The 138,408-nt window shown below is 56.5% G+C and overlaps 4 protein-coding genes across 15 annotated transcripts; 1 reads left to right on the top strand and 3 right to left on the bottom strand.

Moving 5' to 3' along the window:
* Positions 1-18,432: 18,432 nt before the first annotated feature.
* Positions 18,433-34,705, bottom strand: CEP131 (centrosomal protein 131). 4 transcript variants are annotated; one of them, XM_005221041.5, is made up of 26 exons: positions 34,344-34,705; positions 31,847-32,035; positions 30,984-31,093; positions 30,419-30,533; positions 29,993-30,120; positions 29,657-29,773; positions 29,026-29,181; positions 27,661-27,778; positions 27,191-27,307; positions 26,840-26,990; positions 26,226-26,320; positions 25,596-25,778; positions 25,053-25,229; positions 24,849-24,974; positions 24,614-24,739; positions 23,444-23,560; positions 22,914-23,016; positions 22,011-22,212; positions 21,560-21,667; positions 21,355-21,472; positions 20,980-21,054; positions 19,981-20,123; positions 19,724-19,901; positions 19,440-19,636; positions 18,664-18,724; positions 18,433-18,585 (listed from the first exon to the last, which is right to left on the bottom strand). In XM_005221041.5, exons 1-26 carry the CDS (start codon positions 34,389-34,391, stop codon positions 18,511-18,513), a joined length of 3,333 nt encoding a protein of 1,110 aa, XP_005221098.2. In that variant the 5' UTR covers positions 34,392-34,705; the 3' UTR covers positions 18,433-18,510. The 4 variants fall into 4 exon arrangements, with proteins under 4 accessions (XP_005221098.2, XP_010814768.2, XP_010814769.2 ...); XM_010816466.4 differs by having other exon boundaries at positions 34,474-34,705; XM_010816467.4 differs by lacking the exon at positions 27,191-27,307.
* A 6,454-nt stretch (positions 34,706-41,159) lies between these two features.
* On the bottom strand, positions 41,160-52,290 carry TEPSIN (TEPSIN adaptor related protein complex 4 accessory protein). Of its 4 annotated transcripts, none has more exons than XM_005221035.5 (13): positions 52,230-52,290; positions 50,449-50,521; positions 50,031-50,122; positions 49,766-49,859; positions 47,312-47,379; positions 47,081-47,159; positions 46,887-46,958; positions 45,869-46,072; positions 44,738-44,915; positions 44,499-44,612; positions 44,295-44,373; positions 43,968-44,102; positions 41,160-43,013 (listed from the first exon to the last, which is right to left on the bottom strand). In XM_005221035.5, the coding sequence occupies exons 1-13, from the start codon at positions 52,275-52,277 to the stop codon at positions 42,453-42,455; spliced, it is 1,797 nt and encodes a 598-aa protein (XP_005221092.2). In that variant the 5' UTR covers positions 52,278-52,290; the 3' UTR covers positions 41,160-42,452. The 4 variants fall into 4 exon arrangements, with proteins under 4 accessions (XP_005221092.2, XP_010814766.2, XP_059733936.1 ...); XM_010816464.4 differs by having other exon boundaries at positions 44,738-44,912; XM_059877953.1 differs by lacking the exon at positions 43,968-44,102.
* Positions 52,291-52,599: 309 nt separating this feature from the next.
* NDUFAF8 (NADH:ubiquinone oxidoreductase complex assembly factor 8) lies at positions 52,600-54,493 on the top strand. Its single transcript, XM_003587472.4, has 3 exons — positions 52,600-52,721; positions 52,884-52,994; positions 54,244-54,493. The coding sequence occupies exons 1-3, from the start codon at positions 52,638-52,640 to the stop codon at positions 54,271-54,273; spliced, it is 225 nt and encodes a 74-aa protein (XP_003587520.1). The 5' UTR covers positions 52,600-52,637; the 3' UTR covers positions 54,274-54,493.
* A 2,162-nt stretch (positions 54,494-56,655) lies between these two features.
* Positions 56,656-98,285, bottom strand: SLC38A10 (solute carrier family 38 member 10). Of its 6 annotated transcripts, none has more exons than XM_005221112.4 (17): positions 97,885-98,285; positions 95,006-95,123; positions 90,172-90,217; positions 89,276-89,369; positions 88,915-89,058; positions 87,922-88,046; positions 85,253-85,355; positions 84,244-84,426; positions 81,889-82,000; positions 80,934-81,040; positions 69,183-69,339; positions 63,748-63,915; positions 63,114-63,566; positions 62,457-62,576; positions 61,299-61,322; positions 59,425-59,595; positions 56,656-58,789 (listed from the first exon to the last, which is right to left on the bottom strand). In XM_005221112.4, exons 1-17 carry the CDS (start codon positions 97,981-97,983, stop codon positions 57,744-57,746), a joined length of 3,270 nt encoding a protein of 1,089 aa, XP_005221169.2. In that variant the 5' UTR covers positions 97,984-98,285; the 3' UTR covers positions 56,656-57,743. The 6 variants fall into 6 exon arrangements, with proteins under 6 accessions (XP_005221169.2, XP_059734601.1, XP_059734600.1 ...); XM_059878618.1 differs by having other exon boundaries at positions 59,434-59,595; XM_059878617.1 differs by having other exon boundaries at positions 59,425-59,592.
* Positions 98,286-138,408: the final 40,123 nt, after the last annotated feature.

The following is a 138,408-nucleotide window of genomic DNA, read 5'->3' as shown; positions in this document are numbered from 1 at the left end:
CCTCAGGGAAGACAATATGGGGTCAAGAACAAGCCGGGTATAGTAGGGGGAGGGCACCTTCCCTAGAAAGAGCTGCCCCCCAGGGGGTCTGGGCCCAGAGAATGTCCAAGAGGCCCTGGGACAGAGGGGAGAGGCCTCACATGTCAGGAACGGCACAGGCGCCAGACTAGGGCATCAGGGGAGTGAGGGAGGCACCACAGGACACCGAAAACTTTTAACAACATCCATCACCAGATAGATACACAAAGCGTGGTGGGTCCATACAGGGTAGTGTTGGAATCAGTGAAAAGGAGTGAAGCGGGGGCTTCCCTGGTAGCTCAGTGGCCAAAAAAAAAAAAAAAAAATCCACCTGATAAAGCAGAAGACATGGGTTCCATCCCTGGTCCGGAGAGATCCCACATACCGTGGTGCAGCTACGCCCACGCACCACAGCTACTGAGCCTGCGCTCTAGAGCCCAGGAGCTGCAGCTGCTGAAGCCCATGCACCTGGAGCCTGTGTTCTGCACCAGGAAGCCGCTGCAATGGGAAGCCTGCACACTTTAGCCAGAGGGCAGCCCCGCTCACTGCAACTGGAGAAAAAGCCCGCACAGCAACAAAGACGCAGCACAGCCAAACGTAAATAAAGAAAAACTTAAAGGGATGGAGCGCTGACATCACTACCGCATGGATAAACCTCAGAAACAGTGCTCAGTGAAAACAGCAAAAGGGCAAAACCCACAGGAGTCCACGTATAGGAAAGACCTAGCCTGCTCAAACCTATGGAGACAGAAAGAGGACTGACACTTGCCAGAGGTCCAGAGGACGAGAAAATGGGAGTATAGAGCCTCTTTGGGGGTGTTGAAAATGTTCTGGGATTTTATAGAGGTGATGGTTGCACAACCTGGGACTAGAAAACACTGATATGTAGGCTCTAAAATGGTCAGCTTCACAGCATGTGAATTATATCTCAGTAAAGCTGTTAAAACGGAGAAGGCAATGGCACCCCACTCCAGTACTCTTGCCTGGAAAATCCCATGGACGGAGGAGCTTGGTAAGCTGCAGTCCATGGGGTCGCTAAGAGTTGGACACGACTGAGTGACTTCACTTTCACTTTTCACTTTCATGCATTGGAGAAGGAAATGGCAACCCACTCCAGTGTTCTTGCCTGGAGAATCCCAGGGATGGGGGAGCCTGATGGGCTGCCGTCCATGGGGTCGCACAGAGTCGGACATGACTGAAGCGATTTAGCAGCAGCAGCAGCAGCAGCAGCAAAGCTGTTAAAAAACAAACTTGGCCATCGAGGTAACTGTTATTTTTGCAATATCTTAGAGACAGGAGACATGGGTTCCATCCGTGGTCCAGGAAGATCCCACATACTGCATATTATGCAATATCTTAGAGAATCAAAATTATTGAGAAAAATCCATGATGAGCTACATATCCCATATTTGAATCAAGGCAGGAGTAGAAATTACTGAGCCATCTGGAGCCTGAGGCCAGGGAAGCTCAGGACTGCTCACCTGTCAGCCTGACACCCCTTAAATCCACAGCCCGGGGGCTTCCCTGGCAGCCCAGTGGTTAAGAATCTGCCCTGCAATGCAGGGGACACCATTTTGCTCCCTGGTCTGGGAGGATCCCACATGCTGCCAAGCAACTAAGCCTGTACATGCCACGATTACTGAGCCTGCGCCCTAGAGCCCATGGGCTGCAACTACTGAAGCCCAAGCACCTAGAGCCCATTGCTCTGCAACGAGAGAAGTGGCCACAATGAGAGGCCTGCGTGATGCAATGAAGAGCAGCCCCCACTCACGGCAACTAGCAAAAACCAGCCTGCAGCAACAAAGACCCACCACAGCCAAAGAATAAAATAAACAGATCTTAAAAAAATAAAATCCAGGCTTCCCTGGTGGCTCAGTGGTAGACTCTGCCTGCCACTGCAGGAGACACGGGTTTGACCCCTGATCCAGGAAGATCCCACATGCTGCAGAGCAACTAAGCCTGTGCATACCACAAAACTACTGAGCCTGTCCTCCAGAGCCCGGGAGCCATAGCTACTGCAGCCCGTGCACCTAGAACCCACGCTCTGCAACCAGAGAAGCCACTGCCGTGAGAAGCCTGTGCACTGCAGCTAGAGAGTAGCCCCCACTCACCACAACTAGAGAAAAGCCCGTGTAGCAACAAAGACCCAACACAGCCATAAAAAAGAAAAAAAAAAAAAAAAAAACCACAGCCCTGTTGGGCACCTGGCCAGCTTAGGGGATGCAGCTGCCTTTGTGTCCCTCCGGGCTCCAGGCCTGCATCCTACTCAGGTCCTCACCTGAGGCTTGGGGACGGGATCAGATTGGAGAGGGGCTGGGGTGGGGGCCAACAGCAGGTGGAGACAGGTCAGAAGCAGGGTCCCATGAGAGGGTCCCTGGGAAAGAAGGGGCTGCTGGGGCGGGGCTTCAAACAACTGAAATGGATGCTCTCTCAGTCTGGAAGGCAGAAGTCTAAAACCGAGGTGTGAGCAGGACTAGTCTCCCTCCAAAGGTCCAGGGACAGGCCCTTCCTGCCTCTCCCAGCTCCTGGTGGCTTCCGGCTCTCCTTACCCATGGCCACATCATTGCAACCTCTGCCTCTATCCCTCCATCGCCACGTGGCCCTCCCCGCTCCTGTGTCACTCTTATAAGGACCCAGTTGCTGGATCAGGGCCCCTCCTCACCTAGTGTGACCTCGTCTTAAGGGTCATGTTGGCAAAGACCCTGTTTCCAAACAAGTCCCCATTCAAAGTCTTGGGATTAGGACACAGACATACATTTCGTGGTAAAGGACACAGGGGCAGGGCCATGGGGACAGCCAGCACCTCTTGAGTCCTTCCTATAACAATAACTCACACCAGCATCTCTGCATGAAAGGCCACCTTAGATTCAGCTCTCAAAACCACATGCTGGGCACTGAAGGACAGGGCCCCAGGGGCACCCCTACCTGCCAGGACCTCACCCTGCTGGGAGGCTCCCTTGGCCCACCCCCTTCCTGAGGCACAGGGATGTGACTCCTGCCTGGGGTGGGGGCGGGAAGCAGATGTCCTTTGTGGTAATCACAGGTCCCCACCTCCACCTCTGTGTACCCAGGAGGGGTGCAGCTGCCAAGGGGAAAGGCCGGCCCCCACCCACACTTGACCAGGGATAGGCCCCAGCCTCGGGAGAACCTGTCTCCCACAAGCCCGCCTACCGCAGCTGTGCTCTGCGAAGTGGGGGTAAGCGGGGTTCCAGCATTTGCCAAAGAGCCCTCAGAAGGCAAGTGCAGCTGCCAAGGGTACCCTGCCCCGCCCCCCGGAAGTGGGAGATGTTGCCTGGTATTCCCAGCCAGCCGGGGGGAGACACCAGGCCCTGAGGAGGCTGTGCCTTGAAAGAGCTTTGTGCTTACATAAAAACGGCTCCCTGGAAGAGAAGAGCTAATTCTTCTGGGTCTAACACATCACGGGGCAGGACCGCACTGCAGGTTTCCGCAGGGGTTTCCAGGTTCAGCAGGAGGGGCCCAGAGCAGGCCATCCCCCTCCTGCCAAGTTGTTCCAGGCAGGCCCGGTGATGGCGGGTAGGCAGTGTCAACCCCACAAAGGCCTGAGTGCCCAGAGCCTCCCAAGGGGGCAGTGCTTGCAGAGCCTGAGCACAGGGGACAGCGGTGTCCCCAGAGCTGGACCCTGTGGCCCCTTCAGATCCAGCTCAGCCCAGAGTGAGGCCAGTAAGCTGCGGCCAGGGCTTCAGGAGGGGGCGGAGGGTAGGGGGGCGGCCCGACAAATGAAACGGGAGGGGCTGCCTGGGCGACTGGCCATCTGTCAGCTCCGGCTGGTGCTTTCCAGGAGCCCACCCACCCGCTCCCCACCCCTCATCTTGTGGCCTGGGCAGGGGTGGGCACGGACAGGGCCTTCCGGAAGATGCCACAGAGGAAGTGCTCAGACAGTATAAGAGAAGCCATTTTAACGTGAACAATTCCGTGGTGTTTAGCGCATTCATGATACTGCCACCACCGCTCTCTAGTTCCAAAACATTTCACGATTCCAAAATAAACCCCGTACCCATTACACAGTGAGTCCCCATTTCCCAGCAAGGCCCCCACCCCGCCACAACCATCAGGCTGCCCTCTGTCTCTGTGGGTTTACCTCTTCTGGACATCGTGTACAATCGGCATCACAGACAACGTGACCTTTTGCAACCGGCCCTTTCCATTTGGCGTGAGGCTGTCGAGGCTCGTCTGTATGGTAGTGTGCCGGTGCCTCATTGCTTTCATGCAAATAACATTCCACTTGATGGACAGACACATCGAGCAATGTCCATGACGCCTCCTGCAGGACCAGAGCATGTCGGGCATCCAGGCTAGGCTGGGAAGCTTTAGGGCAACCCTTTCGGAGAAGAACGTGGCAGGACCGTGGAAACTTCCATCGTTCATCCTGGTCCTCCCACTCTGGTCTCCCATGGTGTCTCCGATGACAGAAGTACTTCCTTGACGGCCCAGTGGTTTAAGGTTCTGCGCTTCCGTTGCAGGGGGCAGGGGTTCCATCCCTGGTTGGGGAACTAGAGCCCACATGCCCCGCAGTGTGGCCAAAAAAGAGAGGAAGAGAAGCACTAGGACCTGTTCCAGATTCAGCAGCAGCAGGTGGTCAGTCAAGGAAGTTCTAGAGCACCCGCAGCTTGCTGGCCTTACATCACAGCAGAGTCCGGTGATACATGATGAGCTCTTGTGCAGGGAAAGCAGATCACTGAGCTATATGAGCGCCACATAAAATGACGGGGGTAGAGACCCCCGCAGAGGACAGCTGGTGATGAGGGGTTGCAGAGTCTGCACAGACGTCTCTGCCACTAGGGGCACCGCTCTGTGAAACCCTGCGGCCGAGAAAGCAGGCATGGCCAGAGGGGCTCTCGGCAATGCCTCCTTCTCTCACCCTGTCCTCACCCTGGAGACCGCCCTATGAGGTCCCTACCCAGGGAGAGAGGCCAGCCCTGCCTGGGGTCACACAGCCCTGTTCCCTGTGCCTGCCGGAGCCATCTTCCCTGACAGAGACCTCCCTCTCCTCCCCTCGCCTTGAAGGCCAACCCTGGCATGGCTTCCCGGCCCCCCGCAGTGACCCAGAGACAAAGGACAGCTGCCCAGCCTGGCTTCTCACCGGAGGAGGTCAATGGTCCAGCCTTCTGCTGCCGCCTTGGACACGTTGGCCAGCCTGGGTCATCTCCTGGACCACCACCCCCTCCCACCCCTACGAGGCCAGCAGGCAGGGTGGAACCTCTTGGGACAGACAGGGAGTCCACTTGCTCACCCTGGGCTCAGGGAGGCCACGCACTGCTGATGGTCAGCCTCTGATGGTCAGTCTGCCCAGCCCGGTAAGGGCGTACCAAGTGCCAGCAAGCCCCTGGGGGTAGTCAGTGCCAGGCTGGAGTGCCTGGGAGGGATGGGGGACAGCTGCAGCCCCAAGCAGTAAACAGGCCAAGTGGCTGCAGGTATAAAAGCTGGAGCCCCCCACAACCCCTCAGCACCCCCAGCCCAACCCGCCTCCCCAGAGCCCTCAAGGGAAGCCAGGTGGAGGTGACCCCTGCCTGGGGAGAGGAGGTGTGGGCGCCCGGCTGGGCTAGAGCTGCCCAAGCTGCACTCTGGGAGCTTGAGGCCTTGTCTTCTGCAGGATGAAGGGAGGTCATGGGTGCTAGAGGACCCCAGGAGGTCTCGGGGGTGGGCAGGAAAAGGAGGAGAAAAGAGAGGGGTGGCCCCGAGGCAACTGGATCTCCAGGGGTGGGCACATGTGTGCACACACGTGCCTATGTGGGTCTCTGAGAGCATGGCTGTGAGGTGGGGTCAGCAGTGGGAGACTGAGACTACCTCACAGGGCTCCTGGTGCTGAGTGGAGGAAGGGCCTGGCAGAACAGAGACTCCAAAACCCCCGGACCCGCCGACTCTGGCAGGCCCACCAAGCCAGTTCTGGGCCCCATGCCCATCCCAGTGGGCCCCACTGCCTCCACCACCCCTGCTCACCTCCCCCTCACCCATGAGGCCTTTATCACTCAACATCTGAATTTGTGATCACTCTCAGGTGCTAGATGCAGACCTCAGCCCCAAGAAGGCCAGGCCCCTGGGCGGTCCAGGGTGGTCTGGGGTCAGGGGAGGGCACTGCCCGCCTTGGAGGGGGCATCCAGAATGCAGCAATATTGGGGATATGTAGGGGTCTGGGGGCACTTGGCTAGGCCTTCCAGCTACAGCCAGCTTTGGCTGTGGAGGGCAGTGAGGTGGGAGGAGAGGGTGGAAGGCCTTTTCAGGGGGAAGGAGGAGGAGGGCAGGGTTCTTGCAGGCACTGGGAGCACCCCAGGAGGCTGGGTAGGGGTTGCAGGGCTGGCTCTGTGTGGTACCTTGTAGCCCCCTCCCCAGTCCATTCCCCGCCCTGACTAGGCGTGCCAAGTGAGACTCCATCCCAGGCCGTGGACCAGGCACTATAAATACACTAACTGCAGCCCCGTGGCCCCTGCCGTCCCCAGCTCTGATCCCAGGCTCCCCTGCCTTCAGGGCAGGGTGTGGAGATGCCCAGATGGCAATGGGGTGGGAAGATGGTGGTAAACAGCCCCACCCAGGGCTCCCACAGCACTCTGCAGTCAGCATGTTAAGCCCAGGCTTGGCCAGACCTGGCGTGGAATTCGGCCCAGTTCCACCTCCAGAAGAGGGTGACACTGGCCCCAGGCAGGGCATCCCTTCCCTCCAGGATGGACCCCAAGATTCCAGGGTAGAGGGGAGAATCAGGGCCACAGCTCAGGATGCAGGCTGGCAGTGTCTGTCCTGTCTCTAAGGCCCCGGCCTGCCCCTGATCCCAACTGACCGCCCCTGCCCCACCTCCCAGACTGGCTGTAAGAACTGACCATTATGAGTGACACGTGGAGGACCTAGCTCCAGGCTCCCCACAGGGTCCGACACCCTTTCCCTACCATCTCCTTCCCTCCTGGCTCCTTGCAGGACCCTGCAAAGGGGCGGAGGTGGGCAGGGGTCTCCCCATGTCACAGATGAGGAGCTTGAGGCCCAAAGCAGCTGGGGGAGGGCCATGCCCAGGGTCAGGAAGTAGGACACAGCCCTGGGCTGCATTCAGCCTCCCTGCCCCCTGCCGCAGCAACTTTGCAACCTTTGACCCGGGGCTTCTCTACTGGGAGAAAGTCTCTTCCAGCCACTGCCCGACTGGCTTTCACCCTAAAGGTCAAGGAGTTGCCTCTCCTGGCGGCAGAGGCAGATTCCAGAAGGCTCCACCAACTTCGGAGAGGGCCAAGGAGCCTCTGAAATAGCTGCTCTGCTACAAGCCCCAGAACCAACCCACCCTGGGGACAGCAACCCAAGAGCACTGCGGGTCACAAGCTGCAACTGTTGAGGCACAGGATGGCCTGGTCCCTGCCTGCCAACCCTCGGCCTGTGTCCAGACCCACATGCCCAGCCGGAGTCCTAGCCTAACCCAGTGGCTCCTGCCTGACTCTCCCGGAAGTGGGGAACCGTGCCCTGCACACACACCCTCAGGGCAGATGCACCGCCCTCCTGAGGACCTGAGAGCGGGGCAGGGCCATCCTCCTGGAGCCCTTCTGGGTCTCACTCAGTCCAGAACCAGCTTGAGACCGTCCTGCACACAGCACGCCTCCCAGCTGGCAGTTCCTGTCCAGCCAGGATGACCAGGGCCCACTGGTCTGGGGCCTGGAGAGAGAGAGAGACTGGCCCTGGGCCCTGAGTCCTGCAGGAGGAGCTGGTGCTTCAGGTAACCAGGAAGGCTTCCCAGAGCGGGCAGCTTTGAGATGAGCCTTGAAGGATGGAGGAAGTTACCCAGCAGCGCCTAGGGGTCAGACAGCGCCACCCCCACCTCTTGGGAGCAGAGCAAAGGACCTCGCATGCATCACTAAATGTCTTGGAGCCTCAGTCTCTTCTGTGTAGAGGTGTAACACCTCAAGGTGGCTAGCTACCAAGAGGCAGGGCTCAGACACGTCTTTCTCAAGGCCTGGGCACAGGGGCCTCTGCAAGGCTGGGACCCCAGGTACTAGGACAGCTGACCCCGCCTGGCTTTCTGTCAGGTGTCTGTCAGTCTGACCACGCCTGTCTTTCTGCTGCCCTTGGACCTGAGGCACCAAGGTACTACCTGTCTCGGACTACCCTGCCCCCTGTGGACGCAGGAGCCCCTGGGCTGGGGGAGGGCACAGGAACCGCGGGCCGCGTCCCAGGGCAGGAGTCTCCCTCTGAGCCCAGGCCCTGCTGGCTGACACACCCATCCATTCCCAGGCTCCTTCAGATACATCAGTTCTTCCAGTACATGCAGAAGTTCCAGGCCTCAGGGCAGCTGGACAGCGTCATCCTCAAGGCCTTCCAGACCCTGGACAAGGACCAGAGCAGCTTCATCGAGTGAAATGAGATAAAGTAACAGCCAGAGCCAGCGACAGGGGGTCCTGAACCCTGGGGCCCTTCCCAGCCTATGGCTACCATGCCCACTCCAGAAGACCTGGTACCCCCTGGGGCTCCAGCAGGCCTTGTGGGAGATGGGGCCAGGCCAGAAACAGCACTGGGCCCAGGCCCAGAGACCCCTCTGAAGCTGGGCCTCAGTATCCCCACTGTAAAGTGGGGAGCACCTCATAAGCCATCGGGCAACAGCCAGATGCCCCCTCAGTTCTGACCTGAGCCCACCCCTGACCCTAGGCACACCCTGTCCACCATCCCCAGCAGGGGACCCACCACTGATGGATGAGGAGGCTGAGGCCGTGATCCAGGGGGCTGACACAGATGGGGATGGGAGGATTGAATTTGAAGGTGGGGCAGCAGAGATGATAGGGGCAGGAGAACCTCTCAGTACCTTCCTGCCCCCCAACCCCTCCATCACTCACACTCAGGCAGTTAGCTCCACGTCCAGTGCCCATCTTGGCGCAGAGCTGACCAGGCTCCCCACTGCCAGGCATGGACCCCACCCCCCGAAGCTGCAGCCACCTGTGGTGGTCACCATCATCCCCAATTCACAGATGGGGAAGCTGAGTCTGGGGGATGCTGAGTAGGCTGAGGCATTTCACTGGGTCCAGGGAAGCTGCTGCAAGTTTCTGAGCAGAGGAAGGACGGCCCAAGCTGGCTTTGGGGAAGGTCAAGGGGACACAGAAGATGGGGGGTGTGGTTCCTGAGATGTGCAGAGGAGGTTTGAAGCAGGGACCAGGACCTGAGAAGCTGCAGAGGTGGGTGCAGAAGAAAGGAGGTTGCCCAGGAGGAATGGCATTCGTGGGGCTTGCAGGCCTTCTTTGGAGCTCCCCATGGCTGCTCTGGGGATCTGCATCATCTTGCTGCCCACCCACCCTCCCCAGATGTTGACCCCAAGCCTGGAGGATGACCCTGGGAACAGGCAAGCACGGGCCAGAGCCCCAGACAGGCTGGGGGTGGTGCCTGTCCCCACCACCCCCAGCCTCCACTTTCTGCCCTCAAATGCCAGCAAAACTGACCTGTAGGTGGTCATGAGACTTAATCGAGGGGCAGTCTGGCCAAGGGGTCCATTTAGGACAAGCCTCCCAGCCTCTCGAGGCCTCAGTTTCCCCACTGAAGGTGGGACGGTCATAGGAGCACCTGTTCTGAGGCTGTGAGGGGAGGGTCCATCGTAAGACCCAGGGTGGGCAAACACATTACCACCAAGCAGGCTGGACACAGGGCGCGTGGCAGCAGTGAGGGGCGCTCGGGCAGCCAAGTCCTTCCTGCTCCACACCCAGGACTCGGGAATACAGGATGCAGGGGTCTCCTGCACTGTGGGGTCTCCCATCATAAAGGAGGCTTCCGTGGGGCCTGCAGGCCTTGGAGAGGTACAGCCAGGGGGGTTTTTACTAGAAAATCTGTCTCCTGCTCTAGAATTTCCTGAATTGATCAAAAAGGAGAAAATTCCAAAGAAGAAGTAGCGCCATGCTCAGCTCCGGTCAGCCGAGTGTCCCCCAAGCAGCATCATGGGATTCGAGAGGCCCTGTGGAGAAGGCCATGGCGGTGGACACAGCTTGGGCCAGGAAAATGGAAGAAAAACAGCATGGAATGAACTGAAGCTCATATATTTGTCAGGGGTGTGCAGCATCAGCTGGGGTGGGGTCGTGAGTCTCTGGGTGGCAGGTAGGGAGCAGAGCGGCACGGGGGGTACAGGAGTGAAAATGGGAGGCTGAGGGATGGTGCGTCCAGCCTCTGCCCCTTCTTGTTCCTACACCCTTGGACGGTGGCCCCTCCTCCAGCCCCGACCCCTTCCAGATGGATCAGCCCTCCCAGCTCAGTGCTTTCTGGGCCCAGACCCGTGCCACCCACCCCCGCATACCCCCGGCCCCAGGCTCCCCTGGGCTCTGCACAGGTTGCTCACCAGGCTGGGTCCAAGGCCACCTGGAGTCCACAGTGAGGGGACAGCATCAGCCCTGCCCTCTGGACAAGTCCAGGGCTCAGATCTCTGCTTCCTCCTCCTCCCCATGAGACCCCCTCCCTTCTCCTCAAGCCCTCCCTCCTGGAGGAGTCCCCCCCCCCCACCTGGCCTGCCCCAACCACTGCTCCACCCACACCCGCCCACCTGGTGGGCTCCCATCTTGCAGTTTCAGCATCTCTCTCCAGTACTCCAGACCCCTGCATCCATTCTGGCTACATGACGCCCTGTCTCGTGGGATGGAGGCGTCTCAGGCAGACTGCACCTGCCCAAGGCTGAGCTCCCAGCCTCCTCCCAAAGCCCCACCCTTGGTCTTCTCATCTGTTAGAACCATGTCGTTCCTTGGCTTTCAGGCCGGGAGCCCTGTGGTCACCGTGCAGAGAGGGTGTGGGTGTGCTCCCCACTTCATCCTGGGGCTGGTGGCTGGGACAGCGCTGGGCCCCCATCTCAGCCCCCTGCGTCCACAGGGGTGTGGTGGGTTCTCTCCTCACAGCCGCCATGGGACTCCAGGCCCCCTAGGGTGGAGGGGCCACAGGTGGCTGGGTCACCGCAGGGCGAAGGTACTGCCCTCGGGAGCCCCTGAGGTGGGCTATTGCAGGCGTGGCAGCCCGTGAGCCAAACAGCTGTCATCCTAGCTCCTCCCCTTTAACACCCGCCTGTAAGGCAACCCCGCTGCCTCTGCCCTCCACACGCATCCAGAGCCCCACTTCCGCACCATCCAGGCCACCACCAGCTCTTGCCTAGATGACCACCTTGGGCTCCCAACTGCCCTCCCCGCCTCCACCCTCCAACAATGGGCTCTCAACATAGCAGCCAGAGAGGTTCTTTTAAAATATAAGTCAGACCTGTCACCCTCTTGGAACTTTCCAGAGGCTCCCCTCTCATGCAGTTGAACCAAATCCTTGGGATGCCCGCATGCTCCCTGACTTCAGACCCTCCCACCCTCACTGCAGACACACTGGCCTCCCCACTGCTCCCCAGACAGGAACCAGGCTGCCCGAGAGCCTTTGCGTGGCTGTACCATGCTTCCCTAGGCATCTGCATGACTAACTCCCTCATCTCCTATGTTTTCCTCAAATGTTACATCTCAAAGAGGCCAACCCTACCCTGTCCCACATTCCACTCTCTTGCCCAGCATCCCACATTCTTCTTGCTCTGTTCTCTCCATAGTGCTCCCGTCTCCTAATATACCACATGCACACGTGTCAGTTGCTTCCGTCCTGTCTGACTCTTTGCCACCCTGCGGCCCATAACCCAGCAGGCCCCTCTGTCCATGGGATTCTCCAGGCGTGAATACTGCTGTGGATTGCCATGCCCTTCTCCAGGGGATCTTCCCAACCCAGGGATCAAACCTGTTTCTCCTGCATTGGCAGGCAGGTTCTCTACCACTAGCGACAGCTGGGAAGCCCCTAATATAACACATCACTTGCTTATATATTGTTTATTATGAGCAAGCAAAGCATCATGGGTTCTGAGATTCCAGAAAGGAAAATCCAAGAAGTGAGCCTGACACTGGCACAGGGTCCCTGCCAAGGTTTGAAGCTGATTTAAGACGCTTGCTTCTTGGAAGAAAAGCTATGACAAACCTACACAACGTATTAAAAAGCAGAGCCATCACTTTGCCAACAAAGGCCTGTGTAGTCAAAGCTATGATTTTCCCAGTAGTCATGTATTGATGTGAGAGTCAGACCATAAAGAAGGCTGAGCACCAAAGAATTGACACTTTCAAACTGTGGTGCTGCAGAAGACTCTTGAGAGTCCCTTGGACAACAAGGAGATCAAACCAGTCAATCCCAAAGGAAATCAACCCTGAATATTCATTGGAAGGACTGACGCTAAAGCTGAGGCTCCAGTACTTTGGCTACCTGATGTGAAGAGCTGACTCATTGGAAAAGACCCTGATTCTGGGAAACATTGAGGGTAGGAGGAGAAGGGGACAACAGAGGATGAGATGATGGCATCACTGATTCCATGGAAATGAGTCTGAGCAAACTCCGGGGATGGTGAAGGATAGGGAAGCCTGGCATGCTGCTGTTCATGCAGTTGTAGAGTCGGACACGACTGGGCGACTGAACAACAGTGAAGGAGAGGCTGAGTGGCTGAGGAGGGCGTCCAGTAGTCTCCTGGGTCTTCAATATCTACTAGAGAGGAGGGTCTTTGCTTGTGGGTCCTATGGGGCTAGGAGTGAGGGGTGAGGACAGGAGTACCAGGTCAGTCCTCACAGAGACGAGCCCAGCCTCAGCCAGCCCAGTCCCTATCCTAACTGCTACTAGAGCAAAAGTAATTCCCCTGAACTAAGGTCCAAATTCAGCTCAACGCAGACCACACCTGACCACACTCATTCATCTGCATGTTGTCTGTGGCTGGTTTCATGCTATGCTTAACTAGAAGGTCACAGAAAGGCTTAAAAAAAAAAATCGCAAAGATACAACATGCAAATGCCATGTAGAGAAAGCTGGTGTGGCTGCTACCATCAGACGAAGGATACTTTAAGGCAAGATGCACTGCTAGACAAAGAGGGACGGTTTGTAAAGATAAAGGGTCAACACCCCATCAGGAAGACACACTGCTCTAAATTTGTATGCACCTACTAACATAGCCTCCAAACACATAAAGCAAAAATGGACCAACTAATATGAAAAAGAGGTGATGCAAAATCACTGTTGGAAAGTTTAGCATTCCTCTCTTAGGAACTGATAGAGCAAGTAGGAAAGAAATCAGTAAGGATAAAGCACAATGAATTAACCAGAGGAGCTAGAAAGCCAAAGAGATTTTTCTTTGGAGGCTGAGGCCTAAGAGATGACCCTCCACCCAGGGTATAGTGCCACCCAGCCCACTATCCCTACCCAGGGAACAGGAATGGCATCTCAGTCCCCCTCCTTTGAGGCACACCTGAGCAGGAGGAACAGTCCCAGCAAGGCAGGCCCCCCACCCCACCCGCACCATTGTAGCCTCTCAGGGACACGTTTTCACCAGCTGGGACGTGTGGGATGCCACCACAAGGCCAACGGGCAGGTTATGGGCAGGACAGAGACCCTGGATGACACAAAAGCCCAGACCAGTTATGTCAGGAGCAAATTATTATGGGAGACAACAAAAACTTGAATAAAAGTAAAGTGAAGAGCTCGAATAATATTAGGTTGGTGCAATGTAATTGTGGTTTCAGACCGTGAATTTTAACTTATAACTAGGCTCAAACACATCTTTATTAATCAAAATAGGAACCATTACAATCAACACATTTCTGCCAACGAGAAACAAGTTTGTTTATTCCCATGGCATAAAAATCGGTGCTTCAGATTCGACGAACTCTTACAAAGCATTTTCTGCCTTCTGTTGGTTGTGAAAGCATTCTCCCTGCAAAAAGCTGTCAAGACCCTTGAAGAACTGGTAGCTGGTTGGTGAGAGATCAGGTGAATATGGTGGATGAGGCAAAACTTTGCAGCCCAGTTCATTCAACTTTTGAAGCGCTGATTTTGTGACGTGCAGTCGAGTGTTGTTGTGCAGCACGGGGCCCTTTCTGCTGAGCAATGCCAGCTGCAGGCATTGCAGTTTTCAGGCATCTCATCAATTTGCTGAGCATACTTCTCAGATGTGATGGTTTCACCAAGACTCAAAAAGCTGGAGTGGATAAGATGGGCCACAAGCCATTGAACATTGACCGTGACCGTTTTTGGAAGTGCTTTAGAGCTTCTTCTCAGTCCAACCACTGAGCTGGTCATCACCGGTTGTCATATCAAATCCATTTTTTGTCGCACGTCACAACCTGATCATGAAATGGTTCATTGTTGTTGGGTAGAGTAAGAGAAGATGACATTTCCAAACAACGATTTTTCTGGTTTGTGGTCAGCTCATGAGGCACCCGCTTATCCAGCTTTCACCTTTCCAATTTGCTTCAAATGCTGAATGACCAGAGAATGGTTGACATTGAGTTCTTCGGCAACTTCTCATGTAGTTGTAAAAGGATCAGCTTCTATAACCTCTCAATTGGTCATTGTCAACTTCTGAGGGCCAGCCCCTGCACGCCTCAGCTTCAAGGCTCTCATCTCTTTTGTGAAACGTCTTGAACCACTACTGCACTGTACGTTTGTTAGGAGTTCCTGGGCCAAATGCATTGTTGATGTTGCAAGTAGTCTCTGCTGCTTTACCATTTTGAACTCAAATAAGAAAATTGCTCAAATTTGCTCTCTAATACCATTTCCCTAGTCTAAAATAAATATAAAATAAATAGCAAGTAATGTCACTAGCAAAAAAAAAAAATGAGAAATGTGCATTAAAATGATATATAACATAACTACATTTATTTAAGAATATATTCCAATATCAAACAGCAACGTTCAACAATGTAAAACCTCAATTACTTTTGCACCAACCTATTAGAAGACTATAATCAGATTGATTATATTCTTTGCAGCCAAAGATGGAGAACCTCTATACAGTCAGCAAAAACAAGACCAGGAGCTGACTGTGGCTCAGATCATGAACTCCTTATTGCCAAATTCAGACTTAAATTTAAGAAAGTAGGGAAAACCACTAGACCATTCAGGTATGACCTAAATCAAACCCCTTGTGATTATACAGTGGAAGTGAGAAATAGATTTAAGGGACTAGATCTGATAGAGTGCCTGATGAACTATGGATGGAGGTTCAGGTTCGTGACATTGTACAGGAGACAGGGATTAAGACCATCCCCATGGAAAAGAAATGCAAAAAAACAAAATGGCTGTCTGAGGAGGCCTTACAAATAGCTGTGAAAAGAAGAGAAGCGAAAAGCAAAGGAGAAAAGGAAAGATATAAACATCTGAATGCAGAGTTCCAAAGAATAGCAAGGAGAGATAAGAAAGGCTTCCTCAGCGATCAATACAAAGAAATAGAGGAAAACAACAGAATGGGAAAGACTAGAGATCTCGTCAAGAAAATTAGAGATACTAAGGGAACATTTCATGCAAAGATGGGCTCGATAAAGGACAGAAATGGTATGGACCTAACAGAAGCAGAAGATATTAAGAAGAGGTGGCAAGAATACACAGAAGAACTGTACATAAAAGAGCTTCACGACCCAGATAATCACGATGGTGTGATCACTCACCTAGAGCCAGACATCCTGGAATGTGAAGTCAAGTGGGCCTTAGAAAGCATCACTACGAACAAAGCTAGTGGAGGTGATGGAATTCCAGTTGAGCTATTTCAAATCCTGAAAAATGATGCTGAAAGTGCTGCACTCAATATGCCAGCAAGTTTGGAAAACAGCAGTGGCCATAGGACTGGAAAAGGTCAGTTTTCATTCCAATCCCAAAGAAAGACAATGCCAAAGAATGCTCAAACTACCGCACAATTGCACTCATCTCACACACTAGTAAAGTAATGCTCAAGATTCTCCAAGCCAGGCTTCAGCAATACGTGAACCGTGAACTTCCAGATGTTCAAGCTGGTTTTAGAAAAGGCAGAGGAACCAGAGATCAAATTGCCAACATCCGCTGGATCATCGAAAAAGCAAGAGTTCCAGAAAAACATCTATTTCTGCTTTGACTATGCCAAAGCCTTTGACTGTGTGGATCACAATAAACTGTGGAAAATTCTGAAAGAGATGGGAATACTAGACCACCTGACCTGCCTCTTGAGAAACCTATATGCAGATCAGGAAGCAACAGTTAGAACTGGACATGGAACAATAGACTGGTTCCAAATAGGAAAAGGAGTATGTCAAGGCTGTATATTGTCACCATGCTTATTTAACTTATACGCAGAGTACATCATGAGAAACACTGGGCTGGAAGAAGCACAAGCTGGAATCAAGATTGCCAGAAGAAGTATCAATAACCTCAGATATGCAGATGACACCCTTATGGCAAAAAGTGAAGAGGAACTAAAAAGCCTCTTGATGAAAGTGAAAGAGGAGAGTGAAAAAGTTGGCTTAAAGCTCAACATTCAGAAAACTAAGATCATGGCATCTGGTCCCATCACTTCATGGGAAATAGATGGGGAAACAGTGTCAGACTTTATTTTTTGCGGGGCTCCAAAATCACTGCAGATGGTGATTGCAGCCATGAAGTTGGAAGACGCTTGCTCCTTGGAAGGAAAGTTATGACCAACCTAGACAGTATATTGAAAAGCAGAGATATTACTTTGCCAACAAAGGTCCATCTAGTCAAGGCTATGGTTTTTCCAATGGTCATGTATGGATGTGAGAGTTGGACTGTGAAGAATTTGGAGCTGAGCTCCAAAGAATTGATGCTTTTGAACTGTGGTGTTGGAGAAGACTCTTGAGAGTCCCTTGGACTGCAAGGAGATCCAACCAGTCCATCCTAAAGGAGATTAGTCCTGGGTGTTCATTGGAAGGACTGATGCTAAAGCTGAAACTCCAATACTTTGGCCACCTCATGCGAAGAGTTGACTCGTTGGAAAAGACCCTGATGCTGGGAGGGATTGGGGGCAGGAGGAGAAGGGAACGACAGAGGGTGAGATGGCTGGATAGCATCACCGACTCGATGGACATGAGTTTGAGTGAATTCCGAGAGTTGGTGATGGACAGGGAGGCCTGGCGTGCTGCGATTCATGAGGTTGCAAAGAGTCGGACACGACTGAGCGACTGAACTGAACTGAAGAGGTGAGAGAGTGTAAGATGCAGAAATTGGTACAGAAGGGCACCCAGCCTGTTCTCTGAACAGAAAAATGAATGGATGGATGAACAAACAAATGAAGAGATGAATGAAAAGCTGTAAATGTGGGGAGTCAGGCACCATCTTCCTCATAGGAAAGCCACCACTGTCCATTTCCTGGCTGCTTCTCTGGCTGTCAAGAAGGCCATCCCCCTGTCCCACCAACTCTCTCTGAAAGCCACCCCCAAGTGTCTGTCTTCCCTTGTGCTGAAAACCTCGCTTGCAAAAATACTATAGTTTAGTAATTTACAGCTGTCTCCCCCTAGCAACTCCCAATAACAGCTTCAGCTAAAACTACATTTTGGGGGAGGATTAGAGGACCCAAAAGTATGTCAGAACAGGCTGCTTCTCCCAGAGCTGGTCCCTGCCCAGTCCCCAGGGCCCCCGGCCTGGAGACCAGCAAGCAGCCAGCTCCCTCTGCCTGTGTGGCCGCTTGTTGGGGAGGGGCAGGCCCAGCATCTGAAGCCAGGAAGGGCCGGGCCCGGGGCGGCCCTGCTCTTTCACTGCTGCATCTGGCTCCAGCCCCAGGTTCTGCGAGCAATCAGCTCTGGCACGAAGGAAGGAAGCAGCCGTCCTGTGCAGATGAGGAAACTGGGGCCCCGACACCCCAAGGCAGGGACAGGGGTGCCAGGAGGGCCTCGGGTCAGCGCTCCTGTGAGCTCCTTCAGGCCTGTGGAGAGTCTGGCTCTGCCCTTGTGGCTGTCAAGACTGAGAGTGACTGCTGCCGGGACCCATGCCAGTGAGAGCCCAACCCCCAGGACCTTCTGAGAGTGCAGGAGGGGCACCACCTCCACCAGGGCCAGCCCCTGCAACCCCACAAGTGCCAGCTCTCCCCAGTGGCCTGGCCTAGCACCCTCGGCCAGGGTAGTTGCAGTGGCAGAGTGCCTGGCAGGGGGGAGGGGGAGGTGAGTCCCCAGAGGAGCCTCCCCTTTGCTGCCCTCTAGCTCCCTTGCCCAGCCCTTCCAGGATAGGTCTCTACCCTTCTCAGGGCAAGGCTGGTTCAGGGCTCCAGGCTGTCACACCTCCAGGTAGTGTCCTGACTGGGGGAAGGAAGGACAGGGCCTCAGGGAGGCTGGCTGGTTTTCTAGCCATGAAAGCAAGAACAGCAGCCTGTGCAAGGGTTGGGGAGGAGGCTCAGAGTGCCTTCCCTGTGGGTGGGGGGGGTTCAGCAAGGGGGCACAAGTGTCACAGGGCTCGTCCAGGTCCAGGCCGGAACAGAGGGCCATTCCCTCTGCTTGGGGTCTAGGGCCCAAGCTGGGGAACTGCAGGGCCAGGCAGGAAACGTCGGGGTGGGGGCACAGATTGAGAGCAAAGCTGGGCTGGGTACCCCACACCTGGCCTCGAGGAGCCTCCATCCCCACCACCCCAGGCCCCAGACCAGGAGAGACGAGTCAGGGTCACGCAAAGTATTAAAAGACACCTCTTTACTGTTACCACGCAGCCTCAGTGTCCCGCAGGGTAGCCGCAGCCTGTGGCAGCTGGTGGTCACTTGGCGCTCGGAAATGGCCGCCTGCACTGCTCCAGCAGCTCCTCCAGGTGTTCAGCCCGCTTCATCGCAGCCTACAACACCCGGTGCACCCTGGTCAGGCCAGGGCCACCCCACCCCACCCCTCAGGCAGGCCAGCAGTGGGCACCCACCTGGTGCTGCTTCCGGAGGCTGCTCACAGCCTCCTCCTTCTTTGCCAGGGCCATCTTCACCCTGCGGGGGAGTGCACGGGGTGCTTCAGTGCAGTGGCCGAGCCAGACCCCCAGGCCAGCCTGTAGCTGAGCGCGCCAGGGTGGGTGGTGGGAGATCTCCACCCCCGCCCCACTCCCACCAAAGAGCAGGAGGAGCTATTGTCCGGCCCAGCCCATCCCAGTCCTGCTGACTGGGCACTGCGCGGCCTGGAGGAGCTGACAACAGGATCTGTGACCCCACAGCTGACCCCATGTGAAGCCACGCCCTTTGGGAAGGGCTCCCTGCTGAGAGGAGGCCAGGAAGCCTCCACCATATGCCTGCCTCAAAGAGCACCCACGGAGCAGGGGTGAGAGGCCAGAGACCTGGGAAGGACTAAGGGATAGCTGGTGGGGAGGGGAGGAGGGGTCAGCCTATTTGCACAGCACCCACTCCACCCGGTCCCAAGGGGCCAAGGGCCAGGGAGCTCCTCTCTGGACACCCACAGGTGGGGCACCTGCCCTGGTTTGGGATGGCTGGCTTCCTCCCAGGCCCTGGGGCCAGCATCACACAGAGAGGACAACCGAGCCTCAAGCAGGGAGCCCCTGGCTGCGGCTGATGGACGCATTCCGCATCAGCGGGAAGGAGGGAGCGCAGCCGTTCACCGTCCTTGGCCCAGCATCCTCTTTGGAGCCACAGGGTCCTGTCTGCCTTCCCCAGCCCTGTGCTCCCCAGGACCCCTGTCAACCCAGGAGCCCACCTCCCATGAACCTCCTCCAGCTCCGCTTGCTTCTCCCGTGTGAGCTGCTCCAGCTCCAGCCGCTGGCGGGCCCGCAGCTCAGCCAGCTCCGCCTTGGTCTGCCGGTTCTCCTCCTCAGATGTCGCCAGCCGGTCGGCAAACTCCTGGCGAAGGACCTGGGCAAGGCTGCTGCGCTCGCCAGTCAGCTGCTCATTCACCTGAGGGACATGGGGGACGACAGGGACAGTGTGAGTGGATGGCGGGGGCTGGGGGCCAGGGCTCAGGTGCCTGATCCACCTGCTCACCGCCTTCACGTCTGCCAGCTCCTTTTCCTTCTGTCGCACCAGGCCCTGCAGACGCACATTCTCCCCTTCGGCCTCCCCGAGGCGCCCCTTCAGTTCTGCACACCGCTCCTGGAGCTTCCGCTCTGACTGCTCCAGCTCCGAGAGCTCCGCCTCGTACTTATCCCGGAGGCGCTTGACCCTGGTGGCAGGAGAAGCTGGGTCAGGGGCAGCCCTGTGGCCCATCTCTGGGCCTTGCTCTGGGCTTCTTAGGGCCTCACCGGTTCTCCGCAGCCCGTTCGCTCTCCTCCCTGGCCTGTGTCATGTCAGCCTCCAGCCGGTGGATAACCAGCTCAATCTCCTTGTCCCGGCCTTTCCGGATCTCCTCCTTTAGCTCCCGTTCTCGGTTCAGCAACCATGCTTCCTGCAGGGGAGGCACATGGGGGCTGGGGGAGCTGGCTGAGGGTGGTGGAGGATGCTGAGGACCTCACCTGTCCTCAGGGGTGAGGGCCATGCCCTGTCATCAGGACCCAGCATGGGACCCAGCAGGGGCCTGAGTGGGAACTGTCAGCACAGCCTAGTTCTTCTCCCACTCAGAGACCGTGTCTTCTGCCAAACTGATCCTGATAAAAGAAGGGACCTCATCTGGCTGCTGAGGGCAGGGTGGGGCACCCACACGGCCGGGGGCCCCCACCCAGGAATGAGAGCATCAGTGGGGCAGCCTTTTGGAAGGCAACCTGCAAATCCCATCTAGCTGAACACACCACGCCCTCTGACTCAGCCAAGTCTGGGAACGTATCCCACAGATACGAGGACCCCTCCATGAGTGGCTGTGGGAAGGGGACAGGGTGGCCACTGGGCCACACTCAGGCTTTGTCCCCTAGTTGATGGCTCGTGTGGCCCCTGTGTGCCTCTCCACCACCACCTCCTTTCAGGACAGGAGAGCGTGGTGCCACAGCCTATCTGGACATTGGCATGAGAGAATAAGGGGAGCCCTGCTCTCAAGTGGGCCCCTCACACTGGTTGTGGGTCAGCCTGTCAACTTTCAGAACATCCACCACCATCCTCTGGGGTCCACTCCAGCCCCCCAGTCTCTCCCATGCCCAGCTAGAAGTTCACTCAACTATGGCCAGAATCACACCGCCAACCCCAGGCAGCCAGAACCCATACCCGCCCAAGGGGAGGCCACCGATGTAGGGCCTACAGGCCTGCTTTGAGTCTGGGCAGGAGGGGAGAGGGAAGAAAGCCCCCACCCCGTCCCAGCCTCACCCGCCTCCCACCTCTTTCTTGGCGGAGTTGGCTTCCCACATCTGTCTCTCCACCTCCAGCTGGTCCTTCAGGGCCTTCAGTTCCATCTGGGGGCAGGCGACAGTGTGACAGCAGCCTTGCCTGGCCGCTCCCCACCCAGAGCTGGGTCTGTCAGGGCCTGCATGGGCCTGAGGTCAAGCTGAGGGTTTGTGGGGAGCTGGCTGGGGAGATTCCTAGTGTGAAACCAGGTTCGGCACAGTGCTTCAAGCAGCTGCTACCCTGTGGCAGGTGGGACGCTGGTCCTGGCGGTTGCCCTCCTCCACCCCTGGTGGGTGCTTTCCTGCTAGGCAGGCCCAGAGGGAAGCGGAGGGGCTGGGGGCGGGGCCTGGGCCGGGGGCGGGGCTGACCTGGTGCCTGCGCTCCTGCTCCTCTTTCCCCTTCTCAAACTCGGCCCTCAGGGCCCGGCCCCCCGCCGAGCTGCTCTCCTCTAGCTGCCGCCTCAGCTCATCCAGCTCTGCCCGCTGCCTGCAGGTGAGCAGGGGTCAGTCCTGGGAGGCTAGATGAGGCTGGGCAGGGCAGGGATGGGCAGGGCTAGGCCCCGCCCCGCAGTACCTGGCGGCCTGCTGGCCAAGCCGCTCCTTCTCCTCCGCAACCTCGTTGTAGAGCCGCCGCCGCTGCTGCTGCAGGGCCCGCTGCTCCTGCTCCAGGTGCTGCTCGAAACTGTGGACACAGGACTCATTGGCAGGGGTGGGGGGTGGGGCAGACACAGGAGCACCTCACACCACAGGGGCCCAGGGCAGGCGCAGCCAGGACAAGCTCAGAACCCAGCAGTGGTCCCCGCGCTGTACATCCCAGCCGCCCCCCAGAGCGCATCCTAGGAACTGAACTGCCCAGTACAGTTACAGCTGTCCTGCCCCTCGGTGTCCTGCACTAACCGCCCCGCCCCCCGCCCCAGATTTCTCTGACCCTGGAGGGAGGCTGCCAGGGAGCAGGTACTGTTCACTCTGGGAGTCTGTGCACACACCAGGCCTCGCTCCCCCACCAGTGTCCCCGGGACCCCCACCGCTGCTGGGCTCGCTCCCACTCCTGCCGGCCCAGCGCCTCCTTCTCCCGCTCCAGGTGCTCGCGGAGCTCCTCCGCCTGCCGGCCGTAGTGCTGCGCCGCGCGCTCCTCTGCCTGCAGCAGCTCTGTCGCATGCAGACCCTTGAGCTTCTTTACCTCCTGCTTGTGCTTTGCGATCAGCTTCTGGATCTCAGGCTCCAGGCCTGCGGGTTGGGGGGAGTACTATGCTGCGGGACCTCTGTCCACCACTGCACTGCAGGGGCCCTGCCCCGCGCCCACCTGAACTGTGTGGGACCACTGACCTCTGCCCACTGGGACACCAGGGCTGCGGACCAGCCAGGAGACCCCCTCCAGGGGCTCCAGCCTGAAGCACAGCTGAGCCCACCAGTGCCCACAGCGCCACTCCCCGCCCACTGCACTGAGGCTCCCCCCTTGGTGCTCTGGCCTGCAGAGTCTCCCTGGAAGAAGGGGTCACTGCAGAGGAGGGTGTCCTGGGCAGGAGGGCCAGGGGTGGGCAGGCACAGTTGGGGCTGTCCCACCAGTCCTTAGAGGGTTCTATGAGTGGGAGACGAGCAGCCATCCTCCCCCAACCAAGACCACTCCCCCCACCCCACCCCACCCCACTCACTCCCCTGGAAGCTGGAGGAGGCAAGAAGACCCATCAAAGGGAGCCTAGGCCCCCACCCTGGACGGGGCCCTGTGTCAGGACGCTGGTCTGTGGCCAAGCTCGTGTGCCACCAGCCTCCCCTGCTCCTCCCAGCCTCGAACCAGTGAGGCCCATCCCTGGGTCTCACTGCTTCCTAGGAAGTCCCTGTGCCACACATGCGACTGGAACTACTGTCCTTACTCGAGACCCTCATGACTGTCCTGCCCACGTGGTGGCTCCCAGCATGATGGCCCCTACCTTTGACCGTGATCTCCTTGATCTTCCGGGTTTTCTCATTGATCCACTTCTCTCTGCGGACTTTTTCCGTGGCGCTCATGAGTTCTTTGAGTTTCTTAATCTCCTATCAACAAGGAAACAGGAGTCAACAGAGGACCTGTAGAAAGCAGGAGGATGCAAAGACACCCTGTTCCTGGCTGCCCATGGGTTTCAGGAGGCAGCCTTTCAACAGTGACCCTGGACAAACCAGGATGCACCAGGGACCGCGGTCCTTGTCTGATGAAAGCTGGGAGGAGTTAGCGGGGTCCCTCTGACCAAAGACCAGTGCTGTGGTAGGTCCCCGGTCACCTCCTCTGAACTACACCTCCTTACCTGTGACACAGGAGCAGTCTCCAAAGTCCCTCAGCCCCCACCCCAGGGTCAGCCACTTGCCAAGCTTTGGGAAAGCAGCTCGGAGGCCAAGGAATGAGGTGCCGGGGGCTGCCTGTCCTGGGGTCCCTCCCACAGGGCCTCCAGGCCTGGGCCAGGTGGTGGGAGGGCAAAGGGCTCACCAGCTCATGCTGCTCCTGCAGCTGGGCCTCCCTGTCCTTGCGCCTCTGGTCCCCCAGCTTCAGCTCAGCCACCAGGGCCTCGCACTTCTCGCCCAGAGCCTTCTTGTCTTCGATCAGCTGCAACCAGGGGTGGAGGTGAGGCTGCTGCCCTGTGAGGCCAGGAGGCCCAGCCTCCCCTCACCCAGGAGGCCCGCACACCAAATCCTGAGCCTTGCTTTGCCCCCTGGTCTGAGGGAGGACCCTGAGTCTGGGGAGCACACACGTGGACAAGGGCGACAGCTGCCCAAGCCTCGATCCCTCTGGGACCTGGCTGGTGTCAGCAGCGCTCGGACAGTGCCAGTGCCTTGGCTACAAGGCCCCGACTGTGGCCACACCAGGAGCTTCCTGGAACGGGGGTCATTCTGTCAACCCCGTCACCCGGCCTGTGGAGAAGGGCCTGCCCACTGCCTGCCAAGGTGTCTCCACAAAGCCCCCAGGACAGCACCCAGCCTCGTGGAGGACTCCAGGCAGACCCCTCATTTGCAGACACCTATGGCCGCCAAGCAGAGTGTAGCTAATGGTCACCGGAGGCCACTTGGTTCCTCTGGGCTCTGTTCTCTCTCCACAGACCCCTCACACAGAGTTTTCCTCAGAAAAGGACCCAACGGGAGCTCAGCTGAGCACAGGGTGGGCGCGAAGCTTCCACCACCCTGTCAGGAGAGCTCTGGCTGCCCCGCCAGCCCCCGCAGACCAGGGGTGGCCTCCCCAGGAGAGTCCACGTGCACAGGAAAGTTCAGAGTCTGTCCTGCTGGGTGTGTCCCCAGGCCCCCAGAGGACCAACTGGTCCTGACTGACCCCGCAGGGCTGGACCCCACCTTGGACATTCTCTGCCCACCTGCTCCTGCTGCCTGCCCACCATGCTGGGTCGAGGACCATGGCCATGGGTCGGGGGAGGGTTATGGCCGTGGGGAGCATCATGGCAGGGGGGGCGGGGGGGCAGCACCGTGGGGCTGGTGTGTGTTGGACCAGCCCTGGTCTCCACAGAGGGAGCTGCTGTCTGTTCCTACAGAGAGAGAAGGAGGCCCACAGGGGAGGCCTATGGGTCCAGAAATTTCCACCAAGCCCAAGCTGGTCTGGAACCCAGTCCCGTCCTCCTGACCCGTGCCGAGCCCCACGTCCAGGCAGCGCCACCTGGTCTATGAAGGACAGGTGCCGCCGTATGGTGGCCTCGTAGTGCTCCTTCTGCTGCCGCAGCTGCCGGCCCAGCTCCCTCTCCGTCTCTTTGACCCGCCGGAAGGTGAGGTCTCGCTGCTGTGCCTGTAGCGGGTGCGGGAGAAGAGACGGAGGCGAGGCCCTCAAGGGTCAGGCCAGGGGCTTGCTCCGGCTGGGGCCCTGGGGACAGATGCAGTGCTGATGGGGACGTTACCAGCGCCCTCTGCAGCAGCACCATCGCCTGCTTCTTCTCCTCCACCTCCAGCTGCAGTCGCATCACTGATGTGCTGACCTCGGACGTAGGCTCCAGGCGCCCCAGCCCCTCCTCCGGCATGGGCCCCTGCAAACGTGGCTGTGTCAGGCAGGCCATGGTCACCCGCTAATGACCTGCTGTCCCCCCTGGAGACCCCTTCCACACCTGAGGAGCTGAGGCCGGCCGGCCCTGCCCAGACTTCTCCATCTCGTCCAGGAAGTTCATGATGCTCTGCAGCTTGGCCTCTGAAAGCAGGGTCCCATCCTCAGGGGGGCCAGCGGCTGCACTCAGCTTCCCAAATTTCTCCAGGTTGTCCGCTGTCAGGGAGCTGGCATCGTCCTCCTGTGTAGGAGGGGTGCAGGGTTAGGGGCCATTTGGACAGTTGAGGACTCTGGGTCAGCCTTCCAGAAGCTGCTCAGGGTCCCCTGGGGTAGAGGAAGGCCTGGTCTGGAGGGAGGGCCTCTCAAGCTCCCCAGACCCTGGCAGGGGGTACCACTGGCAGAGAGGCAGTACCCACCCCACCTCCACTCCTGGGTTCTTCTGAGGGTCCTAACCCTTAGTGAGCCGTGGGATAACTGGGGAGATTCAATCAGGTCCCATCTGGCCCTCGTTAGGGTCCTTACTAGAGCAGAGAGGAGGCTGGTGGACTGCCCCGGCCCCCAAAGCACCCCTGGGACCTGAATGGGCAGTGCCAGGGCCCGTGGTCACCTCGTCGGTCCAGGCATATTTGTCCTTGTGGTAGGCCCGGGGGCAGGGCAGCGGTTCAGGTTCCTGCTCCAGCAGCTTCAGCGTGTCCAGCAGCTCGTCCAGGGTTGCCTTTGACTTAGCCCTGCTCCCAGCTCGGCCCATGCCCTCCAGGCCCTCACCAGGCACGTCCTGGAGGCTGGCATCCTGCAGTAGATGGGCCGTTAGAGGCAGAGACCACCAGAGAACAGAAGGGTGAAGCTTTCTCCACATGAGCACGTGCCTGCCCAGCCACGTGGACTAAACTCGACCCGCCCCGCCCCACCTCCAGGAAAACAAAAAGGGTGGCTTGGTGGGAGGGGTCTCCAGAGGCTGGAGGCTTTGGCGAATGCCTAACCTGAGCTTCCAGCTCTTTTCTATTGGCCTGTAGTGGTGCCACCCCAGCATCCATGAATACCCAGAGAGATTCCAGAGCAACCATTGAGACCCCAGCCTTCTGCTGGATTGACAAGACCCATCCTGGGTTGCCTTTCCTGGTGTGAGTGACCCCACAGCCAGGGAGGGGCAGCGAAGGGGTAGGTGCCAACCACCCCGGCACCGATGCACCCCAGAGCCGAAGGCAGGCAGGCAGGGTTGGAAAGGCTGTGCTGAGACCTGAGGCTTGTCCTCTGAGAGCTGCCGGGGCTCTGGGGACGAGCCGAGGGCAGGCTGGCCGGCGTCCTCCGAGCCTGCGGTGTGGAAGCTGGCCCCTGCACAACAGAACACAGTGTCAGCCCACCAGGGGGCTGCAGACATGGAGGAGCCCTTGGGAAGAAGCCAGGCACAGGGGAGGCAGGCCTGGGACCGCACACACCACGGTGGACCTCATGGAGCAGTGGGGACACTGGGGAGCCCTGACCTTCTGGAGTGAGAGGTCACAGAGTTGGTGCAGCTGCTCTGAAAGGACCCTGTGTCCAGGTCCAGAGTAACTGGGACAGGAGTGGAGGAGCAGGGCCTGGTGTCTGCTGAGAGCAGACTCATTCATGAGTGGAAGCTGCCAATGGGGCAGTGGCATAGGGCACCAGGAGACATTGGCAAAGGCTGTACCTTCTTAGCCAGGAGCCTCCCTGAGGGAGAGGGATGGGGAAGGATGGGGAGGTCTGGGCAGGAGGCATCTGCTTTTAGGGATAACTCCAGGGGAAGTCACCATATCGGGGTGACCACACACAGAGCCGGAGGCAGTGGTGGGTGGGTGGCAGGGCAGCCTCTGGGCTCTCAGCCCTGCTCACCAGTGTTATTGGCCTTGCGGGTCTGCTGAGTGGTGCTCCCCGGCCTCATGGCTGGCTCCTGGGTGGGCTGGGGCTTCTCCGTCTCCCCCATCCCCTTCAGCAGCCCAAGGTCAGCATTGCCTGATTTCTGGGCTCGCTTCTGCTGCAGTTCCTGTCGTGGGGAGCCCTTGTGAGCAGCTGGGGCCAGGGGAGAGGGCCGGCCCTCATCCTCCTCGAATCACACTGCCCAAGGCCCCGTGCCCAGGGTCTGGGGGAAGGGGGCAGCAGGGTCCCCAGGAGCACAAGTGGTCTTGGCACAGAGGGTCCTCCCTCAGTGCCAGGCTCCCCACGTGGCTCAGGCCACCCCCTCACTTGGATGGCTGCCCTCCGGGCCTGGCGCGCCTTCTCCTCCCTGGCCTTCCTCCTAGCTGCCTCTCTCTGTTGGTGTTGGTCCAGGAGGGACCCCTCTCCCAGCCGCTGCCGCTGCCCCTGCAGAAGCCAAGCCACAGTGGGTTTGACTGGAGAGATGGGGTGGCCCCATCCTGCCATTTCCCTGCCCCACAGAGGACAAGCCCCCCTCTCTCAGGTGGTCAGCGGCTCCTGCAGATGGGAAATGGCTTTGCCTCCCAGCTAGAAACCCACCCCACGTTTCAGCAGGGGTGACCCGGCACCCAGGTCCTGTGACCGAGCAATTCGGGAGGGAGGAAGCTGACCCCCTAGATGAAGTGGACTCATGGGGCAATTCTAGGTTCAAGCCCACTGGTCGAAACCCTGCCGTACACAGCAGGACCCCTGGGATTCACGCCCACCCCTCAGAGTGTGGCTCACACACCCACACTGACCTCTCGCTTGGATGCCAGCAGGCGCTCCAGGCGGGCAGCTCCGGCTCGGCGCCGCTGCACCTGGTGTCGGTACCAACGCTGGATGGTGACAGCAGCCTGGTTCACCTGGTGGATGAACCTGCCAGAGAGCGGGGTCAGGATGGAGGCGGCTGAGTCACAGCCTCCCTCCCTGGGTCTCCAGGAGGCCCAGCGGGCAGAGAAGCGGCGGTGCACGCGGCCCTTCTTCAAGTGCCAGCGTTCCCCGGGGAAATGGAAAAGCTCATCCCCACAGACTATTCATGATCAATAGAAACTGAAAGGAACCCAGAGGCCCACCACCACCTGTGGGCGAACGCTGTGTGCTCCTGATGATGACACTGCTCAGAGACAAAGAGTAACAAGTCAGAGGCCCTGCAGGCTGAGCACGGGGGCCACAGGCTGGGGCTCCAGGCATGGCCCACCGGGGAAAGCAAACTAGAGGGGACAGGCTGGTGTGGCCAGGATCTTGGCCAGGAGGGGCTGGGGGAGGGTGCGTGAGGGGATCCTGGGGTAGGGGGTGATGTTGTTCCGACTACACACGCGTTGAGTTCATAAACTTGCGCCCTAAGAGGGGCACCCTGTTGCGTGTACATTTTACTCAGTAAAGCAGGTTAAACCCAAAGCCTTCATCTGGGCTCTCGGGACCCCTTGTCAATTCACTTGGCAGAGGCGCTAATGGACCATACAGGATGTGAGCGGTCACCGGCCGTGGGACATGCACCCAGAGGGGTGTCCCAGTGGGGACACCCGGGCCTTGCCCAGCTCCTCCCGCTCACCCATTTCCAGGGCCTGGTTCTGAGCTCTGTTGGGACAGCCGTGATGACTGCTCAGCCAGGTGAGGCTCTCAGAGCCCAGGCTCTGACCAAGCATGTCACAGACCTGCAGCCACAGCAGAAGATCCCACTGCGCCCACATCCCGCCCTCTCCAGGGGCCAGATTTCAGGGGCAGCGCCATCAGTGTTCTGACCTTTGCAGTTTTTTATCTTCCTTCTGTTTAATGTTTTTTTACTTGGCAGTTTACTGAAGTGATTACATACTTATAAAACTTACCCATTTGGAATATACCATTCAATGATTTTTAGTAAATTTAGAGAGCTCTATGACCACTGTCATGATCCAGTTCTAGAATGTTTCCACTGATCCTAAAAGACCCCCTCTGCGCTCCTCTGGCCCCAGCCAGCCAGTGCTCTACTTTCTGATTCTGCAGATCTGCTTTTGTTGATGCTTTGTATGAAGAGAACTGTACAACGTGTGGTCTTTTCAGCCTGCGTCATCTTAAAACAATTCTTGAGTGGACATTTCTCTCCCTGGCACCTCAGGCCTCCTCCCAGCCCCAGGGGTGGTCACCTCTCAGCCTCCTCCTCGGTCACCTCCTTCCGTCTGAGCAGGCCGGTGGTACCCCCCGAGTTATTCTGGACCACGTGGTTGCTGCGGGCCACATTCTTCTGAGGCTTCCCGAGGCTGCTGCCCTCGCCCTCATCCGTGGCTGCCTTGATGATGTTGCTGACCGGGAGGAGGGAGAAAGATTCACGGCCGCCTAACATGGCCCCCTCTCCCGGCTCCCAGGGGACGGCTCTGTCTGTGGCTCGGGGAGCCGCCGTAGCCTAGTCCCAGGGCCTGAGGACCCCAGGAGCAGGTGAGGTCCTGTTCTGACATGCTGGTCATCCTCAGGGTCACCTACTCCCCCACCAGGGCCCATCTGGTGGCACCCAGGGTTAAAGGGCTCCACACTTAAAACAGCAGGATCCCAGAGCCGGATGGTGACTCGACACCCATAGGCCGTCCCTGACCTGAGCATGCTATGCACTGGACATGAGGGTGAGGGACCGGCGGTGGGGCTGCTCTGCTCAGCCTGCTCAAGGTCCCCCTTGGCTTTGGTCTCAGATGGGGACAGGGGACGTGGGGGGCAGCTGTGGTTTGCTCAGTGGAACCCCAGATCAAGATGAGCCTGGGCTTGCCTGTGCAGCCAGGGCCTTACTTGAGGGAGGGAGCCGTGCGGTTGGAGCTCTTGGGGGGCGGCGGCACCCTTTCTGAGGGGGTGTAGTGGTTGTGCACCATTGTGGTGACGCAGTTGCCCACGGCACCCTTGTTGCTCCTGCCGGGAGAGACGGGGGTGGGGGTGGCTTCAGGCTCGGAAAGGACCCCCGATTCACGCAGGTGGTGCCAGGGCTCACTGTGGCACTGTCCCAGTGTCCCTGCCGGGCCCCTCCACGGCCACCATGCCCAAAGGTGGGGCCCTTCTCAGGACCCAGGGAAGCTCCATCAGGCTGTTCGGCCAAGTGGAACCCAGGGTGTGAGGGTGCAGCCAATGTACCTGTTGTTGGCGGTGAAGTTGGGGGCCAGGGGCACCGTGCACTCTCTTCTCCTCGGGCCCACTGGCACGTCGAGGGCTCCAGGACTCTGGGCATCGGATGGCAAGGTAAAGGCCCTGGGCCGGTCATCCTGTCAGTGCACACAGGCAACAGTCCATCACCCCGCTGCACGCACCTCTGACGCGGGGCCCCTGCCCTGCCCCCACCGCCTCACCCACACATGGGGAGCTGTGAGAGGACCCAGAGGCTGGGACGGTCTTTGCTCCTCCTCACACTGACCACTGTGGTCAAAGCTGGCTAACTAACACTGATGCCCCCTGCCCCCCACCAGCCCGTCCTGCAGGGCAGTGAGAACAAAGTCAGAACCAGGCGTCAGCCCCAATGAAACAGCCTGACGGCCTGTCGACTCAGCTCAGCTGCAGCCTCACCAGCACATTCCACGTGGCTCCCTTCTCACTGGAGGCTTTGCTCAGACTGGCTGGCCTTTTTCTCCCACTGGGGCTGCCCTCGAAGAGAGTCAGGAAGTCTGGGGGCTCTGCCGGCCTGAGTCACAGAGAGGATGGCAAGCAAGGTCAGTCACAGGGCCTGGGGAGCCCGGCTCCAGGAATCCAGATGGGAACTCATCTTACAAGGGGACAGGAGGGGCCAGGTCACTGATGGGATCTCCTACTCCCAAGCTTGTGGCATGAAATATCACTTCTCAGCCCCGCTCTGACAACCACTCCTGGAAGAGACGCTCGCACCCTGTCCTGTGGCCACCATGACAGCCCCAGGGAAAGCTCAACAAAGACAAGGGAGAGGAGCAGGTGGGTGGTGGCGGGGGCAGCCTTGAGATTCACATCTCTGCGCAGGAAATGACAGGCCAAGACTCATCCTGCCTGCCTTGCCCCGTGCTGGGCCCCTGTCCAGCCAGCGCTCACGCCGGTGAGGCTGGGAGAAGGACCAACTGAAACAGGAGAGCAGGACGGGAGTACCTGGGGGGTCAGAGGTTACCTGAGGGGGCTGGGCCATGCCTGGTTGGCTTGTGGCTGGTTGACCTGCGTGGCGCTGTTAGATCTGCGAAGGTTGTTAATGGCCCGAGAGCCTCCGGGCCCTGGGTTCTCCTGCAAAAAGGAGGGAAGCAACTGACCGTGTGGCTGAGGTTTCAGACCTTGTGAGTCCACTCAGGGCCAGGCCAGGCTTGGACCCAGATTGAGTGAGAGGCTCTCCTGGGTCACATGTAGACAGGTAAGCAGGGGGAACAGGTGACAGGTGGGAGGGGGAACACCGTGGGGGCCCTGGGTTTGTCCAGCTGAGGCGGGGCAGGTCCCCGGCCTCTCATGTGAAACGGGAGCGCCTCACCCCTGGCAGGTGGAAGGTCCAAGGGGAGGCATGTGACGCCTGCCCAGGCACCGCAGCAAAGGCTGCCCTCCTCCTCATCACCTTCTCACCAATGAGCCTGGCCGTCCACTCCCCATGGCAGCTCTCGTCCCAGAGTTCCTGCTGCCATCCGGCTACCCACCTGCCACCGACTGCCTGCCCTGCACGGTATGTCCAAGGCCACCAGGAGCTCCTCCTTTCCCACACATCAACCTCACAGAGGAATCACACACTGGAACAGGAGGGATGGAGGACTTGGTGCTGGCAGGATCTAGGCTCTATGTGGGGCCAGGTGACCCTAGCAGCGACCTCTTGGTGAGTCAGCTCCCTAGTCTATGAGCCAGAGTCCTTCCTGCCCCCGGATAGCCCCAGGGATAATGGGATAATGGACATGAAGGTGCCTGCTGAGGTGTGCAGCTTACCCAGGAGTCAGACGCCACCCCAAGACAGGGGGCCCTGAATAGCCTCCAGACCTGATACCCAGCTCTAATACTCACCAACAGCTTCCTCCTTGGCTCATTGCCCGTGACCACGGAGATGGAGCGGGTGATGGGCTTGGTGGCGGAAGCACTATTGGGGCGCCGGTTCATGGGTGGAGGGAGGCCTGTCAGACTCAAGTCCACACCTTCCAGGCTGCCCTCGGGACCGCTGAGGGCCCTGGAGCCTTTCATGGTGGACAGGTGGCCCTGAGAAGAGAATAAGGGCGGTAAGCAGGCGTCCTCCGAGGGACCAGGTGGTGTGCACGCCCTCTCCAGCTCGGCCGCAGGGCCTAGGGCTGAGGGTCCGAGTCTGCACACCGCTCAGCTCCCCAGAGGCCTGCCGTGCCCAGGACCCTTGTTGCTTGGTGGCTGTCTCCTTATCAGGAGCAGAAGCAAGTGGCAGAGCAGGACACTGAGCATTAACAGCAAAAGGAGGTTTCCTGGGGTCAAGATGACCCTCCCTGGAAGGGCACTGCAGGGGGTGATCCTGGGCTGCTGAAAGTCATAGGTATGAGCCCTCATCCCACGACAGGTACTCTACCTGCCTGGGCCCCGTATTCCTCATCTATAAAATGGGCCTTCAAAAGTGCCTCCTCACAGGGTATCATGAGGTTCAGACAAGGTGGCCTTGAGGCTGGCCTGTGGTGAGCACCCCACGGGCGATATTCAAACTGGGATTTGTTAAAGCCCCTAAACTTATCTGGCCATGGAACTCTCCCTCTGTCTCCTTAGAACCATCCAGAATACCCACGAGCTCCTGGGAGGCAGCATCTACTCTTGTGTTGAGGTTCCCCTCCTTCCCTCCTAGGGTGGCACTTTCACTGTACATTGCTGGCCCTTCCCATCCGACTGCTCAGCCCTGGGCCTCTTCCCTCTATCCTAGGGGACAGCCTCTGGCCTCCTGGCGTCAAACACCATCTCTGCATGGCCGGTTCCCACAGGCATACCTCTCACCACCCCCTTATCCCCTAGTTCCCAGCTTAGCTGACCATGGAGTACATGGCACCTCAGACCCAAACAGACTCCTGACTGCCACCTCCAGCTGCCCCTCCCCAGTGGGTGTTTTCTGAAACTGGCTCAGACCAAAGATTCAAGTCTCATCCTGACCTCTTCCGCCTCTCACCTCCGCCCCCACCCCCTCAGGCACCTAGCCGGTGCCCCTTTCCCGTCAGTCCCTTCCCTCCACAACCCCCGCCTGAGCCCCCATCTCCTCAGACTGAAAAACTACGGCAACCCCTCCTCTGGCCCTGCCTGACCAGCCTAGCCTCTCCCCACAAGGCATCCTTAGCTGATCTTTCTGAACCGGGTCTCAGATCAGGGCGGGAGGACACTCAGGCAGGAGGAATAAAGTCACCAGACCTGGACTGAGAACAACGCCTCTAAGACCTGACCCTGTCTCTGTGACCTCCTCACTGCCTCCCTTTCCCTCCTTCGATCTGCTTGAGACCCTTCCCTGGGATGTCCTGAGGCGCCCCTGCCCCCCCAACTCAGAGGACTGCCTGTCCCTGTCACTCCTCACTCCATCATCCTGCTTCCCTTGTCTCCCTTGGCCACCTGCCCACACAGGTTGGTCTGTGCGCTGCCGGACGCCCTCGTAAGAATGGAAGGTCCACGAGAGTGGGGACCCTGCAACCCCAGAATCTGGCATGTGGCACGTGCTCAGGTAACCAGAGGGGATGAGCTGGCACCAGGAGGGACCAGAAAGGAATGAGCATGGCCCTCCATGGCATAGAGGACTCTGGTGGGCCAGCGGGCACACACCATCGTCACCCAGGTTCAGCACTGCAGCCTCCTTCAGCCCCAACACCCACAGCAGAGGCTTTGGCCCCTACTCTCCAGAGTGAAGGCAGAGGCTGTCCCTGCCACTCACTAGGCCAGTGTCCTTGGGTATGTGTTTCCGGTAGTGTGAGTGAAATTTAACACCCTCCTCTCTTCCAGGCACCAGCCACACCCAGCCTAACTGGGCCCACTCGAGGGGCTGGCACCCTTGAGCAGCAAGGAGTGTGGGGGGCTCTGGGATGGTAAACAAAACCTCTCCATGGAACCCTCCAGACTAGACCTCATCTTGCATACAGAGGTGTCCCTCCCAGGATCTGAAGGTGGTGTCCAGAGCCTCCACCTGGACCTCTCAGGATGAGCTGTCCCAGAACCCCAGGAAGCTTCCCTGCAGGCAGCTCCCCATGTCCCTGGGGTTTGGCTCAAGGCAGGGAGATCATCCTCCCAGGAAAGCGGTAGGAGCTCACGGGCCCTGGGGCATGAGCCCCTCCTCACCTGTGTGGGGGCGCTGAGGGGCTCTTACCTGCATCTTCCCCCTCGTCTGGGTACCCTAAACTGCACGAGAACCCCCCTCACCTGCATGGACCTCTTCACCTGTGTGAGTGCCAGGCCCCCTCACCTGCGCTGGCCTCCCCACCTAGGCGGGCCCAGGACCACCTCATCGGCGCGGGGACGCCCTCACTGGCACGAGCCCCCTCTCACTGGCACGAGGCCCACTCACCGGCACGTTCCACCTCACCTGCACAGCCCGGGATGCCCCTCCCTGCGAGGGCCAGGATCCCCTCATCTGCGTGGGCCAGCCCTTGTGCGCCGGTCCTGGAGATTCTTCACCTGCGGGGGCCACCCCAATTGCACAGGGACCCTCTCACCTGCGTGAGTCGGGCCTGGAACTCGGGGCCTGTAGGACCGAACGGCGAGGGATGCGCGGGGCCCTCCAAGTGGAGACACGGGGAGCCTAGGCTTCGGGCCGACGACCTCGGGACCTCGCGCCCTCGCGCCCCCAGGCCCCGGCGCTGACTACGAGGCCCGGTGACAATGAAGCGGTCGGGCGAGCAGCGGCAGCTAGCAACCAAACAGCCTAGAACCTCCTCCCCGTCCGTCACGGAGGCCCGCCTTTCCTGCCCGCGCCCCTTCTGGATTGGCTCTCCGGCCGCCCACTCCGGACGTTCCGGGAGTTCATTGGGTGGCTCGGCTGTCCTTCGAGAAGTTCAACCGTGGGAGGAGCCGCAGGGAGCTGGGGTGGTGCCTGTGGTGGCGGCGGGCTGCCGATTGGATATGGCCGCGGAAGGCGGGGCCTTGGCTGCGGTGGGGCGGGCCCTAGGCGGAGCCTCTGAGAAGGGGTGGGCGACGAGGAGAAAGGGACGGCGCGTGGGGAGGGCCGTGGAGCGCGCAGGGTAGCTCCGCGCTTCTTCTTACCGTGGGCCCAGCCAGCCTTCCGTGCTCCCACTCAGTCCCAGGCCGCGTCGTCCCCCTAGCTCCCATGCCGTCCCGCGGATCCCACGCGGTCCCTGGGCTCTCGCGCGGTACCCGAGCTCCCTCCTTGCCCAGACTCGTCTGGACACCTGGGTCCAGTTACCCTCTGAAAGCTCCGTTTTGGGGTCTGGACCCGCGAGTCCCAGGAAGGCCCGCCTGTCAATAGGGGCCCTTCCTCGGGCGACCCTGACACCTACCCTCACCCTTAATGCCAGCTCCCCTCCTTACACCCAAGACCGCGCGGTGGCGGCGTTGTCCTTTTTTTTTTTTTCTGTTCTTTTCCTGTCTTGACAATGCCATCCTCCCCCCAACCGCCTTTTTTTTTTTTTTTTTTTTTGCCTCCTTCTCCGAAGTTTTAATCCCCCACCTCCACTCCCCACCACCCGCCCTCCCACCGCCTGGAGGTTGTTTCCTATCGTTTCTCACGTCCAGACCACTGTCCCCACTGGCAGTTCAGTTCAGTTCAGTCGCTCAGTCGTGTCCGACTCTTTGCGACCCCATGAATCGCAGCACGCCAGGCCTCCCTGTCCATCACCAACTGCTGGAGTTCACTCAGACTCACGTCCATCGAGTCAGTGATGCCATCCAGCCATCTCATCCTCTGTCGTCCCCTTCTCCTCCTGCCCCCAATCCCTCCCAGCATCAGAGTCTTTTCCAATGAGTCAACTCTTAGCATGAGGTGGCCAAAGTACTGGAGTTTCAGCTTTAGCATCATTCCTTCCAAAGAAATCCCAGGGCTGATCTCCTTCAGAATGGACTGGTTGGATCTCCTTGCAGTCCAAGGGACTCTCAAGAGCCTTCTGCAACACCACAGTTCAAAAGCATCAATTCTTTGGCACTCAGCCTTCTTCACAGTCCAACTCTCACATCCATACATGACCACTGGAAAAACCATAGCCTTGACTAGACGGACCTTTGTTGGCAAAGTAATGTCTCTGCTTTTGAATATGCTATCTAGGTTGCTCATAACTTTCCTTCCAAGGAGTAAGGGTCTTTTAATTTCATGGCTGCAGTCACCATCTGCAGTGATTTTGGAGCCCCCCAAAATAAAGTCTGACACTGTTTCCACTGTTTCCCCATCTATTTCCCATGAAGTGATGGGACCAGATGCCATGATCTCCGTTTTCTGAATGTTGAGCTTTAAGCCAACTTTTTCACTTTCACTTTTATCAAGAGGCTTTTGAGTTCCTCTTCACTTTCTGCCCTAAGGGTGGTGTCATCTGCATATCTGAGGTTACTGATATTTCTCCCAGCAATCTTGATTCCAGCTTGTGTTTCTTCCAGTCCAGCGTTTCTCATGATGTACTCTGCATATAAGTTAAATAAGCAGGGTGACAATATACAGCCTTGACGTACTCCTTTTCCTATTTGGAGCCAGCCTGTCGTCCCACTGGCAGGACCTCCTCTTCGGCGTCCTGCATGTTTCCCTACCTGCATTGTGCATCCTTCCCAGTGCACAGGTGGACCTGGCACACCCAGCTCAGCGCTACCCGGTAGCTACGCTACGCCCCCCTTCTGTGATCCCTTCACCAGGAAAGCCCCCTCTCTTCCACGAAGCTTCTGGTCTCACCAACATTTTCCCCTTCAAAATAACAAATAGCACATTGCTCATTTTTGTCCCATTTTTATAAATCAAATACTCTTTATACTTCAAAAAATTCTAATTTATATCAATAAAAATCATATTTTTGGGTGTACAGCTGAGTTTTGATGACGCAGAGAGCTGTTTAGGTTTCCCTGGTGGCTCAGATGGTAAAGAATCCCCCTGCAATGCGGGAGACCTGGGTTCAATCCCAGGGAAGATCCCTGGAGGAGGAAATGGCAACTTGTATTCTTGCCTGGAGAATCCCCATGGACAGAGGAGCCTGGTCTACAGTCCATGGGGTCACTGAGTTGGAATTGACTGAGCAACTAAGCACACACACACACACAGCTGTTTTACCACCACAAACAAGGCACAGAACATTCTCTCCCCTCCCCAAACCATGGGCTGCCTTTTTGTAGCCAAATCCTCCCCACCCCTTGTCCCAGTCACCTCCAACCTGTCGTCTGTCAGTCTATCACTATGGTTTTGCCTTTTCCAGAGTCTTGGAAATGCAGTCCTGTGGTGTGTACCATTTTGAGTCTGGTTTCCTTCACTTAGTTACATGAGCCTTCCCTGTTCCTCTTTTCTTCATTGCTAACTAGTATTCCACGGTGTGGGTGAACCATCCTTTATTACACAGCAACCCAAGGACTTAAGGGTTGTTTCGGGTTTGGGGCAATTATGAATGGAACTGTTGTAAACATTCACTTTTAAACATTTGTATGAACTTAAGTTTTCATGTCACCTGGGTAAATACTTAGGAGGGACTGCTGAATTGTATGGTAGGTAGGTAGGTGTTTAACTTTCTAAGATACTGCCAAACTTTTCCCGAAGGCAATGCATCTTTTTATTAATGCTGCATTCTCACCAGCAGCCTGTGAATTCCATTTGATCCCCCTTGGCCTCACACTTGGTATTACTGGATTTTTAAATTATTTTTAATACAAATATTAATGGGTGTCAGGACTTCCCTGGTGGTCCAATGGTTAAGAATCCTCTTTGCAATGAAGGGGACACAGGTTTGATCCCTAGTCAAGGAAGATCCCACAGGCCTTGGAGCCAACTAAATCCACACACTGCATCAAAAGATCTTGACACAATGAAGAGACCGAATGCTGCAACTAAAATATTCTTAAAAAATACTAAAATAGGTGTGTAGTGGTATTCTGCATGGTCTTCAACGGCATTTCCCTAACAATGTTGAGAAACTATCTGTGTGCTTCTCTGTCCGATATCCATATACCTCCTTTGGCAAAGTGTCCGTCCACATCTTTCACCCACTTTGTACACTGGGGGTTGTTTTATCATTGAGTTTGGAGTGTTCCTTATATGTTCTTGATATAAATCCTTCCCAAGAGTTGTGATTTGCAAACATCTTCTCCAGTCTGTGGCTTGTCTTTTTGTTCTCATGTCATTCAAAGTAAAGTTCTTCAACTTTGATGATGCCTAGTTTTTTCTATTATAGTTTGTGCTTTTTCTCTCTCATAGAAGCCTAATCCAAGGACAGAACGTTTTCTGCTAGGTTTTCTTCCGGAAGTTTAACTTCTAGATAGGGTTATGGCTCACTTTAAATACTGTGTAAGATATGAGAAGGGGCCAAGGTTCATTATTTTCTTCCAGTTGTTTCAATACTATGTGTTGGAAGTCTATCCTTTCTCCACTGAATTACCTTGACACCTGTGGAAAACCACCTGCCGATAGCCGTGTGGCTCTGTTTCTGAATTGTCTATACTGGCCCACTGATCTATATCTAAACTTCCACGCACCCCAGTGCTGACTACTGCTTCTGGACAGCGTTTTCAAAGTCGGTGCTGTGAGCCCTCTGTGTGCTTTTTCAAAACCTCCTTAGCTATTCTAATTGCTGTGACTTTGGTTGTAGCTTTTAGGATCAGTTTGTTTCTATTTACCAAAAATAAAATAAAATAAAATAAAATAAAATCAAGATGGGAATTATGTTAAATCTGTAGATCAATTTGGGAAAAATTGACATCTTAACAGTAAAATCTTCCAATCTATAGTGTATCTCTCCATTTACGTAGGTCTTCGTTGATTTCTTTCATCAGTCTTTTGTGTTTTTCAGCATACACATCATATACACACACACACACACACACACACACACACACACACACACACTTAGATTTATAGCTAATCATTTCAGGTTTTGGATGCTATCATAAAGTCTATTTTTGGCCACACTGGGTCTTCGCTGCTACGTGCGGGCTCTCTCTAGTTGTGGCGGGCAGTGGGTAGTCTTCCTTGCATTCTCATGGTGGTGGCTCCGCTTGTTGTGGAGTGCAGGCTCTAGATGCATGGGCTTTAGTGGCTGTGGCATGCGGGCCCCAGAGCACGGCTCAGTAGTTGTGGCACAGGGGCTTAGTTGCTCCATGGCATGTGGAATCCTCCCCTACCAGGGACGTCCCAATAGCAGATTTTAAAATGTAAATGTCCAATCATGTATCACTCGTATATGAAAATACAATTCAGCTTTACTCAACAGCCTGTGTTCTTGCCAAACTATTAGGCATAGGATTTTTTTTGTGGAATCTATGATTCTCAACATAAATAATCATGCTTTCTGTGGTTAACAGTTTTATTTCTTCCTTTCCTTTGTATTTGTCTTTTCCCTCATTGTTTCATTGAAGCGGCTGGTGCTTCCAGGACAATGCTAAACAAAAGTGGTGAGCGTGGACATTCCCGTCTTGTTCCCAATCCTGGAGGGAAATCATTCAGCCTTTTGACATTAAGTATGGTGTTGCAAAGAGTTGGACACGACTGAACCAACTGTGTACACACACAAGTACCCAGTCCATCCCCTTTACTGGGTGAGAGAAATTCTTATATTTCTAGTTTGGTTTTTTTTTTAAATCATGAATGTTGAAATTTATCTCTTGCTTTTTTCTGTGTAAAATGATAATGTGATTTGTTCTTCTTTAGTGTGTTAATATAGTGAATTGCAGTGATTTTCAGATGTTGGACCAGCCTTCCATCCCCAGGAAAAACTCCACTTATTGTGATGTATTATTACTTTTTGTATACTGCTGGATCTGTTTTGCTAATAGTCTGTTGAGGACTTTTTTTTAATCTATGTTCATGAAAGAGATTGGTCTGTAGTTCTCCAAATCAAGTGCACATGGAACATTCACCAAGATAGACTATATCCTGGGCCACTAAACAAACTTAAGCAAAAGCCTGAAATCTTTATAATGAAAGTCTTATATGTTCTCTTACAATATAAAAATTAAAGTATTAATAAAAAACACATTTTAAAATAGTCCATCAGGACTTCCCTGGTGGTCCAGGGATTAAGACTCCGCATTTCCACTACAGGGGGCTTGGGTTTGATCCCTAGTCCAGGAGGTTTCACATTCTGCCTGGTGCTGTGCCCCCCAAAGAAGTCAGACAAAACCCAAGTCTTACGGGAATTTAGAAAATATTTTGAACTGAATAAGTACTAAAATGTTATCAAAGTTCATGGGATGTAGCTCAAAGTGTTAGAGGAAAATGTATAGCATTAAAAATGTTTCCATTAGGACTTCCCTGGTGGTACAGTGGATAAGAATCTGCCTGCCAATGCCGGGGACATGGGTGTGATCCCTGATCTGGGAAGATTCCACATGCCATGCAGCAACTAAGCCCATGAACCACAACTACTAGCCTGCACTCTAGTGCCCCCAAACCGCCACTCCTGCGCCCACAAGCTGCAGCCACCGACACCAGTGTGCCGAGAGCCTGTGCTCCACCATACAAGAGGCCACCCCAATGAGAGGCCCGTGAACTGCGATGGACAGCAGCTCCCACTCTCCGCCACTAGAGAAGGCCTGCATGCAGCAAGGAAGACCTGCTGCAACCAAAAATAAAATACAAAATTTTAAATGCTTGTATTAAAAAAGAAAAAAGGTCTTAAATCAATAATCTAAGCTTTCACCTTTAAAAAGCTAGAAAAAGAAAAAAATCCACAGCAGGAAGAATGAAACAGTAAAGACCAGAAGTCAATAAAATAGGAAACATAAAATCAGTAAGAAATATAAAACCAAAAAGTTAGTTCTTTGAAAAGGTCAATAATATCGAAACTTCTAATCAGGCTAACCAAGAAAGGGAAAAAAAAAAAAACATTAATATCAGAAATGAAAGGTGGGACACTACAGAAATTGGAAGAACAAAAAAAGTAGGTTGAAAAAACTATAGCCATATTCACAACAGACCAATTCCTTGAAAGACACAAATTACTGAAACTCACGAGGAAAGAGATAACCCAAATAGTCCTTAAATCTACTTAAGAAATTGAATTTTGTAGTTAGAAACTTTGCAATTAAGAAAATTACAGGACAAGATAGTTCCGGTGGGGAGTCCTTCCAAACATTTAAGGAAGAATTGATACCTGTCCCTGCTTTCAGAAGGCTCTACCTGTGCCCCTTAGGGGCTCACCCCTGTGCCATTTTCTCTCCTCTCTCACTCACACACGCAGATAGAAAATGAAAAGGCGATCAGTGCAGCTTCCGGTGAACAGCAGGGTTTATGTGGGAAGCGTGACCCCAGGCCATCCCCAGTTCTCCCCAGAGCGACCACAGCCCTAGCTCTGAAGTGGCTGTGCAGTCTGCAGGCAGAAGTCACGGCAGGGGGAGCTGACACGGGCCACACAGGGACCTGATGCTGCCCTAACCCTACCCAGACCCCAATCCTGATGGACAAGAAGGCGGGAGGCTGCTTAGGACTCCCCCCTCCCCCAGAGAGACGGATCTGAGCTCAAAAACAAACACCCAAGCAGTGGTTCCAAATCGACCTTGTTTCTGAGGGCCAGGAAGGCAGGGGTTTCCCCAGAGGACCCCGAGGTCAGTGCTTGCAAGGCTCCGTGCCTGCCTGCCTGCTGCTACAGGAATTCAAGTCCAAATGGCCAGTCTCTGGCCAAGAAGACAGCAGGGTGGGGGCAGAGGAATGACTGAGGTGGCCCTGGGATCCTCCTCACAGGATTGTCGCCTGGAAACAGCAGAAGCTTGGCTGGAAGCTGGGCCTGGGCTCTGCCTGCAGATGGGTCCTCTCCGTCTTCCCCTGGTGCCCTTCTGTGTGTGCCCATAAGGACCCTGGGGACTCAGGCCAGTTTCAAGGGGTGTGTGGTCTCCAAGCTCAGTCACCAGGTCTCCTCTCCCGTGAGCTCCCCTCCAGTGCCCTCTGGGCAGGCCACATCATGCCGCCTGCCCCACTGCTCTCCCTTCGTCCTTCTGGCAGATGGGAGAAGCATCCCGCCAAAGCAGATGGCCATGAGGCGGGAGATCTGGCACCCCAGGACCCGCAGGCTGCCAGGCTTAGCTCATGCTCGGCTCCTCTTTCTGGGCCTGCCTTGCCCTCCTTGCAAGTCCTGCAGGGTGCTCGGGGGCGCTGCTCCTGGGCCATCAAACCTAGGGGGCAGGCTGTAAGTGGGGGGTCCTGCCTCCCAGCAGAAAAACAGGGAACCCACCTTAGGGGTAAAGTTGGGGAGCAGCTCCCACGGACACCTCATTACCACAGTGGTGGTCTGGCTCTGACTGGTGCGTGGACTTCTAAAATATCACCTGGGTTTTACTGGTGGCCATTCTCAACTCTGGGTGGGCCGTCCACTCTAAGCTTGCCTGGCTGGGTGGCTGCCCACACCCAAGGCCTCAGTGGGTGAGGGGAAGAGGCCAGGGGAGGGCGAGGCCGACCACAGAAAGGGGCATTGGGGGCTGTGGGCATAGGGGACAGCACAAAGTCACAGGGTCCTGGGAGTCATGGGCCAGGGAGCACACAGACTGCATGTGGCCCAGGCAGACAAGATCATGAGTTTAAGAATGTGAAAGCTGACGGCTCAGAGCCGGAAGGCTCTTTTGCTGCCAGCCTCTGTGACAACGTCCAGGGAGCCTGGTGGGCTGGGAGGGGCTCCTCTGCAGCAGTCCCGGCCCCCACCAGGCGGGGACAGGCCACCAGTTCCATGCCAGCAAATAAGGAGCTGCAGCTGTGGCTGAGGCCCAGGCCGATCTCTGGCCCTCCCTTTGGGGTGTCCATGTAGAGTGGGCCCTGCTCAGATGCAGCCCCCTGGTCTGTGGAACCTGCCAGCCCGGTCTCGGCATCCCTGCCAGCCCCAGGGACTGGAAGGGGGCAGCTGTCTGGGGACGTTGGGGGCACAGGGCTGGGCTGCAGCCCTGATGGGGGTGCGCTGCCCTTGGGAAAAAACAGAGCTGAACTCAGAGGCTGCAGGAAGGCCGGGCCCCCGGTGAAAGGCAGGGTGTCGGTCAACAGGTCTGACGGGCCCACATGGGCGGCTGCAGGGCCAGGCTCGGCTGGGGACCTCCGGGAAGGGGGCCACTGTCGGCAGGAGGCTTCAAAGTGTCTCAGAATCTGGACGAGGGAAGAGGGGAACTGGTGAGGGCTCTTACGCTCCTCCAGGAATCACAGAGGACACGGTGCTCCCGGGTCCCCTCCTCAATGTCGCTGGCCCGAGCACAGGGCAGGACCACTGGCCGCTCACAACAATTCTGTCATCCCCGGGCAGCAGCGCTGCTGCTCTCCACCAGCTGTCATACAAACAGATGCTTTCCCCCACATCAAGCTGCTGTGGCCTGCCGGAGTGGAAGAGCGCCCCCTCCCGGTCAAGTGCCACACAAGCGCCTGACACGCGGGGGAACAGATGTGGCTGAAGCACCAACTCCCACCCAGGTGTCATCCCTGATAGCTGGCCTCCTGGGTCCTTCTCAGATTTTAGAAACTCCGTGATGTGCCCCCGGCGTGTTTTGTGTGTGGCAGGTTCACAAGCGCTTTGATGAAGGGCGCTTCAGAGACAGGTGACTAAGGATCTCAATTTTCAGCTGCCATACAGAAAACTGGAAGCTGAGGGAGGCCAACAGAGGGCCCCCAGAGAAGACTGCAGGTGGTCTCCCCACACTCATCAGTGGGAAGAGGACTCAGACAACTATTCCTGCTTTCCCAGAGTGGGGCATATGGGAACAGAGCTTAGACCCACGACACAGAGTACAGGAAGACAGCCATCCAAGCAGTCAAGGAGGGCTTCCTGCAGGAGGACGGCTTCCTGGAGGAGACAGCCTCCACGAAGAAGGCACTGCCCAAAAGGCAGATCTGCTGCGAAGGTCGGGGAAACCCGGGGAAGGTTGGGGAAACCTGGGGGTCCTGTGTATGGGAAGAGGCCAGGCCACCACCTGCAGTTCTAAGGGCATGACTTGTGCCAGCCGCGGGAGCGGGAGGGCGTGTGTCTAGGGAAGGCAGCGGGGGCGGGGGAGGGCGTGGGACTGCTGGGGTGTCCTGCACCCCCTCCTCTGGGCCTTGGAGGCTGCCCACCTTGGTGGCCTTGTTGGTCACGGGTCCGGGGCTGCCCGCACTGAGCTCCTGCAGCCGAGGCCGGGTGAGGAGCAGGACTCGCTCCTGGGAGAGCAGGTCGGTGCACCCGAGGGAGGCAATGGCACCCAGGGCTCTCTGCAGGGTGGGTGGGCTTGATGTCAGCTGGTTCCCCCTCCAAGGGAGGTCTGTGTGGCCGGCTCCCTCCCTCCCTCCCTCCTCTCAGCCCTCAGCAGACAATCGACCAGACAATCGACTGGGTGTCCTGTGCTCACTCTCCCCACTCCCCGTGCCCCGGCACACCCCAGCCCCGCCCACTCCCCTCCTCACCATCTGAACACGCTCACTGGTGGCAGCCAGGTGGCGGATGAGCAGCTCCAGCACAGCCTCACAGTTGAGGAGGCCACACCTGCAGGAAGGGGGTACCGCGCAACAGGGCTGGAGCCGTGGGGCGAGGGGTGTGTGTGCAGAGCCAGGGCAAGGGATGGGGGTGGGGTGCGGGGCTGAGGGGGCCTGGAACGGGTCGGGGCTCACTCTTTGACGAAGTGCTGCACCTCCTCTCGGCTCAGGAAGGTGTGCTGCCCCTGGGTCACAGTCCGGACCAGGCTCAGCTCCTGCTGGCAGTCACTCAGGGTCACAGCCTCCACCCTGCCGGGTGCACACGGGTTGGGACAAAGGGTGGGCTCCCTCACGCCAGGAGGGGTGAGCCCCCTCCAGGTCACCTCTCGCCCATCAGGGCAGGCAGGGAGGGGCACCCTGGGGTGTTGGATCACCTTTCTGCCAGGTCACTAGGTGCCCGGCTGGCCCCTGAGGGGCTGTCGCTGCCCGACCGACTACCCGAGTCCGAGGCCTTGCCCAGATCATCGTTCTCCTGGGAAGAATCCTGAGAGCTGGGACTGCTGTCCAGCTCATCCCAGCCGCCTCCGGCCTGCCCAGGCTGGTGTCTCGCTGCTGGAAGAAACACCGACTGAAGGTAAAACCCTTGGGGGCCTCAGATTGTCCCCATGTCTGTCTCCCCAGGAGCCCTGGATGGGGAGACCAGGGAAGAGCCTATGGGCTGGGTCCTTGGATGTGGACACATAGCTGCCTGGGTTCCAGCTCCGGGAAACACCACCCGAGAGGAAATGGGGCAGAACAGGGCATGCCCTCACTCAGGGCCAGGGTGGGGGGTCCGCATGGGACACGCCTGCCCAGAAAGCAGAGGAAGCAGCGTCAGGCACCAGACGCCAGGGCAGTGGGGACAGTATCCAGCACAGCAGCTCTCAAGTCCCGCCGAGCGCTGACATACTTGTTTCGAACCAGGCAAAGGGGACGGCGCTTCTGGGAGAGGCAGAGGTAGAGGCGGAGGGTGCGGGCAGCTGTCGCTCCCTCCTGTATCACAGCGCACCGCTAGAACACACACGGCATGGAGCCTGGCCCCTGCGGAGGGCTTCCCTGTTGCCCCTGGGCCCTGACGGGCTGCAAAGCTGCTCGAAGGCGCCAGGTGAACACACGAGAGCTGGGGATGGCTCCTGTCCCAGCTCTAAGCTTCCATATCTGAGCAGCTGGGATCCTGGGCAGACCCCACCTCTCATAGGGCCGTAATACCTGAGCTCCCACCCAGAGCAGACTGACAGAGAACACTGGACGTGGGGGGTTGAGGCAGGGTTGCCCTATGCGCACTGCCGCAGAGGCCGCAGGGAGTCGAGTCTCGTGGGCAGCTGGCTCTGCGAGCTTGTCACGTGCTGGCTCTGGGAGGTGTCGCAGGACCGGCAGGGTGGGGCTCCTGCCCCCTGCCCCCACCGAGCGCACTGCTTTCTTCCTCCTCCCTCGTCTGCTCCTGCCCAGCCCGAGCAGGTGATCGGAAGCCCAGGGCTCCGGGGAGGGGGAAGCCAGCACCCCAAGGGAGGAGTCCAGCTCGATACCTCGGGCTCCTGGGCTGGCCGCAGGGAGAGAGCTCCCGGAGGCGTGGGTGCCGAGGCTGGTTGAAGGTGTCACGGCCGGCTGGTAGGTATCACCCCGCGGAAGGGACCTCTGGCAGCTGGGGCTCTCAGGCCCAGGGCGCACGGCGCTGGCCACCACCTCTGCGGCTTTCTGGATGGTGGACAGGAAGGCTTCGCCCGCAGAGCCTACAGCAGAGAGAGGGGAGACGGCACAGCCCCTTCAGTCCCACCCTGTGTTCCCAGGATGAGGTGCCCACGGCTGCTCCTCACCCAGGACCCAAGAGGCTGGGACACAAGATGCAGTCACAGAGCAGAGGCCCTATGGAGGAAGAGGGCCCTCCCAGAAGCTTCTGCGGTGAATTCACTTCAATGCATCTGGGCCCCGAGGATCTTGGATGAGCGGCAGCTCACAGCAAAGCTGTACCACTTGCCCTCCTGGGTCCCCACCTCAGAGTAGGGGGCCACCTAAGGTGGTTGTCCTGAGACCACAATATCCCTGGCCACTTAAGGAGTGCTCACATCCAGTGCTGGGGGCTTTCCCACAGAGTGCCCCATGGAGAGTGAACTGGCGGTCACCCCCAGGTTAGGAACAGGTGGGCTCTAAGGCTGACCCACTTTAGGAATCACAAGTGCTGGGGAACTAGGAGCCATGGCTGGAGTGCTCAGCATATCAGCTGGACCCGGCCCAGAGCCCACAAGAGGCTCGCGTGGCCCTGGGGAACTTCATGCTCTCCCGGCAAGCAGGGCTGGCACTGCGCCAGCTCCAAGTCACCTCTGTCACAGACAGGACCACTGCTCTCTGCGCTCTGCTCTCTAAAGGAGCCGAGGGCTGATGGCCCAAGTGCGGGGCTGACCGTCAGCCTGGCTTCTCACCAGCCAGGTAAGGAGAGCCGACTGCACCTCCCCAGCTGCCCCGGGGTCGGACAGAAGCCAGTGGGGGGCACACAGGCCCCACCCACCCCCTCACCCTCAGCCGGGGCCCCAGTCCCGCAGCACTCACCTGTGTGAGCCCGCTCCTTGCTGTAGCCGAAGCCCTGCAGGGCGCTTTGGGGTCTGGACTGGGAGCCCATGCCTGCGGGGAGGCCCACATCAGCAGCAGCGGGGACCTGACCCTCAACCCCGGACATTTGCGGGAGGAGAGGCTTCGGGCCCGCCCAGAGTCACCCGGTGACAGGGCTGGGTGTACTCGCGTACCTGCCGGAGGCAGGGTCCTGGGAGGCTGGGAGGGAGGCGGAGGTGACAAGGCGTCGGAGTACAAGGCAGCCCCCAAGTCCTAGACGAGGCAGAGGGCACTCAGTGCAGCACGCCCACGGTCCCCCCACCCTTCCTTCTCCCCTGAGGGCCACTCAGGGGCTCTGTCCTGCAGAGAGTGGGGCCAGGGCGCTGGGCGGGGAGAGCAGGGAGTGACCTGGGTCCTGGGCTCACCTGGGCGGCCGCCCGCACCTTCTGGTACAAGCTGTTCCCGTGGAGAGGATCCGGGGGCCCCGCGAAAACTGCGCGACAGATGGGAGCAGAGTTGAGCTGTGCAATGCCGACCACTCAGCCTCAAAGCCCACACCCGATGCAGGCGGTGAGCCTTGGCCTTTTCTGGCCCCCCTTGAAGCCCCCAGTTCAGCCCCCTCAACCAAGTGCCTCGGGGCTTCCTAAAGCACAGATGCACTGCCGTCCCCAGGCCTCGGGTGGCTGTGCCCTCACAGCCCCTCGGCACCCCTTGGCCCACACCCCCCAAACCCCCAGCCGTGAGGCTGCAACTCAACCTCCAAACACCAGGGCCACTCCCCGGCCCAAGGCTGCCCCTCACCTGAGCCTCTGCAACAGCAGCCTCGCTGCCTCCCCTCAACACCATCTCCACCCAGAGGCGACCGGAGGAGGCTCTCAATGCAGGGATCGAACCCAGGTCTCCCGCAGTGCGGGCAGATTCTTTACCAGCTGAGCCACCAGGGAAGCCCAAGAATACTGGAATGGGTAGCCTATCCCTTCTCCAGTGGATCTTCCCGACCCAGGAATCGAACCAGGGTCTCCTTCATTGCAGGTGGATTCTTTACCAATTGAGCTATCAGGGAAGCCCGAGGAGGCTCTAGTCCAGCTGAAGAGCTTCCAAGGGCCTGACCATAACTCAGGGTCCTTATCACAGCCGGAAAGGACTCCTGCTCATAAAGCTCCAGCTGTGGCCCATCAGATAAGCTTGTGTGCACTAAGTCCCTTCAGTCGTGTCTGAGTAGGCTTCTCTGTCCGTGGAATTTTTCAGGCAAGAATACTGGAGTGGGTTGCCACGCCCTCCTCCAGGAGATCTTCCCAACCCAGGGATCAAATCCGTGTCTCCAGCGTCTCCTGCACTGGCAGGCGGGTTCTTTACCACCAGCACCACCTGGGAAGCTTGCGTGCCTGCACACGTGCTTAGTCGCTTCAGTCATGTCTGACTCTCTGCAACACTATGGACCATGGCCTGCCAGGCTCCTCTGTTCATGGGATTCTCCAGGCAAGAATACTGGGTGGGTTGCCATTTCCTTCTCCAACCTGGGAAGCTTATGTCTCATTAAACCTTGCTGGCTCATCCTGCCTTAGGGTGCTGAGACCAGCCAGGGCAGGGTACCTCCCCGCCGTCCTGCCACAGCTCCCACCCTCCCTGTGGGAGTCATAGGGACCCCCGCCAGGCCCCCAAAGTTGGGCCAACCTCTGTGTGTCCCCTACTCCCGCCTCCAGGATCAGTTCCTCTCACAGCCCCGTCTATCTGGGCACTCGTCCTCTGGGGACAGTGCTCAGAGCTTGAGAGATGTTGGTGCTAATACAGAACCACAGTCGGCTGTCCCCCTCTGCTTTCTCTGCCCTCTTCGGAGACCAGAATAGAGGTGAGGCACAGCACTGGCCACAACCATGTGAGCCGTGCAGCAGGACAGGCCCGTTCTGACCCTTCAGCTGGTGAGAATGAACCAGCCATGCTGCTTCAGTGCACAAACTCCAGGGAGCTGGGTTGTGACGAGTGCGCCCCCAGCACCCTGGGCGCCTCTAGGCATCTGCCAAGTAAGGGTCTGCGCCCCCTCCAAGGCCACTCCCTGTCTCCAAGGCGCCTGCATGGACCCCAGGGCCCACAGGCAGCCCAGCCCTAGCCTGGCCTCAGTGCACCTGCAGTAAAGGGAAGACAGTGGATTTAAGGTGCGGCGGCAGGGGTGGGGGATGAGTCCAAGCACCTGGTGGGTAGGGCACACTAAAGAGTCTCCAACAAGCAAGCGGTGGCCGGAGGACTCAGTCTCCTCCGTGGCACTGCCCTCTCGGGGACAGCTTGGCGGGGTGGGTTCTGGCCTGAAGGCCAAGGCCTTCCTATTCATTTCTCCCCACCCAAGAAGAAGACCTCAGGCCCCGTCCCCCCACCAGTTCTTGTTAACAAGACACATGAACACCTCTGGCCTGGGGGCAGGTGAGGAGGGCAGGTGAGGGACCCCAGACCCACCTGTCACCTGGATCCCCACAGGCCAGGGCCCCACCTCTCACTACAGCCTCACTAGTCCCGTTCCCCACCCTCCCAGCCCTTTCGAGAACGGAGGGCTTCCTAGGGTCTGGAGGAGCAGCCCTGGGGAGAAGAGGGAACCCAAGGCAGGGACAGACAGGAAAGGTCCAGGCCGCGAAGGCCCAGCAGAGCTCACGGACAGACACCAGCCATTCCACGCAATTCGCTGGCCTGGCCTGGCCAGGAGGAGGGGAGGAGCTGACACAGAGGGGAGGGAAGGGAGGAGCTGGCAGTGAAGAACAGTGTGGACGGAGCACAGAGTGGGGAGCATGGGTATGGGGAAGGGAGGCAGGGGCTCGGGTTAAGGGATCTGGCCGAGACCTGCCCTGGCCACCTTCCTCCCCACGCCTCCAGTGGGCAGTGCTGGCCAGTACCCGCAGCTTCCTGGATGAAGGCAGGGTTGCGCTTCAGGATGAGCAGAAAGGAAGAGGAGCCGTGACCACACAGGTGCAGCAGGATCTTCAGCACCTGGGGCAGCAGGGATGGGGGGGTGGGCAGAGCTGGGTCCACAGAAGGGTGCCCCACCCGACACAGCCCCCCATGCCCCCAGCTCATCCCTCCCCTCCAGCCTCACCACCAGGGGCAGGACAGGGCCCTGACCTAACCCCCGGGCAGGCATCTGGAGCCACTTGGACTCACCTTGAGCTTCACGCGGCCAGATCCGCTGTGCAGACGGTTCAGCAAGTACTCCAGGAGACACTGGCTGCTGCCCAGGGATTCGTGGGAGATCTCTGGGAGGCGCTCGGTTAGGGAAGGGGTGAGCTAACCCTGGGCCACACAATGCCCTGGCCAGGGAGAGAAGCTGGGCCTTCTTGCCATCAAACTCCTCAGTGTGGCCCCCTCCACCACAGGCACCTACCCCAGACCCTGGTTTCAGGAACACCCGGCTTCTAGGGTCTAAGCCTCAAGTCATCAGTAAGGTGACTTTCAGAGCCCACACACTTAGCTGCTATGGGAAAGGAGCCAGGGCCCCCTCAGGGCAGGAGAAGCCCAGGACCCTGGGAGATGAGATAGGAGAGGCTACAGGGCCCCCAGATGTATCCACAAGGAAGGATACTGGCAATTTCCTCAAACAGGTAGCCCGGACATGGGACATCATCATCCGACGTTCCCTTCAGGAGAATCGGGAGCTGAAAGGGAGCGAGAGCCCAGCCCACAGTGAGTGGCCACAGGAGCCCTCATTCTTGGGGATCCCAGTTTCCACACAGCTTATAGTTGGCGTGCCACAGGGTCAGGGGACCCAAAGAGGAGAGCAATGGTCCCACTGGCCACAGAGAGCCTGCAGAAGCCTCCCTTCTGGAGGCTAGGATGAACGCCTGGGAAGAGGAAATGGGTGGTGGTCTCCATGGTGACAGGCCCTAAAGGTCACGATTCAGCATGGCCCCCCAGGCCCCTACGCCTACAGCCACACAACTTAAAAGCCCCTTTAGTATAGCAACTTACAGACTGGCAAAAAAAAAAAAAAGACTCCTCAGGTGAGCCCCTGTGACACAATCATTCACCCTGACAGACCTACAGCGCCACTTCCAGGAAGGGATCCCACAGAAACAACTCAAAACAAGAACCGACTCAGCTGTGTGTCTCACACTTATCTGTCAGCACAAAAGTGTTTACACTGAGTTGACTCAGCACAAAGATGTACAATTTCTAGGGATAAAAACCAGAAGCACCCATTTCACGTCACGGCACATCTCGGGGCTATGAGCCTCAGTGTAGACAGGACAGGAGACCTCAGGTGCAGTCTCTGAGGTGCTGGCCACAGGCACCGTTGGCCTGAATGTTCCAAGAGGCTGCTTACGCTATCTGTCCACCAAGACCCAGAGGGAAGCTGGAAAGGTCTGCAGGACCATAGCATGTTCGGCACATACCAAAACCTCTGCTCGAAGAGAACTGACAGGTCTCTCAGCAGCATGAGGGTGAACCCAGCACCCCCCATCACCCCCGCTGCCTGCCTGCGGAAGCTCATAGTGCCAGAATTCACTGTTCATTCTGGCCTATTTCAGGTGACAGACCGCAACCTCCCTTTCTTGACCCTGGACTTTGGGCTGGTTCAGGCACACTTCAGGAGCATTTTCTACAATTAGGAACCCAGACCTCCTACAACCTGGGAGAGTCTTTCTCAAGGACCTGAAGGCCACTCCTTGAAATATAACCACCAGGAGGGACAAGGTCTGTCCCCCAGTTCCCACTGTACAATGGGATCTTAGCTTCTGTAACCACCAGTTATCAGCACAGCAGCCGTATCCCCCCAAAACCGCCCAAACGCCTGCCATTTTTCACTTGAACTCCACCCTTCTGTCCTGTCCTGAAAACGCCCAGTCCTCTCCGCACAATTTGAACTGGAATTCAGGGCTTCCCCCACTGGACCACTTAATAAAAGGTTTTCTGCCGCTCCTCGAATCAGCGTCTGGTTATCTCGGCCAGAGTTCGGGGGATCAGTTTCTTTTTTTGAAAAGCTACTTTAAGCTGGGTAAGAAAACAGAAAAACTTGGATTTTGTGCAAGGGGGTCTCACTCTTCCCAGTGGACCCGACACAGGGGTGGCCTGACCTGCCGCCCCCCAAGGCTGTGGGGTCCCCCAGCCTCGGGAGGGGCCGAAGGGTAGGATTTGAGATGAAGAGTGTTCTGGGATGTTGAAGCGGCCGGAAGACAGGGAAAGAGGCGAGAGGAGAGGTGGGAGGGGACAGAGGGGGACGAAGGGGACGCCAAGCCTGGCAGCAGCAGGAGGGCGCGGGGATCCCGCGGGGCCAGTGCGCAGCCAGGGAGGCGGTCGGCCTGGGCCGGGGGCGAGGCCAGGAGGCGGCGCGTGGTGGGACCGGGGCCGCCAGCACTCACTCACCCGGTGCAGAAAGCTCAGGCGGTCCCGCAGCGGCGGCATGGCCGCCATGGTGCCGGACACCTTCCGGCCCCGCCCCGCCTCCGCCAGGCCCGGGCCCCCGCCAATCACTGCGTGAGTCTGACCCCGCGGGCCAATTACTCGAGTGAGGAGGGCCTTGAGGCCGACTTCGGGGAACAATTTGCCCGTGAACGAATACAAAATCCAAGGACAGCGACCGACAACGAGCCAACTGCAGGGCTCTGGGAGACTGAGAGCGCTTCCGGAGAGGCAGAGGCGAGGGCTAAGCCTGACCAAGTGACAGAGCGCAAGAAAGGTTGTGGGCGGAAGTGCCTGCCTGTCAGGCTGTTGGGCGCCGGAAGAGGCCGGACCTAAGATGGCGGCGCCCACAGGTGCCGGGAAGAGCCGCTCATGTCGGGGAACGGAGCTGTGTGGGGTCGCGTGCGAAGCCGCCTCCGCGCCTTCCCCGAGTGTCTAGCTGCCTGTGGAGCCGAGGTGCGCAGTCGTCAGGCGGGGCAGGAAGGGCCGCGCGGAGCAGGGTGCGGGCTGGCGGGGGGCGGGTAGTGGTGCCCCGGGAGCCGCGGCGGCGGGGTCCGCCCGGGTAATCAGCGGGCGCGGGGACTGTGGCGACCCTCGCCCGTCTCCATCCGCCCCCAGGCCGCGGCCTACGGCAGGTGCGTGCAGGCGTCCACTGCCCCGGGGGGCTGCTTGAAGAAGGATCTGTGCGCGCAGGAGTTCGAGGCTTTGCGGAGCTGCTTCGCTGCTGCGGTAAGTGAACGCCAGCCTAGCCCGGGGGTTGAACCCTAGGGGGCGGGGACCCACGTTACCCGCTCGGGAAACGGGCTTCCTTTTCTTCTGGGTTCGATGTTGGGCTCCAACAGGTGCTTCAACGGGGCACAGCCCCACACCAGCCGGCGCGACCCCCGCCGCCACGGAGGCTGCCTGTAATGAGGCTAGCACAAGGTTTTGAGCTGGTGCCCAAGATGTCAAGGTCCTGGGTTCCCTCGACTCGGTGGGTCTGGGGTGGGCCACGATGCCCAGTCAGTTCTGTTCACCAGAGCTGCTGGTGCTGGGTACTGGACCTGAGAGGGGGCAGCTGGGTCAGCTCACCAGAATTTAGGGAATCCAAGGCAGTTTCCCTATGTTCCAGCATGGAGAATGCATGGGCCATATTTCATTTCCCGGAGGGCTCAAAGAACCCCTTGCACCTTCCTAGCAATCATTGTGGCTGGGATATGCGGCTTCCGCCCTTGTCACCAATCTCTGATCTGACATGTTTCATCCAAGATGCACCTGTCGCTTGGACTTGCTTCCTGGCTCTTGGCAGCTTCCCTGCTTTACTCAGAGCACTCCCTCAGGGAGGTACAAACCTTCATCCTGTGGTCAGTGGTTGGAAGGATTCACATGTAAAGATAACACACTCCTGGCCAAACCAGGCTTTTCCTTACCGCCTGTGGTTATTAGTCAGGATCACAGGTATCGGGTCCTCTCTGATTCCTTACGCTCTTTGCCTCTGTCATGTTGTCCTGCCCCCAGGAGCGCGTCGCTGCCTCTCCTGCTGTTTTCCATTGAGGGCAACCTAACCACAGGCCCCAGGCACTGGAAGTTCAGGACAGGGAACCTGGGGGTTTCTCATTTAAAGACACAAGCCATTTTGTCTACTCTGTCTGCACCCTGAGGCTCTGTGGGAGTGCATGAGGAGGCAGGAGAGGAGCCCGTCTCTGGGCAAGTGTTTCAGCATCTCTGACCTAGAGATTCCTTTATAGAAGGGGGAGGACTAAATGGGACTCATTGGTGGCACAGTGCCAGGCAGGGGTGGGAGAGGCCACAGAGCACGTTGAGCCCAGCCCCAGGCTCCCCAGCGCCCCAACCAGCCTGGCCCCATGCTGCACACTCGTGGCCAAGCTCTTTGTCATTTATTTGCCAGGAGGTGGCTTCTGGTGTGGTAGTTTTCTTAACTTTGAAACCATGTCTAACTTGAAAGCAACCCATTCAGACACAGCCCTTTGTCTTCCAGGCTAAGAACACCCTGACAGGAGGCCGTTAGGAAGGACTACAAGCTCCAATCCACGTCCCTGGGCGCCTGGCACTGATGGCCTCAAGGAGCAAGCGTCTAAAACCTCGAAAGCTCTTGGGGCTAAAAGGACTGGAAACACATTAGGCGTGCATGAGCAGAGGGGAATGGGTTTTCCAGCCTTGCACACCTAAGGATTTGGGGAGAATAAGATGCAGTGAACCCACAGTAAAGATCAGATCAGATACTGTAAGATTTGTTTTGTCATCTGCAGAATGAGTGCATGGGCTGTGAACAAGCTGCCTTGCGAGTCTCATTCTTTAAAGAATTCTCACCAAAGGCATGTCATCTGAGTCTGGCGAAGCATCTAGAAGTAACTACCAGGTTACAGCACAGACCAAAGAGAAAACAGCGACACCATGAGGGACAGGTCCGAGCTGTAGGAACCTGATACTGATGGGTTTTTTCCTTACTTAGAAAAAAAGGTGGGGGTTGCTCTTCCAGACAAAGGGGTGAAGAACCCAGGGAGGGTCCAGTTTTAGGAACCCGGTGCCTGTGAGACTTGCTCCACGGGGTTGCCCCACCCTCCCTTCCACAGCCTCTGGAGTCTGAGCCCAGGTCCATCCTGGCCAGGCTCCTGCCCACTCTGGTCCCACCCCTCATCCTGAGCTTCGGTAAGGCCGCAGCAGCACACGTGCTGGAGCTCCAGGGAGACCCAGCGGGACCCAGGAGGATTTCAGCATCCTGAGTGCTGCCTGCTGGGCATGTCATCCCAGAGCCTCCTTCCCCAAGGTGTGGAGGTCACATTGTCCTCTGGCTTCACCCAGGCCCTGCTGTCCCAGAGCACCCGTGCCCTGAGGCCTGGAGCTGTTCCCTCTTGTAAAGGCTCCTCCACTTCCCCCACAAAGTGCTGAAACCCCTTATCTCAGCTGTCATCCCAGTGAAATGCAGTTCCCAGGGCAGCCTTGGAGGGGAGCCATACGCCGTTCAAGGTTTTTTAGGACTGTTAAAAGACTGGCTGGCTGGGCAGTCATGTTTCACCGTCACCACTGGATTTCAGGACTAGACATCACTGACATGACCCCCATCCCGGCCAGAGGTGATGGCCCCTCAGGTTGGCTGAGGGCAGGAGGGAGGAGTGGGCCAGGGAAACAGGCTTGCTGAGAATTCCGCCCCTTCCCTGTCTGCTGAGGCAGCGTGCACACCCAGCAGGTGCCTCCTGCCTGAGGATGGCCTCTTTCTGACCCTTTGTGCTCTCTGCACTTGGGCAGCCTGCTGGCTAGAGCTTCTGGCATCTCTGCTGTGCACAGGCGCTCTGGTCGCTTCTAGAACTGTCCCACCCAGTGCTCCTAACATCCTTTCAGATTCCAGTTCATGGGGGCAGATGAGGCCACCAGCCACATCTCAGGTCCAGGGCTGCGGATGTGATCCACTGGCTGGGCCAGGCCGCTCACCACACACTGAAGTCAGCTCATGGACCTTCCTGTCTCCCCTCCCCAAATTCAACCTGTCTTCAAAACTGTGTTTATGGGAGGGAATTCAACAGAGTTGTGTCAGGATGCAGGAAAAATGGTTCCTGCTGCTGCTTCAGCTGTGTCACCAGAAGGCAGTCACCCCGTGTGGCTCTGTCCGCTCCACCTGTCTTGGCCTCAGACTCGGGGCTCAGCTACACCACGAGAGGCCATACCCAGCCTCAGCCTTAGCTTCTTCCCACCCCAGGCTGGGCTTGGGGGCCCCATTCCAGAACGGGAGTACAGACAGGGTCCTGTCCCAGTCACCTAGGCCAGCCAGGCCTCGTGTCTGCCAAGTGTATCTGCAAACATAGAAGGTCACTCCTGGTGGCCCGGTGTGCTGCACTGGCCACATCTACCAGCCAGGGGACCCAGCTGGAGGGGTGGCCTGTGGTCAGAAAGCAAGGCACTGTCTCCCAGCCCCTCCTGGCTCCCTGCAGTACTGGTCATGGTGACCCCACCGAGGTCTGCCCAGATCTTTCCCGAAGGAGAGGACGGGAGGGGAGGGGAGCGGAGAACCCTGAGGAGAGGACAGCACTGACTGGGACAGAAGACCCTGAGCGCCCGGAGGTGCGGGAACGGCAGGCGATGGCAAAGGCTGCGCTGCTGCTCTCAGAAGGCTGCGGCCCCTGCTCTGAGGAGGAAGTTATCTTTGCAGAAACTGAGAGGACAGAACGCTGGGTCAAGGTGAGAGATTCAGGGAAACAGGGCTGGATGCGCAATCCCACCCCAAAACCACAAACGGTGTTCCAACCTGGGGGAAATTTCCAGCTGGTACAGTTTGCTTGGAATTGTTTTTAGTTAAGAATGGAGGGCGGGAAGCACTGGGACCCGGACACCTTTCACTGAGCTCCCCTCCGTGTGAGCAGTGCCCGGGGTTCGTGGGGAATCAGCTTGGCTTCCAGAGGATTCCACTCCTTTTATTATTCATTTTGAGGCTTCAAGATGACATAGAAATCACAGTAAACGATAAAACCATTTCAAAAGGCACAGGGGAGAGGTGAGCCAAGACCAAGGCCGGAGCTGTCACGTGGCCTGGGCAGCCCTGGCTAGTGATCAGTGAGTGGCTCCCCGCCATGGACCCCTTGGGGCAGGATCTGGAGCGGCCCCCGCCCCCAGAGGGGAACGAGGCACACACAGCCCAAAGCACAAAGCAGGTGAAGGCCCCAGGCTCTTGAGGGCACATCCCAGCATGTCAGGTCACCTGCTAACCAGCCCGGCTCGGGGGTGATCACTGGCCTCTCTGCCCCTTAAAACAAAGTACAACAAAAACACCACAAAAACCCTCCCAAAAGATGAGTCCCATGGGTGCAAACCCAGGGGAGATGCTGCCCTGGAGGAAGTGAGCAGCAGTGAGGAGTGAGGCCATGCACCCCTTCCCACTGGGCCTCGAACCCAGGTTTCGTGGTCACGGCTTCGCTCTGTGGCATGGGAGCTTTTGGGTGATTCACCTCGGCACCAACCAGACAGCAGTGGTCTGTTTTACTTTTTAAATCTCACAACCACTCAATTGGGAGACCGAAGTATGCAGAGCAGAGCACCAGGGCGGAGGCAGCTGGACCCACAGGCCTGTCCAGCCTCTCAGTCTTGACGCAGCACTTGCTGTGAGACGGGGTGAAGGCAGAAGCATTTACTCAGGCTTTGTACTGACAGTCACAGAGAACATCAATAAGGAATTAAAGTTCGGGGTAACACCTGCCTCTCATGGCAGCCGGGGAGCCAGGGCTGCAGTCAGCACTCAGAGCCCCAATATCGCCACCTGAACCCCAGTGGCTCCCACAGCCACAGAGGTGGCAGGTCGTGTTTCCTGGTCTCAGGGAGTGGCTGTTTTTCCTCAAGGCTGCAGGAAGGGAGCTGAATCATGAGAGAGTCAGCCTGGAAGTGGCCGCAGTTGCAGAGCCGTCACTCCACCGCGGGCCTGACTTCTGGGGCTTGGCACCCGCCGTGGTCCAGGTTCACCAGCTGACTGGAGCACCCTGGCCTTAGTGGGGCTCAGGGCTCCTCCAGGGCCCCAGGCAGCTGTTTGATCTGGCGGCCTGGGACCACCCGCAGGGCGCCCCCAGCGGCCTGGTGCAGCTGGGTCTCCAGGGCACTGCGGAGGTCGTTGACCTGCACCTCGGGCAGTGAGTTGAAGCTAATGATGACCCCGTCCTTCGGGGCCAGCCCTGCCTCTGCCAGAGGAGCTACGTCCCGCCGTCTCCTCCGAAGGTCGGAGCCGGCCTGGACTTTCAAGTCCCGGTTGGGTTTGGCGTTGTCCGGCTTCTGATCTCCAGGTATGGCGGGTTTGGGCCCGAGCTCAGGGTCTGGCCTCTGCTCGGGCTCCTGGCCAGCGGTGTTCTCCCAGGGAGCAGGCACGTGCTCCCTGCCGGGGGCCTCCTTCCTCATCTCCATATGACCACCCTGCTGCCCGCCCTGTCCTCCAGCAGGGTCAGCCCGGTGTTCCGGCTGATGTAACACAACCTGGGCCTGGGGGGCGGCTACCCCCGACCTGCCTCCAGGTGCCCGGTCTCGGCTCGCTTGCTGGGACTTTACCTGAGGGGCCCCAATCGCTGCCCCCACCCCCAGCACATCTGCCTCCTGAGTGTCCGCACCAGCAGCTGCTGCCTCCTTCCCGGATTTCTTCTTCTCATGGGCGCCTCCACCAAAAACATCCCGACTCTGCCCGGGGACATCCCCAGCCCCATGCTGCTCTGGGCTCCCGGGCATCCTGGCAGGCTCCAGCACAGGGAGCCGCTCTTGCACGCCCGCGCCCTCAGCCTCAGGCACAGCGCCCTGCCGGCCTTCCCTTGGCTCAGCCGGAGCTGCCCAGGGCTGCGGGTCAGCGCCGCCAGGAGGTGCAGCTGGGGCTCTGCCCGCTGCCCCCTCAGGTTCCTCCACGGAGCGCTGGCTGTGCCCCTGGGGAGGAGCGGCAGGACGCCCAGGAGCGCCGGGCAGGACTTCCACAGGCTGCGGCGGGGGACGCTCCGCCATCCCTGCGTCATGGACCTCCTGCTCCTTACCTCTGGGTGCGGCCACCCCCAGCTCAGGCTGCACGTCCACTGCAAATGAAGTCAGGTACCCGTTTAGCCACAGAGATGAGCAGGAGCTACCGACGCAGTGACTAAATGAAGCCAGCTTACCAGCAATCAAGGAATACAAACACCTGCTTAAATTCGCCCAGCAGGACTCTAGACCACAGAGCCACAGATCCAACGGGGATGGGGGGCGGGAGGAGGTGGTGGGGCAGGCGACTCTGGCTTTCATGAATTAAGGGACAACCCCTGTGCTTCCCTGGTGGCTCAGTGGTAAAGAATCTGCTAATGCAGGAGACATGGGTTTGATCCCTGATCTAGGAAGATCCCACGTGACGTGGAACAACTAAGCCCATCCACCACAAGTACTGAGCCTGTGCTCTTGAGCTCAGGACCACAACGACTGAGCCCAAGTGCTGCAACTACTGCCTAGAGCCTGTGCTCTGCAACGAGAGAAGCCAGCATGCCACAGTGGGAGAGTGGCCCCGGCTCTCTGCAGCTAGAGAAAAGCCCATGCAGCAAAGGCCCAGCACAGCCAAAAATACATACATACATAAACAAGCACAATTCTTTTTTAAAAGTGACAACCCTCTTCCCTGAGCAGGTGCAGCAACCACCCCCGGCCTGCACGGCCCCTCTCCCCCTCCCTCCCCCAGACTTGCCGTCCTCGCCTTCCTGGCCGTCCTGCCTCTGCTGGTGGATCTCCTTATGCTGCTCTTCGATCACCGCGAGCAGCTTCTCCTGCTGGTCCAGGAGGCGCTTCTGCTGCACCTGCTGCTCCTTGATCACTTGTAATAGTACAGCGTGGTCCAGCATCTCCGCCCGGCCAGCTTCTGGTGCAGAAAACACACGCGGTCAGAGCCTGGGGCTACAAAGGCACCTGGCTGGGCTGAGGGCAGTATGATACATGCAGGGAGGCCAAGGTGGCCTGTGGGCCCCTCCCTTGGACACCTCCTGGGCACTCCCCTCTACCCGGCTGAGCCAGCACCCACGCACTGTGACCACAAATGACAGCGATCTGGGCTGGTGACTCGAACTATCAACTATTCTAAAAAAGAATACTGGCTTTTTAAGAGAGTTTCCTCCAAGGTGAGAACTTTAAAGACAAACAGAACCATCTTCCCCTTCAGCAGCAACAAGAACTGGGACCTCAGTGAGAAGGCTGCGCCAGTGCTCCCGCCGGCCCCGCCTCCCCCGGGAAGCTGGCTGCAGCTGACAGGGGAGGAGCGCCAGGTGAGCTGGGAGCAGGCCAGCTGCAGCAGGTGTGTGTAGGAAGGGCCCCCCCAGACTGTGGACTGAGAAGAGGCCCCAAGGCTGAACACCTTGGGTGTGGAAAGCTCATAACGCACTGCAAACACGTCAGCACTGGGTCAGCTCTGTAGAGCCAGCAGTCCAGGTTTAAGGGACTTTTATAACACGTGTCTTTAAACAGGAAGCTTTGAAAGATGATGTAACTTTACAGGTTGTCAGATGGAAAAGCTCAAATCCGAAGAAAGGAGAACATTTGGGAGTGGCGAGAGCTAACACCCCAGCGCGGGGCCCCCATGCTGGGCACATGCAGGTGTGCTGGCCTGTCCTCCCCAACAGTGACCTGTGACCCCCCAGAACAGGGCAGGGTTGGCCTTCTCCCAGGGACTGCCATGGCTCGCCCCAAGAGGCCAGTGCCCATGAAGAACATGCTGAGGCTAAGCACGTGGAAGATGGGTCCCTTGGCCAGCCCGGGTGATCCAGCCCCCTGTTCTCCACCAGACACACATCCAGACATCCTAAGGTGACCAAGACGCCTGCCTGAGAAAGCCTACATTCCGTGGATCATCTCAGGGCTCCCCTCACCCTCTTCAGACAAGGGATGTGCACAGAGCCATCCCCGAGTTCCAGACCAGCTCCCTTGACCATGACCATGCTGCCAACACCACTTGTCCCCAAGGGAGGGTTCCTAAAGAGCAGGCCCCCTGACTCACTGGCTCCTCGGAGGACTAGCCCTAGCCCACGGCTGGGGTTGGGGGGGAAGTGCGCCATGTCCAGCCAGAAGCAACATGGGACAGACGGGAAGCAGAGTGGAGGTGATAAACTGAGCCCTCAGCCCGAGCTCCGTGCACAACTGCGCGGCCCACCAGGACCACAGGGATCAGACTCATGGATGGCATGAGAGCTGCACAGATATTAACACACGTGCAGAGCACATTAATACCAGGCCATGCACATGGCGGAAGTCACACGCAGGCCCCGCCCCATCTCTGGGAGTGCCCAGATGCTTACAGGCTGCACCTGGCTGTCCTGTGGTGGCGCCCCACGGCGGAGCCCCAGTGGGGCTAAGGGGCACCAGGGCATGTGGACTAGAAGTGAGCGGGTTGGGGCATCAAGGGGGACCCCACCTGAGGGGCTGTGGCTGAGCCCAGTTGGGGGACAGACCATGTGTGGATCCCGGGCTCTGACCACATGCAAGGCGCTACCGGACTCAGTGCTCACACTGTCTGCTGTCTCATCTTTAAACCCCCACAAAAACCTTCACTGTGGTGCTCCTCCCGACTCCTACCTGCCACCATCTTTCTGATTTCAGCTGTGCATCCCATTGAGAGGCGTTTGGAGAAAGGCAGAATAGGAAACCATCAAAGTTCTTTCAGAAAAGAAAAAGTCAAAGAATCAAACAAGATTAGGTAACAGATTGTGAGGACCAGGACCAGTAAACAGACTGAAACCAAAGACAGCAACATGCAGAACTCCACAGCATCCAAGCTACAGGAAACCCAGGACCCTCAGCTCTGCCTTCCTGGCCTCTGCGTGCAGAGGCTCGGCTGCCTTCCCGGGCCTGGTGCTCTGGGCCGGCTATCCCGAGGCTGCAGGACCTTCTGGGAAGCAGCTTGTGGGGCAGCAGGGCATGAGCATCCCATGAACCCACCTGAGCGCTGTACCATGACGCCCACATACAGACCCAGACTCTCGGAGCACACAGTGAAACACGCAGGGGCCACTCTGTGGACACCGCTAGCAAATAGGGTGACCCCACGGGGGTTCAGCATGGGGACCAAAGAGCCCAGAAGAGTGATCATCTGCTGGGGGAGCCGCCACCACCTCCTTTAGTGCAGGGCAGTGCCCGACCAGGTGGGGCTGTGAGGAGGGGGCACCAAAAGCAGAGAGCGGGAAGCACCCCAAAATGGGCATGAAGGTCTGGAGGAGGATGCAGAGCAAGTTTTGTTCACTGGACAGAAAAGATTAAACAAGCTTTCGCTTTGGGACAGTTGCTAGGTCTTCACTGCAGGTGGGTACAAAGGTCCCCACCCAGCCCCAGCTAAGACCGGGTGGGAGCTGCTGCCACGGTGGCAGGGAAGTGCTAAGACCGCAGTGAGCCACCGGCTCTCCCACCCTCGCTAATGCCCTCCACACCTGGCCAACTTGTTGGAAATATTAACGTGTCTATTTTGAAGTGAGATACAAATGGGAATAGAAAGTCACGTGACAGTGACAGGTTTGTTTGTTTTTAAAGGGGGAGAAAAAATACTAAAAACATCTAAGGAAGTGAAAAGGGAGGAGAGAATGCTGTTAGTTGGCAGGGGAGCTATTTAAGATCCTTCCTCAGCAGGAAACTGGCAAGACAACGGGCCCGTGTCTCCTTCTGGGCCATATTCCGCTTCCAGAAGGAAGCGGCAGTATCTCCAAGCCTTTGGAAGATGCAGGAAGAAAGCAAAGGCCTTACCCTCCAGCTTGCTGCCGGTGTGCTCCCCGCCCTGTCCCTCCTCGGTCCTCTGCTCTCGAGGCTCTGCCTGCGGCGCTGCCCCCGGGCCTGGTTTCTCCTCCAGGAGGGGAGCCTTCCCACCTGCACACAAGGCAGAGACTCAGGAGGCTTGCAGGAAAACTCAGAAGGTGGAGGGGGGACAAGAGGAGGAGGCCGATATTTCCTAAAATCACTCTCCACGTTGGCCCTCCCTCCCTGGTACTGTATATTCAACCTGATGAGCACCAGGGAGGTAATAAAAAAATAATATTTAACATCTCACAGTCTGGTGGCAGGGAGCCAGTGTCAACTACATTCGTCAATTAGCATGCGGGGACCGTTGTCAGTAGCTCTGAGATGGCACTTAACAAGGAGCTACCCGTCAGGCCCGCGCCGCGCCCCGTGTGCGCCCCAGACACGCAGGAGCAGCCCAGCACCTGGCACTTACGGGTCTGGTGAACAAGTGTGTGACAAATGTCAGAGGAGCTGCCAAGCCCCGACAGCTGCATCAGTGCTGCTACACACAAAAGCTCATCTTGCGAGAAAAGAGAGGCAGCGCGACAGAAGGAAGGATGGTCAGCATCTCCCGCCCCATCCCCAGCCTCTCCCGGGCCCCACCAGGATGGAGCCTACACCCACCAGGCTCTTTCTTCTCCTCCGGCTTGCCCATGGCCCCCACGGCATGGCCAGGCAGCAAGGCACCGTCTGCTCTGGCCCCTGCGCCTGCCACCGGGACGTCCTGCCCCTCGGAGAGCACTGCCTGGGGCCCTTGATGCACGCCCCTGTCGCCCTGCCCCAGGTCCTCCTTCACAGGCTCAATGGCTGGCTGACCATTTTCTTCTGGAACCTTCTGAGAATCTTTGGGAAGACCGCCCGCTGCCTCCAAAGCCTGGTCCTGTCTGGGTCTCTCTCGTCCTGAATCCAGCAGGGGTGGCACCATTTGACCCTTGCCCCCCAGGGCCCTTTCATCCATGTGTTTGGACGGCCGCTCCTTCTCCAGTCCTTCTTGGTCTTGACCTTCATCCACTATCACCTCGTCGTGAGGCACAGGGGGTTCGTGACGGTGGGCCTCGCCCAGAGGTACTGCAACTCCTGGAAGGAGACAGACGATGCTGGGGAGCCGGGGTGGGGGTGGGGGAGACTCAGCCTTCCCTCCCAGGGCAGCTTTCCCTCTTCAGGTCTGTGAACCAACCAACCACGTGACTGATGTCCAGCTGAGGTCCCGCCCCCGTGAACACCGACCCCCACACCCCCACCCAGGCAGTCATAGCACCTTGACCGGGGCGATCCAGCTGTGCCGCCTCCTGCTTCTCCTTGGCGTCTTCCCTTGGGGGCACATTCACGGGGCCCTTAATCTGGGCCTGCTCCATCTCATCTTTCTCATTTGGCAGCTTCGGCTTATCTCGGCCGTCCTCAGCCACGTCCACAATTGGATTCTGGCCTGTAAGCACGGCACAGATAATTGAGCGGTGTTTCCACATGGCTACACCGCCAATCAGCATGGCAACTGGGCGGTTTTCCCTGGATTGTAATCACATTTCCCAGGCGAATGGCAGAGCCTAAGCAGTTATTTTTTTTTTCCTGTTCAATCATTAGCAGCTAAGTAGCACAGAAAACTGTCATTTTTCATGTGTATTCATAACAAAAATATGTCAAAATGCAATTTATACCTAACTGGGTGCAGAAGAGCGATACCCCGCATAAAGCTGGCCATCACCACCAGGTGGCAGCAAGAACCTGCCATTTGAGGCCTGGGAACTGGAAGTGCCCAACGTCATCCCTCCTGGGGACCATCACCCGCCCTAAGCCCAACCAACCCCTTGCTGCAGGCCAAGGGGAAAGGGGAGCAGAAAAATGCTTAAGGAAAATGCCTATGGGAGGTTGATTTGCAATTCTGTCAACTTCTTGCTGCAGAAGTAAAAATTCCTATCAAAAGGAAGGTGAGAAAGAGGCACAGCCCACAAAGCTGGCCTCCTGCACACACCTGTATCCCATGGGCCTCCTCATCCTCCCAGAAGCCCAACAGTTCAGTCACGGCGGGCCCTCGGGGAGAGGGCCACGAGGGTGGCCCAAATGGAGCCCCTTAGGAAACTCTGTCCATGAACAAAACCACTCTCTACCTATTAGGCAAAAGTGGCAGAAACTAAAATACTATCTGGGGGGGAAAAAAAGATTTAAAAAGTCATTTCATCCCAGAGGCCCCAAGCAACCGCTTTCCGCCTTCAGGGCACAAGCTGCCTGCAAGAAGGGAGGCGGAATGCCCCGCAGTCGTGGGACCCCAAAGCGGCTCTGGGGGGATTCACGACAGTCCTGTTCAGGTGGGCTTGCTCCCTCCCCCGGAGGAGAAGGAGGGACCTGGGCTGACCTGCCATGCTCGCCGGGGACACCTGCAGCAGCTGAGGCTTAGTGCCCAAAGCAAAGTAGAGGGGGGACGGCGCTGGGCAGGAGCGGGACGCAGGGCTCCACAGTTCAATCAAGCGACTGATTCGCGTGAGTGTGTGGTGTCTGCTCCACACCACGGTAACACCCCTGTCCCCAGCCGCCAGAAGCCCCTGGGGGTCAAAATCAAGAGGTGCTGTCCAGTGGAAGACCAAGTTAAGACAGGGGGCCAGGAAGGGAAGGAAAACCACAACAAAACAAAGCATATCTCCATCATGTTGTAGGACCAACTCAAAATCTATCCATCACCAGGCAAAGGAATGAGCGGGGGCTCGGGTGAGCAAGGGGCATGAGTCCACAACGTGGCCACCCTGCCCACAGCAGCCGGGCCTGGGGCACTTTGCAGCTGTCCTCGGCAATGGACACAGTGCTTTCTAAAACGAACCAGAGCTCCTCGTGGGGACAGTTTGCCAGCAATGCCTCTGGGCCACAGTAAAACTAACACCAAACTTCCTAATTAGCAACTGAAGAACAGCCCGCATTCACCCAGGGTGGTCACCCCAGGGAAGGATGAAGGCCAGGCAGGGGCTTGGCCTGTTTCACCTTCCAGACGCGGCAGTGAATCAGAGGGAGTGGCCAGCAGAGGGCGCCCTGGCCTGGAGGGGCCTCCTCTCAGCCTCAGCGTTGTGGCCTCCACTCCCCAAAGTGGGCACCACGCAGGGAAACTCCATGTCTGCCTCAGTACTGCTGGGCGGGGAGCTTTCTAACCTGCCTGGCCCCATCCACACTCAGACCCTCCTGATGGTGCCTCTACCAGGAGCTCCTGGGAAGACTGTTAGCCAACAGTCACTCGTCTAGTGTGGACACCAGGTGGTTCTGTGACTGGCTCAGGGAGACACAGGACCCAAGTTCAGTTCAGCCACTCAGTCATGCGTGACTCTTTGTGAGCCCATGGACTGCTGGACAGTAGGCCTCCCTGTCCATCACCAACTCCCAGAGTTTACTCAAACTTGTGACCATCAAGTCGGTGACACCATCCAACCATCTCATCCTCTGTCATCCCTTCTCCTCCTGCCTTCAATCTTTCCCAGCAACAGGGTCTTTTCAAATGAGTCGGTTCTTTGCATCAGGTGGCCAAAGTACTGGAGTTTCAGCTTCGGCATCAGTCCTTCCAATGAATATTCAGGACTGATTTCCTTTAGGATGGACTGGTTGGATCTCTTTGCAGTCCAAGAGACTCTCAAGAGTCTTCTCCAACACCAGAGTTCAAAAGCATCAATTCTTCAGTGCTCAGACAGACAACCACAGATCTGAAACCTGGGAATGTGCGGCCGTTTTTGGGTGTGACATCCAGAACAGGCCTGTCCACGGCAACGAGAATCTGCCTTCGAGACTACTTCCACCTCAGAAGACAGGGTCAGGGCCAGGGGCTCCTCTTCCTTGACTCTCCCCTGCAGGACCCCATTCTGAGTCTGGAGGCATCTCTCTGTATCCTGTGATCAGTGAAGATGGAAACAGTCCTCTGACTGCCAAGCACAAAAGTAAAGTGTCTCTTAAAATCACACCAGAGTTCCACAAATGGAACTGGAAGTAAACCCTGTTTACTGGAAGTAAACCTGGAGGTAAACTGGAAGTAAACCCTGTTGACTGGAAGTAAACCCCAAATTCAGGAGATGCAAAGGACCCCAGGGCCATGCAGAGAGCAGGAGCAGCCACCAACAGTCCTTTAAAAAGGCCAGGTGCTGCTTCTAAGTACCTTTCCTGACAACCTCCAAAGTGCCTGCCTCACTGCTGCCGTGAGGAAGTCTACTTGGGAACCCCTGCTCTTCTTGACTTAGGCAGCAAGGGAAACCCTGTCTAGCACGCTCTATTGGATGTGCAGGAATCCCAATGGGTCCCTGGACCCAAAGCCCCAGCTGGGTGGCTGGGGGGCCCCGTCTGGCTCACTCGTCACACTCTCCTGCAGAGGGGTACGTCTGCCCACATGCAGCAGGTAGAGGGGCCGTGGGCCAGTCCCTCGGGGCTGGACACGGCAGGCAGCGCCCCTCCCTCCCCTGAGGAGTCCTTCCAGATTCGGCTGCAGCTGGCATGGTCATCTTAGCACCGATGAGATGAGCTCACAGCCACATCTGACACACAGGCAGAAAAACTGAGAAGTCACGCGGCACAAGGGTGTTAACTGCTCCTTCTCAGCAGGGCACAGGGAAAGCTGCGGTGGGGACCAAGGAGGGAGGCAGCCCTGCAGCCGGGCCTCCCCACAGGCACGCTGGCATCGGTCGCAGGTGGTCAGACGCTTTCCTGCCCGCGTGTACCAGCTCCTGGCACAGCAGCACAAGGGACGCATCCTCAGAAGAGAAATTTAGGAAGGAGATGGGGGAGGGCAAACTCCCACTCAGGCCTGTGACCACCCTCTGCCAGCTGTGTCCCCGCACCAACGTGCTGCTGCCCACAGGCCCCGTCCCAGCCCTTCCCATTCTTTCCCACCCAGCGGAAGCAGGGCCAGGTCTCTGCTGGAGGACGGACAAGCTGTACGAGGTGTGTGGCCAAGGCGGCTCCTGACACTGAGAGAAGCCGCAGGCTGGGAGGGAGAGGAAGAAATGGGATGAGGCCACGCTCAGAGGAGGAGCTGAGGAGCATGACAGACTCCAAACCCACTCACCAGACCCACGAGGGAGCCACCAGCCTCACGGTAAGTGGTCTCCTAGCCTTTCCGGAAGGCCTGCCCACCTCTTCTGTCCACACCAGGCATGTCACAGGCCCCGTGCTTGCCGGGAGTGCCAGGCTGGGGGTGGCCAGGCCCATGTGTCCCCAGGAGGGCAGGACTCCCCCAGTCCAAAGCCCAGCTCGGGCTCTGGGGAAAGTTGGTACTGTTCTGGCCTCTTCAACATCAAAGAGACCAATAAACCTGCCTCACACGCTGATGGGCGGACGGCTGCGGGGCACGCGGCCCAGGCCCCACGGGCCCAGCTCCGCTTCAACGAGGCAACCCATCAATGACGGGGAGGCCGGGGGCGCGAAACACGGAGACTTGAGTTAAACAAACGGCATGTGGTTCCAAGAGGGGCCGTGTGTTTGTTACAGACTCGTGGAAGAAATGGAAACCAGATGTGGCCGCGGCGGCTCCAGGTGAGCCCGGGGCCCGCCTCCACGACAGGATGCAGCTGCTCGCGCCGGCAGCGGGCTGGAGGCCGCCCAGCACCGTGGGGACAGGCAGCCCAGTGCCGGCTGCGTCAGCTGATGCCGAGAAGCCCACTACCGGGCGGGCTGGCAGCCAGCTGAGACGGAAAACCAGTGTCCAAGTCACATTTTGCTGGGGGCGTCCCCAAAGCACTGGGGCCAGGACCCCAGGGGGTGAGGGACCCAGTGGGGCTGCTAACAAGGGTGGAGGGGCGCCATCTCCCTCCCTCCTCCAGGAAGCTTCTTTCCGTCCAAGTTACTGAATCTGTGCAACCACTGTGGCAATGCCCAAGCTATTTCTGACCACTCCAATTAATATTTCTGCTGAGTGCCGTTATCCCCAGGGGTCCTCTCTGCTGGGGACTCCCAAAGGGGGCGTCTTCTCGCTGGCCCTCACCATCCAAGGAAGACAGAAGAGAGCATGCCCCATTACTCTGGGCTCAGGGCTCCCCCAAAAGAGCCCCAGGAGAGACTGTTTTGCTGCAGGAAGTTGGTGTGGGGTGCTGTAACTGCAGGGGCTCTCTGAGCACAGACAGGTAAGTCTGGAACAGAGACGGCAACACGTCCGAGAGGCCCGAGCCTCCAACCACAGGCAGCCCAGCCCCGCAAGCACCTCCCTGGACACACCTGCCTCTCTGGACAGCCCTCGGGAGCTTTCCTTCTGCCACTCACAGTAGGCGGGGAGACCAGTACTTCCACCTGGGCTTACTAGGCATCACCACCCACAGGGACCTGGAATCCACCAGCAGCCAGCACTGTTGCCCCTGTGGGGCAGGCCGGGCAGACAGCAGGGAACAAAGCTGAGGGGCATCACTGACTCGGTCCAGGAAAATCTGGCTTAAAATGTACATCCTTACAACAGGCAAACGTTGAGTGACACCCGCAAGCTCACTTACCTGCTGGTGCTCTGAATGGGGGTGGGGGAGGCGTTGAGACCTCTGCCCTGCTGTCCAGCATGTCCCCGCACGCAGGCAGCTCATGGAGGTGGCTGCATACAGCAGCCCCCAGGAGCCCCACCGCCCCCTCCATCGCCCGGATAGGCTGGAGGCAGCTGGGCAGGTGAGACAGCTGGAAAGTGATGACTACATCCCCATGACCCACGGTGATGCCGAGAAGGCTGCGGGCCTGTGTGCACACCTGGGAGACACGTACCTGGGAGCTGGGCTGCCTCTACCTTCACCGCGCCCTTGGCCTCTTCAAGCCTGCCACCCTCGGCCTCCTTTGCCAAGTCCATGGGGGTCTCCTGGCTCACGGACAGGGTGGTGTGCGTGCTGATCACTAGGATGCCCAGGCCGACCCAGAGCACCACCTGGATGAGACAAATACCCCGAGAGCTAAAGGAGTCACGCAGTCCCAGGGCCCCTGCCCTTCTTGCGAGTGGGGTACAGCCCGCAGAGGCCCCAACCACACTGACCACTGGTCACTAACTCATCAATGTGACGGAATCGTGAGCCACATCTGCAGGAGCCACTCCGGCAATGGGGCTGGGGGGCGGGGCAGGGCGTGAGGGAGCCTGAAAGCAGCAGGGGGCATGAGTGTGACAGGGAGGGGCCTGCTGGCCAGAGAGACTCCGGCCCACCAGCCAGGCAGCCTGGAGAGCCTGGCAGCCATGTAGGCCCACACTTACTGCTGCAGAGATTGGGCCCCTTGATGGTTTTCACCAGAAGAGCAAGAATCTCGAGGCCTCGACCCAACTTAAAGTGGGCTCTTGCTTATCCCACTCCCTCACCCAGAAGAGGGCCCAGGCCACTGGGTGCCCGGCTACCAATGACTAGTCCCAACATCACCCAGCAGGCTAGACACGCCTGCAGCTGCAGGGCACAGATGGGACGGCTGTGAGGAGGTGGCTCCTCGCCCCCTCTGGCGGTCTGTGCCCATCGGTGCTACCCAGCAAGCTGAGTTGGATGCGCTGCTGCTCACCGAGAGGCCCTGTCCCCACCCTGTCCCTCCTGTGATGGCCCCGAGGCTGATCGTAAGTGCTGCCCTCAGCGACTCAGGACAGGGACCCCTCGTGCTGTGACACTGTCTGCCCTGGAGCCCCGGCACATGCGGGGCCCACCGACGCTCTCCGTGTGACTTTCGCTGTCACGGCAGTGGGCGCAGCTCGTTCTGCCCTTCCCGGCCTGGCCCACCTGGTACTCCCTGGGGAGCAGTAACTCCTGCTTCCTCGGAGAAGAGCCACGAGGCAGCCTGCCCGAAGAGCCGGGGGACCCCGCCACCTACCTCCACGCACTCTCAGAGCCAGAACTCAAATCTTTCCTGAAAGGCACGTTGACTCCTTAAAAAAATATCAGTTCAAAAGAACTGGTGAGACTTTTCCAGGCTCAACACAACTGCAGAAGAAAGATTTCTGACAGGAAGAAAGGCCCTGCGTTCCTGAAGGTGGATGCCAACCAACGTGGAGAACCTCAGAGAGAAAGTCTGTTTTCTCCACAGTCGCTCTGGAAACACTGAGCTGGTCTGGGGCTCACAGAGGCAAAATGCTGGCCACGCTCCAGGGTCCACGATGCTTCAGAGAGGCCCGGTCAGTGCCGTGGACTCAAAGGGCCCCTCCGGTACTGACCACCAGCCGGCCTCAGTCAGGTGTGCATGGGGATGTTGTGGGGTTTGAGCCCCTGGTGTCTGAGCAGCACTGAAACACTGAGCATAGCATGGGGTCAGGGCTCCTGACTCCTGTCCCCCACTTCAGATAATTTTCTTGATAACATGTGGATGCCAGCTTCAGCTGTAAGTTCAAAGAGTAGCACGTTACACCCGCTCACCACAAAGGGAAGGTTCGAGAAGCAAAAGCAGACACCACCAAAGTAGTTTTTTAAAAATAAAAAAGAAACTTTAAATCCCTTGCGTCTTGTATTTCTCTAGCTGACGGCTGAGAAACAACAAAAAGAACTTCATGTCCCGCCTTGGACTCCATGGCATCGACAGGACGAGGGCAAGACCGAGCGAGCGCCCGACTGAAGCACTCAAATGGCTGAAGTGGCTCTGCCTGCCAGGCTGGCCAGAGGCGGAGGGGTACTCTGGCACAGCCCCCAGGACAGAGCCAGGTGCGCCTGGGCTTCACCAACAGAAGCCCATCCCCTCCAGGCCCTGATCTGGGCGGCTCCTAAAATGGTTTTGACACAGAGATGAAGACAGCTGGTTGGTCGTTTCTGTGTTGGGTTATTTTTACGGGGACATCACTGAACATTCCACAGGAGACCGACAAGCCAAAGGCAACATTTCATCCATGGCTTTGAATGATTTATTTCAACCCTAGGCTTTCTGGCGTTAAAGAAACAAATCGCACACAAAATAAAAAATGTTAACTCCATCAATGCTGGGAGACAGCAAGCTTAAAAAGGCCAAGAGAGTGTCAACTTAAGTTCAACTTACAAAGAGCTTGCACGGAGCCAGGAAGCGCTGCATGGCGCCACGCACACACCTGTCTCTGCCTCCAGCCCAGACATCTCATGACCCCACCAGCAAAGTGTGTTTCCTGTCTCCACCTTGTCCATAAGACACCCACCTGTGCTCCCCCACCCAGCAGCAGTCTCCACCCTACCCTTTGCTGGGAACCCCCTCATCCCCTGACACACCTGGCATTTGAGCTGCCCAGGGTTCTGTAGGGTACTCGCCAGCCGACCACTGTCTTAAGCGTGAGCAGCCCACTGGCCCCACCAGAGCAGTTGTAACAGATCCCAGCTCTCCACTCTAACCCTTTCTTTTAAAGAAACGCCACAGGTCCATGAAAACCCCCCCAGGCAGGGGAGCCAAAGCCACCCCCGCTTGAAGAGAGCAGAGGATTAATGCCAGGCCGGCATCGGTGAGGACGTGGGAGGGCCATGCCCGATGCTGAGGGGATCTAGGTCCACGGGCTGTTGCAGTGACCAGATCGCAGTCCGCCAGCAGGCACGTGTGGGAGGTGATAGTCCACACCAGGGCAGGAACACGCCCCCATGGCAGATGCTCCAGGTGGGCCGGACTTTGTTTCGTCGCTAAGTCATATCTGCCTCTTTTGTGACCCTGTGTACTGTAGACTGCCAGGCCCCTCTGTCCATGGGATTTCCCAGGCAAGAATACTGAAGTGGTTGCCATTTCCTCCTTCAGGGATCTTCCCCATTCAGGGATCAAACCTGGGTGTCCTGCATTGCAGGGCGATTCTTTACCTCTGAGCCACCAGTGAAGCCCTTTGGGCCCAACTTTGCAAAGGGCATAGGTGTTGCCCAAGTCCCTGGGGCAGCCATGACAAGTATGCGCTAACTACAGACCGCCCCCCGCCCCCAGCCCCACCAAAGGCCTGAGGCATCCGGGAGGCCCCAAGGTCACAAGAGGCCAGAACTTGCGGGTCGCCGCTCTGCCATGAAGTGTGGAAGGCTGAGGGCCACACGTGTGTGAACAGGGATGACCACCCATCTCCCAAAAGTTCTGCAAGAAAGAGATGCTGCTCCCAGAAGAAGGGTCCACAGCCGAGGTCTCCACCACGCCAACCAGCCGTGATGGAATGACACAGTGGAAGCCAGCAGGGGTACCGGGCTGCCACGGCCTCAGGACAGGGACAGGAGGGGCTCATGCCTGCAAAACCCATCTTTCAGGTATAACTTCTGCAAGTCCAAGAGCTGCTTCCAAATGGGACAAGACTGGTGAACGAACCCGGTGCACTAGACATCTAATCACGCAACCCTGACTTCTGTTTTTAACCAGTTACAGAGCCGCCAGGAGGAGAAATGCAAATACATCCTGACGTCTCAGCCGCGGTATTTATGACAAAACCACGGACTTGGCCCAGGGACCACGGGCGACACCCCAGGACCCCCAGCCTGCTGGGACCCCCAACTCAGAACACGAGAGAGGCACCGAGCCAGAGTGAAGGCGTCCCCCTTCACTGCTGGGACCCCCAACTCAGAACACGAGAGAGGCACCGAGCCAGAGTGAAGGCGTCCCCCTTCACTGCTGGGACCCCCAACTCAGAACACGAGAGAGGCACCGAGCCAGAGTGAAGGCGTCCCCCTTCACTGCTGGGACCCCCAACTCAGAACACGAGAGAGGCACCGAGCCAGAGTGAAGGCGTCCCCCTTCACTGCTGGGACCCCCAACTCAGAACACGAGAGAGGCACCGAGCCAGAGTGAAGGCGTCCCCCTTCACTGCTGGGACCCCCAACTCAGAACACGAGAGAGGCACCGAGCCAGAGTGAAGGCGTCCCCCTTCACTGCTGGGACCCCCAACTCAGAACACGAGAGAGGCACCGAGCCAGAGTGAAGGCGTCCCCCTTCACTGCTGGGACCCCCAACTCAGAACACGAGAGAGGCACCGAGCCAGAGTGAAGGCGTCCCCCTTCACTGCTGGGACCCCCAACTCAGAACACGAGAGAGGCACCGAGCCAGAGTGAAGGCGTCCCCCTTCACTGCTGGGACCCCCAACTCAGAACACGAGAGAGGCACCGAGCCAGAGTGAAGGCGTCCCCCTTCACTGCTGGGACCCCCAACTCAGAACACGAGAGAGGCACCGAGCCAGAGTGAAGGCGTCCCCCTTCACTGCTGGGACCCCCAACTCAGAACACGAGAGAGGCACCGAGCCAGAGTGAAGGCGTCCCCCTTCACTGCTGGGACCCCCAACTCAGAACACGAGAGAGGCACCGAGCCAGAGTGAAGGCGTCCCCCTTCACTGCTGGGACCCCCAACTCAGAACACGAGAGAGGCACCGAGCCAGAGTGAAGGCGTCCCCCTTCACTGCTCACACCTGAGACTGAAGACGTGCACGTTCAAACACAGCTCACACCTCGAGGCAGGGGCTCTGGTACCTGCCGCGTGCACCCCATTCCAGGTCTTCAATGCAGTGTGATCAGGGCATGGCAGGCACCCCAGCCCTGAGGCAGAGGCGTCACATTCTGGGTGAGGTCCCAGTGGGCACTTACATCCCTGTCTCAGGAGCACAGTGGCACCTCCGGACCCTCCCGTGGAGGCTGGTGCAGCTCTGGCTCAGGGCTCCACTGCCTCCCAGCAGCCACCAGTTCCAGGCGGCCCTGCTCCCCCTGCTGGCTCCCGGCCACAGTGTCAATTCCGCGTGGCAAACCCACCCCTCTAACTCAGCCCCACTGAAGAGCTTCTCCAAGTTCTTGAATTTTCAACATAAAGGATGAACTGGTGATGACAGGTAAGGTTTCTTTTCACCTAGCTGAGGACCAGTAGTGTTTCCACGGCCACTACTTATGCTTCTGAGGATGTTTCTCAGAACACTCTTTGGTGCCTTTCTCCAGCACAGCTACAATGGGCCCATAACCTGCACCCCCCCACCTTCCCTGCCTCTTCTGGAGGGCCAGGGCCAGGAACAAGCACCTCAGTGCCGGCAACACTCAGGCAAGTGGGGCAAGTGGACTCAGGCTGACACCAGGTCTGTGCCATCCAGGAAAGCAGCAGCCAGGCTCCCAGGAAAGCAGGGACACACCCCAAGCGGGTGCCCTCCAGGCCCGAGGTCTGCGCACCAGACTCCAGTTACATTTCTGAGTGTGCCCCTTGCAAAGCTCATTTTTCTCAAAACATGAAAACTCCACATTCAGAAGTAAAACAGCAACACATACAAACGGTATGCCCCAGTCAGATGGTCCATCCAGGACTGACCCACAATGCACCTCACCAGAACACCAAGTCCAGTGGGGAAACCTACCATCTTCTCTGCACATGGTCAGAAAGCAGTTAATATGATTCAATGTGCTTTCCAGTTTTAACAATCCATATTAAAACAGGCACGGAGAGATGCCGCTTTAACGTGATTCTAAGTGTGTTCACGTCTACAGAAACATGGGGGCGTTTGAATGCGCATGTTCATTTCTGTACATGAAGCCGAAGCCAGCATTACATGTGACGATTCAACACTATAAGCTGTCCCAGCTCAGCTGGGAAGACAATGAGCTGGCCCCTCACCCCCCAGTGCCACGGAGAGAGGCAAAAGACGACATAGACGAGAAACAACCAGAAAGGGGAGGTGAAATTACCAAAAGAGGCCGTAAGGTCAGTGGGTAAAACATCAATAAATGAGAATCTACAGCCTCCCTATGTATAAACAGTTGGAAAAGCCAGAGGAAAGGGAGGTCCCAGTACCCCCGGCACACGTAGCAGACAGAAGCTGGTCCAGCAGACGGAGACGGGGAAGGTGGGCTGAGAGCAGCCGTGACAACTGAACGCCACACCCCATTATCACACTGGGAGGCTCACAAATACACTCCGCAGATTAGCCGGAGTATCAAGGGAATGATTCTTCCTAAATTTATCTACAGCTTCAGTGAATTCCAAGTAGACCAAAACCAAAAAGGTGGATTTATTTTTGTTAGGAGTCAGATCAGCTGATTGGAACATTGACATAGAAAGTAAACAGGGAGTTCCCTGGTGGCCTAGTAGTTAGGATGCTGGGTTTTCACTGCCATGACCTGAGTTCAATTTCTGGTTAGGAAACTGAGATCCCGCAAGCCGTGTGGCGCAGCCAAAAAAACAGAAAGTCATCAAGAACAACCAGAAACATCATTAATGAAAGAAGAGAGATTAGAATTCAAACATTTTCAGAGCCACACGACAAGGCAAGGGAGTCCCATCGCAAGGCTGGGTAATTACAACAGTACGGATGGCTACATCACTGGACAGAACAGGCAGGAAATTAAAATACAAGTCCCGAACAAGCCCAAATGCACACAGGAGTTTAATACACAGAAGCGGCAACATTTCATACCAGTGACGGACTCACAGCGTTCGGACAACTAGGCAGTCATCTAGAAAAAACTGAGGCTGCCTACTTTGCTTCTTACACCAAAAGAGAAGACAGATGAGGCAAAGATTAAATGGGGGCTCCCCTGGTGGTCCAGGGGTAACCTCTCTACCCTTCCACTACAGGGGGCACAGGTTCAATCCCCGGTCTGGCAACTAAGATCCCACGTGCCATGTGGCACAGGAAAAAAAAAAGTAAGAGACTTAAACGGAAAAATGAAGTTCTGGAATTACTACAGGAACTGATGAAAAAATTCCTTAAAATAACACCGGCGTAGAAGGGTCATTTTAATAACGACTTTTTTCTCTCCTAAAAAGAGTCTGATAGACTAAAACACTGGGACTTCACAAACTGGGGAAAACATTTGCCATTTGGCAGGTAATGAACTAACTGCCTCATATTATAAGGAGTTTCTAAAAGTCACTAAAATCTTCAATTGAAGGCACGGGTGAACCGCTTCGGCGGCTGAGACTTGAGGAGTGAGAATCCAGAGAACAGAGACGAGCACCACCCACCAGGGCAGGCTTTTCCTGGCCAGCGGTGATGGGCACCAGGACAGAAGAGCAGGAACCTGGAGCCGGCAAACACACAGGGCAAGCCCCAGGCTCCCCACAGCCAGAACTGGATCCTGTAGAAGAGGAACCCTCCAGGAGGCACCCACGTTCTGTGAGCAGCTCTCCCCGAGGCACGTGCCAGCCACCAGCTGCGCCGAGTCGTGCAGAGATCAGCTGCCAAGAGGATGAAAGCTAAGCAGAGAATTTAGCAACCTGCGGGTGATCGAGCTGAGACTCAGGAAGGGCTACACCCTAGGAGTCAAGGCAAACCTGACATCGATTGCTCACAAGTGGACACAAGGCCTTCTGCCTGTCCTCTGTCTGCTGGACACAGGACATCTTCATCCAGGGACGATTTCTCACACCCGCCTCCATAAACTACCAAGCATACCAGGGGATGGACCAGGCCCCAGAAAACCAAGAGGGTGCGAAGGACCAAAATACACAAACATCAACTATCCGAAAAACAGAAATAACGTCTTGTAATGTTTAAAATACAGTAAAATTAAAACACATAAAAACAATAGCACTGAAGGCCGAAGACAAAGATAAATGGAGTTAAATATTGTTGGATGGTTACTTCATTTGGGAATTAGTAAAAGAAAAACAACTAATGTATGGTCAACTCTAATAAACCAAGGATTCATATTAAACTGCCTCGTATAACCACTAGCAGAACAGAAATGTACAACACCAGCTAAGAGAATAGAGAACAAATACTTTAAAATGCTTGATTTATCCAAAAGGCAGCGAGAAAGAAAGAAAGAAACAGAAAAAAGAACAGATGGGACAAATAAAAAACAGAGTGCGATGGAAGCTTTAATCCCCACCCCCCAAATCGGTATTAACTGTAAACAGTCTTAAACACTCCTATTAACAGATTGGATCAAAACAAAACAAAAGCAAACTATATGCTCTTACCCAAGACATAACCTTAAATATAAAGGTACAGAGACATCAAATGAGAAAGGATAACAGAAACGACATCGTGCAACTATAAACCCAGAACAAACCCGGATTAGCTACACTGTATCAGACAAGGCTGCTTTAAGGAGAAAAGCATCTCCAAAGACAAAAAGGGACATTTCATCCAGAAAAAGGTCAGGTTAATAAGATACAACCATCTGAAAACTGTAAGCTCCTAGTAACATAGCTTCAGGACAAAAAGCAAAACTTGATAGAACTAAAAGATACACGAACCTTTAAGTGATTCAAATGGAAACCGTCACACCTTTCTCATAACTGACACACAAGGAGATTAAAACATCAGTAAGAATACACGAAAATCTAAAAAAATCACAGTTAGCAAACTCAACCCAACCACACACGGGATGCGCTCTGCACCAACAACTGCAGACGGCCAGACAGCTGAACATCCGCCGGAGTCAACCACCTGCTGGGCCCAGCGAACGTCCGAGGACCGAAGTTCTTCAGCTCGGTTCTCTAACCACACTGGAACTGTGTGAAATCAATCAAAAAGAGTACTAGGAAATCCCCCAAAGTTTGGAAATCTAGAGAAACCACTGGTGGAAATCAGATGGAGTCCCCAGAGGGCTGCAGACGGAGGGGGTTCCGATAAGGAAAGGTCTGAGACCTGCCTCAAAAGACGCAGGGCAGTCAAGAGCAAGGCTGGTTACCTAATATGGAGGACCAGTGAAAAATAAAGACGTGGGGTCTTTGATCCAAAAATCAGGTAAACAGTACCATTAAAAGTACTAAGATGTTTTCCCTTTTTTCTGTGGTTTCCCTCCCAACTTATTACAGTGTTTTTTGTTTGTTACTTAATGCTGTTCTAGGAAAAATTAAAATTTTAGTGTTTAAATAAATAAGCCACTGGTGAAAGGAGAAATAAGGATGGAAATCAGGAAAAGTCGCAAAGTGAATGATGATGTCAATCTTCAATCGACAGTTTGATGCAACCCCAGTCAAACACCAACAGCTGAGAAGCCACTTCTAAAACTGAGTTGGAGGACTTCCCTGGCAGCCCAGTGGTTAAAGACTCCTGGCTTCCACTGCAGGAAGCATGGGTTCAATCCCTAGTTGGGGAATTAAGATCCCACGTGCTTCACGGTGCAGCCAAAATTTTTTTTTTTTTAATTAAAAAAAAATTGAGTTGGAAATGCAAAGGACTAATTATAGGTAAAACCACCCTAAAGAAGAATAAAGCTGCCAGCATCAAGACTCATTACAAGCCTCAGCAATCGACACAGGCAGCTCTAGTGTGGGAGAGATGGACAGACCAGTGACGGGAGTTCCCACTCTCACACGTACACAGGTGACTGACCACAATGGTGCCGGAGCAAAAGGGTGCCGCTCAACTGGACAGCCACCCAGAACATGACCCCTGACCCCTGCCACACACCAGGCACTCCAGATGGGCATGGATCTAAATGTGAAAGAGAAAATAAAAAGCTTCTACAATATGACAGAGTACACTGTCCTCAGGACCTGGGGATAAGCAAAAATTTCTTAAATAGTACATCAAAAGCACACAGCAAGGGACTTCCCTGGTGATCCAGTGGCTAAGATTCTGTGCTATTACAGAAGGCCCAGGTTTGATCCCTGGTCAGGGAACTAGACCAGGTACAGTCAAATTTTTTTAAAAAAATTTTTTTAAAGCACAAAGCAAAAGAAAAACTCAAAAAACTGAACTACACTAAAATTAAGAATATCTGCTGATCAGAAGAAAGTGAGAAGGCGGCCAAGAGTCAGAGAAAACATTTGTAATATACATGTCTGAAAAAAGTCTTGTATCTCAAATCTTTAACAAACCTCCACAAATCAATAAGAAAAAGACAACTCATAGATAAAAAATGGGCAAGACTTAAAAGGCACAAAAGAAGAAACCCACACAGCTAACAAGAGCATGAAAAGGTGTTCAATGTCATCAGTCACCTGAAAATCACAAATTAAAACCCAAATGAGGTACTGCTATATATCCAGAGGAAGGGCTAGAGACTGAAAAAGGGACCGTAAATGTCAGTGTAACTAAAATTCCAATATGGTGCCCGAGGAGCACTTTGGAAAACTGGGTAAAGTCTGGAAACATCTACCAAAACTGGACAGACGTAACGCCGGGACCCGACAATTCCACACCCAAGAGAACTGCCAACCGAAGTGCACACGGGCTGCGCCAGGAGAAACGGGCGGGGCAGCCCACCCGGGACACTCAGCTCTGGGTGACCAGACTGCTACGTGGAGAAGCATATGGCAGGGAGGATGGGCAGACCACCCCTGGCCGCCCAGCCAGTAACTTGGGAACTCAGGCGTGAAGCTAAGGAAGGCGGCCAGACACTCACCAATACTTCCTGTGAGGCTCCATTTTTTCTAACTTGAAAGGCAGGCAAAAGTATTCCAAAACATAAGAAGACAGGCAGTAATCTCTGTGGAGGAAAGACTAGGGCACCCCAGGGAAGCTTCGAGTGCTAGAATATTTTGTATCTGCCCTTGAGGTGGTTCTGTGACTGTGTTCACTTAGCCACACCCTCTGGTGCCTCAGATGGAAAACAATCTGCCTGCAATCTGAGAGACCTGGGTTCGACCCCTGGGTTGGGAAGATCCCCTGGAAGAGGAAATAGCTACCCACTCCAGTATTCTTGCCTGGAGAATTCCATGGACAGAGGAGCCTGGCGGGCTACAGTCCATGGGGTCCTGAAGAGTCGGACATGACTGAGCAACAAACACTCACATTTTTCATTTCACTTAGCCCACATATATCAAGCTGTATGTGAGATTTATGTGCTTTGCCTTACGTATACTATGTTCTCAAAGAATTTACCAAAAGCTCAACAACTCCATAAAAGGTGAGCAAAAAGCACAGACAGTTCATGGAAAGAGAAATGCCCACCTTCACTCCAGGGAAGCCAAGACTTGCCATCACCCTCGGGCCAATGGAGAGGAGAGGCTGAGCTCAGTCGCGGAGCTACAGGGCCGACCTGCACATGGGTCCTTGAGGGGAAGCTCCTGCTCTCTGATACAGGGATCCCAGACCCAGGTAGCTTCCTACAGTACTTTCTCAAATGTGTAGAAATGCTCGTGTACACACATATTCACTGTGGCTTTGTCCATAATAGTGAAAGCCTGGAGAGGCGACGCCAACAAGACAGTCCCCAAGGACTCTCCTGGTGGTCCAGCAGTTAAGACTCCACACTCCCAATGCAGGGGAGCCTGGCTTTGATCCCTGGTCGCGGAACTAGATCGTGCACGCTGCAACTAAAGATCCCACATGTCAGATAACTAAGACCCGGGTCAGCCTAATAAATTAAAAAAAAAACCCACAGTCCCTAGCAAGACAGTTGCGGGTGACCTCAGCAGAGGATGGAGTCAGGGTCGTGGAACACAAGAGGCACACATGGATAATCCAGTCACCAGACAGACAGGCAGGGGAAAGCTGTTCAGTACTTAACACTCAGATAAGCCTGGCTCAGTTCGGCGGCCCTGGGGTGTACCTGGGGTGTAAGGCTGCTCACCGTGGCGTAGACCCACGTCTCCCAGACCTGTGGGACCACGATCCTTTTGTGTAAGGAATACAACTAGTTCCAGTAGCCATCAGAGAACATGCCCTCCCGCTCTGCCCAACCCAGCCCGCCAGGAGTGGGGTGAGAGCGCCACGCGCACCTGGGAGGAAAGTGAGTTCTTGTGGATCTTCTTGTAGATCAGCGTCGGGCAGACGAAGCAGATGAGGCTTCCCATGGTGGCACCCGTGAGGCCCAGGATCGTCTCCACTGGCGAGAGCGCAACAGGCAGGGGTGAGCTTCCAGCGAGCAGGGTGAGGAGCTGTCTTCCCACAAGGACCCTTCTGCACGTGCTGCTGGACAGCAGCGAGGAGCAGGGCACAGCCTGCTGTGCTCACAAAGACAGCGGGGCTGTCCACCCTGACACCGTGATGAAGGGCTGCGTGGGGCCGGGGCCTCAGGCGAGCCCTCCCTCTCTGAACCTCGGCTTCCCCGCCAGCGAGGTGAGCTTAACAGCATCGCCTGCCCCACGCGGCGGGGCCCACATCGCTGCTCTGGCTCCTTGTAGTGTCTGGGCACCCAGCGGGGGTCGCTGGGCCAGCTCATCTTACATCACCCCACCTGGTGCCCAGCAAGTGACCCAGCAGAGCCTGTCCTGGTTTGTGGGGAAGCCAGGAGTGTGGGGGCCTCGGGGTTGCTCCTGGAGGGCATGTGGGGCCCACTGGATGTCTGAGGACAATAAGCTTTCTCTGTGCTGGAGCAGGGCCCTGCCCTTTTCCCTCAGTGACGTGTCAACAAAATCAGGAGTCGGAAGTAAGGAAGGAACTGCTTGGTAACCGTAACTCGCACCTCAGGCCTGGACCCCACACCGCAGCTCTACCCATGTGTTTGTGGTCCCATCAAGCTGCAGCGTTTTCTCCCTAGCCTTTCTCAGGGCGTCAAAGAAAAGACCACCCAAGAGTCTCTGGACCTGTTTTTTTGACCAGAGAGGACGGTGGCAAGACTCTGAGTGTCTTGGTTGAACACCGAAGAGGCAGGGGCGCACAACAGCAGGACGGGTCGGGGAGGGCGGGGTAAGCCGGTGGGAGGCCGGTCACTGGAGCAGCCCCCCGCCTTACCGTTTGGGATCATCATTCCACCGACCATGGTTCCGAACACAACCGAGAGGGTGAGGGCTTTAAACCGCAGGGGCGGCATGTAGCCTCCAGCGGCGAAGGTCCCGTCTTTTTGCTATATGAAAGAAAATAAAAACAAGATTTAGAAATGACCGATTTCCTCTCTACTCTCCTGTAAGCACGTCCCTAAAGGGCTCTGCCAACACCCTAGGCGGGTCGGCCTGTGAGGTGGTGGGTGAGCGCTCCCAGCACAGGCAGCTGTGCCTGAATGTGACCCTGCAACCAGAAGCTTGGAGCCCCAGAAGGCCCAGGCTGCTCCTCACAGCAGCTATGGGGGTAACTTCGTTCTGAGAAACTTGGAACAAATCCTTCCGTCCTCCCTTTAGAGCAGTGCTGTGACAGAGACTTTTAAAAGCGCCGCATAGCACAGGAGGCACAGCACAGCCCCACTCACAGTAACACGCAGCAGTTTCAGGGTGCGGTGGGCCCCCATGTGCACAGACATGCTCAGCTTTGCCATCCTTGCCTCCAGCAGGTGCATCCAGGAAGAAGACAAGGGGAGAAGTCACAACATGCTACAGTCAAGCCCAAGAGACCATCTCAGGCTCAGCCTCTCACCCAAAGGCACAGAGGCACCAGAAGCATCTCATCAGGCTGTGGTGGGAGGTAACGGGAGAGAAGCTTCTAGAACAGCGCTGTGCACACAGGAGGGGCCGACCGTGATTACTGTTGCTGGGCTAGGAAAACACCACTCAAGTGAAGCTTCAACCCTTCTCGAGCTACAGTTTGGAAGCACCCAACATCCAGAATTGACTTGCAACGGTGGCTTTCTCAGAACAGACTAGAGCGGGAGGGTGTTAGGTCTACACCTTCTGGCTCAGCATCCTGCAGAAATTTCCCCAGGAAACACTCTAAGAGGAGAAGAAACAGGCAGCTACGTGCATCAAGGGGTCACAGGAGTTATCTGTGAAAGGTCAAGGGTGACCAGGAGACGTCAAGCAACGACTAGGAGGTGAGAGCAAGGGCGCAGTGACACTGGGGGTTTCTATGGATACACGTGGAGTGGAGACAAGAGATAATGCAGCGAGAGGAAATCTGCAGAGATGCACACAGACGCTGAGGGGAGCAGAAGGTCATTCGCGTGAGGTTGGAGACATGCAGGTAAGCTTTCCACTTGAGTTAACATTGCCTTTGTCACCGGTACTAATTTTCTAATTTTAAAAATGATAAAAATGGGTTACATACAGAGACACAAATGCTTCTCAGATATGAAGCACACATGTGCATCAAACGAGGACCCCAGGGCTCCATGAGCTAGCCTGCTGTGCCCCCAAGGGGAGAGAGCCTCGCGTGGTGTCCAGGCACCTGGACACCCAACAAGGGCAGGGGTCAGGCAGCCAGCTTTTCAGGGCAGGGGCTCTGCCTCAAGGTGCTGGCCTTGGTGGCAGAATCCGAGGGAGGCTGACTTGACCACGTGCCAGCCTCTAGACCACAAGCCTGGTTCCAGCTGTCCTAAGTAGCCACCTTCCCTGCCTGCCTGCTGGACTCTCCCCTCCCCGCCTCTGTGGCCTAAGCAGTTCAACTGACCACCAGGAGTCCTGGCTGACGCCATAGACCAGGCTCAAGGACTTGGGCAGGAACACAAGAACCACCACAGAGAGACGGGGCCAACCCCATGCCCTTGCCCTGGGGCATGAGCTACCACACCTGTACCACCTGTTGTCAGCTGGGCAGCAGTTAGCGGGGGAGTCTGGGTTCCAACTGTACATTTGAAAACTGCTCGCGCAGGACTACATGGAGCCAGCCTACACATACGACAGCAGACCAAACAGCCTCTCTCAGGGCTCAGATGTCTTCTGTCAAACTGTTCAAACCTTCTGGTACACAAACCTAAAGAGAACGGTAGCCTGACCCCAGCACCGATCGGCCCACCTGGCCGGCCATTATACACGCCTGTCAGTCAAGCCGGCTCTCCTGAGTTCCCACCTGCTCCTCTCCCATGGGTTCATGCTGCAGCAAGCCCCCGATTTCCCACTACTCCTCCAACGAGGGACAGCAGGGCAGTCACAGGACATGGGCCTAAGCTGCTTGGATGCTGAGCCTGACTCCACGTCTCCTTCAGGAATCAACCTGGCTGATCTGGCACTCTTTTCTCCAAAGTTGGTTGGTTTAAAAAAAAAATCCCTATTAAAAGATTCCATTTTAACTGGAGTTTCTGATTTTTTACTAGAAAAAGCTCTGCCTGCTACTGCCCAGAAAAATAAGGAACTAGCAAAAGCCACTGGAGGACAATGTAACTGAGGCCAGGACAGGGAGGATTCTGGGCAGAACGCCATCCGAGGGCCCTGAGCACCTTACCTGCTGCTCGAAGAGCAGAGTGTTCAAGGCCTGTCTGCACGGCAGGATCATCATGGGGAAGCCCACGGCCACGGACATCATGAAGCCCACACGGATCATCTCAGTCACCAGGTTGGAGGGGAAATGCATGAGCACATTGCCCTCGGTGGCTTCAGTGAAGCTCACGTAGCCGAAGAAGCCCACCTGCAGGGGGACCAACAGCAGGGGACGTGTGGTGGGAGAGGCACACCCTCTCTGGAATGGCCTGGAACCTCGTCACGAGCAGCTGAAGCAGGACCAAGGCCCACCAGCTCCTGACTCATACAAGTCCCCTCTGATGAGCAGAGGCGGAAGCCCTGAAGGTGAGAGTCCCATGTGGCTTCTCCCTGCTTGGACAGCGAGGCACCAAGAGAAGGGAGCTGCCTGCTTGGAAAGTGAGCAGAGGCATGCCCCACGAGCCCCACGAGCCCCACGGAGGGGCTGGATTTAATGTGGCTCAAAACCCAAACTTGGGAACCGAGGGGTAAACTGCTGTCCCCACAGGCTGAATGGACAACAATCTGATGGACCATTCGGAAAAACCGACAAGAGTGGCGGAACCACAGGGTTCAGGAGAACAAGTCAGACTCGCAAAGAATTTATAGCTCTATCTGACATGTAAAAAACAATGAAGAGAATTAAGAAGACTGGAGGGGAACATCTACTGAAACATGAACTGCATCTGCGTCTACGGGCTGGAACTTGTGATTTTCTTTCTCTGCTATTTCTCGAATTTCTCACTGCTGCACCACCTTTCTACAGTGAGTCAGCAGAGGTCGTGCGGAGGCTCCAGGCCCTGGGTTGAGGTGCCCACGCTCCTCGGGGGATGGGGACACCAACACCACCTGGAGAGTCAGATCCCTGCCAATGCTAGTGCTGAGTGGAGGGGCAGAGCTGCCCTTCGGCTGCCGGGATGGGAAGAAGCAAGGACAGGGCTGTACTGGGGACTGGAGGGGCTGGGGGAGGGGAAGGGGCATGAAAGGGCTCTTACCATGACGTAGAAGGTGGTGACCACGTTGAGGGAGGAGGCAAAGATAGAGCTCATGGTTTTCACTGATGGCTCATCCAGGCTGTCGTACGTGGGCAGGACCTGGCTGTAAAAATAACAAGCAGCTTCGCGGAGCCGAGTCACCTCTCCCAGGCCCCCAGCCGAGTCTCCAGCACCTGCCTTCCCACGACGCCAGCCGCCACCAGCGCCGAGGCTGGGCTCACACAATACTACGGACGGCACTCGGCGCGTTCCCCGCAAGCACTCTCTGTAAACATTTCAGAAGTGCCACAGGATGAAAGGCCGTTTGTTCCACTGCAGCAGGAGCGTGACCGCTCCGGGGAGCTCCGGGCTGGGCTAAGCAGCCCGTGTTTACAGGGGAAGCAGGAAGCGGTTCAGAGCGTCGCTGTCAAAAGAATGGAAAGTTAAACAAACAAGCCGGGCCGCCTGCCCATCTCAGCGCCTCAGTGAGGGGCTCAGAGCCGGCATGGACCCAGCTCTGGGACGAAAGAGCGGCTGCAGCCCCACGGCCCAGGGCCAGCAGGGCAGCACTGCAGGGTGAGGGAGGATGCGTCCACGTGGGCTCTCTGAAAACGGCAGGCAGGGAGCCGGCACCTGTGAGAGGTGAGCCAGGGAGGGGCGGGTGCCCTGTGCAGCCCTGAGAAGAGACAGCAGGGGGACGCTGTGCTGAGGGCTCAGGCGTGGCACCCAGGGAGCCGGGGCCGGCGGTCACGCCGCATGGGAGGCCGGGAGGGGGCGCAGCAGGATGTTAAGTGAAAAGCACGACAGTCAGCGCAGCCAAACCCCAAAACCAACTTAAAAAAAAGTGAAAGGAGAACAAAGAGGACCCGCTAATGTTACTAACAGCAAATGACAAGGATGGGGGGGGACTGGCTGGCAGAAGCGGGCACCGTCCCTGGCCCTGCACACTGCCCCACTGGCCACTGCTGGTGGGCAAGAGTCACCGTGGACAGCTGTCCCTACCTCCGTGCTACAGAGGGGGCAGTCCGCGGCCACGGGCACATACACCCATGCAGACTAGGGAGGCGGCAGAGGACCTGCAGAGGGACTGCCCAGCTCCTAGGGTCAGGGCCAGGGCCACACCAGGGAGCCCCAGCACCAGATCTCAGGACAGGGGCATCCCCAGCACACACGGGGAGAAGCCCCTGCCAGGAGCCACTGAGGGGAGGGGCTGTGCCCACATGTGGGGATGGATGGGTGTGGCAAGGCTGTGGTGCTCGCCTTCCTCAATCCTGCCTGTGGCACCTGCAGAGCACCTGCTCATCTTACCGAGCAGCCCGTGACTCAGTTTACCTGAGTCAGAGGTGTCCACCTGCCCCCGCACAGCCTGGGCCTCCACGCGCTCCCTGCTCTCTCTGAGCTGCGCTGGGGGCCTGCTGGTCCTGTGCCGCCCTGTACTTGTCTCCCTCGAAGTCAGACCAGGGAGGGCCGCACACTGATGGCCCAGCGGAGGCCCAGTCCATCCAGGGTGGGGAGACCAGCCACGCAGCGGGGCCCATGGCCACCTGGCAAGGGCAGCAGGGCTCCCAGCCTATGCGCTTCAGGGCCAGATGTGCGGGGAAGAGCCCCAGCTCTGGACCTCTCGGCTCCACTCCCCAGGGGATGTGGGCACATCCCCAGGCCCCGTGCCTTCCATGAGTGGCAGACAGAATGTGAGCTCACAACCCGCCCCCCTCCGGAACCCATAACTCAACCGGAGAACCAAGCCCAAGAGACCCACTTGATGACAGAGCAGCCCCCACCGGAAAGCCAGACCAAAGCCACAGGAGAAAAGGACAATCGGTAACTAGGTACACGGCAAAAGCATGTAGCTTCTGTCACCAGCTCTAACAGGGACGCTAAACAGCAAGAGTGGAGTGTGCTCTGGCGGAAACCGAGCTGCCAAGCGAGATGAGAAGTGGGAAACGACGATTTGGATCTCGCGTGTGGGTGTAAACACAAGTCTCATCTGTCACGTTAGTTTACAACTGGCACGGTTCATGCCCGTGGAGCTGCGGGGGGCTGCTCTGCCAGACCCCCACCACCGATGGTCCTTTCCTGTCCCGGCCAGACTTACGCCTCTTTTGAGCAAGGTTACCACCCAACCTGGCATGGATCGTAGGCTCCTGTCATTTGGTGGAGAAGGTAAGGCTGCTGGAATTATGGAAATCACTGCTCTGCATTTACAGAGCCCCAAGTGCCAGAGCGCACGCCTGCTCAACCACACACACGTGTGCGCGCACGCAGGCACACACACACACGCACGCCTCTGAAAGCATCCCAGCAGCAGTCTGAAGTCAATGTTTGTGCAATTCCCTCTTAAATATTCTCACACGAATAGCTAAATTCTGGCAAAACGCTCGGGACTCTGTGAGTCAGATGGTTCGGGGCTGTGCTGTTCCCCACAGCCAACTCTGCTCGTGGGGGATTTGGCAAACTGGGCGTTGTCGCCAACAGTGCCGGCAACACATCTCAGGAACAAAGTCAATTTCTCTTCTGGTAAACACAGAACTCCCGCCCTGAACCCGGAGCAGGGAGAGGCCACAGTGAAGAACACCTTACTCCTCGTGTCCTGGATCATCCACTGAAGGAAATGGTGCTTCCCGCTCCCAGGATGGCAGCCTCCCCTTCTAACACTCACCCCCAGGGCCCCGGGAGCAGGTGGTACTTACGACTGGCAGGCAAAGGACATGCCAAAGATGGGGATGCAGCGGAAGACGCCCTCCCAGCGGATGTAGCTGACCCGCTGCAGCCACTGCCCACCAAAAAGGCCATGCTTGAAGGAGGAGAGCACGATCTGCGAGGAGAAGGAAGCGGAGCTCGGCAAAGGGCAGCACACACAGGCGGGACTCGGGCCAGGGCCGGGCAGGGCACCAAGGTGGCCGTCACCACAGTGCAGGCCCCGCACAGTGCAGCCTGGTGCCACCGGCCAGAGGGGCTGGGGGAGCCGGAAGGGCTGGGAGTGGTGCGTGGCCCCGGGGTTTCGGCTCTCTGCTGTGCCACCAGCTGGCCAGGTGCTACCCAGAGGAGCTGTGGGGCTTCCTGGCACCGGGGGCGGCTGCCCATCCAGGGCTGCAGATGGTAAGCAATGAGGCCCACCTGCTGTGCCCACCCCAGTCGCCTCCAGGTCAGGACAGTCCCCCAAGCTGGCAGGTCCTTGCCAGTCCTGCGCAGACATAATTTAAAAGACAGACCCATCAAGGACAGGGCTGCCTGGAGAAGCAGAGGAAGGGTCACTGGGCTGGCCCTCAGAGCCGAGGGGCACTGGAGACACCACCCGGGGCTCAGTCTTCTAAGGAGAGCCCACTGCACAGACTCTCCCATTCTGCTCCCACCGGAGTGGTCAGGGGCTCAGGCCCAGGGGCTCCCAAGGGGCGCCCTGAGTATCAACTCCGGATTGCACCCCCCTGCCCCCTCAACAGTCAGTGATAAACACTCGTTAGACAACAACTGCTCTCACCCCTTGTGACAAAAGGCTGGCCTCCTGACTCTTGGCCACAAAGCCCACATAAAAGGTCTTCCGTGAACTGGGGAGCATCACGCTTTCACTCCCTGCCTCAGAGCGCTCCCCTCCCCTGCGGCCCCATCTGGCCACCAGGCTCCTGTGGCAGATTCTACGTCACGTTCCCGTCAACCTCAGTGGCAGCTGGCGGCCCGACACTCACCACGAACATGAACACGGTGTAGAAGATGAGGGCCATGGCGCTGAAGGACTGGATGGAGGCCATCATGTTCCTCTGCAGGCTGAGTGGGAGCACGATGCACAGGGACACCGCGAAGAGCAGCAGCATACGGAAGGTGCCCGTGACCTGGGCGGAGTGCCAGGCGTTGGCCCACGGACGGCCCGAGCTTCCCACCCCGAGCCCCGGGACTGACTGAGGCCCAGCGCGCTTCGCCTCTTGGCGTGCTGGTCTCAGAGCCCCTCCCACCGCTCCCCATCCAAGACGTGGACTGAAACAGTCCCCGGGCTGCCACGCAAGCAGCCGTGAGGTTTCCGACGTACCACACACCTGCAGATGTCCTTACCTGAAACCCGAACAGCCGAGCAAAGAAGTTGGACCCCAGGTCGCCAATCACAACGTAGAAGGCAATGCATGTTCCCAGCATCAGCCCAATCATGCTGCAAGGAAGGCGGGCAAGCTTGAGAGCTGAGCACCGGGGGTCCCAGTCGCACCCGCATTCCCCTGGCCACTGACACGCAACAACCCAAGGGAGGGGTCAAACGGGAGACATGGTGTCGACATTCAACAGTTTCCAGGGTTTGGCTGCGGAGTTTGCTATTTTACTCAGAATGAATATTGAGCAACACTAAACTTTTCTTTATGTGGTATTACATTTTTCTCTCAGCAGGAGGTTCTAAAAGTTCTTTCAGGTGGTACAAAAATGCACTGTGATGTTAAGACAAGTTAAAAGAACAATCAACTGCTTCAGAAAAGGGTTATTCTTTTCAGTTTGCAATTCCCTAATTTAGAAGCCTAAAAGTGCAATTTCTCAGCCATTTTTTTTCATCTCATAAAATTTTACTCCAAAGGGAGAATATGACATTTCCAGTTTAATGCCACCTTTATGCAACTGTGTTCGGGGCAAGGGGCGGGATGGGGGCAGGCATCTGATTTCAGGAACAGAACCCAGAGATGAAGTACAACCGAGGGAGCACCCCCCTCGCTATGCTCGGGTTTTCCATTTTTATATTTTTCTTAGTAAGACTTAAATAAGGCTTTTAGGCTTGACACTAATCATTTTAAGGGTACAATAAATTAAACTTTCAACTATTTAGTAAGTAACACTTCAGAGAAATATTTTAAGCTATGGACCAATCCACCTCTGAAACATCCAGCTCCCTGTGTAACAACCCTCCTGTTTCTCTTTCGTCACAAGTGAAGGACAGAGAGAATTACCCCCAATAGAACGGCGCCACCTACCTGGTCTCCACCAGCATCTTCCCTGCTTTCCCGTAGGCGTGCAATGCTAGTGCAGGGAGGGAAAAAGAGAATGAATGCTCAGTCTAAAGTGAGAGAAGCACATCAGTAAAAATATTACCAGTAAAAGTTGTGAAAGGCAATCTGACAAAAACCTGTGGGTCTGGAGTTCTATGGGTATAAGGGGATACTTGAAATTTTGGTCCCGTGCTTTTTTCAGATCTGCCTTCAACAAATAAGAATCACTGAAAATAAGAACAAAACTAGGGTGGGTCACTTTTCACACTCACACATCCACAAAGAAAACAAAAGAAAAAAGAAAAGAAAAACGGTCCCAGGGAAGCAGCAGTTTCCCTCTGGGCAAGCTAGGCTGCCAATAAGGAGGCTGAGGGAGACCTGCCTGGGTCAGGGGCTGCCCGGGACAGGGTGGGGGGTGCCCAGGGAGGGCAGTCAGCCCAGCCCCAGCACATCTGGTTTTCCCAGTCATAACAAAGGGACCTGGCTAAGGGCCTTCATGTTCACTCTGTGGTTTTAGCAGAAAATCTCGAGCAAGGTACTTTGGGACACGAGGGGACAAGTGCACGCAAGCCTGGAGGAGCCCCTCTGCCTGTCCTTCCTGACAGTGGAGCTGTTTCCAGCAGAGGAGAGATTAAGAGCTGACTCAGCAGGCCCCTCCCTGGACCTCACAGAGGCCGGGAACCCCTGCAACCCAGCCCCGTGGTGAGCCAGACGAGGGCTGAGAGAAGCTCTGATCCCCCAGGAGCAAGCAGGAGGGGGCGCATGACAGCACAGCCCTCTCCCTCACACGGGCAGAGCAGGAGACCAGAGAGCAGGGAACATGCAGGCCGCCTGATGTGAACGAGTCCAAAAAACCAATACTTTACTTTCAAACTACTCAGGAAAAAGCACAGCACTGCCAAAAGCCAGTGAACATGGAACCCCTGGGCTACACGGCCACGGGCAGGTGGCCTTGGGAAGCAAACGGGGGGTCATTCCGGCCTCCGGGCTTGTCCAACTACCACACGGACACGAGCACCTCAGGGTCCTCTAAGACACACAGTCTGGTGCCCCTAACGTGAAGGTGGCTGGGGCCCAAGCCATCCCATTCCTTTCCTTCTCCAAAAGGAAGCTGAGCATCTACAGCATATTCTAAGTGCTCAGAGTACCCTGCCAGAGAGAGTTCCAGAACACACCCGCATTCTGGACAAAGGCAACTAAAGTTGCTCTCGGAAGCCAGAGAAAAGTCATGAGGCGGCACCTTTTCACCCAGAAAGACTCAACCGGTTCCCAGAGGTACGATTCTAGTGCGGCTGCCCCCGAGGCGCTGCCTGTACTGAGAAGGCCTGTGGTTCCCGCCCAGTTCTCAGCCTGGACAGCCCCACACACACCCCACACACTGTTCCAAGTGTCCAGCCCTCAGCCTCTTGCCTGGCAAGCCAGAGACTGCCCTCCCGCCCCTCTGGGCCGGAACCACAGCACCAGATCTGCCCCACGAGGCTGGGCGGCATCTGCTGGATGGTTTCCAAGAAGGCAGGTCCCTTCCCCACGCTCCTGGGTCGGCCCTCCCCTCTCCACCTGCGGCAGGCTCGCTGCAGCTCATGGGCTGGGCCCCGTGGGGACCTGAAGCTGGCACTCCTGCCAGGTGTGCAGCCGGGAGCGCTGTCAGGAGGGGCTCCCCAGTCTCCCCAGAGAGGCTGGCTCAGGGCTTTCTCCTGGGGCCACAGCCGGGCCCACGGCTCTGTGGCCGCTGGGCATGCAGAAGTGACTCTCAGGCCACCTTGTGGAACTCGGGACCCCAGCCCTACCCCACACTCTCTGCCCACAGTCCACAGCCTCCACTTATTGGGCAGAGATGGGGAAGCACACACCAAACTGTGCTATTCACGCAGAGGGTAGTGACCTCAACCCAGCCCTCCCCAGAGCCAGCCACCTGACCCCCGCTGCCATCTGCCTGGGAGGTATGATGACCATTTGCTGGATAAACAAGGGGTGGGGAATGCAGAGAATCCTGGGTGTCAGAAAGGATGGTTTTATGACCCTCATTTCCCAAGCCAAGTATCCACAGGTGCAGGTCACACAACTTGGGACAGGCAGGGAGGGACAGGCCCTCTGCAGGCCCCACCCAGCCATGATCGGGCAGCAGGCTTACCAGGGCCACAGAAACCTGGGCGGACAGATGACAGGACCACAGACGCGGTGCCAGAGCAGCTGCTGCACACGACTGAGTGCTACTAGGCGACAGCAAGGCCTGGTCACCTCTGCAGGCAGGGCCCGGGTCAGAGTGGCCTCGTGGGGCCATGACTTCTAGGTACAGCTGACTATCTGGTATAACTGTATATCTTCTGAAAATGGGGTTTGAAAAGTCTACTTGAAAGTCAGCCACACAAGGCAAAGGAATAGCAGATAAAAAGTAGATAAAATTCACAGAACTGGGTCTACAAGCAGCGAACAGAACAGCACAAAACACACACACAAAACACCAACAGAAAACACAAGACACACCAGGGCTGTATTTCCCCAGACTGGCAAAGTTCATTCTCCAGTGATGCCTACGCACAGGCCAGGACAGGGAGGGCAGCCCTGTGGTCACTTCCAGGGATGAACCAAACTGAGAAATGTCGCAGACTCAAACCTGAAAAAACCACTCATCCGTTCTTGGAGCGCGGAGGGCTTAAAAAGGTTATCTCTTGAGGACGCCTCTGCCGTTCAGCAGCTTCCACACCCTGCAATGCACTGTCTCCAGGCCTGTCCATTTCCCACCCCCCACCCCCCACCCCCAGCTGTCTGATGCCCACGGGCCCAGCAGACATGTGGTGCTGGGGGCTCCGCGGACAGAGGCCATCTGTCCCGGGCCTGCAGGACTGGCATGCAGTGGGCTCTCTCCTCCCAGGCCACCCTCTCTGGCAGCAGCACAAGCTCTGGGCCAGGAGAAGAGGAGGACAGAAGACCTACAAGCAGTGGAAATGGCCCAGGAGGTGTGGGAAGATTGCTGGTCCACAGGGTTCCAGAGACTCCCATCTCGTCCTGTGTAGGGCTCCTTTCCAAGTTGGGGGGGGTCTCTCCATGTCAGAGATGGTGCCAAGACAGAGCCAGGACAAAGGGCAGCTGATGCTGCAGGCTGGGCCTGGGGGGACTGTGGGAGGTCACACAAATGCACCATCTTGTTTGGTACCAAAGGCGTAATCAGAGACCACAGGTGGTTTCAGATCTTTTTTGCTTCTGGGTAGTCAGAACTGGGCTGCAGCCACCACAAGCAGGTAAAGGTAGGAGCCCCAGCCAACCACACAGGCGGGTGTCCACGGGTGGTTTTCTTCCATCTTTCACACCTCGTCAAACCAGTCTGCCTTCTCAAGAACTTTCTAAGAATGTTCAGATGGACAGCTGTCAAAAACCACAGCCTCCCCAGTCCAGGGTCACTCACCCTCTTTCAGGGCACAGCCAAGCATTTGGTGGGAACCCTGAGCAGGGAGAAAGAGTCACCCCAAAAGCCACAGCCTCGCAGAGGGAGGAAGGGACCTGCCCTGGTGCACATATCATCCCAAGCAGAACTTGGCCTCATGGGAGCGAGTCAAATTTAGCCACTATATTTCACTTCCCCACGTGACTCCAACAGCAATGAGAGTCTGACAGCACCACTCTTATCAGACCGGAGAGAGAAGGAAGCAGTCCTTCAGTTTTGAGGTCAGAACAAATGTGAGTATCTCAGTGCCAATGCAAAGTAGGCAGACTGGAAGGAAACCAGAGGTCACGCTGCCAAAAGCCCACGCGTGGGGCTCACAGGTGTTTTTATTTTCTTTGGCCCTGGGAACCCTGCATACCGTTTCCTCTCGGCACCTCCTCCCTGCTGTAAGAGCTGGGAGCCGAGGGCCCACTGGGGCCTCTGCGAGCGGACCCAGCATCCGGGCCACACACCAGCTGGATGGTCAGGGGGTCCCAGCCAGAGGATGGGAGTTTTCCCCAGACGTGCATAGGGCAGCCTCTGAGACCACGTGTACTGGAATTTCAACACCCACACCACATATCCCCAGAATGCAACGTGGAGTCGAAAGGTCCGAGGTGGCAGACAGAATGCAGCCTTCACACACCAGCCTGAGGCGGGCGGGAGAGTGGGGGCCCTGCCCTCAGAGACAGGCTGCCCAGGAAATAGATCAAACTGAAACGAGGTGGAAAGCACAGCCTTCTTTGCCTCAGCTGAAATCAAAGGAAGAAAGAACTAGAGGAAACAAAACTGCAACCAACAGCAACCGGACATAGAGGGTGCAGCGGAGGAGCTGATGACTTGCTGCCGCTACAAGCCTGAGCCCAAGGACAGGCTGCCCATGGCATTCAAAGTGGAGACGTGCAGCAATATCTGGGTCAGGCAGCTCGGAAGGAAGGCTCTGGGGCCGCAGGCATAGGAGCAGAAGCTGCCAAGGCTGCCTGAACCGGGAGGGGCCTCTCTGTGTGGATGTGCATAAAGAGAAGGCAGGAGGACAAGCATTAACTCAATTTTAAAACGTGTTGATGTTAACAGCTTTGTTTTTTTTAACTGCATTAAATTTTAAAATAAGAAAAGAAATTGCTGCTCAAAGGACTCTTTAAGAATAAAGTAGAATAAAGAATAAAGCACTGGTGGTCCAGTCGTTAAGAGTCTATGCTTCCAGTGCACAGGGTGTGGGTTCGATCCCTGGTCAGGGAAATAATATCCCTCATGCTGTGCGGCATGACCAAAAAAAAAGAATAAAGTGAAAGAAAAGTACTTAAAAGACTAAGGCCCACACCCCCAGATCCAGACGCTGCGCTTTTTAAGAAGGTGCTGAGAAAGGTCCCGCCCCTCTCAGGGAGGCAATGCACTCACCCAGGCCAGCGTAAGTCCTCCGCTTGCTCAGGCTGGCAGCTTTCACCAGGAACATGCAGGACTGGTGCGTCATCCAAGAACAGAAGGCCAAGAGCAAGGCCCCCAGGACAATGCCACACTGGAGTGTTGGGAGAAAAGAAAGATGTTAACAAAACAAATGGGGTCGCAAAGAGTCGGACACAACTGAGCGACTAAACTGAACAAAATAAAACTACCCAGCATCGTTATCTCACACGCTGAACACAGGTGAATAGCACAAGCGATGACCAAAAGCCCTCCCCTCGGCCCCCGCTCCCTAGACTTGAGGCCCCAGCTCTACTTTGTCCCCACGCCAATGGGTAACAGTTCCTGGATGGAGTGGTCAACACGTTCTGTCCAGGGACATAAAGCATATACATGTCCCCAAAAGAGCACCAGGGACCCCATTTCCTTCCCAGAGTCTCAAGGAATGGTGAGGGGTTGCCAGTCTCCCCAGTTCCCTGCAGACACCCTACAGCAAGCCACCTTCCAGCCACTTGGATCAACAGCTACGAGTGATAAACACATTCTGGAAGGAAGAGATTAAAAGTGACATCTACGCCTTTCTTATAAGTTAAACAGACACTCACCATCTGACCAGCAATTGCACTCGTAGGTATTTACCCAAAAGAAATGAAAACATGTGTTCATGCACAAACCTGCGTGCCAATGTTTACAGCAGGTTTATCTGTAATCCAAAAACTGAAAAAACAACCAACTGTCCTACTAGCATCTAGCAGAGTGGAATACACACACAGCCCACCAGCCAGCTCTCCTGCGCGCGGGTCACCACCCCACAGGACAGGTCCATGTGGTCAAACCCCATGCATGTGTTCCTAACTGCTCCAAACAGGAAACGCCACGCCTGCCTAGCAAAGGTTAAAAACCAGATAAATTGAGCAATGGTAGCCAGACACCTACGACATGATGCATTCACATACAGGTAAAACCTGGCAACACTGACCAGTGGGGTCTGGGGGTGGGAGGGCGACCCTCAGTAAGGAGGCAGGGGTGGGGGTGCTGGCAATGCTGTGTTCCTCAATCTGGGAGCTGGCTACATGTCTTTGTTAATATTATGAAAATCCATCAAGAGTACACCTAAAATGTGTTCACTTTTCTGTATGCATGTTACACTTTAATAAATTGCTAATTTTTTCGGAAAAGTACCCCAAATTATTAAAACCAAACAAACAAAAAATGCAAACAAAAACTTTTAAGTGACCTGGCTACCAATAAATACACACATCTCCAAATTGCCTCTTGGCCTCACATGGTGTTCTTGCCAACGGGCTTCTCAGAGAAGACGCTGAGTCTGAGTGATGAGTGACAGCATGTCCTAACTTGGCCAGGCCCTCGGGGCAGGGCAAACCACTTCCAGGTCTTTGCTTGCAAGAGGGCACCCACCGATCAGCTCTCCCCTCAGACAACTCAGCCTGGCCCATTTTTAAATGCTCTGGCAGGGGACTCATGCCCAGCACATAGTAAGACACTCAAATCTGAATCACCAGAGCCCTGCCACAGTGGCACTTGGCAGAGAGGAGTCAAGGAAGGCAGCACTGCATTTACAGACTCAGAATCAGCTAACTACACATCCCAGGATGCAGTTCTGTGCCAGGCAAGTCACAATGCACGCTGGGACACGTAGTCTTTCCAATACCCAGAGGTGGCTGGCCCACGCTGGGATTCACAAGCCAAGACACAGATGTTGCTTCTTGAAGCCGCCAGCGTGGCCTTCTACATAGCCCTGCAGTCTCCATCCTCCCACCAACATGCTCATCAACCAAGTCAGAACAACCACTCACACGGGAACGCTAAATGCATTTTCTTTTTGCTATTTTTATCCAAAAGATGCTAAATGTGAAAAGTGCAGTGTTACTCTAAAATTAAATGCTGATGCCGATTTTCAGTTCCAAAATATCCATCTTATTTTCATTTTTCCACCTATTTGGTTTCATCATGTAAGACTGGTCTTCGAGGCCTTGTTGGCCACCTGTCCTTCTCTGGTGTCCCTCTCCTCCTCCATCCTCAAGCAACCTAGCTAGTAGACAGCTCCTGCCCCAAGAGGCAGAGGTAACAGTATCTCCAGCATGGCACACAGTAAGCTAAGAAGTTCATTTTTAGGAAAGAAGTTACCCAATTTGATAATTCTATCACCTCCCTTCTCTACCATACCAAATGCCTGTTTATTTGTGAATTAAACAGAAGCCAAATGAACCCACACCTCAAAAATGGTGAGTTTCTTTCATGAGGTATTTAATGCTGGGATGACACCAATTTTTTAATATTTTGGATTTTTTCAATCAAGGTAACATTTGCATATGGTGAAATGCACAAATTTTAAGCACACAATCTGGAGTAATCACCTTGTAACCAACACCCCAAACTAGTTACAAGGCCTGGGGGTTTGACTGATGTGCTTCTGAATACAAGTGCAGTCAGGTCAGAGTTTTCAGAAATAATAAAGAAAAATAACACTGAAATCTATTGGTCACTTTACATTTTTGAAAGATCATATTACTTTGCTATATGTGCACTTGGATCTGAAATTATTAATTGTTCTTAAGCTTTTCCTTGAGAAAAGAGGATAAGATGGTTGGATGGCATCACCTACTCGATGAACATGAGTTTGAGCAAGCTCCGGGAGTTGGTGATGGGCAGGGAAGCCTGGTGTGCTGCAGTCCATGGGGTCGCAAAGAGTCGGACAGGACTGAGCGACTGAAGCTTTTCGTCGAGGTTATTCCCTCAATTTCTCTTGCAGCCACGGGGCGGGCGAGCTGCAGGGCCGCCTCCCCAAGTCCTAGTTCCCGTGAGGGGGTGAGCCCGGGGCGGCGAGGGGGGTGACCACTGCCTGCTGGACTCACCTGTTTGAAGCAGAAGGGCATGGTGAGGACACTGACCCCTACTATGCTGTTCACTATGTTCGTGATCAGCCCCCAGTTGGAGGCGGCGGCCGCAGTCATAGCGCGGGGTCTAGAGGCCCGGGAGCCCCAGTTCAAGGCGCCGGGACGACGGTGGGGCGTGAGACCGTGAGGGAGACGGGTGGCTGGCTGCCTGGAGGAGGCGGCCTCTTGGGAAGGCGGTAGGGGCAGTCAACCTCCAGACCCCACGGCCGCCTCATGTCTTCCTCCCCCGCTGGTTCTCGCCGGCCACCTCCGTGTCCCCACGCATAGACCCGGAAGAATTGCGGGGTGCCAGCCAGGAACACCTCAGCCCGGCTTCGCAGCCACCCTGACACACACTTCCTCCTTCCGCGGGCTCCTCTGCCCGGAAGTGACGGAGAATAGGCGGTGCTCAGGCAGGGCTCTTACGGAGAGAGGCGGACCTAGTGGGGCGGGGCTTGGTGGGAAGCAAACCAATGAGAGGTGGGCTGGGTGTGTGGGGCGGGACCTGTGGGCGGGGCCCGGTGTCAGAGCACCTGTTCCAGCACCCAGCTAATAATCCTCCTGAGAACCTGGTATCCTGAGCCCTTTCTTTCAGGACCTGGAGCACAAGGAACTCGCCACAGCTCTACATTGTCACATACATACGGTATCATCAGTTGGGCTAATCTGGTGAATACAATGGAATCACATTGTGGTTTTTATTTTTTATCTTTAATATTTATTTATTTGGCTGCATGGGATCTTAGATGCAGAATCTTCGGTTGTGGCATGCTAACTCTTAGTTTCGGAGAAGGCAATGGCACCCCACTCCAGTACTCTTGCCTGGAAAATCCCATGGACTGGCTCCGTCTATGGGGTCGCACAGAGTCGGACACGACTGAAGCGACTTAGCAGCAGCAGCGGCAGCAGCAACTCTTAGTTTTGGCGTGTGGGATCTAGCTCCCTGACCAGGGATGGAGCCCAAGTCCCCTGCATTGGGAGTGAAGAGTCTTAGCCTCTGGACCACCAGGGAAGTTCCTCACTGTGGTTTTTAATTTGTTCCCCCAGTTACAAATGAGGTAAATTATCTACTCCTATTTTTATTGTCCATTCATATTTCTTCTCAAAATGCTTATTCATTTTTGCCCATTTTTCTAATTAGCTATTTGATCTCACAAATTTTGCATTCTTTCAATGTGCTTGATAACTAACCCTGTGTCCCTCAATTTGGGTTTTTCTGATGCCTCCTCGTTGTATTAGTTTTTCATAGCTAGAGTAACAAATCACCACAAATTTAGCAGCTTAACCAACAGAAACCTGTTCTTATGGTTCTGTGGGTCAGAAGTCCAGAATGCATCTCACTGGACTGAAATCAAGATGTGAGCAGGTCACCCCCTTTATGGAAGTTCTCGGGGAGATTCCATTTCCCACTCATTGGGTAGCTGGCAGAATTCAAGTCGTTTGGGTGGTAGAGCCAAGGCCCCCATTGTCTTGCAAACTGAAAACTGAGGCCTCTTCTCAGTTTCTAGAGGCCATGTTCCCCGGCTCATGGCCCCCTTCCTCCAACTTCAAAGTCAGCAGCAGCGGAGAAGGGGTCAACTCCCTCTCACTTCACATATCTGACCCAGCCAGGAAAAGTTTTCCAATTTTAAGTATTCATGTGATTAGATTGAGTCCATCTGGATAATCCAGGATAATCTCCCCATCTCAAGGTCTGTAACCTTAATCACAGCTGCAAAATCCCTTTTGGCATGTAAGGTAACATATTCACAGGTTCCCTGGATTAAGGGGTGCACGTCTTTGTGGGGAGCCAGTAGTCTGCCTACCCACACTCATGGTGAAATTCAAGTTACATTTCTTTGGCACAAATATTGTGGATGTGCTCCTGTGTTTCCATTGAATCCTATCAGATGCCCTACGATTTTGATTTGTCCCATTACTGGCTATATTCTCTCTGATTGCTTGATTAGATAGTTATGTCTTTCTCCTTAGTAAATAATGAGTGGTTTGTGGGGAGGTACTTTGAAACTAAATGTCCTGGTCCTTGTCAAACTTGCAACCTATGACTATATCGACAGCACTGTGGACTCCAGTTGTATTCAGAGGGTTATCATCCATTATTATCACAAGCTATTTTGATGTGCCGATTTCCTAGACTTGGACAGTGAGAGCCCCTTCAGCTGGCCCCTTTGTCCTGTGCTGGGTCCCTGTCATTCTCTGAGCACTTCCTTGCTTTCTTGCATGATAAGGTGTTCCAAGCTCATCGTGTACTTTTCAAGGATCAATCCTTTCTCCAAGAACTCCAAGGAGTCCTTTCAGTGGAGACTAGTCATAGAGACCGAGATCTGGGCACTGATCCTGGCCACTGTTCCTCAATGGGCAGAACTAGAAGACACGTGTGTGTACCACACTCACATCTAGATGTCTTCCTAGGTCCATGTACATATTGAAAGTCACATGTTCACAGCAGTATCTCCAAACACTGCCGGCGGTCCAGGGCCACAGTCTTCATCCTGATATTCTCCCCTTCGATACTTGTAATGCCTGAGTTGATGCTCTCCACCTCACTTAGGCTCCCATACCCTCCCCTGGGCTGCCCCACCCCCATCCCAGACTCCCTCTCCACCCAACTCTGGTTCTGAGTGTTCCCCCACCGGCAATTCCCACTGGCACAGACACTCACCTCACCTTGCACCACCTAAAGGTTTTAGGACTGATGTGTAAAGCAGAGAGAGTCAGGGGCATGGCCATTTTGGAACCTGCACCCCTTCCATTCTCGCTACCCACATGTGAGTTCAATCAGCTGAGCTAATGTGACACCTCTGTTCCATGGGAGCCTTCTGAAGCACAAAGGCTGTGTGACCCTGGGCATGTTAAAGAACCTCTCTGAGCACCCATTATTGGGGCATCCATCACTGAAGAGGCAGCAACTTTCCATTTGGTTGCTGGAGGTGACAGCCATAGGCACCATCTGGGGAAGGAGGCAGATGGGGCTGGACTAGGGTCCCACCTCTGGATGCTGGCGACTCAAGACTTCAGACAGAGGGAGATGTTGACCCCACCTGGCACACCTGTATTAAAGTGACAGATCCTGCTTCTCCCACATAGGTGCCTGCTTTACCAAGAGGGAACCCCTCTACCACCCCTTCCCCTTCCCTCCCTCTCCCCCACCTCAACCCTCACCAAAGACATTCAGGGACCCAGCCTGGGTTAAATCTACCTGGCAGTTGTGGCTGCTTTAGAGAAGGGCTCCTGGAGAAGGTGGCCTGGGCCCAGGAGGCAGCTGTGGGCAGAGCCAGAGCTGTGGCACTGTCTGGGACCTGGCTACCAGAACACTGGGTCAATCCTCAGTGTTTTCAGTTGTTAAATGGGGCTGATGACCCTGCTCTGCGAGTCTCTGAGAGGTCACAGGTGCAATCCTTTCTCTCCCAGAGAGCATCATTGTTTTTTTTAGCGATCTTCTGCTTTTTCAGGGCTTCCCAGGTGCGTGCGTGCGTGCCAAGTCACCTCAGTTGTGTCCAACTCCTTGTGACCCTGTGGACTGTGGCCCACCAGGCTCTTCTGTCCATGGGATTCTCCAGGCAAGAATACTGGAGTGGGTTGCCATGTCCTCTTCCAAGGGACTTTCTAGGTGTGGCTAGTGGTAAAGAACCCGCCTGCCAATGCAGAAGACCTGGGTTCAACCCCTGGGCCAGGAAGATCCCCTGGAGAAGGAAATGGCAACCGACTCCAGTATTCTTGCTGGGATATTCCCACAGACAGAGGAGTCTGGCAGGCTACAGTCCATGGGGTCCAAAGAGTCAGACAGGACTGAAGCGACTGAGCATACACACAGCTTTTCCATCAGTCTCCAGTTTCCAAACTGGAGGCATGATGGGGGCCAGGATGGTCCCTCGGAAATGAACACTGGGGGGCTCTGGGCAGTTGGGACGAGATGGGCATCAGGGACCCTGCCTGGTATGGAGCCTGAGACTTCATCACCCCAGCAAGCAGGACTTAAATGTTGACTCTAGCCCAGTGGCTGAACTGTCCAGAAGGCCATTTCCATACCCCTCTCTGGTTGGATCCTCACTCTTTCAGGCTGTCTTGAGTAGGAGCAGAGCCTGGGGGCTGTCCTGAGCCCAGGGAGGTGGCCAAGGGAAGGAAGAGGGAACCCAGGCCTGGTGGCCCTGAGTCCCTGCACGCTCCCCTTGCTGTTTATATAACCCCAGAGCCATAAAACTGACAACAGTTCCAGCAGACAGGACTGGATCTTACTTAGCATCTGCTGGGCGGGGTGCCATCGGATCACGTGCTACGGAGGAATCCACCAAACCCCACCACCAGCCCCCCACTGCCAGGCTGCCTCCTCAGAGGAAGGGGTCATGCAAAAACTACGCAGAAGGACCAGCTTCACAGGGAGATTCAGGGCTGCACCCACCCCCTACACACACACACACACACACACACACACACGGCCCTGACCTTGGTTTTCTGGGTACGGGCAGTCAGGCCTTAATGAAATGTGAGGGGAGAGAGGGTCAGCCCTGGTGTTTTCCAAAGTGCGCTTACTCCATCCACATTGTACTCCCCTTTGTGGTGGGGGAGGGGAGAACATGAGGAGGGGGAGGTGGGGCTGGCCCCACTGTGGTCTGGAGGAAGATTATGTCCCCTCGTCCTCTGTCAGGGCCCCCCCAAGTTGGAGATGCCTGGGGAGCTGCCCAGGTGCAAGGGAGCTTTCCTGGGGCTGACAAGGGGGAGCTGGCTGGGCCACCCTTAGTCCCCCACTGAATGGGCCCAGCTCTGAGAGTCCGTTCTTGGCCTCAGCCCCTAAAGCCAGGGACCAAGGGTTTTTCCAGCAGCTCAAGCCACTGGTGACCCCTGGGCTGTTGGCTCAGGTTCTGGGAGGAGGGCTGGGGGCCAGGTGCCCAGGAGAAGAAGGCAGGAGAGTAGCTGCTATTGGGCACCTAGGCTGGGTGGGCCTGGAAGATCCTAGGGGGCCCAGCAGGGTCTTTCAGAAGTTTTAACACCACTTCCCTCTGCTTCAGGGGCCTCTCTCTTGAGCAGGGACAGCTCTAAGACCCTCTGTTGGAAAAACCACAGACTAACTATCCAATCCTCCAGGGCCGCCCCCCGACCCAGGCCCCAAATTCCCAGAGACTAGGAAAGCTAGAAGCCTGGCAAGCAGAGACCAGACCAGCTGACCCAGCCCTGAGGGAGACCAGAAGCCAGCTGGGCCAAGAGTGGACCAGGCCTCCCCCACCCCAGGTGGCTCTGGGACCCAGGCGGGGGCTTCCCAGGGAGGCCTACCCTCCAGCCTTTCCTGGAAGGTAGGAAGCCAGAATGGGGTGCTGGAAGAGGCACCTACATTTTCTCCCAGCCGGCAGCCTGGCCCAGGTGCCCTCCCTTCATCCTCCCCAGGGGACCCCACTGGGCCAACCCATCCCAGGATGCCTGGTGGGGAGGGAGAGGGCCAAGAGGTGTTTTCTACAAGGAACTGAGAAACAGCCATCAGCAGAGTTGCCTCTCAATGCCCCACCAGTGAGGGCCTGCCACTGCCCAAGCTCAGGGCCACTGCTGCCAAGACCACCCTCACCTTCTCTCCTTGCAGGTTTAAGGTGAATGTGGGGCCACCCCAGTATTCACATGTGCATTCCTAACTCCTGTCCCTCAGCATGTGGGGGGCCCTGATCCATTATGACTGGTGTCCTTATAAAAACGGGGAATTTGGGCACAAGCACCCACATGGAGTGAACACCTGTGAACACTGGCAGAAATTGGTATGACTCATCTACAAGCCAAGGAATGCCGGGAGCCACTGTCAGCACCAGGAGCTGTGAAAGGGACATGAAGCAGATTCTCTCTGAGAAAGAACCGACCACGCTGACACCCTGATATCAGGCTTCTGGCCCCAGAATTGGGAGAGAATACGTTTCTGTTAAATCTATAAGAACTTTATTCCATCAGCTCCAGGACATGAATGTCACCATACTGCGCTTTCCAGACACTCTCAGGTTTCAGGACCCTCAGTGTCCACACACCACAGCCCCTGCCACAGCCTCGCCTGCTCCATCTGACATGCTCATCTTTCCCCTCCTTGGCCACTGGTCCCCTGGTGCCCTTTGCCACTGCTTCTCCCAAGCATTGGCCCTGTCTCTTCTTGCATCTGGACACCCCTCGATGCATGAGCCGACTATGACCTCCTCTAGGGCCAAGTTCACCACACCACCTAATTTGCAGCACTCACCCTAGAGAACCACAGAATTTGGAGCCATTAAAGTGTGTGCCCAGGTGAAATTCCTGCCTAATTCCTGCAGGTAGAGAGGGTCCATGGAACATCCACCCTGGCCCAGGTCATCAGATTGTATCTGTTCCAACCCTTCTCACAGGGCAAATTCTGGACTTCTTGCTAGAGGCAGTCAATGGCAATCCCTAACTATTGCCCTCCCCATTTTACAGAAGGGAGAACTGAGGCTCAGAGAGGTGAGGTGATTTGCTCAAGACCATGTAACTCCTAAGTTACATGGCCTGGACCCAGGTCATAGTGGGTCCATAACTCCTTGTACTCAGGGCCACTGGCCTCTGCCCGCTGAGCCAAGCTGCGGGAGGCAGCATCTTCTAGCCGGTGGTCAAGTCCAGCACCGTGCTGTGGGGCTGGCTCCTGGGGACGCTTTTGGCCACATTAGGGGAGAAAGGACACAAGGAACACAATTGCACCACTCCAGACCCACCCCCAAGCTCACCTGCACACCAGCTTTAGGGCCTCATGTGGCCTCTGCAGACCTGTTTCCCACCAAGGCCTCCCCTGTTCCTGGTCTGACGGGGGAGCCCTTGACCGGGTCCTATCCAGCAACCAGGAACGGGAAGTGTGTCTCCATAGGGAAAGCCTTCTGTGCAGCCAGGGTGAGCTGGAAGGACAGTATGACCTTTGTGATGTCCCTGGTCTCAGACAAAAGCTGCAGATTATCATCTTGGCCACCAGGAGAAAACTCCCCCTGAATCTCATTATCATCTTGTAATTAGAGGGGGTGGTTGAGAATTCGACAAGATGGAAAACCTGCTTTCATCTACTTTTTTTTTTTTTTACCCTTTTCTAAAAATTCCAGACACGAGGCGAGAGCTGCCTGGGCCCACAGGTGCAGCATCACACGTCCAGACACAGGGAGCCGCGTGCACAGGCCCCAGGCCCCCTCCCCGCAGGCCCTTCAGGGCAAGTGGGTTCCCCACCTTGGTCCCTGGGAACTTTGCAAGCGATTTCTCTTCTGTTGGGGTTGGAGGCAGATCTGGGGGTGCAGGAAAGGCAAGGTCGTGTCTAAGTTCATTCTCCTGAAGCACCAAGCAGGTTAAGAGCTGGCACTTGACTCCAGTAGCTCTGGAGCCTTAACCAGCAAACCATGTGCTCCCCTGCCTGCCCTGGGCCTCCATCCTCCCTAAGCGGGGATGCCAAGCTGTCCCATGGCCACTGTTCGCTCAGCCTCAGTCTGGCAGGCTGGGGACAAAGTCAGGCTGAGACCCCAGCATGCACTCAGCCCACCCTCCTCCTTGCGCCATGGATCCTCTGTGTGGCAGGCCAGTGAGGCACATGAGGCCTCACCCCTGCTCCCCAGGCTGCATCTCAGGAGTGGGGACAAAGGGTAGGATGTTCTGGTTGCAGATGTACGAGCCCCAGGCTTGCCAGGGTGAGAGGCCTCAGAGGCTTTGTGAGCCAGTGGGAAACTGCCATTTCATGCTCCAGAAAAGGGAAGGCCAGTAGTGGTGGCCGAAGCCTGGCAAATGCACCCTTCAGGGGCAGGGAAGGGCCTAGGAGACCTGCCGGCCGTCGTCTTCAGCCCCTTCTGCATCTGGCCTCCCAGGCCATAAAAGCAGGGAGATCTCCCAGGGATCAAACCCCTTCCAGGACAGCGGCCCTAGGATCAAAAATGTCACTTCTCTCCCCTAAAAGGTGTGCCTCAAACAGGGCTTGCCCAGGCACCACAGAGCCTGGGGTCCCCACTCAGGCTCCAGGGAAGGCTGTGACCCACGGGGTGGGAGGTGACAAGGGAAAGTCAAGTGGCCCCCTTCAAGTGGGGGAAGTCCCTTGCCCTCGTCATTAGAACACTGAGCTCCTCCAGGTGGCCCCAGCGGACCTGGTGGGATACGTTTCTGACTTCTCTTTGCTGGGTTGGGGGACAGAACTGGAATGGTAGGAGGTGAGAGAGACACAGCTGGGAGTCCTGGGGCACAGTTGGGCTGTATCCAGCTCCCTCATCGAACAGCTGCAGCCCCCCAGGCTCCCTGCGCCCGTGGCTGCCCTGCAGTCGACAGGACAGTGGGCTGTGGGGTGGGATGCAGGAATGTGACATGCCCAGGCATGGGGCTAGGCTTCTGAGAGCTTCCCCAGCTGTGCAGAGGCCCGGCAGATGGAGCCTGGGTAATCAGAGCCAGTGACAGCCGAGGGCTGATAAAGACAAGGCAGGTGGAGGTTCTAGGATAGGCCCTGCTGGGAAGCCAGGCCCCTCCACTCAGGCAGAGGGCCAGAGCTGGGGGTGGGTGCAGAGCGCAGCCTTTATGGACACAGGGGTCCCGGGCAGTGGCGGGAAGGGCAGAGAGCAGTGGATCTGTCTGGGCCCTCCGGATCCAAGCCCAGGCTTTGTCTAATCCTCAGCACCCCCCGTGTGATAAGGAGCAGTTTCTGCTCCCACAGGAGCTGGGGGACCCCGACCTGGCCCTCGGCCAGAGTAGACTCAGTCTTCAACTCTCCTTCAGAGGAGCTGCGGCTACTGGAAGGGCTGTAGGCACCAGGCAACGTTCAAATCCCTTCCCCATCTTCCAGCCAGTGGGCTGGGCATCTTCACCCAGCCTCGGTTTCCTCACCTGAAATATACTGTTACACACACAAACACACACACACACCTCTCCACGGCCATGTAAGTTAATTATGTATTAGCAGCTCAGTCGTATCCTACTCTTTGCGACCCCATGAACTGTAGCCCACAAGTCTCCTCTGTCCATTGGATTTTCCAGGCAAGAATACTGGAGTGGGTTGCCATTCCCTTCTACAGGGGATCTTCCTGACCCCGGGATCAAACCTAGATCCCCTGCACTGCAGGCAGATTCTTTACTCTCTGAGCCACCAGGGAAGCCCCAGTTAAATCACGGAGGTCCGCCTAGGGCCTGGTCCACAACAGGAGCTCCAGTCCCCTTCCCCCAGCCCTGCCCGTCCGTTCCTCTGGAAGCAGCCACGGCGGGCCCTGCTGCCGTCTCTGCAGGAAAAAGGCCAGCCTCTGCTTGTGGGCACTTGGCAGCTCACAGGACCTCGGCCCCAGGGACAGGAGGGCGGTCAGCACACCTGCTGCATCAGGTGCCATGGAGGAGGAGCGGGTCCTGCGTGTGGGAAGCAGCAGGTGCACATGGGACGTGGGCACCGTCACCGCCAGCTGGTGTTGGTACTGCTGCTTAGGTGCCCAAACACAGGCAGGGTTTTCAGGTAAAAGAGGAGCTAATGAAATCCCAGGCTAGAGGGTGCTGAGCCCCAAGCTTGGCACCTGTTGCAAGTCCAGGGCCCATCAGAGACTGGCACTGATGACAAGGGCCACCAGGCTCAGATTCCAGCTGGGCTCCTCCAGCTGTCCCTACACTACCGAGGGGTGTGACCTCTTCCCTCAGTGCAGGGCGGGCAGTCAGACTGGCCGAGTACAGCTCCTGGAGGGTTCAGAGCACACAGCCTTCCGTCACACGTCGCCCCAGCTCCCAGCCCGTCCAGGCTCCACACAGACGACCCTCTTGTGCTCCACATCTCTGGTGGTGGAGGCAGCCAAGCTGGGGAGAGTGGAGGGGGCAAGTAGGGGTGAGGTCCAAGCAGGCAAGAAGCCCCTGGCCCCATTCCATCCTCCAGTCCCCTGGGAAGGCAGTCACAGGACAGACCCGCAGCATGCTTCCCCCACCCTTCCTGAGGGCCCCTAGCCCCCAGCAGGGATCTTGAAAGGACCCCTTTGTGTGGTGAGCCCCTCTCTGGGGCCTGGGCCATAAGATCACCTCAATTCCCAGCTGACAGGAACTGAAGTCACCCATGTTCAAGGCTATGGTGGGAGGAGTTACCCCAGAGGGCCAGACCTTTCTAACACTGTACCCCCAACCCCCAGGGAAGAGTGAGCCCCCTCTATGATCTGCAGGTCCTGCTACATAACCTGTGAGGCCTGGTTAAAAGAGAGTGTGGGGCCTGCTCAAAAGTCAGGGGAAATTCCACGAACGGTAGGAAAGTATAAACCTTTTCCCTTTCTTCCATGGTCTCTCCACTTGTCCTGGTGTTTCTTTTTATTTGTTATTTAATGTCACTCTCAGTAAAGAAAAATTTAAATCGTTAGCACGCATTTTACATTCATCTTTATAACAGGTGATGCCCGTTTGAAACACAAACATAGGCAGAATCCCTGAAATCACGCAACTCATATTTTATAGCTGGTACCTGCTCTCGTTTTCTATTGTCACAAACACAGTACAGACAGGCCACAAAACTAACTCCACTGTTTTTATTTCACTTCCTGCTGTGCCTGATGGGGGAAGGGCGGGAAGAGGGGCCTTGTCCCCCGCTTCCTTCCATATCATCATTTCCAGCGGGACTTTGGGCTGATACTGGAGGGAGCACCAGGAAGAAAAGACGTGACGGGTTCCTTGGTCGGTGGTCACGCCTCCCCCCTTCCCAAATGGCCTGGGAATGAGGCCCGTCACCTCAGCTCTGCAGCTGTGGCTCACTTCCTGCCTGGCTCCCAGCCCCCTACCCTGGTCTCCAGCCTCCTAGAGCCACCCACCTGCTGGCCTCTGCCCAGCAGGCCCTTCCTCACTACCCATCGTGAAACTCCATAGATTCCTCCTCCTGGAAGCCTGCCAGGCCCTCTCCTTCCCCTAAGTGGGCTCATGTCCCCAGACCCCCCTGGATTTACATGCCGTCTCTTCTACCAGATGGGAACTAACGCAAGCTCTCATGTACTGCTGTGGCCCTGGTACCTGGTACCAGGCCTGGAATACTGTGAGTGCTCCTCACAAGAAAGTGGCTTGCTGGAGGGGGAATAGTTAGATAAAGGATGGATGTGCGGATGAATGGACACTTGGATGGGTGGGTTGCTGAACAAGTAAACGAATAAGTGGATGATGGGTAGATGGGTGGATGAATCGGGGGAGTTGGTCAATGGGTGAGTGAGTGACAGATGAATGAGTAAATGTACATGTGAGGGGTGGATAAAAGGATGGGTTGGTGGGCACGGTCTGGACTACAGTCCTCTCCGGGAGGAGCCTCAAGTCCCAACGTTTTTCACCGTGGTGGGTCTTAAATCAGCCAAATGCTTTCAGTCAGTTTTTGGAGACAAAAACCAGCACTGGTCTCACCATTAAACAGGATAAGGTTGGAAGGATAATGGGATCCCACAGCCGAAACAGGTGGCTGGAAAGTGGAGCCGGGAAACTGGGCCTCCTGGGGAGGCAAGAAGCGGGAAGAATGTTACCCACCTTTGGGCGGGCAGGTGACTTGTTCAGGGGTCAAGCTCCAGAGCCAGGGAGAGTCTGCTAGTTAAGATCTGGGTCACACACAGGTCCTGGCTACCAGAGAAAGGGTGCCCAGTGTCTGGGCTTCCTGTGGGGGCAGAGACCACACGGGCTGGGGGTCCTTCCTCAGCAAGAATCACGCGTGGCCCCTGCTAGTCTCCAGGGAGAGCCCACTGCTCAGGAGCGGGGTCCACTGGGAGGCCGTCTGCTCATGCTGGCCTCCCAGTAGGCCGTCTTTGCATCTCCCCACTTTGGGGACCCCTGGTGGGCAAGGCAGGACCCCCTCTCTTCTTCAAGATGCCCACACAGACCTGGGCTTAAGGTTCTTGACCCACTTACTTGTTTGATCACAGTCAAGTGGTCGTGGGCCCCTGGGGGCAAGCTGGCAGTGTGTTGGGGGTGAGCCCCGGGCATCAGTGGGAACAGGAGGGCAGCGTCCAGCCTGTATGTTAGCCATGGGCACCTCGGTTAGCACCTGGAGCACGTGACAAAATCACATAGAACCCGAGGGCCATATGGAGGGAGATGCCTCAATCCAGGTTCCCAGACTCCTCCTGGGGAGGGATGGGGGGGTGGCACCTGGCAGAGGAGGGGGCGAGGCAGGAGCCAAGAGCTGTTTGCACTCGGAATGTCCATTAACATTCTTCTAAACAGGCCGTGTCATTTTATAAAAGACTGAGAACTCGTCAATGGTACACAAAAGATTTTTGTTATTTCAGAAGTTGGCTGCTAAAAAATCCTCCAACTGCTGCCTCCCCCAGAGGAGACCAGGGGAGAGGCCCCCATCTCCCCTTGTCTCCATGCATGCTGAGACACCAGGGAAGAGCTCAGTTTGAGAAACAGAAGTCAACTTAACGTGTAAAGAGCACAGTTACCCAAACCGTCCCTCCCTTCCAAACCTGGAAGTGCTGCTAGGGGATACAGCCCTCCTGTCCAAGTCCAGATGCGGGTCCCCATCCTTCTCCCCAGGACGCCACTCCCCACACTGCAGGTGGTAGGAGGCTGATGGGGAGGCAGCCCCTCTGCCAGGCAATTTGAAGTGCCCTGAGACCATCCCCCTCTCAGGAAACGCCGGTTGGGACCCTCTGGCCAGAGTCAGAGGTGAACTCAGGCTGGGTCAGTCCCGGTACCCAGGAGGAGCCGACTGTGGGGTCCCCCAGGGAGGAGCACGGGGGGCCTGGACACTTGGACAGGCTCAGCCCTGCAGAGCACGGGACTGAGCCGGCTTGTGAGCAAAGACCAGGTAAGGACATAAATCAGCCACCGGATCACATTTCCTGCTCTGAAAGGTCCTGTAAAACATGGGAGAAAATTGACCTGTCAGGGGGATAGATGGGCAGTGATAGTGGCCGCCAGCCGGGGGCCAGATCCCCCTCCACCCTCAGGATCCCACCTGCGCCGGGTTCCCCCTCGAACCCCCGCAACCCAGCCCTGCCAAGGGTTGGGTGTCCATGGCCTGAGCAGCCCTGGAGCAGAAGTCAGCTGGGGAGGGAGGGGGGAGGAGGTGCGTCTATAAGGCTCCCCTGGGGGGATCTGGCTCCTCACCACCCCCAACATACACACACACACACACACACACCCCACACACGGCCTGACAGCTAAGCCCAGCTGCCTGAATCGGCAGGCTATAAAACGGATGGAGACCAGAGATGGTGTCAGCAGACAGCTAGAGTACCTTTTAAAAAATGTAATCTCTTTTTATTTCCCTTCCCCCGGCCCCCTCCTCCCTCCATACCCGTAACCTCCTGGTCACCCCTCTCCCTTCCTGCAGACTGGCAGTGACCTTGGAGCCTGGACCTTTGTGTGGGGCCGCTGGAGCCCTCAAGGACGCCCTCTTCACCTTGAGGAGCTTTCTGTGCTGCCAAGAGCACGCCAGCCAGCCAGCAGGTGGGGGTGGGGGGAGCAAGCTGGGCTCCAAGGTCACCCCGCCACCTGCAACTCCAGCAGCCCTGGGCTGATGCAGGACGTGGGCCCCTGAGGCTGCCAGCTCAAGGGGAAGGGCAGGAGCCCATCTGCCGTCTGCTCACGCGGGGGGCACTCTGGCCTCCTCCACACACCAGCCTGTAGCCACTGGTCTCAGGCAGTCCTTGTACGGCTCCTGGGGCCTCCCATTCTCGCTGGTCCTGAGCCACTCCTCTGGCCCACAGGACTGGGCAGAAGACAGCGGGAGAACCACACACGTCCTTCTGCAACAAGGTGCAGAAAAAGGTACAAACATCCCCATCCTCTGGGGCTAAGGGTCCAGGTGAGCACCAGCCTTCAAGGATCTCCGGAAGGCGCTGGGGTGTTGGGAGGTGGGATGGGCACAGAGACCTGAAGGCCAGGAAGCAGGTTAGGGTGCCAGGGATGGGCATGCCTGAGCAAGGTGGCAACACAGGCCGAGGATCAGGGGCCAGGCCTCCTGTGGGAGACTGTCGCCTAGGGCACAGACCTCTACACAGTGCGTTCCTTCAGTCCCTCCAGCAGACTGACTGCCCTGGGGGATGTGCTTTTGGGGGCAGGGTGGAAAGGGGGTACAAGGATGGAGAGACACCCAGAGACAGACAGACAGGAAGGAGAGACCAGGAGGACGAAGGCCAGCCAGGGCAGAGGGCAGAGGCGAACGGCTGTGTGCTGAGCAGAGCAAGGCAGAAACCATCCCAGCCCCATCCTGGTCCCGGGCTGCCGAGGAAGTCAATAATCTGATGTCATTTTCCAGGGTCTCAGCTGGGCCAGAGGCTCCAGGGGGCTTGGGCTCTCAACTTGAGACTTGTAGCAGCCAACTCTCCCTCCAGCAGAGAACAGGGGAGGGGGCCCCTGAATTCAGGCCTCACTCTAAGCACTGCCCCAGGGTCCCTGCTGGCCCCCCAGGCACAGGTGGTCCTGGGGAGTATCCTGAGTGTGGCCCAGCCCAGGCACCCAAGTCTGACCCAGACCGACTGGCCAAAGGCTCCTGTGTCCCTGTGCCCTTCTCCTTCATCCCCTCTGGAACAATGACTCTTTTAGCGCGTGGGCAAGAGGCCACTGGCTGGCAGAGGCAGGCCTGGCTGGGGTCCCGGGGGCTGGCCCTGTGGCCTGTCGGTGAGCAGGCGGATGACTGATAAGGCAGGAGAGAGAATAAGAAGATACCGGCTAGTCCCAAGGAAGGTGGGGTCCCCTGGTCCCCTAGATCCCTGGGATGGCAGACACCTGGAGGTTGGAAGGCAGCTAAGGGGGGCGGGACTCAGCTGCTCCCTCTGAGCTGCACTCCATTCTCAAGATTTGGGGGACTGGAAGGGGCTCCCTGAAGGTCAGGAGGGTTGGTGAGCCTGAGGGGCCTGGTGTAGTGGTAAAAAGGCAAAAGCTGGGGAGCACTGGTGCAGGGCAGAGCTGTGGGAGGGGGTGTGCCCTCTTTGCAAGACCCTCCCCGGCACCCAGGCGGCCCATCGCCCGCCAGCCCTCTCCTCACTTCCCCAGGCTGAGGCTCTGGCTCCCAGCCACTGCCCAGCTCTCCTCTTGCTGGCCTCTGCACTTTCAGCTACCTTCCCAGCCTTGTGTGTCCCTCTCCTGGGATCTTCCAGGCTTGCTGTGGCCCCAGCCATTGCACCTACTATCCCACCCTGGGATTCCTTCCTGCTATTGCTGAAGACCCAAGATCACACCCTTGGGGCTTCCCAGGTGGCTCGGTGGTAAAGAATCTGCCTGCCAATGCAGGAGACGCAGGAGATGAGGGTTCGATCCCCAGGTCAGGAAGATCTCCTGGAGGAGGAAATGGCAACCCACTCCAGTATTCTTGCCTGGAGAATCCTATGGACAGAGAAGCCTGGCTGGCAGCAGTGCATGGGGTCGCAAAGAGTCGGACACGACTGAGAGACTGAACACAAAAGATCATATCCTGAATGGAGGTGGTGATCCATTTCCAAGCAGCCTTACCCATCACTTGCACACACACTCCAGGGTCTGGGAGCACGTGCCTCAGGCTCCCAAGGACATGGTGGCAGACAGTGGGAGTTGGCATGGATCCTGTCCGTGGATAGTACGTGCACGCACATACTCACACCAGTGTGCACACACTGGTATCCACGCACGTGGCCCTTTCCCACCCACCCTGTCAGTCTCTGGCTCCAGGCTCTTGAAGGGGATGATAGTCCCAGGGAGTGAGGGCTTGTCTCCCAGCTGCAACAGGCACAGCAAGGTTGGGGTGCTGGTGGGGTAATGAAGGTTATGAGAGGGTAAAGTTCGTGCACACACCCCAAGGTGCCATCTTCCCCTTAGGTCACCCTGTGATGGCCCCTCTCCAGGCTGGGAGGAACTCCCTGACTCATCTCTGTTCCTCCCACAGTCCTTGGGAACCTCTGAGGACCCCTCTGTACAGCCTGCCCAGGTTGGCCCTCTCTTCAGCTTGTTCTGGGTCCGCTAGGACCCAGGTTGGTCTGCCACAGGGCAGAGAGGGGTTAATTCTCTTTGTTTGTTTGTTTTTTAATCTGTATTGTGGATTCACTCTTCTCTGTGCCAGCCCTGGAAGTGGGGGGCCCTGGCTGTGCCTTAGGGTTGCCCTCCCCACCCCCCATCCCTTGCTCAGCCTGAGTCTCTACCCTATTATTTGTCCACCACTGACTGGTTTTATATTTTCTGGCCAGTAACCTGGCCCAGTGACTCTGGACATCCTGCCCAGCAGCAGCCTGTCTGACTGCCCCTCGGGTCCCACCCCTTCCTCCTCTTCCTCGTCCCGCCTGAAATCCTCCATATTAAGTGCTGGGTCCCCGGCGGCCCAGACACACAGGCTTATGTAGGACAGGCTCCGGCTCCCCGGGGGTGACAGATTCAGAAAAGCAGGTTACAGCCAGCGAGCCTCAGGGCCCGCACGTTCTTAAGAAGCATCAGGAAACGCGAGTGGGCACTGTCAGGCCTCCAGGGCCTTCCCTGCATCTCGGGGGCAGCTGGAAGGCGGTGGCTAAGTAAACAGTTGCCAATGTCATTTAGGATCCTCGCATGTGGGGGCTCTGGGCCTGCAAAGGGCTGCAGAAAGAGCAGGCATCAAATATATTCCCATTTAGGCCCCCATTTTGCTGGCATGGTTCCTTTTAATATACTTAATTTTTCCATGTCTTCGAAAAATTGTTTCTTAAAAAAGAAAAAAATTAAGTTTCTTAACTCTAATGAGATAAAGAGAAAATTCACGAAGCCAAGGAGAGGTTAGGTGCTCACATCTGGATTGGCATGCGCTGGGCCACCCACCGTCCGGAGTGGGGCTTACAGAGCCGTGAATCATTTGGGAATAAAAATTCAAGAGGGGGACGTGCACTGGGGACCTTGGGGCTGGGGAGCCCAGCTGGCCCCGCTGCATGTGTGGAGCTCTGTGGTTCCTCTTCATTATCTTTCAGGGCTCCCTCCCTGAGAGACTCGACTTGACCACCCGGGGCCCCCTGCCTGTTCACACCTGAGCCCAGGCCCCCAGGCTAGCCGGAAAGGACCGCGGCTCCCCTCTCCCAACACACCTCTCTCTCCCACAAAATAATTTAATGCAACTTAATGGCTTGAAGTTGATGTAAAAATTACAGGCGTGTGAGGGTGGGGTGGGGTGGGGGCCTCGTAAGAAATCCTTTTGAAAATATAATTGAGTTAATGGAGCCATAACTGTGTCTCATTTTGGGGGGGTAATTGGCCTGCTTTTTGTCACTCTGTCCATTTACATACTCCTGTTTTCTTTTAGCTATTGATTTTTTTCTTTATAAAGTGGGCCACTTTACTGCAATTTTTAAAGCCCCAGTGATGAATAAAAACCTCATCTTCCCACTCATTAAGACACAGGAATTAGCCAGGCTCAGGGCCCCACCAGTCAATTTGCGTAACAATCCTGAGCTGCCGTGTTTCGGTTGGGGCCCAGGGGCTGCTTGCTAATAGCAAGGGATTCAAAAGCAGCAAGAGGGGCTGAGTCAGTTTCCGGAAGGTGGGTCTTGGGTGAGGGGCCTGGAGGACTGAAGGGATCTCCTAAGCCCTGATCTAAGGGTGCCCCTTTCGCCTCTCCCCTTCTGGTTTTCTTCCCTGGCTGCCCAGGGCCTTGGTCCCCTCCCTTGACCTGCACCTGCCTTCTTGTGACTGTAATTCAGAGGCCCCACCTACCTGCCTTTGACTTTGGATCAAGGTCACACACACAGACCAAGGTCACCTGTCCTTTAGAATATATATACATATATATATATTCATATATATATGTATATATACATATATATATTTAAAGTCTTTATTGAATTTGTTACAATATTGTTTTATGTTTTGGTTTTTTGGCTGCAAGGCATGTGGGATCTTAGCTCCCAGATCAGGGGTCAAACTTGTACCCCCTGCATTAGAAGGCCAAGTCTTAACCACTGGACCACCAGGGATATCCTCTGGAATATGTTTTTTAAATTACAAAACCCACGAGCGTTAGTCACTCAGTTGTGTCCGACTCTTTGCAACCCCACAGACTATAGCCTGTCAGGTTCCCCTGTCCATGGACTTTTCCAGGCAAGAACACTGGAGCGGATTGCCTTCTCCAGCACAAAACCCATACACACACAGAATAAAGGAGGCCAATGGGTTCCAAGCGCAAAGGGTCACAAAGAGAAAGTAGCATCTTCCAGAGCCTCAATCTCCAGAGGCAACGTCTGTGGACTGCCCTGTGCCTCCTGCAACTTAATTATTTGATCTCACTCAATGTCTTGGGCATCTTGCCTGTTGGCCCTAGTAAACCCGCCGGTTGTTTTTCCTGACTTCCTAGTACTCCCTTGCCTGTCTATACTGTGGTGTATCCCAGTCTGAGGGGGCATGGAATCCCAGGATGCGGCAATGTCAGTGCTAACGCCAGAATGGTCCCAGGGAAACTGAGACGGTTAGGATGGGTCAGCTTCCATGTATCCGGCCAGCGGCTACTGTTGGATAGATATTTCAGTCGCTGCTAGTTTCTCAACCTGACAAAGGACATTTCTGTTCACATATCTTTGTGCCCTTATGCACATGTGTCTAGAAGATAAAATTCCTCGAAGAGAAACTGCTAGGTGAAAAGCATGCATATTTCAAATTTTGATTGCTATTGCCAAACCACTGGGCAAGTGTGTGCCAATAGACACACTTGCAGTAAGTGGGAAAGCTCACGCTTCCCTCTGTCCTTGATAAAGCTGGAGACAATCAATTGTTTAGGCCTCTGTCATTTGATAGGTGACAAATAGTGTCTGGTAGGATTTTTTTAGAAATCAGCTATAAGACTTAGATAACAATAAAAGCGCTAATTCTAAGCGTCCAGTTTGATGAGCTTTGACAAATCGGTACAGTTGTGTAACCACCCCCAAAGTCAAGATGCAGAACATCCCTAGCAGCCCTGGGAAAGTTCCTTCAGGCCCCTGATCAATCCTCATCTCCCGCCCAGCCTCGGGCCACCATGACCCGCTCTTTCTGTCCCTGTAGAATAGTTTTGCCTTTTCTAGGATTTCGCATAAATGGAACCATGTGAAACGCACCGGTCGTTTTGCTCAGCAAACCACTTTGAGATTCCTCCAGACCGTTGTCACATGCGTCCTGTGCGCTGCCAGCTAGGGCCCACTGCCTGGGGGCCGCGTCTGGACCATTCACCTGTGGCCTAGACACTTGGGCCGGTCCGGTTTAGTGTATTAATGAGCCAGGCTGCTGTGAACACTCAAGTACAAGTGTGTGAACGTGTTTCAACTCCTGGGCAAACACCTGAGTGCAGAACTTGGTCACAGGGCAAGTGGACAAGACCTTTGCTGACCTGTCTCCTATTTCCTGACCCCTATCCCCAGGCTGCCCTGCTTTCCATTCCCCCAGGCAGAGCAAGAGGCCTTCCGCATCCTCTCCAGCGTCCGACACGACTGCCTGTTGCGTTCAGTCCCACGGGGAGGTGTGCAGTGGCATCTCTTTGTGGCTGTAACTTGCTATTTCCCGGGTCAGTTCTGCTGTGTTTGGCATTTGTTAATAACGATGTTTTTTATTGTGGAGAAATTTCAAACATTTTGTGTAATACATTTCTCTTTCTGTTTGTGGTTTTGGAGTTTTGTCACAGTTTCCTTTTATACCCCAAGCGTGATGGCTTCAGCCCCCAGAAATGGTTCCCTCAGGGTGACCCTCCTTATTTTTAGGGGTTTCCAAAGCAATGGAACCTATACCCAGGTTCACAAACTCCCCATCTCCCCAAAACCAAGCCTGCCTTGGGTCCTCATCTAGAACAACAGGGTTTGACCAGGGACACAGGCACACGACCACCGGCCGTCGTCCTTACTGTACTGAGCAGAGACCCTCAGGCAGGAAGACTCTGAGAAGCCCCTGCCTGGTGCGAACAAGGGCTGAGTAGGACAGGGTCAGAGGCCACTCCCTGGCCCTCATGCCCCCTCCACAATCCTGTCCCAGGGAGGGCTCTGGTCCGCATGGGACCGGAGGCTGGGAGAGCAGAGGGCCAGTGTCCCTGTGCCAGACCTCCCAGGATGGATTGAGGAGGCTGCAGTGGTGGGTATGTGTGTGTGCGTGTGAAGGAGCAGGTATGCGGGGAAGGAGAAACCTGGCTTTCCACGCCCTGTGCCCTGGTTGGGGCCCACTCACCAGCTCCCAGGCTGGCCAGTTCACCTCACAGACGCCAGACACACCTGACGTTTCAGCCCCTGGACCTGTATTCCCATCTGTTTTGTGTCATAAGTTAAGAGTCACTGGGAAGCATGAAGCCACCCCAGGCTGGAGCAGAGGCGGTGCAGACAGCCTCAGGTCCAGGGAAGGAACAGCACGGGCTGAAGTGGGAAAGTGAGCCGAACTCCAGGAAAATCCCATTCGGAAACATTTCCCTCAAGTGTTCAGAAAGCATTAGATTCATTGCAACTGCTAACGATCTTTATTCAAATTAAACTGGAAACCCCACAGACTCTGTGATCCTATTGCAGAAAGCAAGTCCTCCCCTTAATTCAGTTCTCTGGTGTGGGGGCTACCACACCCCCATCTCAACACAGGTCCCAGACAAAGATGCAGGCAGGAAGGGGAAGTGGTCAGACCTCCAGCAGGCTGTCTGAGGGCTGGGGAGACTGAGAAGTGGAGCCCCAGAGACATTTGCCCATCCACCTGGGGCGGCCCTGCCACCAGCCTGGCTCCACCCCCACCCCAGAGGCTGTCCCAGAATGCTTTGGGCCAGGACTATTGCCTGAAGTGTGGCCTGAGCTTCCCCAGAAGAGGGGGAGACATCACACCTCCACTCCACCCCCCACCCCCCACTCTGCACAAGTCCCCAGACTCACAAGGGTTTGGGGTAACATCTGAGTTGAAACATCTGCAGACACCAGCCCTGCTATATGGCCCTGTCTAGGGGTGCATGCGCGCTTGCTAAGTTACTGCAGTCGTGTCCAACTCTTTGTGACCCCAGGGACTGTATAGCCCGCCAGGCTCTTCTGTCCATGGGATTCTCCAGGCAAGAATACTGGAGTGGGTTGCCCTGCCCTCCTCCAGGGGATCTTCCCAACCCAGGGATAGAACCTGTGTCTCCTGTGGCTCCTGCATTGTGGGCAGATTCTTTAATGCTGAGCCACCGGGGAAGGCCCCTGCTCTGGGGTGCTGCTGGCTGTTTGGGAGGTGGGCAGGTTCTTGGGTCCCACTCTGCTCCCATGTGCTTGGGCCTTGTCAACCACCCACTTCCTGAGCCTGAGCCTGGCCCCAGGGGCCCCCTTGAAGCCCTTCACCCCTCAAATGATGGGCCCTGAGCCCTCAGCATTTCCCAGGAGGGTGGGTAAGGAACATGTTCCCCTCAACATGAGAGATATAACCTGGCATCCAGGCCTCTGCCCATGGTGTGGGGCAAGAGGGGTGGTCAGGACAAGAGATTCCCCCACCCAGCAGCTGGGCAGACCTGGCCTTGGGTTCTGTTCCTGGATCGTGCAGTCTGGAGGGTGCTAACTGTTTGTGGGGGCATGGGGGTGCTCAGAGCACTTCTTTGCGGGGTAGGAAAGGGATGCACTGAGATAATGTTGAGGGGAAGGGGGTGGCCTTGCAGCCTAGAAGTCCCACTCCGGGTCCCCCAGGCACCGCCCCCACCAGACCCGGGGAATCTCCCGGCAACTGTTTTCTGGAACAACTAGAGGCTGCGGTCAGCAGGAGGCCAGTGGGGAGAGCCCTGGTAGGGCTGAGAATGGGAGGCCCTGCCCCCTGTAGGAGGGCCCCCTCCCCCTTGCCTTGCGCCCCAGGGCTCCAGGAAGGCTGGGGTGGCCCGGCCAGCCCGGGAGCTGCAAAGGGCATGGAGAGTGCAGCGCTGGGGCGAGCCGCCAGCAGGGCCAAGACAATGTGGTTTCAATCTAATTGTCCCAAAATATTGTTACAACACAAACCACGTGCCATCCACTCACCTGCAACTAATCAGCGGCAAAGCTACCGAATAAATCGGTTCCACACCCGTGGGGCCAGGCAGCCCAGCGCGTGAACCCAGGCACCCAGGCCAAGGCCACCGCCGCCAGGGCCTGCTTCCTGTGGCGGGTGAGAACCATCAAGGGCCTCCTCCTCTATCTGTGACCCCCACGGCACTCTGGAGGGCGAAGCTGGAAGGCCCAGGCCCTCCCATCACGCCGGTTCAGGTCTCAGAATGTCAACAAGGAGCTGGGGCTAAAGCCAGGTCAGTCAAGGTCTTACCAGGGTCGGAGGGCCCAGCAAGTCCCCAACTTCCTCTCTCCGCCCTGACCATCCCATCTCGAGACCGGGGCCTTGGGGACTTCACTCCTCTGGGAAATACTGTCAGGCCCATCGCGATAATGACACAACTGCCTCCTAAGGCACTGAGGCCTTTTGGTAAATATGATTGAGAGATTTCTGCAGCACCCATGAGAGCGAAGGACACTCTCCATTTAGCTGGCCAGGAAACCCAAGCTCACAGAGGACCCCTGATGTGCCGGGGCCCACAGCCAGAGGGCTGGGGCACAGGCACCCTCGCTTTGTTCTTCCTGAGATCCTCGCTCCCAGCTGACACTTTGCACACTGCCAGCCAGTTGGACTGGACACAAGCCCTCTGGGATGGGCCTGGGCCCTGAGCACCATGGGACGGGACAGAGCACAATCTGAGTGCTGGAGTAGCAGGCGGCTCTGACCCCTTCCGGAGCCTGGAAGGCCCCCAGGGCAGCCCTTGAGCCCAGCCTTGAGGGCAAACAGTGTGTCCAAGGGCAGGAAAGATGGCGCAAGAGTGAGCTCCAGGAACCCACCCTCAGTGGGGTATTGCAGGGGAGGCTGGCAAAGACTTTCCTTCCAAATAAGGTCACAGTCATGGGTTTCAGGTAGGCGTATCTTTTTTTCTCAGAGGCGGGGGTTGTTACCATCTGACCCCTGACACGGTGAGAGCCTCACCCCTATCTACCCTTGAGAGCACAGTCTGTACTAGTTACCATGTAAATAAGGATTTGCCCACATTCATTTTCACAACATTTCTGGGATGCAGATGTTATTATCCTACTTTATAGGTAAGAAAAATGAGGCTCAGAGATGTTAAGCAGCCTCCCAGAAGTGGCACAGCTTGGAAACAGTGGAGCCCATTCTAACAACACCTGGGCTCTTCCTACAGGACACTGTGCTCTCTTATAGAATAAAGCCTGAAAAATGGCAATAAGGCCTTGTGACAGCCAAACACGCACCGAAATGCCCCTCAAGGAGGAGCACCAACCAGAGCACCACCACCGGGAGCACCACCACCGGGAGTACCACCACGCACCACCATGAGCTGGCGGCTCCTGCTCACGTGGGGAGATGACTGACTGTTCCTTGCACATCTCGTGGGTGACTCCATGTAGAATCAGTGGCCCACAGAGGTCACAGGTATTCCCAATGCCACACAGCCGGCAGCTGAAGAAGTAGTCTTAACTCAGGTGCACACTGAGCCTAGCAGCAGGGAGGCAGGGGACCCCCCCGCCTAGGACAGGTTTTCCCGGCAGCAGGGGGCGTGGAGGGGAGCACTGGTAGAGAGGATACTGCCCCTCGAAACCAGGCATAGAGGATGGCAGCTCCTCCTGCAATGGGTGCAGGACGTGAGAACCCCACACAAGATCCCCACAGATCCCCACACCACATATGTGCCGATGGTATCAACTTCTCCCCCACCCATCTTTGGATAAGAAGCAAAGTAGACAGAATTGCTGTTTATCTCCTGTTAAGCTGGGCATCTAGTCAAGGCTATGGTTTTTCCTGTGGTCATGTATGGATGTGAGAGTTGGACTGTGAAGAAGGCTGAGCACCGAAGAATTGATGCTTTTGAACTGTGGTGTTGGAGAAGGCTCTTGAGAGTCCCTTGGACTGCAAGGAGATCCAGCCAGTCCATTCTGAAGGAGATCAGCCCTGGGATTTCTTTGGAAGGAATGATGCTAAAGCTGAAACTCCAGTACTTTGGCCACCTCATGAGAAGAGTTGACTCATTGGAAAAGACTCTGATGCTGGGAGGGATTGGGGGCAGGAGGAGAAGGGGACGACAGAGGATGAGATGGCTGGATGGCATCACTGACTCGATGGACGTGAGTCTGGGTAAACTCTGGGAGTTGGTGATGGACAGGGAGGCCTGGCATGCTGCAATTCATGGGGTCGCAAAGAGTTGGACACGACTGAGCGACTGAACTGAACTGAAGCTGGGCCTATCTGCCAGGGGAGCAGCCAAGGAGGTGGACTCTGACCCTCAGAGGGACGGGGAGGCCCCAGGGGGCCCCCTACATGTCTCTCTCTGGGCCTCTCCCCTAACAAAATATTTTTATTGTGGAAAAATACCTATAACATAAAAGTAGCTATTTTAAGTATTCTTTTAAAGTGCGCAATTCAGTGCCTTTAGCTACCTTCACCATGCTGTGCAGCCATCGCCACTATCAAATTCTAAAACTTTCATCATCCCAAACAGAAAATCTACTCATTAAGCAATAACTCCCCTTTCCTCCCTCCTGCAGCCCTTGGTAACCTCTAATCTACTTTCTGTAGGAAAGTAGCCCATTCTTTCTCGCCCATTCTAAGAACCTCATATGCGTGCATGCATGCTAAGCCTCTTCAGTTGTGTCCGACTCTTTGCGACCCTATGGACTATGGCCTGCCAGGCTCCTCTGTCTATGGGGATTCTCCAGGCAAGAATACTGGAGTGGGCTGCCACACTCTCCTCCAGGGGATCTTCCTGACCCAGGGATCGAAACTGCATCTCATGTCTCCTGCTTTGGCTGGCGGGTTCTATACCACTAACACCACCTGGGAAGCCCAAGAACCCATATAAGTGGGGTCAAACAATATTTGTCCTTTTTGTCTGAATACTTAGCATAATGTCTTCAATTACCCATGTTGTAGCATGTATGGCACCCCACTCCAGTACTTTTGCCTGGAAAATCCCATGGATGGAGGAGCCTGGTGGGCTGCAGTCCATGGGGTCGTGAAGAGGCAGACACGACTGAGCAACTTCACTTTCACTTTTCACTTTCATGCATTGGAGAAGGAAATGGCAACCCACTCCAGTGTTCTCGCCTGGAGAATCCCAGGGACGGGGGAGCCTGGTGGGCCGCCGTCTCTGGGGTTGCACAGAGTCGGACATGACTGAAGCGACTTAGCAGCAGCAGCAGCAGCAGCAGCATGTATCAGAACTCCTTTCCTTTTTATTCCTCTGCATGGACAGAGCACATTTTGTTTACCCTTCATCAGTCAGTAGACACTTGGATTGCTTCCACCTTTCAGCTGCTCTGAAAGCCAGTGTGCAAATGGCACTACTGCGTCATGTGGTGATTCTTTTCCTTTCAACCACACTGCATAGCTTGCAGGATCTTAGTTCCCCAACCCAGGATCGAAGCTGTGCCCCCTGCAGTGAACACACGGATCCCTAACCACTGGACCACCAGGTGATTCTATGTTTGGAGAACTGACAGATACCCCTTCCTTTTTCAACTCAGATTTTAATCTTTCACAGGAAAAGGTTTTGTCTCCATTCCCTCCCCAGAGCCAGAGGGGAATGTGTGAGGGTGAGAAATGCCCGGGGAGCTGCTGCAGTGGGTGAGGGGGCCTAGAAAGCTGTATGGCCAGGACCCAAACCAACAGACGGACCCCGGCAGCCTGGGCCCTGAAGGTCGCAGCTCTGAGTCTCAGCTCTGTAGCTCTGGGGCTGCTGCAGAGCCTGAGTGGGTGGTTCCATCGCTCGGTGCCTTGCTTTCCTTGTCTGTCAGAGATGGATAGAACGACACCTACCTCTTAAGAGGCTCTGAGCAAGGAGGCAGGTACAGTGTGCAGGCCAGCATTAGTGTGTCGGAAGCACTCAGGAATATCAGCCCTCAATGCCCACAGCCTTACTCTGGGGGAGATAGGCCAAGGTGGGCTGTCCTAGCCCACCCTGCACCTGGCCCATATCTCAAGGACCCTATCAGCTCATCTCCTCCCTCCAAACTGTTCCCAAGGGCCCCAGGGCAGGGACTGAGCTCACAGCCCCCTGGAAGGAAGACCTACCAGCTGCCTGGAGGAGAGACCTTAGGGGCAATGTCATGAGCAGAGGAGACGGGGCCTCCTCTGTCCTCCGCTACCTGCCTGGCATCAGGGCTGGGGTCAGGGGTTGGGGGAGCTGCATGCCATGTAGGTTCTCTCCAGTAGGGGGCGTCCTCTACATTTCTGCCTCTCCCTTGCTTTTCCTGAGGGGTTGCAGTGACCCTTTCCTGGTCCAGTGATGGACAGCTGGTGGTGGCCTGGGGCAGGCCCTGGGGGGCCTGGCCACATGGGGCTCTCGTAGCTGCAGGGTTCTCAAGGGCTGAGGCCTGCCCGGGGGGAGGCCCCTGGAATGGAGGGGCTTGGAGATGCAGCCCAAAGAGATGAGCCCAAGGGAGGTATGGTCAGATGTGAGACGGACTGGGTCTCCCTTGGGGTGTCCCTGGCCTTTCACACTGTTTCCAATGGAGAGGGGACTCCAGGCTGCCTGCAGAGGCTGCTTCTAGGGTCCAGGCCTGTTGAAGACAGGGTTGAGGGGGCTCTGGACTGGACTCAAAGCCACAGTCTCCATGCTCTGGGGCTGCCCTGGGGAGACCCCCTTCCCAGATCGTCTCAGCTGCAGCCAGACCCCTTCTGGCTCTGCAGCTTCCAAAGGAAGGGTCGGCCTTCCCCCAGGCCAGTTGTGCCTGACTTGATCCACAGATGGTCCCAAGAAACTTTTGGAAACGCATGATTTCTTTTAGCGTCTGTCAGAAGAAACAAAATCAACAGATCAAGCCTGCGATTTCACAGATCTTAATGATGCCTGGGACAAGATCAGGTGAAAAAGGAGCTGTGAAATTTCAGAACTCGGTTAAATAAGCAATAGGATGGGGTCTGGGGATGGTCAGGCCCAGACTGACTCAGGTTTGGGAGGTCCACCCTTCCCACCACGCAGAGCCCTGGGCAGCCCTTGGCTCCTGGCCCAGCTAGAGAAGGGAGGGAGATGCTAGGCTGGGTGGGAGGGGGCCCCCGCCCCCCCCCCCCCACCACTGCCGCAGGCCCAGTGAGAATGCTCCCAGCCCGGCCCCTTCCTGCAGGTTTTTCCCGTCTGGCAGGAGCCCTGGCAGGCAGGCCGCAGTCTGGGCGGGGACTCGTGGCTGGCCAGGGCCCATGTGCCCTGCACCCTGCCTCAGGGTGAAGTGAGAAACCTGACCAGGTTCCAGCACAGATGGGAAACCCCACCCCAGGGCCCGCGGCGGGACAGGTGTGGCTGGGCGTCGGGCTCCCTCCCACACCCACACAGGCCTTGGGCCAGGGCGTCTGAGCCTGGTTTGGCAATGTCCCCGCACTGACACAGCAGCTGCCACTCCCCAGGCCTGGAACCCAAGATCCAGGCCGTTTTCCGGGCAAGCTCAGCTCAGGAGCTCTGTCCTGGGTGGGGGAATACCTGCTCTGGTGGCAGGGCTGAGGAACTGGGGTGCCCAGGAATGGATGTCAAGTGAGGGATGGGAGGACGTTGGTCCCGACCAGGAAGAAGGCCGAGGAGGGGGAGGCATGTGTGGGCAGTCACGGCCACATCTACAGGTGGGCCCAGCAGAATCAGGGCCTGGGGCAGCCACCAGCCTGGAGCTGGGCAGAGGCTGCAATGTGAACTCTGGGGCCAAGGCCCCCCCCTCACCTGCCCTGGGAAGGCTTTCTGAGCGGCTCAACCTCAGGCTAAGCAGGGGCTGCAGAGGGTGAGTGAGCTGGACTCAGAGCCCCAGCCTCGTCCACATCCTCGTCCTCCCCCTGGTCCTCTCCACAAGGACCCTCAGCTACCTGCTGGGGGCAGAGATCTCATTCACACATAGGAAAGCAAGTCAGAAGCAGGCCCCTGGCCTCCACGTAGCCCTGGGGAGGCTGAGCAGAATTCTGCAGGCTGATCACAATCCCGAGGAGCAGGAGAAGGGAAGGCCAGGATCTAACGAGCAAAGGTGACAAGGAGACTCTGCCACACAGTGGGCCTGAGGACAGTGCAGAAGGCCCAGGCTGCCCGAGCCACAGCTGGCTCACTGCACCTGCCTCTCAGGGACGAACCCTTGTCCCCAGCGGCCCAGGCCTGGAGCTGCGGAGCACAGGGGACATCCACGGTTCTGGGGGATCCAAGTCAGCCTAACAAGCCTGTTTCCTCTTCTGGGGTTTGCACTTTGCCATCTTGAGATGCCACACGCACAAGTCAGTAACACACATGGCCCAGCGCAGGACCCAGAGCAAGGCCCTCTGGGCAGGGCTCCCTCCATCTCCTCCTGGAGGCGTGTGTGTGCCTGCATGGGTCTGCAGGTCTCCACTGTGGGAATGTCCCCAAGTCTGTGTGCAGCAGGGACTTGGACTGGCCACACCCAGCTCCCTTTTCCCTGGCTGGGGCTTTGGTCTCGGTGTTTATGCCTTATACCTCAACTTTCTCATCTGAGAAATGGGATCATTTTCAACACTTTTCTCACAGCATTATTGTGAGGGTGAGACGAGGCCACGTTCTAGAGGTCTGTACATAGTGAAGGTTAAACCAGTGGCAGCCGCTGTGTCCCTTCCCCCGAGTTTTACTCTCCCTTAGCCTCAGTTCTTTATTTAAAAACGGGTTAAAAACAGCAAACTCCCAGTGGCCACTGGGCCCCAGTATGTCAGTGTTTGAGATGGGACTTTGCGACAGTTTCCTCTTCCAACACCTTCCTGTGAGCCCCAGGAGTCTCTGTGTCTCAGGGTGCAAGGACAGGAGCCCAGGGAGATGCAAGAGCTCCTTCCAGGAGCGTCTGAGCAAACAGACCCCATCCCCTCCCTGCCTGGACACAAACAGTGTAAACACCAGCACAGCGCTGGGCTGGGCTCAGCTCTTGCCTGCTCTGGGCACCTCCCAAGGTCCCCAGGGCAAGGCAACAGTGGGGTGGGGTCTCAGGGAAACACCAGGGGTCTGGCCTCTCCAAACCTCAGAAGATATCTTTTTTTAAGTGTATATAAATAAAATATATTTGTGTATATTGACTCTTTTTTTTTTAACAGCTCTATTTAAAGCAATACTGTTGCATTTGCTCACTCTCTCTCCCTTTATACAAAACTGCTGAACTATTTGGGAGCCAGTTGCAGACACTGTGACACTCCATCCCTAAATACTTCAGCATCTCAACTCCAAGAAGGGCTTTCTAACTTCATCATGCCCTGGAAACGTAGCCAGCACAATCTCTCAGATCCTATGCGGCCCGTGTGCAAAATTCCCCGCTTCTGTCTGAAACACTTCAGAGGTGAATCCTATACCAGGCTTTTTTTTTTTTTTTTTTTTTTAACATGGACCATTTTGAAGCATCCAGAGCAGTTGTTCTGCTAAATGTCTTCCAATTTGGGTTTCCTTTATTCTTCCCTTGTGAGTCAACTCAGATTAAGCATCCTGGACAAAAGCATCTCATAGGTGACACCGTGAACCACCTGGAGGAAACTGAGGCTCAGAGATGGAGTGGCAGGATCATCACTACCAGGCCTGGCCACTCACCTGCTGCTGCGGGGGCTCCAGTGGGTGCTGTCCGCCACCTGCAGGTCTGGATGGCAAGGCTTCCCCTTGCAGCAGCAGCCGTCTGCTCAAGGATCTCTCTCTTTTGAGGACTGGGGGCTCCTTGAGGTGGCACCTGCCTTTTGCTTCACCTCTGAGTTGGCCAGGAGCCAGCAGGGAGCAGAGAGGATGCAGGATGGCTGGCAGCAAAGGGTAGGGTCCCCAAGGAGCTTGTCGAGGGTGTCCCCAGGGTGCCTGAATCTCAGACCAAGACGTGTGTGGGGCTCAAGCCAGATCTTGGAGGACTGTGGGCAGAGCAGAGCCAGGAAAAGTCCAGACTAGAATCAGCACATCTTTTTCCTAAGAAGAGACTCAAGAAGGAGGCAAAGGGCCCAGGATGAGGCCCCTGGGATATAGGGTGGGCCTGCCATCTAGCTGGGACCAGCCTGTGTTCCTCCCCTGTAGCCCCCAGTGTCCAGAAAGGGGGTGAGGGCAGGGATTGTTTCACCAGTTTTCCAAGGTCTTCTCTAATGAGGGCATAATCCCAAAGGTGACCTGTGTGGCTGAAAAGAGGAGGGAGCCCTGTCAGCTTGGCCTAGGGGGTCTGAGGCCTCTGTGGCACCTTCACAGCACTGTCTCTGCTGCTACTGCTGCTGCTAAGCCCCTTCAGTCGTGTCCGACTCTGTGCAACCCCATAGATGGCAGCCCAACAGGTTCCCCAGTCCCTGGGATTCTCCAGGCAAGAATACTGGAGTGGGTTGCCATTTCCTTCTCCAATGCATGAAAGTGAAAAGGGAAAGGGAAGTCGCTCAGTCATGTCCGACTCTTAGCGACCCCATGGACTGCAGCCTACCAGGCTCCTCCATCCATGGGATTTTCCAGGCAAGAGTACTGGAGTGGGGTGCCATTGCCTTCTCCGGCACTGTCTCTAAGGTGGTCCAAGTGTCTGAGCCACCACAACTTGAGACAGCCAGCACCCCTCCACTTTCATGCTTTTGCTCAGCACCCTGGTGATGTTCTCAGGACCAGGGACCACGCCAGGACAGCTGCATCAGCAACATATCCTTAAGTCCGTGGAAACTTCTCCTCAGCTTTCTTGAGGCCAGGACACCATTACCTGCAGGGACCAGGCCAGATGCACTGAAGCCTCCAGTCATGCTGGCAGTGGGGAGGAGAGGAGAGGAGGGCACTCATATCGGAGCCGAATGGCCAAAGGGCTGTCAGTCGCTCAGTCACGTCTGACTCTTTTGTGCCCCATGGACTGTAGCCCGCCAGGCTCCTCTGTCCATGGAATTCTCCAGGGAAGAATACTGGAGTAGGTAGCCAGTATTCCAGGGGATCTTCCCAGCCCAGGGATCGAACCCAGGTCTCCTGCACCGCAGACAGATTCACCATCTGAGCCACCAGGGAATGACCAAAGGGTCTCTGCAAAACTTAGAGAGCAAACAACAGGTCTGACGTGACTTCACCAGAGCTGGAATGCCGGAGCTGGAGAGTATCTGTGCTTCAAAGGGCTGCATTCCCATAAGGGTGCAAAGAAGCATCAGACTAGTGAGTCCGATGCTGATGTCACCCAGGCACCCAGCGAGGCTCTGCTGGATGGGGGCTGGTCAGTGTGAACAGAAAGAGCTGGTCAGTGTGAAGAGGGAGATAAGGTCCCAGAGGGGAGGTACCCCCTTTTCTAGGGATGTCCTCAAAGTGGAGCCTCCCCCTCCCCACCCCGTCCCCCCTTTCCCCTCCCCCATGGCCCCGGCTGGCTCCAGGCCCCAGAGCTGTGTGGTGAGGCATGAGCGCCTTGCCCTCAGAAGCTGCTTAGCCTGGGAAGCTGGGTCAGCTGTCTGGCTCTGGGCCACAGGCACGGGCTCAGGGGGGGGTGGGTGGGGGGCACCATTAGGTGCCCTGCTGGGCTGACGACTTTAATTACTCTGCAATATGTCCTGTCTTGGACAAAGGCAGGCTTCCCAGGCAGACAGGCCTGGTTCAAATCCTGCTGTGTGCCCTTAGGCACATAGTGAGCCTCTCTGGGCCTCTTCATCTTTAATGTGCTACGGCTGTCCAGTGACAACGGAGCCAGCTTCTTTCTCTTCCTTCTCCTCTTCTTCCTCCCCCATGTCCCTGCTGCCTTGGGACAAAGTTATTTGGCAGTCCCCATAGGGTGCCTGTGGCAGGCAGTGTGGGGCCAGCCCAAGCCCACCAACCCCAAGGAGAGGTCTACACCTGCCAGATGGGTAGAAAGGCCCTGACCAGCTGTGGCAGTCAGCCTGAACAAGTGGGACTTACCCCCTTCTCCTCCTCTCATCGCTCCCTTTATCTACACTATCCTCTCCTTAATCATATCCCAGTTCCTCCAGCTTCATTTTGGTCCCATTTCACCAGCCTGGAGATGCTAGGGTGGTGTGGTCGTAAATGGGGGTAGACTGCATCCCAGGCCCCTCTATGTGCCCCTGCCCTTGTCAAGGAGAGGGTCTTTCTTTTGTCCCTTGTGAGCTTGGTCACTGCAGGGAAGACGCCAAGTGGCCCTCTCAACCTTCCCCACCTCATCTTTCTCCCTAGGGGTTTGCTCTTTCTGATTCTGCAAAGCAAATTTCTGGGTGGAGCCAGTGAAGTCAGCTCTGCCACCAACAGGCTGTGGATGCTGAAAAGGCCAAGGAAATCATCTTTGTGCCTGGTGAAACATTATCATCCATCCATCCATCCATCATTCATTCATCCAACAAAACATTTCTCGTGTGAAGAGCCCCCTGTCCTGCCTGCCTCATATCACTGACTGCAGCCTGTCCAGGCTTCCTGGGCAGTAGCTGGGCTGCCTGAGCCAGAATCATCTGGGGTACATGCTGGTCATGCCCACACTTCTCAGGCCACTGTCCATCACAGGCTTTCGCTGAGGGCCCCGAGAAGCCCTCACTGTGGTGAAGTGGTGTTGAGGACCCAGCCGTCGGGCACTGTTTCCTCACTGCTCCCAGGGATGCAAAGTCCTGAGCAGAGGGCTGTTTTGTCCAAGCACTGATTCTCCACCCAGCCCCAACAGGATGAGGCCCAGAGCTCTACAATGAGAGCGATGGGGACTGTGCTTCTTTACAGGACAGGAGTCCTGGGAGCAAGGTTCCCAAGCACGAGGCACCCTCTGCCCTGGGTGGACCAGCAAGACCTCGGTCATCTTCAAAAGAAGAGCTCTAAAGTGGGGGAGGCGGCTGTGGTGCTGCTTGCAGCCCCCATGGCCATTCTGTCCTCTCTCTCCTTTCAGGGCCCCTTCCCCCCACAGGTCTCCAAGTATAGTCAGGATTCCCCTTCTCATACCTCTGCTGTGTAAGAGAACCCAGCTGGAAGCACCCCCGTGGGGCCCAGGTTACATGGCAAGAGACTCGGGTGGGAGTGTAGAGGAGGCTCAAACCCTCCCCAAGCACCCTCCCCGCTGCCAGCACTGCACCCAGCACTGGGGCTGCAAAACTCTTAAATTGCGTAAGGGACCCCCCAGCCCCAGCAGATATCATTCATGCTAGTGGTTTTCAGCCCATGCCCCCCACACTCCACCAGCCTTCACCCAGGCCCCCTCCTCCCAGCTGGCATGATTAGCAATGACTGTATCATTGGGAAAATTATTAATTTCCATCCATCAAGTTTACTTCTGGGAAAGTTTGCCAATTAACTCGGCAGGCCAAGGTGCCCAGAATAAAAGGGAGAGGGAGGCAGAGGCCTGGGACAATCCTTGCAGGGCGGGGTGGAGTCCACGAGCCTTAGGAGTCTGGAGGGTGAGGAGGAATTAGGAGGCTGCTCCCCAGCCCCCGGGCACCCACCCGTGGGAGTGAGCAGCAGAAGGGGCCAAGGCTGCCTCTCTCCTGGTCTTCCTGGCTGTGTGCTAAAATCGGGGTGTGTGTGTGTGCGTGTGTGCGCACACATGCATATTGGGGGTGGGGAGGTTGACAAGCTGGGCTGGGAACCCTGGCTTTGACAGTGTTGGCGACAAAGTCACTCGTCTAACACTGGGTCTGAAAGGCAGAGGCCCATGGCCCAGGATTCCATGACCACCAGGGATGGAGTGGGTTTCAGGCTTTCCGATGTTCTGCACAACAGTCCCCAGTCATGGTCCTTCCCATACTTTCTTTCCTGTTTTTTTCGTCTGAAGCCAGGGCCCTCCACCTTCGAGGCTGACTTCCAAACTCTCCCGCAGGTGTCCTCACCTCTCAAGTGTCCGCTGCGGTTTGTGGCTGGGCTCGGAATGTTGCTGTCATAATCCTGGGTTCTCTAAGTGCCTGAGGTCTGTCTGTGGGTGGGGGGTGAAGGGGTGCAGAAGGAAACCAGGGAGACACACCTACAGAGAGTGTCTGGGCCCTCAGGCCTTGGCAGTGCATATGGTGTCTGGGTTAGGCACACAGCGCTGGGACAGGACAGCCGGACCCTCCAGAGGCTGTGGAAACGGACATCTGACCCACTTATAAGGCTAGGGAAAGGGGGACAGAGCCATAGCTACACTCCTGACACAAGGAGCCTCCAAAGGCAACAGGCAGGCTACTTCGGGACCTGAGGAACCTGCCCAGCCGCGAGTGGGCCGGGGTGGGGAAGCCTCTGTGTCCAAGATCCCAGGGTCCCCGGAGACAGTCCTGCCCAGCACGTTTCTGGATGTTTGGCTCAGGAGTGCTTCCCCGGCCCACTCTGCAGCAGCCAGGGACAGAAGGGCGAGGCCTTGGAGTCAGTTTCCACCGCTTCGTAAAAGGCAGCCCAGAATGTCTAGTTCTCGCCATCCTAAAGCCAGGGCCCACTCCTTCAGTCTCCTCTGTATTTTCTGCTGCTCCAGGTCCCATTTCATCTCAGTCACTCCCTGTCCCTCCAAATGGATGGGCTTCGGCCCCAACCCCCTCAGTGATACCCGAGCTGCCCCCACCATGAAACCCCATAAATACTTAGAAACATAAATTAAAATAAATTGCATTTTTAAATTGCAAAATCAGGGCCATTTTATCGTTTTTATTGCATAACAACCATTAATGAACTATAGTCCCTGCCACCTTAATTGCCTGGAGACTAAAGTTCAATTCCTGTCTTCGTGCAGGCTGGGGACCCTGCGTCACAGAAGCCACGCACCTGGTGTCACACAAGGGTAAATACATTTACGGGCAGGATGAGGGGCTTCAAGAAAGGTCCTGGGAGCTCTGCAGTGCTGCCCCTCCTGAGTGAGGGGTCAGGTGTTCCTGGGGACCACTGGCCATGAAGAGGCCTCTTCCCCTGGACCCCCTCCCCTTTCTATCCAAGGACGGGGGTGGGGGGGGGATGCAGGCCCAGGCTGGGCTGTGTAAGAGCCCCCAGCAGCCCCTTCTACCTTTACCCCCACACCTCCAGTGCCAGAGAAGCCCGGTGAGGCTGGTACAGGGAGACCCAGACCAGCCACACACACTGCAACACCTGCTGGCCAGCCTGGCTTTCCCCGGCCCCTCCTGGGCTCGGCCTCGGCCATTTTTCTGGGCTTCTTGCCCCAGCAGGGGAGGGGGCCAGGAGGGTCAGAGTTCCCCTCTGCTTTCCAATCCAGGTAGAGGGAGTCCCTAGGAATGAAGCTGGAATTGGGGTCATGTGTATAGTTAGCAGCCAGAGTTACGTTGCCCCCCGCACCTCCTCCCGGGTCAGACAGGTGGGCCCGGGGCTGCTGCTGCCTGCTTGAAGCCGAGGTTCAGCCCTAAGGGTGGGGGAGCAGCATCAGGGAACAGGACTTCATGCCCAGCACAGAGAGTGCAGAGGCCAGCAGGGGACTGATGGCCCAGGGAGGGGCCAGACTCCCTCCCCAGCCCCCTCATCCCATCCCCCAGGGCCCAGGCCCATTAATCTTTAACTGCCTCTGGTCTAAAGCTGACCCCCAAAGCAAACAGGGATAGGATTCCAGGGGACAGGACACCCCTCCTCCCCGCCCCCAATGAAGGGGGAGGTGCTGGAAAGCTCTACTTCTTGTCCCTACCCCCACGGATGCTGGAGACTACTCCCCAGTTCAAGGAGCTGTGACCTCTCCCAGGAGTGATGGGGGCAAGGGCAGGACCCCAAGGTAGATTTGGGAGTCAGACTCGAGAGGTTCTGAAGACCGAGGAGGGGGCTGGGGCCAGAGTAGGGGAATTGGTTCCCACTCCCCACAGAAGTCTCCTTAGCATCCTGAGGGCAGAAGCGTCCCAGGAGAAAACAGGGGAGGGGGCACTTCCTCCAGAAATCCGCCAGTCTATTGTTACGCTTTCTGAGACCAGGGAATTTTTCCAGGAGGTTGCGACAACCAAAAATAATAATAATAACGCCCCTCCCCCAGCAGTAGGAATTCTGGAATTAAAAAAAAAAAAAAAAAACAGCTGCTGCCGCTATCAGGCCGAGGAAAAAACAAGGTCAGACGCTGCGGAGATTTAATTTAAGGCGCGCACCCACAGCCCGCCAGCCACGCACCGGAACGCAGGGTGCGGGGTTCCCGGCCGCGAGGACGCCACGTGGAGCGCCCGGGGGCCCTTCAGGCCCCGGGAACACGGGCTCGCGCCTGGCTCCCCCGTCTGAGGCTGGGTCTCGGGTCAGAGATCGACCTGGTAAAGGGTGGACCGCACTCAGGGTTGCCTTACGCCCCGATCCTCGGGGAGGGGGTGGGGGCTAAATCTGGGCTAAAACCACCCAGTAAATGGGGGAGGGGGGGAGAGAGAGGAGGAGAAGGGGACGGTGCGGTCGGGAGAATAGAGCCCGATCGTAATGAGAAGTGACAGCAGAATGGGCCGCGGGCGCTGGCGGGCCAGGCCCGGGCAGGGCCACCGAGTCCCCCATCCCCCCACGGTCCTCCGCCAGCCGGGCGGGCCGCGCCGGTCTCCGCCGCAGGGAGCGACTGTCAACTGCTGGGCGCGCAGGGGGCGGCCTTCGGGATCTGCACGGAGGCGGGGGTTTGGCGGGCCCTGGACAGTCCTGCGCGTGATGCCCACTCCCCACGGGACAAGGCGGGTCCCGAAGCCAGCCCCTGCGGTCGCCCTAGGCCAGCCCTTGTGGTCCAGGCGGGCGCGGAGCGGGCCCAGCGGGAGTGCAGTTGTTTTGCACAAAGTAGCGTGAGACTGTTCCATTCCCGGTGTCCCGCCGCGGGCTCTGCCAGGGGAACGCGCACCTGGCTTTCCAAGGGGCGCTTTCTCCATCTCACCAGCGCTGTCGGAGGAGGCTGTCCGGTGCCGGGGGCAAGCGGAGGCTTCGGCCCTCCGCGGGAGCTCCAAGGGCCCCAAGACTGTGGTGCCTGGGCCGGCATTTCGACTTTTCCAAGGACTTCGAGGAGCGGGGCCCCAATCCTTTCCGGGTAAATGGCACCGCGTGCGCGCCACCAGCGAGGCCGGCCAGCTGGATGGCCAGCACGGGGGCGATGAAGCCAGCTGCTTCGCGGAGCCCCCGGCCGGGTCGCGAGTGGCTTCCCCCTGACCGCCCCCTCCCTAGTGTGAGTTCCTGTCTCACCCGCAGAAATCAACAAACAAATAATTCTCGGGATTTCCCAAACTGGGGAACCGAGGGTGATGAAGAAGGATGGAGAACGAAGGGGACAGGGTCGAACCCGTTGTTTTTTTACTTTAAAAATTATATATTTTATGTCACAATCGCTTTTCCTTAAGACCACAAACATCCAATTTGGCTTGGCGTAATAAAATCAGCCGGAGCTCCCTTAAACGGAGCCATTCTGGTGAATTAAGTTGTGAAATCTAATCTATTATATCCATAAAGGAGAATGCTTTCATTGTAAATTCAGGTTATAAAGAAACTATACCTGGGCCGCCAGCCCTCCTTTCGGATTTGCTACTCGAAGCCTTATCAAATTACTTCAGAATGTTGGGCTACCCTCTCCATATCTCATGGCAATAGAAATTAAACGTTGCAACATTTCTTATAACACTATGAAAAGGTCAAAAACTGGCACAAGGGGGTATAGTTAAAAAAAAAAAAAGACCCGCCCCCAGCCTCTTCCCCGCATTGGAAAGCTCAATGCTCGGTTACTATTTTCCCAATTAATTCGAGTTTTTAAAACGATCTAAACGGGCTTCTTTCACATTCTCTCCCACCCAGGCTGGTTGGGGGCACAGCTCCCGGGTGGATCGCACATGGGCCCCAAGACCTCGGATGCTGGGACCTCTGGAGAAGGGTGCAGAGACCTCCAGACTCAGCTGAACCCGCATCAGCGGTCCCCACTCACAGCAGGCACACCTGAGCCAGGGAGGGGGTCCTCAGAAGCCAGGCTTGCTCTCCGGACTTCGGTACCTAGTGCACAGGCCAGGATGCCACTTGTCTCAGCAGTGGACCGGCCAGACAAAGGAGTCGCTAGTGAGGGGTTAACGGCCCCCCAACACATGCCATATTTTGTCCTCCCCATCACACCCCTCCTAAGGCAGTTCAGGTAGGGGAATACAGCACCCTTGTAATATTTGTTAGCAAAATGGGTGAGGGTTATTTGCTGCCCTTCCTCGGATGGGGGTCTTGGGCCCTGGTCACTCGCTGGCCAGACCACCCCTTTCCCCTTCCACACCTTCATCCATTTCTGAGAACTCTGAGCCAGGCAGAAATTAAGGCCCCTGAGGGCTCTCTGAGAAGGAGATCGGTAAGTTCCCAAATTCCCAGGGAACCAGAGGACACAGCTTTTGTCAGGCCTGTGAAGATTTATGAGGCTCCATCAGAGTGTCGGCCAGGCCTCACTGAGGCCGCCAGCCAGCGTGCCCCGTCTAATCTTTGATTTCCATCTAATTATTTTTTTCCTGCCACTTTCAACTCAGAGTCCGGAATGGTGAACAAAGGGAAGAAGATGGGGGATGGGGCCGCCAGACAGTGGCGTGGGGTCGGTTCCGGATCCCTCAGGACCGTGGGTGGGGGGAACCCCTCAATGCCCCAGGCTCCCAGGAGGGCAGATGAGGGTGACTACTGGAGCTGGGACCATGGGGGGACTTGCTTTCTGGCTAGGGTCACCCCTAGTCGCTGGGCCAGAGTTAGTGGGAGTAGGGTTCTGAACCCCAAGCAATCCGCAGGGAAACTACAGGGAAGTGCTTCAAGGGAAGAATACCTGTTAACGATCGCAGGAAGAAAAAAAATACTTTCCCCTAAATTGCAATTAAGGGTGCTATGGAGGGGTTCCACAGGGCCAGTACACCCAGCCAGAGGCCACAGAGAAGGCAGGAGGCCGGATTTTTCTTCCCGAACGGAAAAATGCCTGCCCAAGCCGGTAAGAAAAATTGAAGCTCGCATTTTTCATGTTAAGAGAAAAAAATCCAAATGGAAAATGATTTTAGTGGTCACCACCCATAAGTCAACTAAAAACAGGCATAATTAGAGTGTGGGGAATCCAGGGGACCATAAATCTTCGATGCCTTTTCCACTGGAATCGGGAGCCTTTTATGGCTTGTTGAGTTTTAAGTATTTCGAGAGAAGTGAGGTCCCGGGCTTTGGTGGATGCGGGTCTATGTCGGGAGCGCCACGCCGGGTGAGCGGGGACAGGCGCCGCCGGGACACCGCGAACCTCTCGGTTCTTCCGGGGAAGGTGGAAACTGAAACTGCGTTTTATCCCCAGGAGAGGCCTTTCCCGCCCACCGGGTCCCTCGCTCCCGAGCTTCCCCAGAGCGGTGGAGGCTCGCGAGCTGGGTATTGGTACACATGCGGACTCTGGGGCGTTGATTCCTTTTCTTTCCAACCCAAGCTCCGATGGGAATATTCGCTGGTGCGCGGGAACTGAGAGGTTTTTACAGCGGGCCCGATTTGAACCCTTTCACCTGGCCCCTTTGTTCCGACTTATGGCGGGGGTGGGGGTGGGGGGGCACCGTAGAAAATGACACAAAATAAACCCCTCCCTTTTAACCATCAAATCCCTAATTTTCAGTGTTCCCCTAAAGGGCAAGCAATACGTTTCACTCCATGGGATATATTTCCCCACCGGGTGGAGACCAAATTGCCAATTTCTCATCGATCTAGCCCTCTTCTTTTCCTGAAACAGTCTCCAAACAAAAATATCCCATATCCAAACATCACTTAAAACTCCATTAATCAGGTAGGAAAATGGGAAGAAAGTAAAATGTGCATTCTCTCAAAGTCTCCCTAAATAAAAGCGCGCCCTTTCCTTCAACTGTCTCCAACCTTCCCCTTTGTTGTAAAGGCTGTCCCATCCTAAGAACTGGGGCGGGGGAAACTAGAGATTCACATTCGTTAGAGTTCTCCCCAGGAAACGATTCTCCTAAGACTTCTTTTGTTTGAAGTGGGCATGGGGGAGGGGAGCGAGTCCGCCCCAGGCCAGCTAAAGGGCCTCCCCAAACCACCAAAAAGCAAAGCCCAAAGGCCTCCCCTAACAGGCAAGTCTGGGACTCGTGTGGCTAACTACTGGACAAGGGGACCTGTCCGCCCAGCGCGGGACCAAGGTCGGGTTTCCACATCCACAGTTTCCAGCGATCGTCTCTCAGAACTGAGCGGCCCTGCTTGAAAATTCCTGGGGTTCCAGGGGGTAGGGGTGGGAGAGACTGCACAAAGCCCCATAGCCCCAGCCCCGGGGCCGAGGTAGGGCGCATGGTCTCCTCGGCAAATTAAACGCAACCTAGAGGAAAGGGACAGGCTTTTGCAAAGAAGACATTTGCTCCGAGCCCCGAGGTGGAGTAGAGGACAGTCCTCTGACCGAGGCCACAGGCACAGACTAGGCCAATGTGTACCCCGAGTTCAGCGGCCCTCCCCGAGCCCTGCAGAAAGACACGTGTGCAGCGAAAGGCTCTTACACACCAGCCGGGTTTTTATTCGTTCCCTACCCGGAGTGCGCTCTGAGCGCGCGGGGAAAAAGGAAAACGCACGTACCTGGCGGCGCTCCGAGGGCGGCCTCGCGGGCCCGCCGCTGGCGAGGGGGCCCCCAGAAGCCACTCCCCGCCCGGCAGGTCGCCCCACGGCCCATCCCTCCCTCCCAGGCGACGCACCCCGCCGAGCCAACTCTCCAGGAAGCGCGACAAGCTTCCTGTCCGCGCGCCGGACACGTCTTCCAGCGCCAGGCCCCGCATCTCCTCCCTGCGAGCGGACGAGCAGAGGAACCCCGCGGCCCGGCAGTCCTGGAGAGGGGCTCCGAGGCCAAGGGGCGGCGCGTCCCGCCGCTAGGCTGCGGCTCCGGTTGCACGTCCAGACCTGGGTCCGGGCTCGTCCTTCTCGACCCAGGTTCCCGCTTTCCC

The sequence above is a fragment of the Bos taurus genome, chromosome 19 (genome assembly GCF_002263795.3).
Source record: "Bos taurus isolate L1 Dominette 01449 registration number 42190680 breed Hereford chromosome 19, ARS-UCD2.0, whole genome shotgun sequence".
In the NCBI taxonomy this organism is placed as follows: domain Eukaryota; kingdom Metazoa; phylum Chordata; class Mammalia; order Artiodactyla; family Bovidae; genus Bos; species Bos taurus.
This window is presented reverse-complemented; position numbering and strand designations above follow the sequence as displayed.

Coding starts and splice junctions, on each gene's coding strand:
- CEP131 (XM_005221041.5), bottom strand. CDS start 34,391: ATGAGGGGATCCTGGCCCTCGCAGGGAGGGGCATCCCGGGCTGTGCAG. Junction 32,036..34,343: donor GGGCATCCCGGGCTGTGCAG/GTGAGGTGGAAC, acceptor TTCTCTTCTCAG/GGCCACCTGTCCACCATGAA. Junction 23,561..24,613: donor ACCTGTCCTTCATAGACCAG/GTGGCGCTGCCT, acceptor CCCTGGTTGCAG/CTGATCGAAGACAAGAAGGC.
- TEPSIN (XM_005221035.5), bottom strand. CDS start 52,277: ATGGCGGCCATGCCGCCGCTGCGGGACCGCCTGAGCTTTCTGCACCGG. Junction 46,073..46,886: donor CAAGGAGCGGGCTCACACAG/GTGAGTGCTGCG, acceptor TCTCTGCTGTAG/GCTCTGCGGGCGAAGCCTTC. Junction 44,613..44,737: donor CCTAGTGACCTGGCAGAAAG/GTGATCCAACAC, acceptor TGCACCCGGCAG/GGTGGAGGCTGTGACCCTGA.
- NDUFAF8 (XM_003587472.4), top strand. CDS start 52,638: ATGTCGGGGAACGGAGCTGTGTGGGGTCGCGTGCGAAGCCGCCTCCGC. Junction 52,722..52,883: donor TAGCTGCCTGTGGAGCCGAG/GTGCGCAGTCGT, acceptor ATCCGCCCCCAG/GCCGCGGCCTACGGCAGGTG. Junction 52,995..54,243: donor GGAGCTGCTTCGCTGCTGCG/GTAAGTGAACGC, acceptor TTTGTCTTCCAG/GCTAAGAACACCCTGACAGG.
- SLC38A10 (XM_005221112.4), bottom strand. CDS start 97,983: ATGACTGCGGCCGCCGCCTCCAACTGGGGGCTGATCACGAACATAGTG. Junction 88,047..88,914: donor ACACCGTGTTCATGTTCGTG/GTGAGTGTCGGG, acceptor TTCTCCTCGCAG/ATCGTGCTCTCCTCCTTCAA. Junction 58,790..59,424: donor CGGCCAGGAAGGCGAGGACG/GCAAGTCTGGGG, acceptor CTTCATTTGCAG/TGGACGTGCAGCCTGAGCTG.